The following is a 132,511-nucleotide window of genomic DNA, read 5'->3' on the forward strand; positions in this document are numbered from 1 at the left end:
CCGAATGTGTTGGTGTTGCACGTGGGGGGGGGGGGGGGGGGGCAACGATTTGGGAGTGCGGCCGTTGAGGAAATTAGTGAAGGACGTAAAGTTTGATTTACTCCGGTTGTGGCCGTTGTTCCCGGGTTTAATTTCAGTTTGGTCGGACATCGTTCCCTGAAAGTGTGGAGGGGAGCACGTTCTGTGGAAGGGATCAATAAGGCTAGGATAAAAGCTAACCGGGCCATAGGGCGGTTCATGGCAAGGAATGGGGCAGTGGTAGTAAGGCATACCGAATTGGAAAAAGGGGTCGGGGTTTTTTGGCGGTCTGATGGCGTTCACTTGAATGCAGTTGGGATAGACATGTGGTGCCTGGCAATACAGGAGGGCATGGAGAGCTCTATGGATGTGGAGGGACGCACAGGCTTAAGGGGTCAAGCAAGTGCGTTAGTGGCGGTGGGAGGTCCTGGAAGTTGGAGAGATTCAGGTGACGAGGATGGGAAGGCTCCACAGTTGGGGCTGGACTCCCATGGCTGGTGGTCGGTTGCGGCGGAATTTGGGCGAGCCGTCAGTGGTGCCTCCCAGCTGGCGCTTAATGGTTGGGGGCAAGTAGGCTCAAAGATACTGGCGGAAAATTCCTAGGTTTGGGGCTTTCAGGACCTCCCCCGTGTTACTCAGGGATATGTTGGGAATAAGTTGGATATATATCTTAAGGTTGTTTTGTGAAAAATAAAATGTTATTTATTTATGTATGTGTTTGTAATAAAACAGCTGCTGTGGCTGATATACTCCAACTTGGTGTCAGTGTCTTATTGGGGTTCGGACAAGGCCGGCTTATGGGGATCGGGCTGGGGGAGTCAGGGGCTAGTAAGCAATATATCAAGGAGGGCGAGCGGAGAATAACCAATCCCCGTCATGTGTACATAGATTAGTATAGTGTGACGACACACAATGCTATGTGGGAAAAGTGACCGCTCACTGGTATGAGCACAGTATTGTGTGCAGCCCGCACAGAGTGCATGTAGTGACCACGTGAGGGTGTCAGTAATGAGATCTATATCCTGCATATAACACCATGGTTCCGACTGTAGATCGCTGCACTAATGTTACCAGCAGAAATATCTATTGTGTCTACAAATGCAGGTGGTTAGGATAGGCCAGGTCGAATTATGGGGGAGGAGTTAGTAGCCATTTTAGCTAACAAGTTAAGCTCCCACCCACCCTCCCTAGTTTTGGGGGTCAGGTTGAGTTGAGGAGATATGTGGGGGGGGGGTTGGTCATGTCACGGCGGCTAGAGTCCTTGGAGTTGGTCACTGTAGAACTTGTGGACCATGGGGAGCAAGCTGTTGTGGTGGATTGAGGGGGGCCATTTGGTGGTGCCTCTGAGCTGGGGGTAAAAGCTGGAGGCAAAATAGCTCACCCCGGTTCGGCAGCTCGAAGTTTTGGGGCTTCAAGGACCTTCCCCCATTGGGTTAGGTTAATATTGTTATGGTTATGTATTTTATATTTAATAAACAGCTGATGTGGCCATTACATTTCCAGTCAGTTGTCCGAGTCTTATGTGCGTTTGGTGGGGTGGTAACAAGGGATGTAATGGTTTGGGTGGGGGATGCAAGAAGGAGTTAAGGAGGAAGGGGCCGACGACACATAACAAATACCCCAGTCGAGGAAAACTCAGATGTGAAAGTAGCCTAAATGTGCTGCCAATCACCCGATGAAAAAGCAAAACGGGTGATCCTGCCATTCGTTCAGGCACCACCAATCATTTCTGGCAGCAGATCTATTGATCTGCTGCCCACAGAAAATGATTCTGTATGGGGAAGGAGATCACTCATTCTGTGAAGGAGATCGCTGCATGTAAATACAATGGTCTCCTCCACTGAGTGCGCAGCTGACCAAGCCAGCCGTTACACAAAACAAACCTGAAGATAAACTTTAAATTGTCCCCTGGTGAGAAATCAGGGCCAAAACTCCAAACGGTGAGGCTATACCAAGGTCACCTCTAGGACTTCCTAGTCAAAAAGTGAAACAGAATTTTTACACCATCATAAAATTACAAGTAACTAAAGAAACAGAAAAAAACACCTAGAAACCAAATGAAGTGGTAATTAACTCCCACTGTTGTGCGCAGATGACCAGTAGCAGTAATATGTGATATCTTTGCAAAGAAGGCATTTTATCAATGATTAAGAAGGAACTTACCACAGTAAAATCTACTCCAAAGCCAGTAGCAGGAGGAAGGCATTGATCTTCATCATGGTCAAATAGAAAGTTTCCAGCACATCCATATATCATAATGGTCACTGCAATCCATCTCCACATTTTTGTGCTACAAAAAAAATAATTTAAAAAGCACTTGAGTCTCCTGTATAAAATCTTACATATACAGTATATACTCCAGTTTACAGGACTACACCTCCGTTATTACTTTGAAATGCAAAAGTTCTATCCAGGCATTACCAGTAGGATTTTAATGAAAGGCTTTGTTCAGGTAAGGGTAGCATTACACTGGACAGCAATGACATGGCCATGATGCAGAGAAAAACCATGGCTGCATGTGCCTGCTATTTTTGTAATCAATTGGTTTTGTCAGTAAAAAGCTGCATAAAAAAAAAAAAAAAAAAAAAGCCGCCATCTATGTAAAAACCCCAGTGGACGCATGCTGCTGTGTTTTTGGCTGCATCAGAGCTGTCATAATGTCTCACAGATTGACACTGCTATAATGATAAATTGAAACTTGCTCGGGCTGGAATCACACGTGTAGCTTTTAAGGTGCAGTTTTGAGCCAGAAAGAATGGCAAATATAGATGGACTAATTTTCCTAAAGCATTTGACATTCAAACAAAAATCATGTTTGAGATCCCAATTGTGGACTGGATGGCTCTCCTCTGTCAGCCACAGTAGGATGATGTGGCCTCCAAGTCCAACACCGTGTCTAGGAGCCAGAGGTCACAGCATTCCTTCTGCTTCTCTTCCTTATGGATCCAGAAAAGCCTTTCACTTGCATAGTATCTCCACTGTCCCCTCCAAGAGGGTGGCATTCTCCCCCCCGGGGCAATAAAACCCCACCACACGCTATGGAAGATACTCACCGTGGTTATAACTTGAGAACAGTCAGCGTTTGGACTAGGGCGACCACTTGCTTCACCCAAAAAAGGTGGACATTCTAGGCCACACCCCAACTCCACTAACTCATGCCCTCTACCAGCAAGTCTACCCAGGAAAAAATAAAAAGGTAATTACTCTTACCGGTAATTGGAATTTCCAATAGCCTCCCCAACGGCACTTAACAGGAGGGTGTCCCCGCCCCAGGACAGGAAACACAGAAGCTTGAAGCATAAAAGGCCTCCTCTCCTTACCCAAGTCAGTAAATAACAGTACACGGTAGAGATGCCAAAACAAAAAAAGATATTAATTCATATACAAACCACAAGACACTCCGAAAATATTGAATAAGGGAGGGAAATCCCAGTGCTGTTGGGGAGGCTATTGGAAAATCCAATCACTGGTAAGAGTAATTAACCCTTTTCCTGGCGCCTCCCCAACGGCACTTAACAGGAGGATCATCAGAGAAATAAAACTAGGGGGGGGGGGGGGGGGGGACCACTGCAGAAAGGATTCTGTGTCCAAAAGAGGTCCTGGTTATAGACCACATCCAATTTATAATGTTTGAAGAAAGTCAACGGATTTGCCCATGCTGCTGCTCTACAGATCTGTTCGATGGAGGCAGATTCGGCCCAAGAAGCTGACACTGCTTTTGTTGAATGGGCTTTAAGGCCTGCTGGAGGTTCTTGATTCTGCTGAGTATAACATAAGGATATAGTGTCCCTGATCTGGCAATTGAGGCTTTGCTGGCTGCTTTACCTTTATTAGGTCCCTGGTACTGGAAAAGGAGATGGTCTGAATTGCTGAATTTATCAGAACAATTTAGGTAAGCCAGAACGCATCGTCTTACATCTAAGTTATGAAACTTTTGCTCTTGATCAGATGAAGGCTTGGCACAAAATGGTAAGGTAATTTCTAGGTTACAGTGGAAACTGGATACCACCTTTGGGAGAAAGGACGGGCAGTACTTCAGTATGATGCGATAGTCAAGAATCTGCAGATAAGGAGAACGGCAGGAGAAAGCCTGGATTTCCCCAATTCTTCTGGCTGTAGTGATTGCCAGAAGGAAGGTAGTCTTCAGAGTCATGAGCTTCAGGGAGATTTCCTCAATGGGCTCGAAAGGAGGATTCATCAAGACCGAGAGGACTAAATTTAAGTCCCAAGGAGGGACAGAAGCACGGATAGTAGGAGAGTCTGTTTGCCCCCTTTAATGAAATGTGTCCAGGAAGACCCCTAGAGCTGTAATCTGGACTTTAAGAGTTGAAGGCTTGAGGCCTTTCTCCAGGCCCAACTGTAGAAAATCTAGTATCTTGGGGATATTATCTAAGGCTTCCTGGTGGATCTCATCTCCTGCAAATAGTAAAAAGGCTTTCCAAGCCCTGAGGTATATTTTAGAGGTCATTTTCTTTCTGCTTTTCAATAAGGTGGATATTACAGCGTCAGAGACCTCTGTTCTTCAGACTTAGCCGCTCAATTTCCAGGCAGTTAATCTCAGATGAGGGACCTCTGGATGAGGGACCGGGCCTTGGTGTAGGAGACCTGGACTCACAGGAAGGGTCCAGGATATTCCAGACAATAGACTCAGAAGCAGCGGGAACCATGCCCTTCTGGGCCAGTAAGGAGCACTCAAAATTGTTTGTGCATTTTCTTCTACTACCTTCATTAAGGTCCTTGGAATCTGGCTGATGGTCCTGAGGGGATATGGAACTGAACCGCGCCACTTTCCGATTGACCTGGTTTGCGAACAGGTCTATAACAGGCATGCCCCATTTTTCCGTGATCTGAAGAAATACCTTGGTGTTCAAGGACCATTCGCCCTCTTTGAGTCTGCCTGCTGAGGTAGTCTGCTATTAAATTGTTGCTCCCTTGAATATTTTTCTTGTTACCGATGCAAGAGCTTTGTTTCGGGTACCGCCCTGTTAGTTTAGATAGGCCACGGTGGTAGTATTGTCCGAGAGGACCTTTGTGTGACCAAGAGGCCTTCTTTCCTGAAGTGCTAGAAGGACCTTGTGAACCGCTGTTAGTTCTCTTAAAATTTGAAGAGGCGGCTGCCATAGAATGGTCCCAGATGCCCTGAACCACCATATGTTGGGTATGACCTCCCCAGCCTCGACTGCTGGAGTCTGTAGTAATCACAAGCTGATCTTCCTGATGCCAAAAGACCCCCATCTGAAGATTTTTCTTTATTTTCCACCAGGCCAGAGAGTACTTCACTTGGGGGGGTGGAAATAATGACTTGTCTAAGGTACCTTTCTCGCCGTTCCATGTATCCAGTAGGAAAGTCTGTAGAATTCTGGTGTGGCTTTGTGCCCACCTGACTGCAGGAATTGTTGCCGTTAGTGATCTCAATAAGGTCATGAAGTCCCTGATGGTCGTGGTTCTTAAATTGCAGAAACGACTGACTCTGATACAGGGCTGTCTGCTTTTCTTCGGGGAGAAAGGACATTAGTGAGCGGGAAGCGAGAAGGACTCCCAAGAAAACCTTTCGCCGAGAAGGAGTGAAATCTGATTTTTTAAAATTTATTACCCATCCCAGATCTGTGAAGGTAGCCTGGACCATCTTTAGATGGGAGATAAGACAGTCTCATGAATCTGCTGCAATCAAAAAAATCGTCCAGGTATGGGACAATTAAGATACCTTGTAGATGCAGGTAAGCTGTTACTTCTGCAATAACTTTCGTAAAAATTCTTGGGGCCGATGCTAGGCCAAAGGGCAGAGCCTGAAACTGACCTCTTAAAAAGACTGCAATTCTGAGAAATTTTTGATGATCTTTGGATATGGGAACATGGTAGTAGGCATCTTGCAGGTAGAGATTGCCCGAATAGTTCGCCGGTGAATAGTTCCCGGCTAACATAGCTTGTTCGCGTTCACCGCGGCGGGCGAACATATGCAATGTTCAGTCCACCCCCTATACATCATCATTGAGTAAACTTTGACCCTGTACCTCACAGTCAGCAGACACATTCCAGCCAATCAGCAGCAGACCCTCCCACCTCCTGGACAGCATTCATTTTAGATTCATTCGGAATCTGCATTCTCAGTGAGAGGAGGGAGAGTGCTGCTGATTCAATAGGGAAAGCGTTAGCTAGGGCAGTGTTCTGTGTCCACAGACTCATCCGCTGTAAGGACAGCGTCCTGACAGCACCACAAAAAGCCCCTTTCAGGGCTGGTACATCAGTCTGCTTTTTTTTTTTTTATTATATTATAATATATATATATATATATATATATATATAATGTTGCCTGCCAGTGTGTGAGAGGCTGCAGGCTCAGTCACAGACAGTACTGTGTGCACACCATTCATACAGGGTGTGACGGAAAATAACTCACAGATAAATAAAAATTCTATTTAATATTTTTCTGTGATCTAATCAGTTGCAAGCCCGTGTGTGTCAGGCCCACACAGACTGTACTGTGCCCACTACTTATATAGGGTGGCACAGTACCTTGCACGCATAGTAACACTTTTAATAAAAAAAATGACAGGCAGAGGCAGGCCACACCACAGGGGCTGTCGTGTTGGTGGTGCTGTGATTTTCACTGGCCCTGGAATAATGCCCAGTGTTCAGAGGCCACGTACCCTGAACCCAAAAAAATTTCAGAGAATAGTTGACTGGCTTACACAGGACACCCAATCTTCAACAGCTTCCGCTAAGAACCTTGACGCACCATCCTCCTCCAGCTCAGCTTTGGTCACCTGCTCTCAAGTTACCACTCTCCTGCCCACCGCCACTTCACTTGATCCCTCAGAGGAGTTATTTACACATCAGTTGAATGAAATTAGTGATACGCAACCATTATTGCCAGAGGATGGAGATAACAGGGATATGTCTCAGTCAGGCAGCATTACACACATGGACGTACAGTGTGATGTTGTACCCGCTGCTGCTTCCTTTGCTGAGGTGTCAGATACAAGTGAAGTGGTTGATGACTATGTGTCAGTGGATGCCACGTGGGTGCCTGCTCGAAGAGAATAAGAAGGGGAAAGTTCAGAAGGGGAGACAGAGAAGGAGGAGACGAGTTGGAAGCAGGGGGAGGTCGTTGCAAGGAGCTAGTGGCACAGTCAGACAGCATGTATCAGCACCCGGGGTCAGCCAGACAGCACGCCAATCAACACATGCTGTTGCCACCACCAGAATGCAGTCATTGCAAAGCTCAGCAGTGTGGCATTTTTTTGTGTGTCTGCCTCTGACAACAGCGATGCCATTTGCAACCTGTGCCAAAAGAAACTGTCGTGGGAAATCCAACACCCATGTAGGTACAACTGCTTTGCAAAGGCACATGATCGCACATCACAAACACCTATGCGATCAACACATGACGACGAGTAGAAGCAGCACACAAGCTCAAAGCCACCATCCTCCTCCTGGTCCAGCATCTTCAGCCACGTCAACCACTGCTGTCCTCCTTGCCCCCTCAACCACCCGCCACTCTGCCTCTCACCTTCAGCAGTTCCATCTCATCTGCCCACAGTAAGGTGTCTGTAAAAGGAAATGTTTGAGCGTAGGAAGCCAATTTCACAGAGTCACCCCCTTGCCCGGCGTCTGACAGCTGGCTTGACTGAACTCTTAGCCCGCCAGCTTTTACCATACCAGCTGGTGGAGTCTGAGGCCTTCAAAAAATTTGTCGCTATTGGGACACCAGTGGAAGGTACCCGGACGAAATTTCTCAAAAAAGGCAATCCCAAAACTCTACTCAGTGATTGAAAAGGAAGTCAGACCACCGATACCTGGTCTGCAAAGCACGGTCAGGGCAGGTATATCACCTACACTGCGCATTGGGTCAACCTGCTGACGGCTGCCAAGCATGGAATGCGTGGCTCTGCAGCGGAGTTAGTGACACCGCCACGACTTGCGGGCAGGCCTACTGCCACCTCCTCCTACTCAATACTCTTCCATAATCTCCTCGGCTGAGTCCTCTTCTGCTGCGGTGTCTGGCTGCACATCAACTGAATCCCCCCAGCTCCCCAGGGGCTATTCCACATTCCGGATACAACAGTGTCACACTGTCTTGGGGTTGACTTGCCTGAAAGCAGAGCCACACCGGACCAGCACTCCTGTCTGCCCTGAACGCACAGGTGGATCAGTGGCTGACCCCGCACCAACTGGAGATCGGCAAAGTGGTGTGACAATGGAAGCAATTTGTTGGCAGCATTGAATTTGGGCAAGTTGTCACATGTGCCGTGCATGGCACATGTGTTGAATCTCATCGTACAATGCTTTGTTTCTAAGTACCCAGGCTTACAGGACATCCTCAAGCAAGCCAGGAAGGTGTGTGGCCATTTCAGGCATTCCTACACGGCCATGGCACACTTTTCAGACATTCAGCGCCGAAACATGCCAGTAAGGTACTTGATTTGCGACAGCCCGACACATTGGAATTCAACACTCCTAATGTTCGACCGCCTGCTCCAACAAGAAAAAGCAGTCAACGAGTATTTGTATGACCGGGGTGCTAGTACAGCCTCTGCGGAGCTGGGAATTTTTTTGCCACGTTACTGGACGCTCATGCGTCCTTTTGAGGAGGTGACAAACCTAGTCAGTCACACCGAAGTCACCATCAGCGACCCCATCCCATTTGTTTTCTTCCTGGAGCGTGCCCTGCGAAGAGTGCTGGATCAGGCTGTAGATGAGCGTGAAGAGGAAGAGTTGTGGTCACCATCACCACCAGTAACAGCCTTGTCATTGCTTGCCGGACCTGCGGCAACGCTGCAAGAGGAGTATGAGGAAGGAGTCAGAGGAGGAATGTGGCTTTGAGGAGGAGGAAGACCAACCACAGCAGGCATCACAGGGTGCTAGTTGTTGTCACCTATCTGGGACCCGTGGTGTTGTACGTGGCTGGGGTGAAGAACAGACCGTCAATGACATCAGTGAGGACGAGGAACGGGAAATTAGTAGCTCGGCATCCAACCTTGTGCAAATGGGGTCTGTCATGTCTGTTGAGGGACCCTCGTATAAAAAGGATGAAGGAGAACGACCTGTACTTGGTGGCCATGCTACTAGACCCCCGGTATAAGCAGAAAGTGGCGGAAATGTTTCCAACTTAGCGAAAGTCAGAAAGGATGCAGCAGTTCAAAACAAAACTAAAAAATATGCTTTACACGGCTTATAAGGGGGATGTCACAGCACAACGGGAATCTAACAGGGGAAGAGGTGAAAGTAATCCTCCTACCACGACCACAAGGACGCTTTACAGATGTGTTGTTGATGGAGGACATGGAGCTTTTTCAGTCCTACACATCGCCACAGCCCTTCGGGATCCAGCTTTAGAGAACGACTCGGCCGTCAGGTAGCAGACATCGACTGAGGAGCGATGAACCCCTTGACTACTGGGTGTGCAGGCTTGACCTGTGGCCTGAGCTATCCCAGTTTGCGATAGAACTTCTGGCCTGCCCCGCTTCAAGTGTCCTGTCAGAAAGGACCTTCAGTGCAGCAGGAGGCATTGTCACTGACAAAAGAAGTCGCCTCGGTCAAAAAAGTGTTGATTACCTCACCTTCATTAAGATGAATGAGGCATGGATCCCGAAGGGACTGACAGTGGGGGATACGTTTGACGAACAAAAGGCCTGATAACATGCCTTGGCCTCAAAATGGTCCCCAAGCTGCTGTATTTAATGTTTGCATACCGGATGACTTTCGTGAATTCTCCGCCACCAACTAGGGTTCAAGCTGCAATGTTTTAGTTACCTTTCTGCCTTGAAAACATCACTTTTTCTGGCCGCTGCTACAACAATAACATTATTTTTCAGGCATGTGTACATGCCTAATTTTTCTGGCCTCTGGTGCTGAAAAAACAAGAAGGCACATACAAGTGTCAATTCCCTTTTGTGATAGTTACCTTGTTGTGGTGAAGGGGCTTGCGTATCACAATGACGCGATCACCACCTCTATGAGTGTGTTGGCAATGTTGCCACACCCCAGATAAGGCCGTTGCTTCATTAGGATCAGACCAAAAGCAATCGGCTGGATAATTTTTCATCGAAAAAACTAAAAAAATTTCTTCAGTTGTATGGATGGGTTTTTAATACATAAAAAAATAAAAAAAATCATAATAAAGTCTCTTAATAGTTTTAGAAATAATGCAGACAATTTAAAAAATCCCCATCAATTCCAATACAAAGCAAGTACAAAGCTCAGAACCAAATTATTCCAGGATATCGTAATGGTTCGTTAATTCAACAATGGTTAATCAATTCGACACACGTCCCCGGATAGGGGACGTAACAGGGATTAAACTGATGAGAAGAGAGAACTACAGAAAATACCACTCATATCGGGTGGGACAGTAAATTGCATGGCACAGACGCAGTGACTGTGGATTCAAACAAAGGGGAGGGAGCCAGCGTTTTTTTAACCATCTCCCAGTTCGAAAAATGTATTCAATTCACCTTTCCGGGACCCTTGGTGTTGTACGTGGCTGGGTGGAGGAAGAAACCTTCAATGACATCAACGGGACATGGCTAGCTTGGTATCCAACCTTGTACAAATGGGGAGTTTGCGGTTGGGCAAATGGACTGTTTGCAGTGCATTAAAAGGGATGTTTGGTCTGTCAATGTCTGAAGCGGGCGTAACCCTTACACTACCTGATCGATACAACATCATACCTGATCGTATACACACACTGGATGTTTTAAACCACGTTGTTCAAAAAAATAAAATAAAAATTGGATTGTTAGGCGATTTATACCCTTTATGGATTAAAATCCAACTCTGCGTCAACTATGTAATTTTCCATGAGAGTTCTGCCATGGATCCCCCTCTGGCATGCCACAGTCCAGGTGTTAGTCCCCTTGAAACAATTTTTCCATCACTACTGTGGCTAGAAAGAGTCCCTGTGGGTTTTAAAATTCGCCTGCCTATTGAAGTCTATGGCGGTTCGCGAACATTTGCAGAAATTAGTGTACGCTGTTCCCGAACGGAAAATTTTATGTTCGCGACATCTCTACCATGTAACAAAATTGAGGCAGAAGATTTTCTGTCGATCTGATGGTTTCCATCTTGAGCCTCTTGTAGGTCAAGGATTTGTTTAGATTTTTCAGGTTTATGATTAGCCTGAAGGAACCTCCTGGTTTTTGGACCAAAAAGACTGGGGAATAAAATCCCTGTTGATGTTGGTGCTCTGGAACAGGAAGAAATACTTCTTTTTGGATCAGGTTCATTATTTTGGATGCCAGACACTGTTCTCTTCTGGGTAATGGATTGTTTATAATGAAATGCTGCGGTGGGTAAAAATCGAATTCCAGTCTGAAACCTTCTTGAATGGAGGCAAGAATCCAAGGGCAGGTTCCGATTTTTCCCCCGCTTGGGGCGAAACTTCTCAGACTTGCCCCTACCTGACCTCTGGCATCATTGGGAGGATTTGGATGATTTATCTGGATTGAAAAGGAACCCTTTTCCTCTTCCTTTTGAAGCCTGCCATCTTCCTGAGTATTCTCTTTTTTGGTCCCCTCTGGGCTTGTTTTGGGAACGAAAGGACCATCTCTGGTGGAAATATTTTGGCTCTGAAGGGAAACTTTTTTTTCTTGTCGGACGCTTTTTCCAATATGTCGTCCAAGACAGATCCGAAAAGTTTATCCCCCTCACAAGGGATTGAGCACAGGTGATTTTTTGAACCTGTATCACCTGACCAGGATCAAAGCCATACAGCTCTGCGGGTGGCATTTGATATAGCTGCGGATCTTGCGGAAAGCTTTACCAAGTCAGCTGAGGCATCCGCTAGGAAATTTGAGGCTTGTTTTAGTACGGAGAAGGACGCCAGGATCTCTTCTCTGGGGGTGCCCGCAGCCAAATGATCTTCTAGTTGAGACAACCACACCGATAAGGATCTTGCGGTACAGGTGGCCGAGATACTAGGCCCTAACATTGCTGTATTCGTCTCCCAGGCTCTTTTTAGCAGACTCTTGCACTTTTTATCCATCGGGTCACGTAATAGACCCATGTCTTCGAATGGTAATGAGGATTTCTTTGAAATTCGAGCCACGGGCCCATCAATCTTGGGGGTTTTATCTCAAAAGGCTGGAATCAGATTCAGCAAACGGGTATGTTCTTTTAAATTAACCTGAAACAGGCGTACGCTTTTTTAGGGTCCTTCCACTCTCTGGATATGAGTGATTTAATATTGTTGTGCACTGGGAAAACCCGCCTTTTCCTCTCCCCCAGACCTTGGAACATCTGGTCCTGTAAGGAAACACTTTCCTTGGTATCTCCCAGGTTCATAGTAGCTCTTATGGTCTTCAAGAGACCCTGGGTGTCTTCTGGGAAAAATAACAGCCTGCCTGATTAGTCTTCTGAGGAGTCAGAATTATCACTGGAGGTAATCTCTCCCTCATCTAACTCTAGCCCATAACAGGATACGAGAGATCTATGGGAAGTAGAGGCCTGTGGGGGATGAAGGCGGCAGCCTGGATTCTACTGCTGCATTCACTTCTTCCTTAATAAATGTTACGCATAGATTCCAGAATGGAAGGGGATTCTTCTGACACAATTTTCTCAGTGCACTTTGAACATAATGATTTTTTGCCTCTAGAGACAAAGGATTTGCGGCAAATTGCACATTTTTTGAAGTTTGATTCCGACCCAAGTGCCTTGGCAATGGAGGTTTCTCTGCCCTAAGAGGAATCACAAGGGCTTAAAATGGAAATTAAGAGATTTCCTCCAGCACCAGGGACCCAGGGTGAAGAAAAAAATAAATAAATAAATAAATATGTATAATCCAAACATGGAGAGGAGGCTTACCGGGCTAAGGGCGACAGAGGCTGGATCCATTGGCTTGCGGGCAGCGTCTACTTCGATAGGAGCCGACATCACAGACCTGGAACACCACAGGGAGGAAAACACCAGGTTCCCGGTCGTTAATTCAAATGCCAGCATCGCGTGACGTCACGGCGCACGTGCCAACGTCATTACGCCTGCGCCGCTGCTCTGCCAATGGAACCGGACATAGGGAGACTCCGCCCCCCGCCGCCACTGCTGAATCCTTGCTCCGCTTCAGGGAGCAAGCGACTTGAGCCCGGGGCTGCCTCATCAGGGAAGGACTCACGCCGAGGATGGAGAAGGGAGGCAAATGCGTCCCCGAGGCCCCCTATCCCTTGAGCGGTCCTCCCAGACTGGGGAAGAGACCAGACCGCGCACCCATGCTAGAATCCTGGAACATATCCGGAGGAGCTTCTGCGCGACCCGGGGACAGGAAAAATCACTGACTTAGGTAAGGAGAGGAGGCCTTTTATGCTTCAAGCTTCGTGTTGTTTCCTGTCCTGGGGCAGGGACACCCTCCTGTTAAGTGCAGTTGGGGAGGCGCCAGGAAAAAAAAAAAAAAAAGTGAGCTGTGCAGGGGCCCAGAGTGCTTCTCTTACCTTCAGGGCCCATTCAGAAGGCCGTAGGGTCTTGCAGATCCGCAGAACACAGACAACAGCCGTGTGCGTTCTGCAATTTGCAGACCGCACATGGCCACAACCATAATAAAAAATGGCCACTTGTGGACAAAAATAGGACATGCTCTATCCTTTCCGTGGATGTGTGGTGTGCTGTCCACATCTTTTGCGGCTCCATTGAAATGAATAGGTCTGCAACCGTTCTGCAAAGTTGCGGCCGTCTGAATGGACCCTCAGTCATAGAGCGACATGTTGGCTGGCTCTAGGGACTGACTGGGTGCAAGAGAAAGCCTCAGTCAGCTTGTGGCTGCAGCTCACTGACTCACGCCGAGTGTGGAGCCACAGAAAAAGGAACACATCCCAACGTCCATCCAGGCCTTGCACCAGACTGAGGATAGGGAGACAGGAAAACGGTCTGTCCGGCCAAAAGACAGACATCTGGCCATCCTAGTTTGGACTGCCATGAGGAGGAGCTAAAGAGACACTGACGGACTTTATCAGAAGCTGCTGGAAGTAGTAATACTGTACATGTTCTACTCCTTAATACACTACTATGCCATTGTTAGATACCTGGGTAGTTAACTGAAAACCAGGTCACATGATACTTTGGAGGGTCACATGACTGACACCACATTTAGTCCTGTATAGCTCTTCTACAGGACTAAACTGGGCCGTACCTTTTCTTATTCAGAAAATCTACTATATGTATATAATAAAGGTCTGCGAGCAGAGTTTTAAAACATGTATATTAGAAAACTGTTCAACATCCTATTGTCTAAATGTAATCCTTAAAACTGGAATACCTCCAAGTCTGCTGTATGTTTTCCTTTGCTGGAAGAAACCAGCATAAACGCAGGCATGTTTTTGGAAATGCCACATGCGTTTTTTCTGCATTTTTTGCAGAACAGCCATGATATTTGGCAGCTCCCTAAGGCCTTGTTCACCTCTCCATTAGTAGATCCAGCAGGCTCTTCCGACACAGGGCAGCCTACTGGATCTTCTAAGTCATCCTCAGATCCCATTGACCGCAATGAGGTAGAACAGTGATCCATACGATTTCCAGGATAAATGCTGGGTTTCGGCAGGCCAAACCGTTGCATGCAATGTTTTTATCCAGACGAAACCCAGCATTTATCCTGGAAGTCGTATGGATCACTGTTCTACCTCATTGCGGTCAATGAGGATCTGAGGATGAAGTAGAAGATCCAGTAGGCTGCTCTGTGCCAGAACAGCCTGCCGGATCTCCAAACAGATGTGAACAAAGCCTAAACTAAAGATTTATTCTCTACAGCTGGTATGAGCACCAACAATCAATCACCAGATTTAATAGGAACCTGAAACCTACCAGCAGCATATTATACAGAAGAAGCCGAGTAGATTGTTGTACTGTATTTTCTCCCACCATACTATATAACTTGCATTTCATTCATTTAAATTGCTGCATTCTGGGCTTTGAAGTTCAGGAGATGGTCCTATCAGTGATGACAGCTAGATAGGTATACACAGAGGGAAGATCAGTGATAGGACCACCTCCTTGACTTCAAAACCGAGAACAGGCAGGACTTTAACCCTTTGGCATCGAGGCCTATTTTAATTTTTGCATTTTGGATTCCCCCCTGCCCCCATGTTCCAACAACCGTAACTTAATTTTCAACTCACTTTTTATATGCCACAATTTAATTTACTATATCTAATTTACCATGTTGGAAAGCAATAAAAAAAATAAAAAAATTGTATGTGTGGCAAAGTTCACTGTGCTAAAAATGACCTGATGTCCTTATTTGTTTTACTACATATAAAAAAATTAAATAAAAAATCTCTATTGCCACAGTCTGACAGCCACAACTTTCTTATTTTGGTCTAAAGAGCTGTATGAGGGCTTGTTTTTTGTGTAACAAACTATTTTTTATTGGTACCATTTTGTGGTATGGGAAGAGATGACCCAAAAAAAAAAGGCAAATCACCTGTTTATTAGTTATGGTGTTCACCGCACAAGAATTTTTATTTTAATAATTCAGACATTTTTTGGAAACAGCGATAACTTATGTTTATATTTTTTTATATGCAAAAGTGGGAAAAAGAGGATGATTTAATTTAGGGTACTTTCACACTTGCGTTATTCTTTTCCAGCATTGAGTTAAGTCCTAGGGGCTCAACTGGAAAAGAACTGATCAGTTTTATCCTAATGCATTCTGAATGGAGAGAAATCAGTTCAGGATGTCTTCAGTTCAGTCTTTTTGCCTTTTCAGGACGGGGATAATACCGCAGCATGCTGCGGTATTATCTCCATCCAAAATTCAGGAACACTTGTCGGAATGCTGGATCCGGCATTTTTCCTCATTGACATACATTAATGCCGGATCCGGCCCCGAGTGTTCCGGCAAAATGGATCAATTTTTGCAGTCTGCGCATGCTCAGACCACAAAAACTGTAAAAAAATATAAATGCCAGATCAGTTTTTTCAGATGGCACCGGAGAGCCAGATCCGGCATTTCAATGCTATTGTCAGACCTATCAGGATTCTGATCCATCTGACAAATGCCATCAGTTTGCATACGTTTTGACGGATCCAGCAGACAGTTCCGGAGACTGAACTGCCTGCCGGAATCCTCTGCCGCAAGTGGATTCCGGCAGGCAGTTCAGTCTCCGGAACTGTCTGCTGGATCCGTTAAAACGTATGCAAACTGATGGCATTTGTCAGATGGATCAGAATCCTGATGGTCTGACAATAGCATTAAAATGCCGGATCTGGCTCTCCGGTGTCATCCGAAAAAACTGATCTGGCATTTATTTTTTTACAGTTTGTGGTCTGAGCATGCGCAGCCCCCTTAGTGGCCTAGTACATGGGATCTCTATTACAGGGAACAGGATTTTTACACTCTCCATGGTTAGCTATGCCTCATGCATAGCTCAGCATGGAAATTGCCATGACAGGCCTGGATCGCTTCAGCAGTATTCAGGCTGCATGGCAACCGATAGGAGCCCCACGATTTCACTGCCAGGGGCTGCGATCAGAAGGCAGAGGGAGCCGCATCCCTATATTATACAGTCAGCACCCGCCATATATGGAGTGGGCCTGCTGCAGAGCCCCACTTCATATATCCCGAGGCATTATGACATAACGGGGGTTAAATGAATAAAATACAAGTTTTACTGAATTGTTTCCCTCAAAACTATATATATCTGCTCAGCTCCTCCTGTCTGCAGCTCAGACACCATGTTCAATGTGACAGGCAGTGGCATAGGGATCGCCATAGGGCCCTACGCCACTGGGGGCCCGCCCGGGCCTGTTGGTTTTTTTACATACACTAGCCGGCCCGTCGAGAAGGAGTCAGGAGAGAGCAGGTCCGTTGTGTCCACAGCGGTAGGTGTCCCCAAGTATTCACAGTACCCCAGTATGTCTATTAGTCAGTATGTTCCCAGGTCTACCAAAGAGCCATGCATCAAGGTCACTAAGCTCCCAGAGTCCAGCAGTGCAATAACTACACAACCTCCTATGATATAGTACAAATTTGAGGTTCTGACTCAGATGTCTCTGCTGAATAAACCGGTGGTGCAAACAGGGAGTCGGTCTAGAGTTGTTGCACTCTTACGGCTCGGTTTTGAGTGTACAAATGGTAGCCACATGCCCACCAGCACAGTATGTGGCTCCAGACTCCATTTTGAGACCCCGATCTGAACGTTGTGTAGTTACCTTCTCCACCTCTGTGCCTCCTCCCCACTTACGACATCTCCCACCCGTCCAGTACCTTCCCGAGCAAGCAATGCCTCACCCAGCACAGCCATTTTGTCTACAAGTAGGCAATTTCTCTCATCTTACTTGGCCTGTGCTGGTTACTGCAGGGCATTAGTCTGCACCAACTGTTTGAGAGATTCCTCCATTTCAGAAGCCTTCACCCAGGACATGAACAGGCCCCTTAGGCCACTTGCATATGTTACGGATTTTTCATGCCAAAAAATAAATAAAAATAACATGCTATGTACTGTAGTACCAGCAGAGTTAAAGTATTAATACACAGGAATAGACCTGCTGTGCGTATTCTAGGTTAACAGTGCAGATTTATGTGGTTTTGGCACAGATTTTCAGATTTCACCAGTTTTTATATATCCTTTGGAAAATAAAATGAAAGGTGGAATGGGATTGGTTGCTATGGGTTTTCCTTTGCACCAGTTTTGATAAATCTCCACCATGTGCTTTGCATTCAGGCCAAAAACACAAATCGACCAATGCTCATCTGAGCAACAACTAAACATACATTTCCCTGACAATACAAATGGCTTACTATCATCCACTCAAATAAAACCGCATTAACATGTTTTACCTCACACCAGTTTGGAAAGATGGGTACTGTGTTCACCACCAGCCTCTGTATTCCTTTCTAGTGCACACCTTGCACCTAAATAGCCTGGTAATTAGCTGGCCTGGGTTACAAAGAAAACTTGTACCGGCAGAAAGGGAATGATGGACCCCACCACCAGCCTGCCCACTATTCCATTACAATCCAGGCCTAAAAACAGGACACACAAGACCCCTTAGTAAACTCCTATATATATAGTCACTAAGGCCGCTTTCATACAGTCAATGTTTGATCAGTGATTGTGAGCCAAAAGCAGGAGTGGAGGCTAAACACAAATACGTTATAATTAGGGTTGAGCAAATCGTATCCGAAGTGGACTTCAATCCGAATTTCAGGGAAAATTCGATTTGCGGCAAAGCTGAAATTCCTTGTGTTTTGCGGTAAGTAAAGAATTTTGCATGAAAAAAAACATACTCACCTCATCCATTTGAGTGCGTAGAGGCCGCCGCGACCATCTTGATTAAAGATCCCACGCGAAATCTCGTGTGCGGTGACTTATGACAACGTGAAGATTTTGCACAGGATATTCAATGAAGTTGCCCACAGCAGCCTCTTCACACTCAAATGGATAAGGTGAGTATGTTGTTTTTTTTTAACGCCATTTGAGGGAAAATTGATTCGTTACCACGAACGCTACTTACAAAGAAATGCACGAAGAAGCCGAATTGAATTTTTGTAAACTTTGCTCAACACTAGTTATACTGTAAAGATGTACCTGTTCTGCGTTTTTCGCCCGCATCTGGCTTTTGGCTCCCAATCACTGATGGAAATCACTGATCAAACGCTCATTGATAATTTTCATGTCTATTTACGTGCAGGCTTCATTTTTGACCAGTTAGGCTACTTTCACGTCTGCGTTTTTACTTTCTGGCTTTGAGCTGCGGCAGAGGATCTCAAAACCGGAGGAAAACGCTTCAGTTTTGTCCCCGGTCATTGTCAATGGGGAGTGCTCCAGAATGCATTCCGTTCTTTTTTGTTGCGTTCTCATGCCGGACACAGAACCGCTGCAAAAACCATGTCAATGGTGTCGCATGTGTTTTTTTCCGGACACGAATAAACCAGATCCGGCGCCCATTGACTTACAACAGTATTTGATGCTGGATCCGGCATCTTCATTTTTGATATAATACAACCGAATCCATTCTGAACAGATGTAGCCGGTTGTATTATTTAAACTGATGTGTTTTCCTGCAGTTTTGAGATCCTCTGCCGGATCTCAAAACCGGAAAGTAAAATGCAGATGTGAAAGTAGCCTTAGGGCTCATGCACACGAACGTATTTTCTTTCCCTGTCCGTTCCATTTTTTTGGCGGACCGTATGCGGAACCATCCACTTTAATGGGTCTGCAAAAAAAAACGGAAGTTACTCTGTGTGCATTCCGTTTCTGTATGTCCGTATTTCCATTCTGCCAAAAAATAGAACATGTCCTATTATTTTACGCATTACTACGGACAAGGATAGTACAGTTTTATAAAGGGCCAGCTGTTCCGTTAAATACGGAATGCACATGGATGTCATCCGTATTTTTTGCGGATCCGTTTTTTTGGACTCATGCACACAAACGTATTTTCTTTCCGTGTCCGTTCCAATTTTTTTTGCAGACAGTATGCGGAACCATTCACTTAAATAGGTCCGCAAAATAAAAACGGAAGTTACTCTGTGTGCATTCTGTTTCCGCATGTCCGTATTTCCGTTCCCCAAAAAAAAAGAACATGTCCTACTATTGTCCGCATTACAGATAAGGATAGTACTGTTCTATGAATGGCCAGCTGTTCCGTTTCGCAAATCACGGAATGCACATGGACGTCATCCGTGTTTTTTGCGGATCCGTTTTTTGCGGACCGCAAAATACATACAGTCGTGTGCATGAGCCCTTATTCTTAGGCCTCTTGCACACGAATGTATTTTCATTCTGTTTCCGTTCGGTTTTTTTACGGAACGTATACGGAACCATTAATTTCAATGGGTCCGCAAACAAAACGGAAGGTACTCCGTGTGTATTCCGTTTCCGTATATCCATTCTGCTAAAGGATAGAACTTGTCCTATTCTTGTCCGCATTACAGACAAGGATAGTACTGTTCTATAAAGGGCCAGCTGTTCCCTTCCGCAAAAGACGGAATGCACACGGATGTCATCCGTATTTTTGGCGGATCAGTTTTTTTCGGACCGCAAAATACATACGATCGTGTGCAAGAGGCCTTAGGGTGCTGTTAGGAATATGGATTAATATGTACTGTCAGCCATGTCCCCACATCAACCATCAGCTGAAAGATAGCAGAGATAGTGAGCTCCACAGGGGGGCCCTGCTTCAAAGCCAGCAGATGGCTGAGGACCTCTTGCAGTCCACCAGTGTTTACAACTTTTCACACTTCCATTAAGCCAGCCAGGAACCCCAGCTAATGGAACAGGAAAGACCATTCCCCAGTTCAATGGAAATTATCTGACTTTCTGGGGCTGGCAGTTCATAAGGAATTATGAATTGCCCGGCCATCACAGGCACACACCGGATACATATTTGTGTCCCTGTGGCCACGATAAACAGGCCTGTGGTCATAGTCTGGCGGTGGGATGCCAAGGAAGGGAGATATACATATCTCCCCACAGAAACTAAATAACGGTACCATGCTTGGACTCTACAGGGTGGGCCATTTATATGGATACACCTTAATAAAATGGGAATGGTTGGTGATATTAACTTCCTGTTTGTGGCACATTAGTATATGTGAGGGGGGAAACTTTTCAAGATGGGTGGTGACCATGGCGGCCATTTTGAAGTTGGCCATTTTGAATCCAACTTTTGTTTTTTTTAATAGGAAGAGGGTCATGTGACACATCAAACTTATTGGGAATTTCACACGAAAAACAATGGTGTGCTTGGTTTTAACGTAACTTTATTCTTTCATGAGTTATTAACAAGTTTCTGACCACTTATAAAATGTGTTCAATGTGCTGACCCATTGTGTTGGATTGTCAATGCAACCCTCTTCTCCCACTCTTCACACACTGATAGCAACACTGCAGAAGAAATGCTAGCACAGGCTTCCAGTATCCGTAGTTCAGGTGCTGCACCATTGATGGTATGGTGTGGTATATGGGGTACAAAGATAGTGGGGCCATTCTTCATCAATGGAAACCTCAAGGCCACTGGATATGCAAAATTGCTACATGATGATGTGTTTCCCTCTTTATGCACTGAAGCTGGCACGTTCCCTGAGTTTTTCCAGCAAGATGGTGCACCACCAAATTATGGGTGTCAGGTCCGAGCATTCCTAGATGAACAGTTTCCTGGAAAGTGAATTGGTCGTCGTGGGCCAGTTGAATGGCCCCCAAGGTCTCCCGATCTGACCCCCTTAGACTTTTATCTTTGGGGTCATCTGAAGGCAATTGTCTATGCTGTGAAGATACGAGATGTGCAGCACCTGAAACTACGGATACTGGAAGCCTGTGCTAGCATTTCTCCTGTGGTGTTGCTATCAGTGTGTGAAGAGTGGGAGAAGAGGGTTGCATTGACAATCCAACACAATGGGCAGCACATTGAACACATTTTATAAGTGGTCAGAAACTTGTTAATAACTCATGAAAGAATAAAGTTACGTTAAAACCAAACACACCATTGTTTTTCGTGTGAAATTCCCAATAAGTTTGATGTGTCACATGACCCTCTTCCTATTGAAAAAACAAAAGTTGGATTCAAAATGGCCAACTTCAAAATGGTCGCCATGGTCACCCCCCATCTTGAAAAGTTTCCCCCCTCACATATACTGATGTGCCACAAACAGGAAGTTAATATCACCAACCATTCCCATTTTATTAAGGTGTATCCATATAAATGGCCCACCCTGTACTTGTAGCCGGAACCCAGGCAGGTCTGTTGGTCCCAGAACCATCTCCCTGTGACCTTCTGGTCTGGAGCTATGAACCCTAAAGGGCTTTGTGGGTCATTGAGCTGCCAGGATCAGCAGTGAGGGGGGACCCAGGATTGGCGCCTAGCAAATGTGGTGCCAATATTCAAAAAGGGTCCAGAAACAGAGCTTGGAAACTATAGGTCGGTAAGTTTAACATCTGTTGTGGGTAAACTGTTTGAAGGTTTTCTGAGAGATGCTATCTTAGAGCATCTCAATGGAAATAAGCAAATAACGCCATATCAGCATGGCTTCATGAGGGATCGGTCATGCAAAACTAGTTTAATCAGTTGCTATGAGGAGGTAAGTTCTAGACTTGACCGCGGTGAATCAATGGATGTCGTATATCTGGACTTCTCCAAAGCATTTGACACTGTACCACATAAAAGGTTAGTATATAAAATGAGAATGCTCGGACTGGGAGACAATGTCTGTATGTGGGTAAGTAACTGGCTCAATGATAGAAAACAGAGGGTGGTTATTAACGGTACACAATCAGATTGGGTCACTGTCACTAGTGGGGACCTCAGGGGTCAGTATTGGGCCCTATTCTCTTCACTATATTTATTAATGATCTTGTAGAAGGCTTGCACAGTAAAATATCAATTTTCGCAGATGACACTAAACTGTGTAAAGTAATTAACACTGAAGAGGACAGTATACTACTACAATGAAATAGAAGCAGTCGGCACTCCTCTCCGGAATCGTGGTCTTTAGTCACAGAAAAAATGACAAGAGTGGATGTCCTTAAGCTATATGTAGCCTGTATGAGATTTACATCTTAGGGTAATTACTTTGATATTTGTGCATGTTGCTTGTTTGTATCTCATGTTGCCAGCTGACTCTTTTTTATTTTCTCACAGCTTATTCTATTTAAAGCTACAAGATTTACTATATACCAGTATTGTAACTATGTTGTAACAATGTCTACAATTGTTGCGTTTGATTATTTGTGTAACAATGTCTGTAATTGTTACGTTGGATGATCTGTGTATTTCTGTTTCCATGGTGTTATGACGTCAACACGTTTTGACGCCGAGATGGCGCACTATTTAAATGTGTTTCGTATAGAGATTTACTATGCTTGAAAAAGGCTCGCTTTTGGGCCGAAACACGTGTCGCTTCTGTGCTGTGTCTCCTCCATGCCTGAATAAAGCGAAGCTGCTTTGAACAAGAAGTCGAGTGCCGGTCTTTCTTTTGAAGTATACTACTACAGAGGGATCTCGATAGATTGGAGGCTTGGGCAGATAAGTGGCAGATGAGGTTTAACACTGACAAATGTAAGGTTATGCACATGGGAAGGAATAATGCAAGTCACCCGTACATACTAAATGGTAAAACACTCGGTAACACTGACATGGAAAAGGATATAGGAATTTTAATAAACAGCAAACTAAGCTGCAAAAACCAGTGTCAGGCAGCTGCTGCCAAGGCCAATAAGATAATGGGTTGCATCAAAAGGGGCATAGATGCCCGTGATAAGAACATAGTCCTACCACTTTACAAATCGCTAGTCAGACCACACATGGAGTACTGTGTACAGTTCTGGGCTCCTGTGAACAAGGCAGACATAGCAGAGCTGGAGAGGGTTCAGAGGAGGGCAACTAAAGTAATAACTGGAATGGGGCAACTACAGTAACCTGAAAGATTATCAAAATTAGGGTTATTCACTTTAGAAAAAAGACGACTGAGTGGAGATCTAATTACTATGTATAAATATATCAGGGGTCAGTACAGAGATCTCTCCTATCATCTATTTATCCCCAGGACTGTGACTGTGACGAGGGGACATCGTCTGCGTCTGGAGGAAAGAAGGTTTGTACACAAACATAGAAGGGGATTCTTTACGGTAAGAGCAGTGAGACTATGGAACTCTCTGCCTGAGGAGGTGGTGATGGTGAGTACAAATTTTTTTTTAAGAGGGGCCTGGATGTATTTCTGGAGTGTAATAATATTACAGGCTATAGCTACTAGAGAAGGGTCGTTGATCCGGGGAGTTATTCTGATTACCTGATTGGCTTCTACCTCACTTTTTTTTTTTTGCCTTCCTCTGGATCAACTTGCAGGATAACAGGCCGAACTGGATGGACAAATGTCTTTTTTCGGCCTTATGTACTATGTTACCTGTATTTACCTTAAGGTGATTAAATATCTAATTTAATCTACTGCTGTCTTGTATCTCGATCACGAATCCCCACGTCCATGTTTCGGCCTAGCAATACGCTATCGTGGGTTGGTTTCTTACCCTATATAATCCCGTTAGCGGACAGGGCTTATATCAAACAATAAACTGGTGGCAGTCTTCCCGGGCTGAGAATGCGCTGTTTCACTGGGGCAGTGAAAAGACTCTCTCAGCTTGTTGCCTCTTAGTGCCTGTGTGGACAGGAGGAGTCTGTGAAAATTGTACCAAGACTTACCTTACCCGCTCCTCCAGGAGGGTGTAATGTCACGCCTTGGTAACCAGTGACCATAACGTATCTCGTGAGTTCGACGTAGTTGACGTCCGGATTCAATCGGGTCACGGTGTTCGTCACAGGTGCATTCACATGACCGTATAAATGGATTATGGGGGCACTATGGAGAAGGGGGGGAAGGATCACAATGGGGGCATTTTCTGGGGGCCCTATGTACTGGCAAATATTATGGGGGGGCACGATGGGGGCTTCTAATGGGGGTCCTATATACTGGATACTGGCACACATTATGGGGGGCACTATGGAGAAGTGTGGGGGAAAGGAGCACTATGGGGGCATCTACTGGAGGCCTTATGTACTGGCATGCATTATGGGGGGCACTATGGAGAAGTGGGGGAGAAGAGCACTATGGGGGCATTATATAGGGGCATTTAATACTGGCACACATTTTGGTGCCACTATGGGGAAGGGGGGAGAGAAGCATTATAGGGGCATCTACACTCACCTAAAGAATTACTAATACTAATACGGTGTTGGACCCCCTTTTGCCTTCAGAACTGCCTTAATTCTACGTGGCATTTATTCAACAAGGTGCTGATAGCATTCTTTAGAAATGTTGGCCCATATTGATAGGATAGCATCTTGCAGTTGATGGAGATTTGAGGGATGCACATCCAGGGCACGAAGCTCCCGTTCCACCACATCCCAAAGATGCTCTATTGGGTTGACATCTGGTGACTGTGGGGGCCATTTTAGTACAGTGAACTCATTGTCATGTTCAAGAAACCAATTTGAAATGATTCGAGCTTTGTGACATGGTGCATTATCCTGCTGGAAGTAGCCATCAGAGGATGGATACATGTTCTCATTCTGTTTACGCCAAATTCGGACTCTACCATTTGAATGTCTCAACAGAAATCGAGACTCATCAGACCAGGCAACATTTTTCCAGTCTTCAACAGTCCAATTTTGGTGAGCTCGTGCAAATTGTAGCCTGTTTTTCCTATTTGTAGTGGAGATGAGTGGTACCCAGTGGGGTCTTCTGCTGTTGTAGCCCATCCGCCTCAAGGTTGTGCGTGTTGTGGCTTCACAAATGCTTTGCTGCATACCTCGGTTGTAACGAGTGGTTATTTCAGTCAACGTTGCTTTTCTATCAGCTTGAATCAGTCTGCCCATTCTCCTCTGACCTCTAGCATCCACAAGGCATTTTTGCCCACAGGACTGCCGCATACTGGATGTTTTTCCCTTCACACCATTCTTTGTAAACCCTAGAAATGGTTGTGCGTGAAAATCCCAGTAACTGAGCAGATTGTGAAATACTCAGACCAGCCTCTCTGGCACCAACAACCATGCCACGCTCAAAATTGCTTAAATTTCTTTCCCATTCTGACATTCAGTTTGGAGTTCAGGAGATTGTCTTGACCAGGACCACACCCCTAAATGCATTGAAGCAACTGCCATGTGATTGGTTGACTAGATAATTGCATTAATGAGAAATAGAACAGGTGTTCCTAATAATTCTTTAGGTGAGTGTATGTCGGGCAGTCTATATGGGCATTTTATACTGGCACATTATAAAGGGCACTATGGGGATGGAGAGGAGCACTATGGGGGCATCTTCTAGGGGAAATATATAGGACGGGGAGGAGCACTATGGGGGAAACTTATGGGGGCACTATATAGGAGTATTTTATACTGGCACAAATTATAGGGGCACTATGGGCACCTTAGCTCAACTGGGGCACTAAGTGTTTTTGCAGTGGCACACAGTAAGGGTCATTGGATCACATGAGGGCACTCTGGGGACATTGGTTCTACTGGGGGCACTAAGAGGAGTTTTTTTTACTGCCACACAACAGGGCATTTTTTTGTACTGGCGCACATTATAAGGGAGCATAATTACAACTGAGGAACTATGGGAGCATTATTATTTCTGTGACACAATTACTGTTGGGGACACTGTAGGAGCACTATTACTACTAAGTGCACTCTGGCACAGAATTATTACTATTGCTGGGATTTTGTGGAGCACTATTACTGTGGGGGCACCCTGGCACAGTATCAGCTTAGCACCGTTATTTTTGGGGGACATTATGGTTACACTATTAGTGTCAGGGGCACTATTTGCAGGGTGCAGTTATTTTTTAGAGCATTGTGTTCCAATAATTATTGAAGGGGGCGCTATCTGTGTGTAACTAGTATTTTCAGGGGGTTTATCTGTTTCTACAGTATAGTTTTGGGGGCACAGTGTCTCAGTATTGGGGGTGCATGATAGAATGTCGAGAAGGTGGGAGGAAAAGTAGAAAACTAAGATGTCTGTCTGTCAAACTCTGCAGAGATGAGAGATGGCTGAAAGAAATCATCATGGCGGTCTGGTCTGAATGGAGAAGATGAAGAAAGAGTACAACTACATCAAAGGAGACGTCACTGGATGTAAGAGGTATGTGCGCTGTATTAGGCTGCCTTCACATATGCGTTAGTGATTCTGGCAGGCTGTTCCAGCTGAGAACAGCCTGCCGGAATTTACTGCATCCGGCACTGCTGGATGCAGACAGAATGCCCGCCGACCCATTAACTATAACTTTTATTTTGAACATAGTGAAGAGATCCTGTACCAAGTGTAGGTGATGTAGGCGGCGCGATATGTGGGTGGGGTTGTGTGTGGGTGTGGCTTGAGGGTGGGTATGGCCACAGGGGCCCCATAATCTCCTATTGCCCAGGGGCCCCATGAGTTGTCAGTCCGCCCCTGGGCATTCTCTATATTGCACGGGCCATGTGCGTTCCGGCAGGTTTCCGTGCTTTGTGGATTTGCAATTTGCGGACCGCAAAACACTTACGGTCGTGTGGATGCACCCATATACCGTATATTAATGGTGTTGTGTATAGCGCATCTTGAGGTTCACACAGCCTTTCAATACCATCGGCCCCGGTCTGCACATTTTTGTGACTGTTAGTTTATATTTTTCTTTGACTATTTTGGTGAGCAGGTCGGAGTCATAACCTTTGCTCATTCCATGTTTTTCGATCAGTGGTGGTTTCATTTTGAAGAACAATGTGGGGTTTCTGCAACATATTTCTAATCCCAGATTTTGGTGCGGATTTGATGCGGTTTTTCTGCAGATCTCACCCTTCATTGGAAAATTGTGAAATCTTTAGCTAAAACTGCAAACATAGCTTACATGCTGCACACCTGGAAATCCGCAATGCAGGTCAATTTCCACATGAGAGTTGTGTAATCATACACTTTGTTGGTACTACTCTGCCGGGAATCTGCATGGAAAGAACTGTTGTATTCCGCAATGTGTACAGGTGGCTTTAGGGTGTGCCCCAGAGACAGATTAAGGCCTCTTCCACATGGCCGTTGTGCTGGCAGCCACGACGGATCCAGACCCATTCAACTTGAATGGGTCCGTGATCCGTCCGCACCATGAACAATCATGGTCTAATGCTCCAGATTTGAATGGGTTCGCCGGAAGCACACGGCCGGTGCCCACATATTGCGAACCTGCTGTTTGCGGGCCGCAATACGGGCCACAGCCGGCAACACCCATGTGCATGAGGCCTAAAGCGGTGAAGGGCCCTGGGCAAAAAATCTGGTAGGGAAGGCCCCCATAATTTTAACTGCACGACCATGATTGTTCATGGCTGAACAGTTTGCGGCCAAAAATGCTGTGTTAAAAGGCATCTGTCAGCAGATTTGTACCTATGACACTGGCTGACCTGTTACATGTGTGCTTGGCAGCTGAAGGCATCTGTGTTGGTCCCATCTTCATATCTGTGTCCGCATTGCTGAGAAAAATTATGTTTTAATATATGCAAATGAGCCTCTAGGAGCAACGGGGGCATTACTGTTACACCTAGAGGCTCTGCTCTCTCTGCAACTGCTGCGTCCTCTGCACACCCAGGACACCTGTTGATTAGCTGTTTGGGAAGGCAGCTCAGCTCACCAAGCACAGTGCCGTACATTGTATAGTGGCTGTGCTTGGTACTGCAGCTCAACCTCATTTACTTCAATGGAGCTGAGTTGCACCTGGGTCATGTGACCAATGAACATGACGTCACATGGCCTAGACAAAGCTGCAGGAAGACCGCGGCACTACTGTGAGCGCCGGTGCCTTCTCAAACAGCTGATGAGTGGGGGTCCTGGGTGTCGGACCCCCACCAATCAGATGCGAATGACCTATCATAATGATAGGCCATCAGTATAAAAATCTTGGAAAACCCTTTTAACATGTGCTCCATCAGTAACTGAGCAGCGGAGCTTAGTAAATAGCGAATGTAGGTTGGAAGAAGACAATGGGGGGGGATTTATCAAAACCAGTGTAAAGGAAAACTGGCTTAGTTGCCAATAGCAACCAATCAGATTCCAACTTTCATTTTCCAGAGCTCCATAGCCGTCTAGCAGGAAATTTTGAGCATTTCATGATTACCTCTGCTGATATGTTTTATGGAGATGCTCATTTCATATAGAGATTCTTTTGGGTATTGTCAAAAGGAAGATGAGAGACACCAGACCCAACAATGCTGATGAGCTGAAGGTCACTATCAAAGAACCTGGACTTCCATAACACCTCAGCAGTGCCACAGGCTGATCACCTCCACGCCACGCTGCACTGATGCAGTAATTCATACAAATGGGCAGCACGGCGGCTCAGCGCTGGGGTCGTAGGTTCGAATCCGACTAAGAACAACATCTGCATGGAGTTTGTATGTTCTCCCCGAGTTTGTGAGGGTTTCCTCCGTGTTCTCCTGTTTCCTCCCACACTCCAAAGACATCCTGAGAGGGAACTTAGATTGTGAGAACCATTGGGGACAGTGTGATGATAATGTCTGTAAAGCGCTGCAGAATATGTCAGTACTATATAAGTGAGTATAATAAATAAAAATGGAATCCCAACCAAGTACTGTACGTACTTCTCAGTAGGCCAACATTTCTGTCTTAAAAATCATTTTTAATTGGTCTTATATTATATTCAAATTTTTTGGTTTTCATTAGCTGTAAGCCAAAATCATCAACATTAAAAGAAATAGATCACTCTGTGTGTAATGAATCTATATAATATGAATTTCACTTTTTGAATTGAATTACTGAAATAAATTAACTTTTTGAAGATATTCAATTTTTTTTAGATGCACCTGGAAATGCCTTAAGTATATGCAATGTAAAAACCTAAAAAAAAAAATTGGTGCACATGGTGGTTACATTGCTACTGATATAAAGTTGGAAATATCTTTCAACATGCACAGAATTATAAAGCTAATAATGATACATAATCTCCGTTTTTTAAATTCAAGCCATTTGGACTCCTGGTATTCAGATTGAAAATCCAAAATGCCCCCTATGAAAAAAGGCAGGGTATTTCACTTCCCCACCTTGAGGAGATCTTTTGACTCTTTCTATACCATATGCTTTAATGGATCTCAAACTTCCTGCATGACAAGACACGAAACGTCATGACGCCGCAGATATAATATGTTCCTTAGGACTTTCAATATCATAAGATGCTCCAAAAATTGGACTTTTAGGGGGTCATTTATCATGCTGAAATACGCCTATATTAGGTAACCGTTGTGCTGCTTTCTGCGAGTTTGCCCTGCTCACGCCAGGTCTAAAATTGTGGCGGGGTGTGATTGGGGAAGGGGATGGGCCAGCAGGCTTGTCTCATTCATCATTTTCTACGCCTGTTTTAGAGCTCCCGTGTGTGGAATCCACTGCGTGAAAGAGAGCCAAGCCCCGTTCCGGACAGCAGAGACATGGAGCGTTAACATGATTGATAATGCTCCGTGCCTCCCTGTGATCTCTTTACTACAAAATCACAGTGAGATAAAGTTGTCACCTTGATTTTGTAGTAAAAAGGTCACAGAAAGGCACGGACCATTATTAATCATGTTAATACTTTCACGCAGCAGATTACCCACACGGCATCCACTCGTGTGAAAGAGCCCTTAGGCGTAGAAAATGGTCTAAATGTATGACAGCTAGGAAGCTGTCTTACATTTAGAACTGGTGCTGGATGTGCCAAAGCTATGAAGAGGCCTGCGTCTCTACATAACTTCAGAGGATCCACCGCCAGCTCAGGACCGGCATCTAAAACGCCGGTCTTAATAAATGTGCTCCTTAATTTACTAGACATGCAGCCTACATAAAATAGATCACATTGACTAAATACTATCATATAAACAACATAAAACTATTACAAATAATAAAACTTTTTATATTGAAATTCATACTATGATCTAAGCTTGTTTTCAGTAAAATGGTACATGTTACATGGGTCACCCCCTACATTTGAAAATATTTGCAAAAGGGTTGAAGATGTTTCTCCTTTCTCTCCTTACAGAATATTCTAGTTCCAGGTATCTGTCATATGTAATGGAGATCATGTATATATTTTCAGGAGCTCAAGGATTTTTTGGTATAACTTTTGTGGAGCATCAAGACCCCATATGAAATCTAGATGCTCCCATTTTGGTATCTCTTCCTGATAGACCAAGTTCCTGATTTTAGGGATCAATAAATTTACATCCAGCGGGTCAGCAAGCCAATCATTTTCTCCGCTCCAGAGAGCCGTGGGGACTGTCATGTTTGTCACATCATACAAAGGAGGAGTGCTCTGAAAAAATAAAAAATAAAACACAGAGAACACATTTAAAGGCAAAAATAAAGTGAAGGCATACCCATGTGTACATTTTCCACGCCCGCCTCTAGCCCGTTGGACATTATAAAGAGCTGCCTGATCCTCTGGTCACAGCCAAATAGCCACACATCAACACTGCTATCTGGCGAAGGCAGGGTGGCCCATTTCTGATTAGCAGTGTCTACCTTTGCTATGGACATTGTAAATCATTATTTCACCTTACTTTCCATGGGTGACATGAACCTGCTCAGGATCCAAACGCACTGAGACCACAAGGCTGACAATTACCACCTTAGCAGTAAATATTACTTTGTACATGGTCCCCCGACTAGTTGATATAGGGACACTGCAGGGTAATGGGCTAAATTAAACCAAGTTTTTAAAGCTGCAATAAGAGGGGTTAATTCCACTATCTGACTGGAATTTAACCCTTAGGATATCGGAATTTATTTTCATTTTTGCGTTTTGATTTTTCTTCCCTATCTACCTTGAGCCATAACTTTTTTACTTTTCTGTTCACATAGCTGTATGAGGGCCTATTCTTTGCAGGACAAGTTGTACTTTCTAATGCCACCATTTAGTATGGCATAAAATGTAGTGGGAAGCGGGAAAAAAATTCCAAGTGGGGTGTAATTGGAAACAAAACACAATTCCTCCACCGTATTATGAGTTTTGTTCCATTTGCGGCAAAACTGACCTGTGCCCTTCATTCTCTGGGTCAGTACGATTACAACAATATCACATATGTATGTTTTTTTTATGTCTAAATAGTGTAAAAATAAATTAAAACTTTGAAAAAAAATGTTTTCATCACCATACTCTGACACCCATAACTTTTTTATAGTTATATCTACTGAGCTGTGTCGGGGCTTATTTTTGCAGGACAATCTGTAGTTTTCATTGACACCATTTTGTAGTGTGGGTGACTTTCTGATCACATTTTATTACATTTTTCGGGTAAGAGAAGCAATGAAAAAATGGCAAATGGGCCATTTTGACCCTTTTTTCCATTACGCCATTCGCTATATTGGAAAATATTTTTATAGTACAGGCGTTTTTGGATACGGTGATGCCCATGAGGTTTATATTTTTTGTTATTTATGTATTTATTTTATTCCATGGAATATAATTTAAACATATTTTTTTAATTTTTTTTGTTTTGTTTTTTTTATTTTTTGTATGATTTTGTTTCTCTTTTGTACAGAATTGCTAATTTCTTATGTTGGCCTGCCACCTGCTGGCCATAATAAGAATTGCAGCTTCAATACCCTGGATCTCTTCAAAAAGACCTAGCATATTGAATTTAATTACCAGCATCCTCATTGGCCGCAGAAGATGGCGGTATGAAGCACTTCAGGGTATATCACCCTTTTGATGCCGTGATCTCACTTGATCATGGCATCTAAAGGCTTTAATGACTGCGATCGGCATTATTGTGGTCATTAGCCGTCGGTCTCTGCTGTTTGAAACAGCGGAGACCTGATGGCTATGACGCCCGCTGGACGTGCGAGTGGGCGCCATGTTTGCACTTCGCTCCAGTGCCATACATGTATGGCACTGGTAGCGAACGGGTTAAAGGGTTCTTTGACTTGTTTTAAAAGCACCCCAAACCCATAATGTGTGAAAAACAACAACATATTTTTACTACTTAATACCCCAACATTTCTAGGGCCGCCGCTCTGGTCTGTATTTATAGGCTGTAGCAGAGACATAGTCATATACCACGTGTGACCACTGCAGCTTATCACAGGCCCCAGCAGTTCATGGCATGAAACCGTATACAGTGGGATGCGAAAGTTTGGGCAACCTTGTTAATTGTCATGATTTTCCTGTATAAATCGTTGGTTGTTACGATAAAAAATGTCAGTTAAATATATCATATAGGAGACACACACAGTGATATTTGAGAAGTGAAATGAAGTTTATTGGATTTTCAGAAAGTGTGCTATAATTGTTTAAACAAAATTAGGCAGGTGCATAAATTTGGGCACTGTTGTCATTTTATTGATTCCAAAACCTTTAGAACTAATTATTGGAACTCAAATTGGCTTGGTAAGCTCAGTGACCCCTGACCTACATACACAGGTGAATCCAATTATGAGAAAGAGTATTTACGGGGGTCAATTGTAAGTTTCCCTCCTCTTTTAATTTTCTCTGAAGAGTAGCAACATGAGGGTCTCAAAAGAACTCTCAAATGACCTGAAGACAAAGATTGTTCACCATCATGGTTTAGGGGAAGGATACAGAAAGCTGTCTCAGAGATTTCAGCTGTCTGTTTCCACAGTTAGGAACATATTGAGGAAATGGAAGACCACAGGCTCAGTTCAAGTTAAGGCTCGAAGTGGCAGACCAAGAAAAATCTCGGATAGACAGAAGCGACGAATGGTGAGAACAGTCAGACTCAACCCACAGACCAGCACCAAAGACCTACAAAATGTCACGGATGGTGTACAGGAAACAAGACAAAACCATATAAACAATGTCTCTCTGGATCTACAACTAAGGAACAAAGGGAGACCCCTGCAATAGACCTGCCGCTCTCCCTCACTGCTCAGCCTATGCAAACACCCCAAAGGTGGATGGGCGCATATCCACGTTCCTCGGCTATCTATTACCTGAAGACCCTACAATAGTGAGGGGACACGACCACCGGCTCCCTACACTGACACGGAGGGAGTCAGGGTCACCTGGATCCAGAAAAGAGATAATCATAAATACATAAACAGCACTTAACTTGCAGTCGACTGAGGACTGGGGACTGGGAACTGGGAACAGCATGCACACACACTCCAGGAAGTTGTATCAGCCGCACACTACTGCATTATGGGGAGGAATTTAAAGGGCAGCAATCAGTCCGACTGCATGACAGCTGAGATAGACTAACGAGATGAGAAACTAAACCAAAACAAAGAAATTCAAGGAGGAGGATCTGAAAAGCTCCTATGAGCGCTTCTCAGCTGTCTGGCTGTGACAGTACCCCTCCCTCTAGGAGTGGACCCCGGACACTCAGGGCCCACCTTCTCAGGATGGGACCTATGGAAAGCCCTGATGAGACGAGAGGCCTTAATGTTCGTCACTGGGACCCACATCCTCTCCTCAGGACCATAACCCTCCCAATGAACGAGGTACTGGAGGGAACCACGGACAAGACGAGAATCCACAATCCTAGAGACCTGAAATTCAAGATTTCCATCAACCATAATCGGAGGAGGAGGCAAAGGCGAGGGTACAATAGGTTGAACATAAGGTTTCATAAAGGACTTATGAAAAACATTATGGATCTTCCAAGTCTGAGGAAGATCAAGACGGTAGGCAACAGGATTGATGACAGACAGGATCTCCTGACGACGGTTATTTAAAGCAAACTCAGCAAGGGACAAAAAAAAAACACCAATCCTCCTGATTCTCTGCCACAAAACAGCGCAGATATGTCTCCAGATTCTGATTGACGCGCTCTGTCTGGCCATTCGACTGCGGATGGAAAGCAGAAGAGAATGACAACCGAACCCCCAAGCGAGAACAGAAAGCCTTCCAGAATCTGGAAACAAACTGCGTGCCCCTATCAGAGACTATGTCTGAAGGAATCCCATGCAATTTGACAATGTGGTCAATAAATGCCTGCGCCAGCGTCTTAGCATTGGGCAAACCAGGAAAAGGGATAAAATGCACCATTTTGCTAAAACGGTCCACCACCACCAGAATCACAGACTTCCCCGAGGAACGAGGCAAGTCCGTTATGAAGTCCATGGACAGATGTGTCCAAGGACGGGAAGGAATGGGCAAAGGAAGGAGAGGACCTGATGGCCGTGAATGAGGGACCTTGGCACGAGCGCAAGTCTCGCAAGCTGCCACAAAACCCTCAACCGACTTACGAAGCGCAGGCCACCAGAATCTCCGAGCAATGAGATCCAGTGTGGCTCTTGCCCCCGGGTGCCCAGCAAGGACCGTATCGTGGTGTTCTTTAAAAATCTTGTGTCTCAAAGCGAGAGGCACAAACAACCTCCCAGGAGGACAAAGATCAGGAGCTTCTGACTGGGCTGCCTGCACCTCTGCCTCCAATTCAGGAAAAAGAGCAGAGACCACCACACCTTCAGCCAAAATGGGACCCGGGTCTTCAAAATTCCCACCTCCCGGAAAACAACGTGACAGGGCATCTGCCTTCACATTCTTAACCCCAGGGCGGAAAGTAACAACAAAATTAAACCTTGAAAAGAACAAAGACCATCTGGCCTGTCTCGGGTTCAGACGCTTGGCTGACTCCAAGTAGGCCAGATTTTTATGGTCAGTAAACACGGTAATAGGGTGTCTGGCTCCCTCTAGCCAATGGCGCCATTCCTCAAAAGCCAACTTGATGGCCAACAATTTCCTATCTCCCACATCATAATTTCTCTCTGCGGAGGAGAGTTTCTTTGAGAAAAAGCACACGGTTGCCATTTGGCAGGAGAAGAACCCTGAGACAAGACCGCACCCACCCCTACCTCAGAAGCATCAACCTCAACTATGAAGGGTAACGAAATATCAGGTTGTACTAGGATGGGAGCGGAAGCAAAACTCTCCTTGATATTAGAAAAGGCCTTACGCGCCTCTACCGACCAGGAAGAAAAATCTACCCCCTTTCTGGTCATATCAGTGAGTGGTTTAACAACAGAGGAATAATTCAAAATAAATTTCCTGTAATAATTAGCAAAGCCCAAAAAACGCATCAGCGCCTTCTGATTCTCAGGAAGCTCCCACTCAAGCACAGAGCGGACCTTCTCGGGGTCCATGCGAAAACCAGAAGCGGAGACAAGAAACCCCAGAAATTGGATCTCTGGAACCGCAAACACACATTTTTCCAGTTTCGCGTATAATTTATTCTCCCGCAGGATGAGCAAGACCTGATGTAAGTGTTCCTTATGAGTCTTGAAATCAGGAGAAAAAATCAAAATGTCATCCAAATACACTAATACAAATTTTCCCATTAAATGATAAAAAATGCTGTTGACGAAATGCTGAAAAACGGCTGGGGCATTCATCAAACCAAAAGGCATAACCAAATTCTCAAAATGGCCCTCAGGGGTATTGAAAGCCGTCTTCCATTCGTCTCCTTCTCTGACCCTAACCAGGTTGTATGCCCCTCTTAGGTCTAATTTGGAAAAGACTTTAGCCCCAACAACCTGGTTAAACAGCTCCGGGATCAGAGGAAGCGGATAAGGATCACGAATAGTGATACTGTTCAGCTCCCTGAAATCCAGACAAGGTCTTAAAGAACCATATTTTTTCTTAACAAAGAAAAAACCAGCGGCAACAGGTGACTTCGAGGGTCGTATGTGTCCTTTTCTCAGACTCTCAGAGATATAAGCACGCATAGCGACCCTCTCAGGTTGGGAGAGATTGTATAAACGAGATTTAGGCAGCTTGGCGCCTGGGATGAGATTAATAGGGCAATCATACTCCCTGTGCGGAGGCAAACCCTGAACTCCACTCTCAGAGAAGACATGCAAAAATTCAGAGAGGAAAGGTGGTACAGTCTTAGTAGAAACCTCAGAAACAGATGTTATGAGGCAATTCTCTCTGCAAAAGTTACTCCAACCATTTATTTGCCTCGCTTGCCAATCAATGGTGGGGTTATGTTTAGTGAGCCAGGGTAGCCCCAACACTAGAGGAGTAGGCAAACCGCTAAGGACGAAACATGACACATCCTCAACATGAGCATCACTCACAATTAAACGGATATTGTGAACTATGCCCTTTAATGATTTCTGAGAAAGTGGAGCTGAATCAATAGCAAAAACAGGAATATCTTTTCCCAAAGTGCATACCTGGAAACCATGAGTTATTGCAAATTGATTATCAATGAGGTTGACAGCTGCTCCACTATCCACAAAAATCTCACAAAAAATGCTCTTGCTCTCTAGCGCCACCCTAGCAGGCAGGACAAAACGGGAACTACAAGCAAACGGGAAACCTTCAATTTCCGCCTCAACCCTGCCAATAGTAACAGACGGAACATTTTTAAAAGATTTTTTCCTTTTTGTCTCTTTATTGCTCCCAGAAAACTGCCTGAATCTCCTAGAGGGACAAACATTTGCCAGATGATTTATACCTCCACAACAAAAACAAACCCTCCCCTGCGGGCTGAATCTTCTATTGTCAGAGGCAATCAACCCCAGCTGCATGGGCTCCTGCTCAGAAGGGGCTGACAGCGACTGAGACCCCTGTGCACAGAATGAGACCGCTGCACTGTCCCGGGACTGAGTATGACAGGAAGGAGAGATCTCTCCTCTCTCTCTAAGACGCCTGTCAATACGAACAGCCTGAGACATAGCAGAATCCAAGGAGGTAGGTCTCTCATGAAAGGCAAATGCATCTCTCAATCCCTCTGAAAGACCATAGCAAAATTGACTTCGGAGTGCAGCATCATTCCAACCCGTATCTGCTGCCCATCTCCGAAATTCTGAGCAGTATATCTCTGCGGATTGTTTACCCTGGCATAACCGACGTAGTCTAGACTCAGCCAGAGCAATACGATCCGGATCATCATATATCTGACCCAGGGCTAAAAAGAATTCATCCACTGAACGGAGGGGCCGTGCCCCCTCCGGCAGCGAAAAGGCCCAGGACTGAGCGTTACCCCTGAGCAGTGATATAATGATCCCCACCCTCCGTTCTTCATCACCAGAAGAATGGGGAAGAAGGCGAAAATGGAGTTTGCAAGCCTCTCTAAAACGCACAAAATTCTCACTACCACCGGAGAACGTATCGGGGGGCGAGATCTTAGGCTCAGCACAAACTCCATGAACGCAAGCTGAACCGGTCACTTGAAACTGAGAAAAAGTCTTACGGAGATCAGCTACCTCCAAAGCAAGACCCTGAAAGCGTTCAGCCAAAAGTGAACCGGATCCATGCTTGAGACGGTTTTGGCGGCTGATAATGTCACGGATGGTGTACAGGAAACAAGACAAAACCATATAAACAATGTCTCTCTGGATCCACAACTAAGGAACAAAGGGAGACCCCTGCAATAGACCTGCCGCTCCCCCTCACTGCTCAGCCTATGCGAACACCCCAAAGGTGGATGGGCGCATATCCACGTTCCTCGGCTATCTATTACCTGAAGACCCTACAATAGTGAGGGGACACGACCACCGGCTCCCTACACTGACACGGAGGGAGTCAGGGTCACCTGGATCCAGAAAAGAGATAATCATAAATACATAAACAGCACTTAACTTGCAGACGACTGAGGACTGGGGACTGGGAACTGGGAACTGGGAACAGCATGCACACACACTCCAGGAAGTTGTATCAGCCGCACACTACTGCATTATGGGGAGGAATTTAAAGGGCAGCAATCAGTCCGACTGCATGACAGCTGAGATAGACTAACGAGATGAGAAACTAAACCAAAACAAAGAAATTCAAGGAGGAGGATCTGAAAAGCTCCTATGAGCGCTTCTCAGCTGTCTGGCTGTGACACAACATCATCTTGCTGCAGATGGAGTCACTGTGCATCGTTCAACCATTCGGCACACTTTACACAAGGAGATGCTGTATGCGAGAGTGATGCAGAGGAAGCCTTTTCTCCGCCCACAGCACAAAAAGTGCCGCTTGAGGTGGGCTAAAGCACATTTGGACAAGCCAGCTTAATTTTGGAATAAGGTGCTGTGGACTGATGAAACTAAAATTGAGTTATTTGGCCATAACAAGGGGCGTTATGTATGGAGGAAAAAGAACACAGCATTCCAAGAAAAACACCTGCTACCTACAGTAAAATATGGTGGTGGTTCCATCATGCTGTGGGGCTGTGTGGCCAGTGCAGGGACTGGGAATCTTGTCAAAGTTGAGGGACGCATGGATTCCACTCAGTATCAGCAGATTCTGGAGACCAATGTCCAGGAATCAGTGACAAATCTGAAGCTGCGCCGGGCTGGATCTTTCAACAAGACAACGACCCTAAACACTGCTCAAAATCCACTAAGGCATTTATGCAGAGGAACAAGTACAACGTTCTGGAATGGCCATCTCAGTCCCCAGACCTGAATATAATTGAAAATCTGTGGTGTGACTTAAAGAGAGCTGTCCATGCTCGGAAGCCATCAAACCTGAATGAACTAAAGATGTTTTGTAAAGAGGAATGGTCCAAAATACCTTCAACCAGAATCCAGACTCTCATTGGAACTTACAGGAAGCGTTTAGAGGCTGTAATTTCTGCAAAAGGAGGATCTACTAAATATGGATTTCATTTCTTTTTTGTGGTGCCCAAATTTATGCACCTGCCTAATTTTGTTTAAACAATTATAGCACACTTTCTGTAAATCCAATAAACTTCATTTCACTTCTCAAATATCACTGTGTGTGTCTCCTATATGATATATTTAACTGACATTTTTTATAGTAACAACCAACGATTTATACAGGAAAATCATGACGATTAACAAGGTTGCCCAAACTTTCGCATACCACTGTATATGGCTTCATAGACTGGAAACAGCAGGGGATTAAATGAAGAGTATATGGTCTTTTATTATTTTAACACATTTAGGGGCTTTGGTGACCTTTTAAAATAAGTCAGACAACCCCTTTAAAGGGAATGATAATAACAGAAAGACAATCCTGTTCATCTGTCTTATTAGGCAATATGGATGTTACATAAGGACCCTTACTGCTTAAAGGGGTTCTCCGGGCTTTTAATATTTGTGACCTATCCTCAGGATAGGTCATCAATATCAGATCGGTGGGGATCCGTCTCCTATCTCTCTTCCTGCTGCTGCTGCTGCTATGTCTATGGCAAAGAAGCAGTGAGCAGGAAGAGAGATGGTAGACAGCACATGCACACTGCGAATGCATACAGCTGATCGGCAGGGGTGCTGGGTGTCAGACCCCCGCCGATCTGATATTGATAACCAATCCTGAGGATAGGTCATCAATATTAAAAGCCAGGAGAACCCCTTTAAAATGCACCTCTACAACCCAAATCAGAGTGTCGCTAAGTAGTAGGGGGTTCGGTCCTAGTGAACTTGGCCGTGCATAAGGAGGACACCTATTTGGTTCAATGTACACTGTGACACAGTAAAGGGAGTTGTATGGGGAGGCAGGTATTTTCTCCCAGCGTGTGCTGCTTGACTGATTAGCTGTCAGGTGGGGTCAAACACCGGACTGGACTCATGTGCCGGTCCAGGTTTTGACAACACCTAGCTGCCTTTAAAAGACAGCTGGGTTCAGCAGAAATGATCTCTGTATTGAGATCTGAGGCTTGTGCTGGGCTTGGAGGTCTGAGACCAGTGTGAGGAGAAACAGGCCGCCTAAAGTCTGTTCATGGACTCTTTGAGGCAGAACTGCCAGCAGGGTGTGAACTAACACCAAAACCAAAAGGTGACTTTTTGTCTTGAATGTGACTTTTTGTTTATGAACTTGCCAAGAGTGTGAATGAACACTGAACTGTTTGATTTAAGAACTGGTTGGTGCCTCACATGAACACAACTTCCACAGCTATGAAAGGTGGTCACTAAGGGTATCAGAAGTCGGATCTGTGTCACAAAGTATCTAATGTGACTTTTTTATTTTTAAGAATAAATTCCCAAAAGTGAGTATTACCTGGTTATAATGCTTCTGATTTCCCTCACAGCCCCAATCAAAAGCCTGTAGTCTCCCAGTGTGGATAGCCTAAGCAATAGGGCACAAGTCATTATTCCAGTACAAATATCTTAGTTACACATATTTTAAACCATTTCACAAAAGAATGAGTTATTTTCAGTTATCTGTTCTTGTGTACCTCAGGATATAAGATGAAATCAAATGGCTTTCCATGTGTTTGTAGCAACTTCTGCCTGACTGGTGCCTCCAGAGCATATCTACAGTGGGGCACAATGTGTGAATAACTACAGTGGGGGCACAATGTGTGCATAACTACAGTGGGGGCACAATGTGGGCATATCTACAGTGGGGGCACATTGTGGGCATAGCTGATATGGGGCACAATGTGGGCATATCTACAGTGGGGGCACAATGTGGGCATATCTACAGTGGGGGCACAATGTGGGCATATCTACAGTGGGGGCACAATGTGGGCATATCTACAGTGGGGGCACAATGTGTGCATTTCTACAGTGGGGGCACAATGTGTGCATAACTACAGTGGGGGCACAATGTGGGCATATCTACAGTGGGGGCACAATGTGGGCATATCTACAGTGGGGGCACAATGTGGGCATATCTACAGTGGGGGCACAATGTGGGCATATCTACAGTGGGGGCACAATGTGTGCATAACTACAGTGGGGGCACAATGTGTGCATAACTACAGTGGGGGCACAATGTGGGCCTATCTACAGTGGGGACACAATATGGGCATATCTACAGTGGGGGCACATTGTGGGCATAGCTGATATGGGGCACAATGTGGGCATATCTACAGTGGGGGCACAATATGTGCATAACTACAGTGGGGGCACAATGTGGGCATATCTACAGTGGGGGCACATTATGGGCATAGCTGATATGGGGCACAATTTGTGCATAACTACAGTGGGGGCACAATGTGTGCATAACTACAGTGGGGGCACAATGTGGGCATAACTACAGTGGGGGCACAATGTGGGCATATCTACAGTGGGGCACAATGTGGGCATAGCTGATATGGGGCACAATGCGGGCATATCTACAGTGAAAGGGGCACAATGTGGGCATGACTACAATGTAAATATAATTCTGTGTGGGGGACTGGGCAGGATTGGGTGTGTATACATATGCACTTGGCATAGTAAGAGCTGTGGCTTAGTATTAACAAATTAGCAGCGACGCACTGCACTATGCTATTCTCCCTCTTTGTGATTTTCAAAAGTTGGCCAGTATAGCAATAACGTATTGTAATGCGGAAATGAAATGGAAATTTTTTTTATTTTTAAAAGCATTTTGTCACATTCTCCTAATACATAAAAAAAAATCTGTGTGTAGAACTGTACCTGTAACCAGTGTTTCATATTTTGTACAGAGGTTCCAGCAGGACAAAAGGAAGTGTACACATGGACACGAGTCTACAGGAGAGAAGTAAAGAAAAGTGAACCCTCAATGTGGCATGAGTCAAAGAGATCTATGCTTTGGCATAGGATATCGCAGGAAGTTAAAGGGGTATTCCTACAATAAAGATCAGATCTTAATAAAAAGCAGATTAAAAATTAATAACATATGTAACTGACTAATCAATTAGCCAAATGACAAAGTTCAGAAAATATCTTTGCCCAAAGTACCCCCAGACCCATCAATGAATTGCTCAGGTTGCCACTGGTTAGGAGCCTTGTATTTTGTGGGGGTGAGAATACACAGATGAGTTCATTTGGCAGGCATTGGGGCTTTGCACAGTTAGAATCCTGAAGCCACAGTTTTCACAAAGCTAGATACATGACATTAACAGGAGTGCACAGAGTTTATGGGTCGTGTCGTTTTTCACACTGCAAAGGGGGTTTTCATTAAACATGATCTGCAGGACAGAGGGAGTTGGAGCTCTAGGGGCCAGAAAAGATGAGCAGGAGGTGGAAAAAGGGAACCATACAGTAAGCAGGCTGTTAAAGCTGGCCAACGAGACAACTGTGTTCATATTCAACCGCCAGAATAATCTGATTCCTTGGTTTTGAGCACAGGCTGCTCTTACCATACACATGCAGTTTTGACTGACAATGGCTGAAATTTTTCAAGTGGCTGATCAGATTTTTTCAGACAGAAGTCTGCAATTGGCCATCGCAATAGTTATTCAAATGACGGTTGGCCAAAATGGTCAAAATTGTCTGTTTTTACCAACTTTAGTCTCATGGCCTGCCTAAGGCTATGCTCACATCATGTTTCTGAAGTCCATTTAGCAAGTATGCTAAGAAAGCTCCTGGCATATAAACTACCGGAAATGTGTTTATAGGGATATATTAGCCAGACAGAGGCCAAGAGAGTAGCCTTTTGGCTGCTGTCTGTCTGGTCATTATATATCAGTATATCATACAGAAGTCTGCACTATTCCATGCAACATTTTCCAGAAAAAATTAATAAATAAAATAATATATATATATATTTATTTAGGGACACAGGGAAGTTGCGTTACTGACACTGGACAGAGCAAATTAATGTTTAAGAGGGTGTTTTTCTCACCATATGAAATTGGCCATTAACTTATAACATGCTGGGTACCCAATTATATACCGAGGGATGCATCAGGAGCGAAATAGAAGTCATCGAGTTGAGTTGCTAGGAGCACCTGACACAGGTCTGAGAATAATTTCCCACTCCAGCGCTGCCATTCTTTGTTGTTTTTCCTGGAGTGGTGATGTGCTGTACGCCAACATAACCGATCAGAAGATCAAAAATGGGAGATTTGTCAGGTGAGTATCCAGAGGAAAAAAAACAGTCTGGTTTGAGAGCTGCACTTATACAAGCAGACAAACAACATGAGTTTGTGAGCGTTCACTTGTTTGATTTCCAGTGTGTGTTTGTATTAAGTGTGTGACTTTAGATAACGTGACTTAAGATTCAGGGACTTTAGGAGGGGACTACAGTAAATCTGATTCTTATCACTGCACTATATTGTATTTTTTTCTCTTTTCTTGCGTAATCCCCATTTAGTATGTGTTCCATTATTGACAGCGCAGTCCAGTGCACATCTTGTCTAATGTACGCAGTCCTAGAACAGCCGTTTGAGAGTGCATATCTTTGTTCAAAGTGTGAGCAATTTGCCCGTTTGGAATCGCACATCGAGTATCTAACCAGGCGAGTTTCAACACTGAGAAGCGTTGGCAATTTGGAAAAGCGTTTGCTGCTCACTGAGCAAGCACTCTATGGGGTAGATGTGGAGGGGGGTGGTAGTATGGAGGATCAGGAAAGTGAGGTAGCTAGCTGAATAACAGTTAGAAAGCAGGGTAGAGGGAAGAGTGCCAGGGAGGCTACCCTTGATCTGACACACCCCAACAAGTTTGCAAGGTTGGCAGATGAGGAGGATGTCAGTTCAGGGAGACCACTGCTGCAGCCGGACCCTTCCTCTGCCAGTCAGGGGAATGTCAGCTCCAGTAAGCAGGGGACCAGGAGAGCAGAGCAGTCCAGACAGGTGCTGGTAGTGGGTGACTCAATTATTAGGGGTACAGATAGGGCGATCTGTCACAAAGACCGGGATCATCGAAAAGGTGTATTGTCTTCCTGGCGCTCGAGTTCGACACTTTGCAGATCCGGTTGATAGATTACTGGGAGGGGCTGGAGAAGATCCAGCGGTCATGGTCCATATTGGTACCAATGACAAAGTTAGAGGTAGGTGGAGCGTCATTAAAAATTATTTTAGGGATTTAGGTCACAAGCTTAGGGCAAGGACCTCAAAGGTAGTGTTTTCCGAAATACTGCCTGTACCATGAGCCACACAAGAAAGGCAGCGGGAGATTAGGGAGGTTAACAAGTGGCCCGAGAACTGGTGTAGGAAGATGGGGTTTGGGTTCCAGGAGAACTGGGCCGACTTCTCTGTCGGCTACAGGTTCAATCGTAGGGATGGGCTGCACCTCAATGGGGAAGGGGCAGCTGTTTTGGGGGAGAAGATGGCTAGAAGGTTGGAGGAGTGTTTAAACTAGGGACTGGGGGGGAGGGTAATTACATTATAGGAGGGGAAGATCGTGCAGATAGAGACCGGGGGCAAGGTAATGGGACTGGGGGAGGAATGGATGGAGGGACTAGAACTTAAATGTATGTATACTAATGCCAGAAGCCTGACTAATAAAACTAATAATACTGGTGAACTGGAATTAGTAATGTCTAAAGAGGACTATGACAAAGTGGGAATAACTGAGACATGGCTGGATGATAGCTATGACTGGGCGGTTAACGTACAGGGTTATGGTCTGTTTAGAAAGGATAGTCAAAACCGGAGAGGGGGAGGGGTCTGCCTTTATGTAAAGTCCTGTCTAAAGCCCACACTCCGGGAAGCTATAAGTGAGGGACATGAACATGTGGAGTCACTGTGGGTAGAAATACATGGAGGAAAAAACAATAATAAAATACTAATAGGAGTTTATTATAAGTCTAATATACCAGAGTCCACAGAAAATCTACTTCTAAATGAAACAGACGAGGCGGCAGATCATAATGAGGTCGTTATTATGGGAGACTTCAACTACCCAGATATAGACTGGGAAACTGAAACCTGTACATCTCATAAAGGAAAAAGGTTCTTGGCAATAACCAAAGACAATTACCTTTCCCAACTGGTTCAGGACTCGACTAGAGGGACAGCCATACTGGACTTAGTATTAACCAATAGACCTGACAGAACATCATATGTGCAGGTTGGGGGACACCTGGGAAATAGTGACCATAAAGTAATAACCTTCCAATTGTCATTCAAATGAGTGGTTCTTCAGGGAAGAACAAAAATACCAAACTTCAAAAAAGCTAAATTTAGCCAACTAAGAGAGTCCAAAAGCCTAAGTAACTAGGTCAAAGTCCTCAAAAAGGGGGTATTTGCAGACAGCAATGAGGAGAAAGCAAAGCTACGTATAAAATATATATTTTTTGCCACTGTAGTCACTGAAGAAAATAAACTGCAGAATGTTAATGTAAATTCCCCATTAAAAATGCCCTGTGATCCAGGAAGAAGGACAGCGGCGTCTTAAAAGATTAAAATAAACAAATCGCCAGGACCAGATGGCATACACCACTGTATTCTAAGATAATTAAGTAGTGTCACAGCCAGACCCTTATTTCTGATATTTAAGGACTCTATAATGACAGAGAGTGTTCCACAGGATTGGCGCATAGCAAATGTGGTGCCAATATTCAAAAAGGGTCCAAAAACAGAGCCAGAGAAACTATAGGCCGCTAAGTTTAACATTTGTCGTGGGTAAACTGTTTGAAGGTTTCCTAAGAGATGCTATCTTGGAGTACCTCAATGACAATAAGCAAATAACACCATATCAGCATGGCTTCATGAGGGACTGGTCATGTCAAACTAATTTAATCAGTTTCTATGAGGAGGTAAGTATATCTGGACTTCTCCAAAGCATTTGATACTGTACCACATAAAAGGTTAGTATATAAAATGAGACTTCTTGGACTAGGGGACAATGTCTGTATGTGGGTAAGTAACTGGCTCAGTGATAGAAAACAGAGGGTGGTTATTAACAGTACACACTCAGATTGGGTCACTGTCACCAGTGGGGTACCTCAGGGGTCAGTATTGGACCCTATTCTCTTCAATATATTTATTAATGATTTTGTAGAAGGCTTGCACAGTAAAATATAAATGTTTGCAGATGACACTAAACTGTGTAAAGTAATTTACACGGAAGAGGACAGTATACTACTACAGAGGGATCTGGAAAGATTGGAAGCTTGGGCACAGAAGTGGCAGATGAGGTTTAACACTGACAAATGTAAGGTTATGCACATGGGAAGGAATAATGCAAGTCACCAGTACATACTAAATGGTAAAACACTCAGTAACACTGACATGGAAAAGGATCTAGGAATTTTAATAAACAGTAAACTAAGCTGCAAAAACCTGTGTCAGGCAGCTGCTGCCAAGGCCAATAAGATAATGGGTTGCATCAAAAGGGGCATAGATGCCCGTGATGAGAACATAGTTCTGCCACTTTACAAATCACTAGTCAGACTACACATGGAGTATTGTGTACAGCTCTGGACTCCTGTAAACAAGGCAGACATAGCAGAGCTGGAGACGGTCCAGAGGAGGGCAACTGAAGTAATAACTAGAATGGGTGGACTACAGTACCCTGAAAGATTATCAAAATTGGGGCTATTAACTTTAGAAAAAAAGACGACTGAGGGATCTAATAACTATGTATAAATATATCAGGGGTCAGTACAGAGATCTCTCCCATCATCTATTTATCCCACAGGACTGTGACTGTGACGAGGGGACATCCTCTGTGTCTGGAGGAAAGAAGGTTTGTACACAAACATAGAAAAGGATTCTTTACGGTAAGAGCAGTGAGACTATGGAACTCTCTGCCTGAGTTCTCTAAAAGAGTTCAAGAGGGGCTTGGATGAATTTCTGGAGTGTAATAATATTACAGGCTATAGCTACTAGAGATGGGTTGTTGAACCAGGGAGTTATTCTGATTTCCTGTTTGGAGTCGGAAAGGAATTTTTTCTCCTAAAGTGAGAAAAATTGGCTTCTACCTCATAGTTTTTTTTTTGCCTTCCTCTGGATCAACTTGCAGCATAACAGGCTGAACTGGATGGACAGATGTCTTTTTTCAGCCTTATAATCTATGTTACTATGAGTATTGTTGTTTTTGTTATTTAATAATTTCTTCCCCTTAGTCAATTGTTTCTAATTTTAGAAAACTCCTGCCTGCTTGAATTGGTGCAGATGCTGCTGTGATCACAGAACTGTATTAGCATGTTCTGTTTTCGTAAAATATTTAAAGGGGTATTCTGGTAAAGCTGTGACCCAACCAGAACCCACACCTATACATATAAACAGAGTTTCAATTTACCTTGCAATTGATTTGTCTACCTCCTGTGTGAGCCTGCAACACACTGAGAATATCAACGCACCTGATCTTCCCTCACAAAACTTCAAAGACTACAATTCCCACAATCCCTAGCTTTCCTGCTGTGAGCGTTGATGTTTATTGATTGGCTGCCTGATGTACAGTCCGGTCACGCCCCCTCTTCTCAGTAATCTCCAGCACCCTAACACGCCCTTTGTTTCACAAGACATTTAGCTAGAGAATTGATAGCAACACACTGAGCATGCTCGACCTAACAAAGGCTCAGAACTACAGGTCGATGCCGTGGTAATTCATGAGGAAACACAGTGGGTAGCAGAGGAAGAAAACTACTTTTATAACTACTGAACGGTAAATATGCGAAATTTACATTATAATTGGTAATTATTTATGATGAATTAGTCCAAAACATAAGTTATATTTATGGTTACCGGAATACCCATTTAAGTTATTGTGGCTCTCTATCTTCCCCTCTCTCTTTCATTCAGAGATTCGGTATGCAGGGGTTGTCCAGGATAAGAAAATCATGGCCACTTTCTTCCAAAAAACAGTGCAGCATCTGTGCACAGTATATGTGTGGTATTGATAATATGCTGCTGTGTTACAATGAGGGAGCAGTGTTGTATCCTCTAAATCAAAATCTGATTAATGCAGGTTAGACCAAGGAGTCCACTGAATAATGGGATCTTCACCCTATGCCCCCACCAAGTAGGGATGGACTTTCCCACATTGAATTCCCAGGAATAGTCTTGGATTAACCGTCCATGTAGCAGTAGCAAACATACTGTAGTCCAGTTACAGGCAGAGGTTGGCAACACGAGGTAAGCAGAAATACCAGGAGCAGGAGGGGAATAAAAGAGTCCAAAGCAAGCTTGGGTCCAAGCTGTAGAACCATGAATGTCAGCAATCCAAGAGCAACAAAAGTAACAAAGTCTTCAGCAAGCCAATTGCAAATCCAAAATTCAGCATCAATGAGGAATCAGGAAACATCTGGGCTCAAGAGAGACAGACTAGCACTAAACCTATAATCAAAGTCTACAGAGCTTTAAAACCTGCCTCACATGACATCATTTTCGGCGACATCGGCTTTGCTCTGGTGTGGGCAGGAGATATCTAGGAGCAATACAAATGGCGGGATGTGTAATACAGCCATGTTATTCTAATACTGGACAACTGTTAGACCTCATGCACACAGCAGACCCATCTGTACGGTGGTAAATGTCCTCTGTAGCTTTATATAAGTCAGAGAAATTTTCCCCTAGAAGCAAAGTCTCCATAATACAACATACAATGGAGCATGCCAATTTGTACAGAATCCCCAAAAAGCTTACCATGTTTAAGTTCTGTTCATTAAACCCGCACAAGAGGAAGAAGACATTGCCACATAGTTCATCCAATAGTAAATGATTGCAAAATTTTCTGGAAAGGAACCTAGTAAGCTTTGATTGTGGAATGAAGATCTTATCACCGAACAATGGCTAAAAGGAAAAGAAGAACAAACAAATATTATTTCGCTTAAACCTAACATGAGCAAAAATTCTGAATTGGTATATTTATGCAGAAATATTGTCAAAGCTCGAATTAATAGATGAATTCCAAGTGGTAATACTTTACTTGTAAATGGAACATAAATAAGACAAATGGTCTCAGGATTGTCTTTACAGCATTCAGATACATGAGGCTCCAAATACCACGGCACTATACTCTTTCAAAATTGTAAAACAAATGGAGAATATTTTTTTTTTAAATAACAAAAAAATTGAAATTAAACAAAAATTATTGTATTTTCAAGAATGCTGTACATGTACAGTAACTTCCCAGTTCTCAAAATATTTTCTCACATTTTACATAGCAAAAAGTATGTGACCCCCTTCTAGGGTACCTGCACAAGAGTGCAGATTTCAAAACAGAAAACCTGTGTGGTTTTTTGTACGAATTTCTGTGTTTCCACACCAGATTTGCACCAAAAACCGCATGAGTTACTTGCAGTATTAGGCTAGGTCTACACGACAACAATAAGTCGCACGACACATAGCGCACAACTACACTGCAACATTTGTCGCGCAAAATTTTGCCGCACCAATGTCGTGCGACAATTTTTATAATGATAGTCTATGGTATCGCACTGCGACATGCGGCGACTGCGACAGTCGCAGAAAAATCCATCTCAAATGTCGCAGTGCGACTCCATAGACTATTATTATAAAAATTGTCGCGTGAGATTGGTGCGACAAAACGTCGCGTGACAAATGTCGTCGTGTAGACCTAGCCTTAGGTACGGCTTTGATGCGGTTTTACCGCAAATATCAAATATTTGAAAAGGGTGAAATCGCACCAATAATCTCACACAGCAAATGACATGCTGCAGATTTCTAAATTTGCACATCAGGTCAATTTTTGCATGGAAGAAAAAAAACTTGCGTAATCCGCATCTTGTGCAAGGTACACTTAATTACTTTAAGTTGCATCCATTGTACACAGGTGTATATAATCAAGCACACAGCCATATAACCTCTATCTACAAACTGTAGTATGTGCCATACCGTGGAGCCCGGTGACTTGACATGTAGCACTGTCATAGAAATTAGATAACTGTTCATTAAGTCTTATCTCATGATTTCCGATCAACAACCTGTCTCCCATGGTATATACTCCGACACCGTATTGGCGAATTTAGTTTTTCAGGACAAAAAACCCACAGATTTTGATGCAGTTTATGAGCCATATGGGGTAGCACTGAGGAAACAATGTGGCTTAAAACTGGGACAGCAAATGACAGTTATTAAATTAAGTAAACACATGATTTTGTCAACACACAGCTGTTTGACCCACAAAACCACATGACCTTTAGGCCTCATGCACACGACCGTTTTTTCGGGTCCGCATCTGAGCTGCATTTTTTGCGGCTCGAGTGTGGACCCATTCACTTCAATGGGGCCACAAAAGATGCGGACAATGGGCCGCCCGTTTTGTTCTGCAAATTGAGGAAGGCATACGGACGCCTTCCATTTTTTGCGGATCCGCGGACCGCAAAAAACAGAACGGTCGTGTGCATGAGGCCTTACAAACATGGTTTTGCAGTTGAAACAGCTGTTTCCTGGTATAATTATGTGGCCACTTAAAGAGGACCTGTCCCCTCTCCTGCCACATCTGTTTTAGTGATTACTTGCATTCCTCATGTAATATCAATTCTGAAGCATATTCTTATGACTCTATGTTGTGCCGTTCCTTTATTATTCCCTCCAGACATTATGAATGAATTGCCAGCAGTCTGCAATAAACTCCCATCTGGGTGTTACCAGTTTGGGGGGGAAGGGGGTCCGTGCATAATATAACACTGGTAGCACTGATTGGATAGTGTCAGACTGTGCAGGGGCACACCAGCAATTGGTAACATCCAGCTGGACCTTTTTTGCAAACTGCTAGCAATTCATTCATAATCTTCTAGAAGGAGTAACGGGCGGTGGGGGAATTCCGTTATGGATTCAGTTAGCACGGGATACAACAGAATTCTATGATGGAATGCAAAATGGAAGCTTTTAAGAGGCATTCCATTATAATAGAAGTCTATGGTCAGCATAACGGATCCGTCTGGTTTCCGTTATTAAGGACTGAAAACAAAGTCCTGTCCTGCATCGGCGGGGGTCCGACACCCGGGACCCCCGCCGATCAGCTGTTTGAGAAGGCAGTGGCGCTCCAGCAGCGCCGCGGCCTTCTCACTGTTTACCATTGGCCCAGTGACGTCACGACTTGTATCCACTGGCCTGGGCACGGCTAAGCTCTGTTCACTTGAATGGAGCTTAGCCCCGCCCAGGCTAGTTGATACTAGTCGTGACGTCAGTGGGCCTGCGGTAAACAGTGAGAAGGCCGCGGCACTACTGCCAGCGCCGCCGCCTTCTCAAACAGCTGATCGGCGGGGGTCCCGGGTGTCGGACCCCCACCGGTCAGATGCTGATGATCTATCCAGAGGATAGATCATCAGTTAAAACAAAGTGCAGAACCCCTTTAATAGTCTGAATGATGTTCTGTTCAGCTACGTATATATCATTTTTGCACTAGGATGACAGCAAATGTTGGTCTCACATGTTAAGGCCTCATGCACACGGACGTTTTTTTTCACGGTCCGCAAAAACGGGGTCCGTAGGTCCGTGATCTGTGACCCTTTTTTCATCCGCGGGTCTTCCTTGATTTTTGGAGGATCCACGGACATGAAAAAAAAGTCGTTTTGGTGTCCGCCTGGCCGTGCGGAGCCAAACGGATCCGTCCTGAATTACAATGCATGTCAATGGGGACGGATCCGTTTGACGTTGACACAATATGGTGCCATTTCAAACGGATCCGTCCCCATTGACTTTCAATGTAAAGTCTGGAGTCCCTTTTATACCTATCGGATCGGAGTTTTCTCCAATCCGATGGTATATTTTAACTTGAAGCGTCCCCATCACCATGGGAACGCCTCTATGTTAGAATATACTGTCGGATATGAGTTAGATCGTGAAACCTCATTTCCGACAGTATATTCTAACACAGAGGCGTTCCCATGGTGATGGGGACGCTTCTAGTTAGAATATACTACAAACTGTGTACATGACTGCCCCCTGCTGCCTAGCAGCATCCGATCTCTTACAGGGGGCCGTGATCAGCACAATTAACCCCTCAGGTGCCGCACCTGAAGGGGTTAATTGTACTATCATATCCCCCTGTAAGAGATCAGGGCTGCCAGGCAGCAGGGGGCAGACCCTCCCCCCCTCCCCAGTTTGAATATCATTGGTGGCACAGTGTGCCCCCCCCTTCCTCCCTCTATTGTAATAAATCATTGGTGGCACAGTGTGCGCCCCCCCCTTCCTCCCTCAATTGTAATAAATCGTTGGTGGCACAGTGTGTGCCCCCCCCCTTCCTCCCTCTATTGTAATAAATCGTTGGTGGCACAGTGTGCGCCCCCCATCGGCCCCCCCTCCCTCTATAGCATTAACAACATTGGTGGACAGTGTGCGGCCTCCCATCTCCCCCCCCCCCCCCGATCATTGGTGGCAGCGGGTTACTAGCAATAGTACAATAGTAAAAGATTCATACTTACCTGCGAGCTGCGATGTCTGTGTCCGGCCGGGAGCTCCTCCTACTGGTAAGTGACAGATCATTTAGCAATGCACCGCACAGACCTGTCACTTACCAGTAGGTGGAGCTCCCGGCCGGTCACGAACATCGCAGCAGCCAGCAGCAGGTAAGTATGAATCTTCTACTATTGTACTATTGCTAAGTAACCATGGCAACCAGGACTGTAGTAGCGTCCTGGTTGCCATGGTTACCGATCGGAGCCCCAGCGATTAAACTGGGACTACGATCGGAACTCCGCTGCCACCAATGATGGGGGGGGGGGGGATAGGAGGCCGCACACTGGCCACCAATGTTGTTAATGCTATAGAGGGAGGGGGGGCCGATGGGGGGCGCACACTGTGCCACCAACGAATTATTACAATAGAGGGAGGGAGGGGGGGGGCGCACACTGTGCCACCAACTAATTATTACAATAGAGGGAGGGAGGGGGGGGCGCACACTGTGCCACCAACGAATTATTACAATAGAGGGGGGGGGGGCCGCACTGGCCACCAATAATATTCAAACTGGGGAGGGGGGGAGGGTCTGCCCCCTGCTGCCTGGCAGCCCTGATCTCTTACAGGGGAATATGATAGTACAATTAACCCCTTCAGGTGCCGCACCTGAAGGGGTTAATTGTGCTGATCACGGCCCCCTGTAAGAGATCGGGTGCTGCCAGGCAGCAGGGGGCAGTCTTGTACAAAGTTTGTAGTGTATTCTAACTAGAAGCGTCCCCATCACCATGGGAACGCTTCTGTGTTAGAATATACTGTCGGATCTGAGTTTTCACGAAGTGAAAACTTAGATCTGAAAAAGCTTTTATGCAGACGGATCTTTGGATCCGTCTGTATGAAAGTAACCTACGGCCACGGATCACGGACACGGATGCCAATCTTGTGTGCATCCGTGTTTTTTCACGGACCCATTGACTTGAATGGGTCCGTGAACCGTTGGCCGTGAAAAAAATAGGACAGGTCCTATTTTTTTCACGGCCAGGAAACACGGATCACGGATGCGGCTGCAAAACGGTGCATTTTCCGATTTTTCCACGGACCTATTGAAAGTCAATGGGTCCGCGAAAAAAAACGGAAAACGGCACAACGGCCACGGGTGCACACAACGGTCGTGTGCATGAGGCCTAATCCAGTAATAAAAAAAATCTAAAAAAAAAACACCACCATACTGTACCTTAACTAAAAAAGTTGGTAAGCATCTGGCAGCTGCAGCAGGACCAATGGGATATTTAACAGTAGCCACAGGAGCAAGAGCGAAAAATAATTTAATTTTATTTGCCAGTTCTGGAATGGTAGAAAATGCAATGAATCCTGTAATGACAGAATAAAAGGATCTGCACTGAAAGACTGTCATGATGACAAAAACATTAGTTCCCTAAAAGAGCATAAGATTATAAAATCATGGATACCTTCTTCCAGGAACAGCCTCTCTTACCTATGTGTCATGTCTTGCATTGCAGCTTAGCCCTATTCATGTAAGGCCTCTTGCACACGACCATATGCGTATGGCTTTTTCAGTATTTTGTGGTCTGCAAAAAAACGGATCCGCAAAAAATACGAATGACAGCTGGCCCCTGATAGAACAGTCCTATCCTTGTCCGTTATGCGGACAATAATAGGACATGTTCTATCTTTGAACGGAACGGAAAAACTGAAGGAATACGGAGTACCTTCCTTTTTTTTGCGTATCCATTGAAATGAATGGTTCCGTATACAGAACGCAAAAAACGAAACGGAAAAAGAGGCCTAAGGCTGGGTTCACACTTGAGGATAGATCATCAATAAGAACAAATTGGACAACCCATTTAATACTTGTATCTATCAATAAAGATTTTTTTAGTTTCTTTTATAGTATGGGCTGTAACAACTCCTTCTGCTACAAGTCTGCATATCACATCAGTACAGGCTATAAGCACAGAAGAGCAGAGAAGGAGCTCGCATAGCATGTCGCTCCTTCTACCTCTGCCCACTCTGTTAAAGGGGTTGTGCCACGGCATCTGAATACTTTTGTAACTGCATGTAATTAAAAATGTTGTATAGCCACTTATTAAAAAAAAAGAGATCTTTATAATGCCATCGGCTGTTCGTTCTTTTAATTATTTCTCTCTCTACATCGCAGAGGTGGTCACACATGCTCAGTTCCATAATTCAACTGCCACTAGCCACTTATACTGTTGGAAGCTGTGACAGTTACAGGGAGAGAGCTGCAACAGAAAGGACATGCCCCCTACAGAAGGGGTACGCACCCTGAGCTGCCAGCTTGAAATAAATTTAGCATAGCAATTAGAACAATGAATGGGAGATCTCTGGATCCATGTGAGGTAGAAGGCTAGCTTTGTTGGATGTTGGCCTGTACTATATTATGTCTGATTTTCATTTATTACAGCAATCATGGAATAACCCCTTTATAGTAGCGGAGGCCCTAAGTATTCGCCCACACTGTAACAGAAATAGTGAGCAAAATCAGAGGCAGATTATAAAGTGTGGCAGATCTGGGGCTCTTATATGAAAGTAAGATTATCCTACATTGTAATTGTTATTTTACAGGATAATCAGTCTTCGGTCTTTCAAAATAAGTATCAAAAATTCTTACCTATAGTAGTGCCCTGTGAATGACCAATGTAATATAATTGCTTCAGGCCCGTTTTTTGCAAAATAAAATCTATCACTGCAGGAAGATCTTTCTTTGCCATCTCATCATAACTGGAAAGCAGAAAAATGATGAGGGTAAATTTGAATGTTAATTATTAATAAAATATAATAAAACACACAGGACAAGAGAAAAATAAACTAGGGTATTATTACATGTATTGGGATATTTTTATTAAAATAGTTCTCCAGGAAAACAAATTGAAACTCTCTTTCAGATTTGTACCTATCACACTGGCTGACTTGTTACATGTGCGCTTGGCAGCTGAACGCATCTGTGTTGGTCTCATGTTCATATGTGCCAGCATTTTTGAGAAAAATTATGTTTTAGTACATGCAAATGAGCCTCTAAGAGCAACGGGGGTGTTGCCGTTACATCTAAAGGCTCTGCTCTCTCTGCAATTGCCGCGTTATCTGCCCTTTGGTACTTCAAACAATTCTTTCTATAAATCATATTTCAATTTGGAACTGAGAATCAGCTACTTTAAGACTACAATATACAAACAAAAATTTGTAGCCATGGGGGCGTGGCATAGCGCTGGAAGGAGCAAGATGTGTGTGGTGCGAGCTTCTGCCTACCGAGTAATCAGCCTGGAGCGGTGTCTTAACGCAGTCCCCGGCCTCCATCTCCTTCTCCCCGACAAAGTGATCCACAGGGCACCCAACTTACTGGGTTTGAGCTCGGATACCTCTACCATACTGGGGGATCTTCTCTGCTCGGTGCGCTGCCGACATCTTCATCCTTTCCTAATTAATTTGGTCCACTGGAAGGCCCCTGTGACTGCTGCGCTGAGCGCCGAGGGTGAACCTACTCCATACTGGCTGTACTGCACAGGACATTTTGGCGGTTGCCATTTTTCAACTGGAGACAATAGCCAGCCTGGTTATGGCGGTTACCCCACGTTGGTGCCACATTATTCCGATTGTGACATATGCACTTGGCAAGAGCCCTGCTGTGATTTTTCTCTGGACTACCTCACTTGGCAGTCTAAGGCATTCACCCACTTATCAACAGAGTGGACTCTGATCTGTTTTTCTTTACTGCACATCAATATACACAAAGCTGCATTGTGGGTCTTCGGCCCAATTTTTCAGGAGTGTACATTTTTATCACCCGCTTATATGTAACTACTCTGACTTTTGGGAGGATTGGTGCCCTTGATAATCACCTTCCCTGCATAGTTACCTGGTATACACTCTACCTCCCCCTAGAATACCGAAAATATCCTCATTATGGTAAGTTGGGAAACCTAAAGGAACTGGTTCAGCGGCTAACAAGAAAACGCAGTCAGAAATGGGGAAATTCCTCCGTAAGAAACTCCCCAGCCCTAAAGCTCCTCCTCAACATTCTGTTTCTGGACTTGCAGAGAACCCTGAGGTATCTGAACATGACAGTTCAAGTCCAGAGGATGTGCGGGAAGAGGACTCAACTTCATCTCAACTTCCTTTCTGCAGGAACTATTTGACATAAAGACAGACATCTGTGAGATTGGAGGCCGGGTGGAGCAACTTGAGGAGACTCAAGCTTCTCTTGTTTCTTTTGGAGAATCTACTGCCTCGGCCATACACCATTGTCAGTCTCACTTCAATAGTCTTGCATCTTATATCAAAGGCCAAGACAACAGGGGCAGGTGCAATAATCTGAGACTGAAACGGGTCCCGGAATCAGTCCCCCCCCCATCCTCTATTATGGAAGTCACATATGACATCCTGAAGTCCCTCTTGCCATTTTTTTCCCCTTAGGCTCTGTAAGCAATTCCTGACATATTTTTGGAGGTTCTCCCATCACAGAATCTCTTATTCTACCTTGATCAGGCACAAACGGGATGCAGGGATTGGTTTTCCAGACTTAATGTCATTGTATAAGGCTGTTCAGATGTCCTGTGTCCTCGATTGGCATAAATGCTCCCACATCTAACTATATGTACCCATAGAAGAGGAAGTGGCACAATTTTCCCTCACTCTCCTAGTACAAATGCAAGTTCCTTCTCCACAGGGTGTCACCACCAGACATCTGAGAAGCTCTGACAGACGTCCTTCAGAACCTCCTCCTTGAGGTTCCTTTTGTTTTGCTTTCATTTTCTCATCTCGTTAGCCTCTCTCAGCTGTCATGTAGTTGCACTGATTGCATCCCTTTAAATCCCTTCCCATACTGCATCACTTTGCGGTTTATACAACTTCCTGGAGTGTATGCATGCTGGATGCTACTACTGAGTCTTCTACAGATAAGTTTTGTTCATTCATTTGTATTTTCCTGTTTGCTGGATCTCAGGTGACCCTGACTCCCTCCATCTCAAGTATAGGGAGCCGGTGGTCGTGTCCCCTCACTATTATAGGGTGTTCAGGTGTTATACAGTCGAGGTACGAGGATATGCGATCTTCTACCATTGAGAATTTTGCATAGGCTGAGCAGTTAGGGAGAGAGTCAGGTCTGTTGCAGGGCTCCCCCTTTTGTTCCGTAGTTTTGGATCCAGTCAGTCGGATCTTCCTTTTGTGTCTTCTTGTTTGCTGTACACCTTCCTTGACACAGGGCCTCAATGTCTTAACTAAAGGCCCTCTGTACTCCTGGAAGGCTACCACTCAGAAACCCTCTGTATGGCCACTCCCATCCCCGCTTGTGAGCACTGGGGACCTTTTAGGGCTAAGTGACCCATAGTCTTCGATATGGCTTCCACTCCAATGTTATGAACTTCTTACTTTATTTCACTTGAAAGGGTTAACTTGCATTGACGTATACTGTTTAATACTGTGTAACTACATTTTACATGTATGTTGTGATATATATTTTGTTTATTTGCACTGTGTTTGAATGGAACTGTGGAAAGTGTTAATGAACACTGAGAGACCTTTGGGACTTTGAACGAGAAGCTGGTAATTTTCCACAGCTAACATAGGGTTTAAAGAAGAACATGTTTTGGAGGGAAAAAGCCAGACTTATTTACCTCCAAAACCAGAGAGTCTGATCTTTTGAAATGTCTGTTATATCTATGTTGTTATGTCCGGAAACTTGTTTTTGTCTGGAAAAACTGCTGTGTCATTATTATTGAGTATCATTGAAGCTCTAATGTAAGTCAATGAAAGATGGTAGTTGTGACATTGTAACTGTTTGTGCTGAGTTTCTTCACTCCACCCCTCCCACTAGAAGGTTCTAGTTCAACCAGAAATTGTATTTAAGGAGAGCAGTCAGAGCCCCTAGTGTTCTGCAGTTAGGGAATAGTGCATGGAGGGGGAGACTCTGCCAGACTGCTGAGTGAACAGAAGAAGATGTTGAGACTAGTATGCTCTGCCACAGACCCTGGGCCTACAGCCTTTGTCCAGAGTACCAGACAGAGAGAGAGAGGGATGACTAGCTCTGGCCTTTTCTCAGCATTAAAGCCTTCTTCTGCCAGGAAGTCGACTGGAGAAGCCAGTCCTATGCCTTGCCTGTTTTGTTTTACACCTGAATTCCTCCAGTATAAAAGCATACTTGTTTACTGCAGACCCTGACTGACTGTCTGGACTTATTACTTACTTAAAGAATAACTTTCATATTTTTTTATTTTTTTGCTAAAGTGTAGGGCAAGTGATAGATAACAATTTTGCAGTAGACTTTATTTAGCCAAAATGTTTATTTTTGGTAGAAAACTGGGGCTGAAATGGCCCTTAGCAGCACTCTTCAAATGAGCATTACTAAGTGTAACGCACCTAGTTGATCAGTTAGGATCTCAACTGCGGAAGCAATGGACATCCACTATTATCCCACCGCCCTTGTTTTTGGCTGTGGGATTCGCGGTTACTCAGTATGTACCCCAGGCGTCTCTCTCAGTCTTGGGCGGAGAGTTTGGGGTAACAAAATCATTTACCGCTATCCATCTAATTAGTTACTGCTGGAAAGGAAGGTCCCCCAGTATTACAGGAGTCACAAGTTAGTATAAGCTTGTGCACAGTTCAGAGTTAGTATATAGTATGCCCTCAGTTTAGTCTATAGTATGCCATAGGTTCAGGGTTAGTATATAGCATGTCCTCAGTTTTAGTATATAATATGCAGTAGGTTCAGAGTTAGTATAACATGTCCTCAGTTTAGTATATAATATGCAGTAGGTTCAGAGTTTGTGTAGCATGTCCTGAGTTCAGAGTTGGTTTGGAAATATCGCCTCACACCAGCAGGAACCACCCCACTCTGAGTTCCAGGACCTTAATCAGAGCAGGTAACAGGCATATACTTGCGGTTAGTTGGTCCTGGCTAGGAAGCCAGCAGTGGGGAAGCCAGTGGCAAGAAGGTAGGCAGTCCTTCACAATGTTGTTAGGGATCCAGGTCTGGATATGTGGACAGAGTCCTCAGATGCAATGGAGCTAGCAGGGTGCGCACTCCATTAGTGGAACACCCTGCTTAGCACCTGTCTTCTATTTAAGGCCCGGAGGTAAGTGGGCGGAGTCACAGGGAGCCACTGCGATCCAGGCTGTACTGTTACACTAAGGGCCATCCGTCGACTATTAGAAAAGGGGAGACGGGCTGTGCAGACGCTGTGCTTCTGCCTCCAGTACTTCCCTGGGAGACAGAAGGCTGGGCACAGGAGTCTTAGAAGTTAAAATTACATTTATAATCCCCCTTTCTATGCAATCTAATGCTCCATTACATTCACTGACCTGCGATCCCTGTGATAATAATTCATGAATTATTATCACTGGGATTGCAGGTCATGAATGTAACGGAGCATTAGATTGCATAGAAAGGGGGAATATAAATGTAATTTTAACTCCAAAGACTCCTGTGCCCAGCCTTCTGTCTCCCAGGGAAGCACGGGAGGCAGAAGCACAGCGTCTGCACAGCCCGTCTCCCCTTTTCTAATAGGAGACAAATGGCCCTTAGCAATGCTCCTTTGAAGAGTGCTGCTAAGGGCCATTTCAGCCCCAGTTTTCTACCAAAAATAAACATTTTGGCTAAATAAAGTCTATTGCAAAATTGTTACCTATCACTTGCCCTACACTTTAGCAAAAAAATAAAAAAATATGACAGTTATCCTTTAAACAGCAACACGTGGTGACAGCTCAACGATGTCCGGGGAACCCAGCATAGCATTAAGTACCCCAAACCTGGACATTGCAATCTGGCGTCACGAACAGGATCCGATCCATCACCAGCAGAGCAAGTCATCGTGGATCCAGCCCCAGTGGATCATAACAGCCAGTGGCGACTACTCAGTCTGCATCTGAGGTGTACCAGCCCCAGGAAAGCATCTGCAACTGTAATTGTTCCCCTTGTGGGATCTGTTGCAAGCAAGTGACTGTGCTAGTGAGACTGCATCCTGCATTACTAGCTGGAGACCGGGTTAATGCCTCATTGTGCAACTATACGTTGCTGCCCTCAGGGAGGTTAAGTCATGGCCTAGTTCTGAGAAGCGTACTGTTGACCAAATTTTAGACAGACTTGCCAGCTAGTTTGACAGGCGCACTTTGTCAGAGTTACAAATGCATTTCTTTCGCCGTAAACAAAAGATGGGTGAAAACCTGCGAGATTTTGCTCTAAGTCTACAGGAAGCCCTGCGTGCCATCCAGTACATAGGTCCACATGCGTTACTTGACCCAGACCACACTCTGAAAGACCAGTTTGTAGAGGGTGCCAGACTAGATGCTGTGAAAACCCAGCTAAAAGTTATTTCATTACAGCACCCTGATATGCTATTCCTTAATGGAGAGCAGTCAGAGCCCCTACTGTTCTGCAGTTAGGGACCAGTGCTTGGAGTGTCCAGAAGAAGACACTGACACAAGGATACTCTGCAACAGACCCTGGGCCTCCAGCCTTTGGCCAGGGTACCAGCCTTCTGAAGAGAGAGACCGCTAGCTAAGGCCTTTCCTCAGCATCAAACCCTTCTTCTGCCAGGGAGGAGACTGGAGAAGCCAGTCCTATGCCTCACTTGTATTGTTTTTCACCTGAATTCCTCCAGTGAAGAAGCACGCTGGTTTACTGCAGACCCTGACTCCTGGATCTGCAGTAGGAAGCTGTCTTACATTTAGAACTGGCGCTGGATGCACCAAAGTTATGGAGAGGCCTGCACCTCTTCATAACTTCAGCGGATCCACCGCCAGCTATAGGGCTTTATTCAGACCGGCGTCTAAAATAATATTCCTATAATAAAGGTGCTGGACATATTTATTGTACTAGCAAGTGACTATAATAATGCTAGCCCATACACTATACTGGTCTGAACTGTGAATGCTGCCATACCGATATGTGCTAAATACCAATAAACTGCATGCTCCTCTTGAAATGGCTAATTCCGATGTACATACATAAATACAATAGAAAGACTATGCATGGATAAAGGAGCTCACAGTCTAATACAAGAGCTGTGTCACCGGTCACCCCAACGCACACTTCACGTCAGCTTCTCTGCATCCTCTCCACTTTGATTGACAGGGCCAGGCGCGATCACATTTACACTGCCTGGCCCTTTCAATCAGAGTGTGAAGGGCGCAACAGTTGCAGAGAGAGCAGAGCCTCTAGGTATGATGCCCCCGTTGCTTCTAGAGGCTCATTTGCATGTATTAACACATCATTTTTCTCAGCAATGCAGACACATATGAACATGGGACCAACACAGATGTATTCAGATGCCAAGCGACCATGTAACAGGTCAGCCAGTTTCATAGGTACAAATCTGCTGAAAGAGGGCCTTGAAGGTCAGCTATGAATTTAAGATTGCTGGAGATCTGAGATCCTGATCTGAAATAATGGGTCTTTGAATGGGGCTATATTGTAGTACCAGGCACGGCCACAAGTATGGACGCACTGCTGGATCTGGCTAAAGGTTAAAGGGGCTGCAGCGCTTTCTACAGCCCTGCATCCAGCTCATTGGTGGGGGGCTTGGGGTTCAGACTTCACTGATCACACAATGATTGCCTATCCTGAGAATATACCACATATGTGTTTTTTTGAGATACAATGTACAGACTGATTTACCAGAGATTAATCAAAATAAATCTTTCAGAACCGCCATACTGTACCTAAAAACCCAGAATTCGCTGTCTGTAGGGGACAGAGTCTTGTGCCTCCGAGACCAGGTATTACCCCGACTGTTTCCCATCCACACGTCATAACCTGCATCTGCCAGGATGAAGCCCAGACTATTGTATTCAAAGTTTGTGACCCAGTTGCTGGCATCCGAAAGCAGGCCATGCTGTAGGAATACCACTGGTTTAGTTCCTAAAGTATTAAAAAGAATAGAAGGTGCATAAGTTAAATAACACATAATTACTATTTATTCTCTATATCACTCAGGACAAGTATACATGCAGAGCTATAGCTCGGCATTTCTTCACCCCGAGGAAAACATTCACTCTTGCAACCCCCCATTTATATACGCAGATACACTCATGAACACACCTGTAGAAGTTAACAAAATGTACCCCCCCTTATAAAATGTAACATACATACTGCTATGGCACGCACATACACGGTACCACTATACACACACACATTTGTAATACAGCTATACTGCAAACTAATCTAGCACTGCTACATGATGAACACATACATACAGTGGATATAAAAAGTCTACACACCCCTGTTAAAATGTCAGGTTTCTGTGATGTAAAAAATTAGACAAAGATGAATCATTTCAGAACTTTTTCCACCTTTAATGTGACCTATAAACTGTACCACTCAATTGAAAAACAAACTGAAATCTTTTAGGTGGAAGAAAAAATATAAAAATAAAATAATGTGGTTGCATAAGTGTGCACACCCTTAAACTAATACTTTGTTGAAGCACCTTTTGATTTTATTACAGCACTTTTTGGGTATGAGTCTATCAGCATGGCACATTTTGACTTGGCAAGATTTGCCCACTCTTCTTTGCAAAAACACTCCAAATCTGTCAGATTGCGAGGGCATCTCCTGTGCACAGCCCTCTTCAGATCACCGCTCAGATTCAGGTCTGGGCTCTGGCTGGGCCATTCAAAAACTTTAATCTTCTTCTGGTGAAGCCATTCCTTTGTTGATTTGGATGTATGCTTTGGGTCGTTGTCATGCTGAAATATGAAGTTCCTCTTCATGTTCAGCTTTCTAGCAGAAGCCTGAAGGTTTTGTGCCAATATTGACTGGTATTTGGACCTGTTCATAATTCCCTCTAGCTTAACTAAGGCCCCAGTTCCAACTGAAGAAAAACAGCCTAAAAGCATGATGCTGCCACCACCATGCTTCACTGTGGGTATGGTGTTCTTTTGGTGATGTGCAGTGTTATTTTTGCGCCAAACATATCTTTTGGAATTATGGCCAAAAAGTTCAACCTTGGTTTTTTATCAGACCATAACACCTTTTCCCACATGCTTTTGGGAGACTTCAGATGTGTTTTTGCAAAATGCAGCCTGGCTTGGATGATTTCTTCGTAAGAAAAGGCTTTCGTCTTGTCACTCTACCCCATAGCCCAGACATATGAAGAATACAGGAGATTGTTGTCACATGTACCACACAGCCAGTACTTGCCAGATATTCCTGCAGCTTAATGTTGCTGTAGGCCTCTTGCTGATTTTACAAGTGCTGACTTTTATAAGTGCATTGGAGATATTCAGGAGACTAACTTAGACTAACTTATAGATCTTCCACTGTAGCAGAACTTCAGCGGTGTTTCTGGTGGATACTCAGATACTGTGTTTCAAAACAGCAGAACTTCAGTGGTGTTTCTGGTGGATACTCAGACACTGTGTTTCAAAACAGGTAAGGAATTTGTTAGGTTATCACTATTGTCGGATTGCAAATGAGCATAGGTGATTAAGATGGTAAATTTGTTGTTGGGGGAGTAGCTTTTGTGGGAGTGTGTGTATATATAGCCACATAGTATTAGCTTGCTGATTTTCCAAGTGCTGCTTTTTATACGTGCATTGGAGATATTCAGGAGATAATCTGGAGGTGGATACAATCTAAACAAGTAAGATTGTTTGTTTATAATCTTCCCCCTCTTTAAAATAGCGTTTTTAGACAACAAAAAGAGAAGGCGCTCATAGGGTAAATATGTAAAGTGCTGTTTTCCCTCACCTAGGGGAGGTAGTATGCTCACCTGTCAGAGTTGCACCTAATTGGGTGCAACTACAATGAGGGATGAACAATAGTGGGGATTGGTTGGTGCCGTCGGTCTTGTCCAATCACCCTTCGGTTGGGGCCAAACCGCTAATCGGGTGAGTATGAGAGCTGTAGATTTGCAGGACCAAGGAAGTCCAAAAAGAACGGACAAAATACAGGGCGCAGAACCACAACCAATCGTCAGAAAGATTTCAATTTAATCCAAGACAACGCGTTTTCGGGTACATGACCCCTTTATCAAGTCTACAAAAAAATAATATCAAAATCACAAAGAAACGTCTATAAAAATAAAAATAGAGAATATATCCAAAGTTGAACCTAATTGCATAGGAGTATATATACACTCACATAAAGAATTATTAGGAACACCATACTAATACGGTGTTGGACCCCCTTTTGCCTTCAGAACTGCCTTAATTCTACGTGGCATTGATTCCACAAGGTGCTGATAACATTCTTTAGAAATGTTGGCCCATATTGATAGGATAGCATCTTGCAGTTGATGGAGATTTGAGGGATGCACATCCAGGGCACGAAGCTCCCGTTCCACCACATCCCAAAGATGCTCTATTGGGTTGAGATCTGGTGACTATGGGGGCCATTTTAGTACAGTGAACTCATTGTCATGTTCAAGAAACCAATTTGAAATGATTTGAGCTTTGTGACATGGTGCATTATCCTGCTGGAAGTAGCCATCAGAGGATGGATACATGTTCTCATTCTGTTTACGCCAAATTCGGACTCTACCATTTGAATGTCTCAACAGAAATCGAGACTCATCAGACCAGGCAACATTTTTCCAGTCTTCAACAGTCCAATTTTGGTGAGCTTGTGCAAATTGTAGCCTCTTTTTCCTATTTGTAGTGGAGATGAGTGGTACCCGGTGGGGTCTTCTGCTGTTGTAGCCATCTGCCTCAAGGTTGTGCGTGTTGTGGCTTCACAAATGCTTTGCTGCATACCTCGGTTGTAACGAGTGGTTATTTCAGTCAATGTTGCTCTTCTGTCAGCTTGAATCAGTCGGCCCATTCTCCTCTGACCTCTAGCATCCACAAGGCATTTTTGCCCACAGGACTGCCGCATACTGGATGTTTTTCCCTTTTCACACCATTGTTTGTAAACCCTAGAAATGGTTGTGCGTGAAAATCCCAGTAACTGAGCAGATTGTGAAATACTCAGACCGGCCCGTCTGGCACCAACAACCATGCCACACTCAAAATTGCTTAAATCACCTTTCTTTCCCATTCTGACATTCAGTTTGGAGTTCAGGAGATTGTCTTGACCAGGACCACACCCCTAAATGCATTGAAGCAACTGCCATGTGATTGGTTGACTAGATAATTGCATTAATGAGAAATAGAACAGGTGTTCCTAATAATTCTTTAGGTGAGTGTATATATATATATATATATATATAAAATAATAAATACATAAATATACACATACATATAATATAGAAAGACTTAATATTCATAATAAATAAATAATGAAAGAACAATTGGTAAAATGCAATGGTTGCTAAAAACTCATATGTATCTATAACATTAATTCATGCCTGTCTCTAGCCTTATATTAGGATCGTTATAGTTGAATGTAATGACAATATAAGGATAGGTAACTGGTTTGACCATGTATTTGAGTAAATAATTGATGGAAATAAAAATAAGAATAGGAATAAAATTAAAATAATAGTGAAGATAAAAATTACTTATGGCAATCCATTGATAGAGTAAATACATGATTAAATGAACACACCAAAATGTACACATAGTGAATATATGTATATAAATATAAATAAATAGATCAGTAGGAGGCCCATCAGTATGGGATATAGAGAGATGTGTCGCTTCCCACCTCTAAAGATCCTATAGGTATGCATAGGTGCCAGACTAATGTGAGGACCAACTTATATATGTGGCCATAATATTTAATTGGTTCATACAAACATGTGGATGGTGATGGGTAGTATACTGGCGCTGCAGAGGAAGTTATGTTGCAAGGCATAGGCAATCCCTGGAGGACTATAATGGGAGTGGGTGTGCTAAGCTGAAGAGCTGTGCCGAAGGGAGAAAACAGTACCTGATGGATCACAGAGGAGGCCGCTCGCTCCCTAGCACGTGGGGCGTCAGGTACGCTGTGAGTTCACAGCGCGCGCACATTGCCGGAGTTTAAATTAACCGGTGTCTCAGCGCTGATGGGACAACGCGGCAAAGTGGGCGGAGCTGCGGTTGTGATGCTGGCCGGAGGGCGGGGAGGGGCTGGTGCAGAGGAGGGGATGGTCAGAAACGGGAGGACAAGGAAATCTAATAGACCGCTGGGTATTAGTACAGATTACTAATGGTAGTGAGGCAAGATGGTGATAGTTTAGTCAAGGATAATGACAATTGCTGAAAATATTCAGGAATTATTACTGGGGTGAAGCAGATACTGTATAGGTATATGTGAAGAGATAAGATGACTGTTTAATATGAGTACGAGTGTATAAATATATACATATTAATTGAGGGTGAGATTAAATATTTATATACATATTAGTTGGGGGTGGGATTAAATATTTGTGGGGTGGATGCCAGGCAGGGTGATGGGGGGAAAAAGGGGGGGGAATAAAAAGGTGGGGTGGGGGTGAGGCGGGGGGGACAGGAAGAGCAACTGGCACTGGTAGTAATTAGCTCCAATGGTATAAGGAGGATAATAATTAGCCTGAATAATAAAATGAGGATATTCATATAAATATAAATATATAGATATAAAAATATAAATATAATTGTAAAAGGGGAAGGGGACCATTAGATCTTTTTTTGTTTTTTTAAATAAGAAACACTTGTTCTCTAGACTCTCATTTAAACCGTATGGTTCCAGCGTTTGCAGTTTAAAGATCCAAAAGATCTCCCTTTTTTGTAGTGTTCTGAATCTATCGGGACAAGTTTCATTGATGGATTCAATCGGTGTGATGTCAAGTTTGGAAGGATCTTTGTCATGACGTAATAAGAAATGTCTTGAAACACTATGTTTCTGGAAGCCGTGTACAATGTTCCACCGGTGCTTGTTTAAGCGTTCCATAAGCGACTGTATGGTGCGGCCGACATATTGTAGGCCACATTCACATTCGGCCAGGTACACTATGAATGAAGAGGAGCAGTTCATAAAGCTCTTTATTTGGATTTCTTCCCCTGTTACGTTGCTCTTAAATTTTTTGATTCGGTTGGCAATACTAGTGCAACATTTGCACTGGGCATGATTACATTTATAGCTGCCTGTTAGGTCTGGAAAAAGGCTGGAATAGTTGTCGCTGTAAGCCCTTTCTTTTTCAATTTGCTCGGAGCTAGTATGTTCTTCAATGTCCTAGCCCTTCTGAAAATGATCTGAGGTTTGGACGGAATGGCTTCTTTGAGGAAAGGGTCATTTTTTTATATATTCCAATGTTTTGTAAGAATGTTCCTCAGGGCATCATGATTCGGGTTGAACGTAGTGATAAAAGAAGATTTAAATTTTGATGTCGCCTCCAATTCTTTGGTTTTATCTTTCATTGTCAGGCAATCTTCCTGACTCTGCTTGTTTGCCCGCATGTAAGCGCCTTCAATGATCCCTCTAGGGAATTTTTTACTGATGAATCTTTTTACTGATGAATCGTCTTATAAAAGACGATTTTTTCTTTCCAGGGGTGTCCACTGTAGATAAATTCCTCCTCGAAGCGGCCCATATATAAATTAGCAAAACTCGGTGCGAAACGCGTCCCCATTGCGGTGCCAATCCGCTGTTTGTATATCTTGCCCTCGAAAGAAAATACATTTTGTTTTAGAATAAAATGAATTGCGTCCAAAATAAAAGTTTTACGTGTCTTGGAGAGAAGGCTATCTGTCTCAAAGTAAAAGCCTGTCGTTTCGATTCCTGCTTCATGAGGGATGTTGGAATATAAGGCTACCACATCCAGAGTAAACCAGCTGTACGAGGGTTCCCAGGTGATGTCTTTAAGTAATGTAATTAACTGGGAGGAATCCCGTAAAAAGGAAGGAAGATTCACTACATATTTTTGTAAAAAAATATCTACATAATGGGACAGATTACTTGTAAGTGATTTGATCCCAGAGATAATGGGTCTCCCTGGTGGGTTCTTGACATCTTTATGAATTTTCGGTAAGTAATAAAACAATGCTGTATTAGGGTGATCTATTGTTATATATTCTTTCTCTTTTTTTGTTAAAATGTGGTCTTCTTCAGCTTGTTTCATCAGACTATCGAGATTCCTTTTGTCGTCAGTTGATGGGTTATGGAGGAGGAATTCATAATATAATGGATCTCCCAGGATCCTATTAGCTTCTTTTATGTAGTCTTCTTTATTTTGCAATACGATTCCTCCTCCCTTGTCCGCATTTCGAATGACCAAAGAGTCATTGCTGTCAAGTTCCTTCACTGCCTGCTTTTCCTCTTTAGTTCGATTTTTCTTTGTTTTAGTATTAGCATTAATTTTTCTCATGTCATCAGAAACTAATGAGAAAAAAGTGTTAATATGATTCCCCCTACGGTGAATGGGGTTGAAGGTTGATTTAGGTTTTAAACCTGTATGGGTGGTAAGTGAAGAATCTGGATTTATCGGACTATTTTCTATTTTATCGTTCTTACATTGTTTAGCTTCAATGGCAAAATGTCTCTGCAGGGTGACATTCCTGATGAAGGTGTTCAGGTCCACAAACAATTCGAATTCGTTAAATTTCTCTGCTGTGCAGAATGATTGTCGTTACATTCAACTATAACGATCCTAATATAAGGCTAGAGACAGGCATGAATTAATGTTATAGATACTGTAAGGGGTTACACTCTCAGGCTGGGCGGCGATGACAGATTCTCTTGCAGACCACAGGGTTAAAGTCCAAATGCTGCTTTATTTATCACACTCCGGCAATACAGACAACCCCAGTTATAATTCACTGGGTAAGGTGAAGGTCCAGCACCACAAAACATAAATCAAACTGAAATAAACACCTGCCCGTCTGGGCCCTCGCTAATACAGTGAAGATCCTAGCTCACCTATTGAACACAGGTCACACAGAGAACTCGGCTTCTCTAGCCAGCAGGGCAGCCAGCTTCCCAGGCTTTCTCCAGGCATTCCTTTCCTCAGACTGACAGCATGGACTGTGCTTTATTTCCCCTTGATGATCCCAGCTGGCTTTAGCTGGGATCCCTCAGGCTAGGGGAAAACCTGTCCTGGATTTTATTTACCTCACCCAGTTGAGGAAGCTGGGTGGAATATACACCCCTTCCAGGACTTTACCATACACTTTTCTGTTCACCTTACCACATATCCCCCCCCCCCCCCCCCTCTTCTCCAGACCGGAGGTCTGGATATTTTTAGCCAACAAGCAGTGTATCCTGGACAAAACATCTGCGTTCCCCTGTGATTTCCCCGGCCTATGTTCAACCTTGAAATTAAAATTTTGCAGGGAGAGAAACCACTTGGTCACTCTTGCGTTTTTCTCCCTGTTTTGTTTCATCCAAGTTAAAGGAGCGAGATCTGTTACCAACAGAAATTTCCTACCCAGCAGGTAATATTTAAGTGACTCCAGAGCCCATTTAATGGCTAGACACTCTCGTTCCACTATGGCATAATTTTTCTCTGCTGGGGTCAACTTCCTACTTAGGTACATCACTGGGTGCTCCTCCCCATTTATCACTTGTGACAGGACCGCTCCCAAGCCTGTCTCAGATGCATCAGTCTGGACCAGAAACTCTTTTCTGAAATCCGGGGAAATGAGCACCGGCTGTTGACAGAGAGCGGACTTTAGGCTTTGAAAGGCCTTTTTTGCCTCTGGGGTCCACTTCACCATTACTGACCTAGGGCCTTTCGATAAGTCAGTGAATGGTGCTGCCATCGAGGCAAAATTCGGTACGAACCGGCGGTAGTACCCTGTCATGCCAAGGAAGGCCCTGACTTGTTTCTTCGTTAAGGGCCTAGGCCAGTCTTGTATCGCCTCTACTTTATTGATCTGGGGTTTAACCAGCCCTTTACTAATAATGTAGCCCAGATATTTTGCTTCCTCTAGACCCACTGCACACTTCTCAGGGTTTATGGTTAGACCAGCATCACTAATGGAGTCTATAACGGCCTGTACCTTCCAGAGGTGACTTCTCCAATCAGATGAAAAAATGACCACATCATCAAGGTAAGCGGCAGTATAGTCACGATGTGGCTTCAAGATCAGGTCCATCAATCTCTGAAATGTAGCAGGGGCTCCATGTAACCCGAACGGCATCACTGTGTACTGGAACAGCCCCTCTGGAGTGGAGAATGCCGTCTTTTCTTTTGCCTCATCTGATAATGGTATCTGCCAATACCTTTTTGTAAGGTCAAGGGTCGTGATGCGCCTTGCTTTCCCAAGCCTCTCAATTAGTTTGTCTACTCTGGGCATGGGGTACACATCGAATTTTGATACCTCATTTAGCTTCCGGAAATCATTACAAAATCTCCAAGTCCCATTAGGCTTCGGGATTAAGACAATAGGGCTTGACCACTCACTGGTAGATTCCTCAATGACCCCTAACTCAAGCATGCGCCTGACCTCAGAGGATACCGCTTTTCTGCGTGCTTCTGGTATCCTGTAGGGCTTTAGATTCACCTTACTGTGGGGTTCAGTTCTCACGGAATCAGGTGGGTACGGCCTGGTAGGTCAGAAAACCTTCCTCTATTTTTCTGTAGAAACTCCTTTACTTCTTGTTTCTGGGGTACTGACAATGCCTCACTAATTTTTACCGGGGGAATTGGTGGTGACACCTCCTTACTCATGGTCTGTGCGGCCACCAATGACTCCCGATCTTTCCATGGCTTAATCAGATTTACGTGGTAAATCTGGTAGGGGTTTCTCCTTCCTGGTTGTGCACATTATAATTCACCTCGCCCACTTTTTCCACAACCTCGTAGGGACCCTGCCACTTTGCCAGAAACTTACTTTCTACAGTGGGAACTAGAATCAGGACCCTGTCCCCGGGATTAAAGTCCCTTACCTTGGCAGACCTGTTATAAATTCTTCTTTGAGCCTCCTGGGCTCTTTGCAGATGTTCTTTAACAATGGGCATTACTGTCGCTATCCTGTCTTGCATGTCAGCCACATGTTCAATGACGCTCTTATAGGGAGTAGCCTCAGCCTCCCAGGTTTCTTTAGCTACATTGAGTAAACCCCTCGGGTGATGGCCATATAGCAACTCAAATGGTGAGAACCCTGTAGAAGCCTGAGGCACCTCCCTAACAGAGAACATAAGGTATGGCAGGAGGCAGTCCCAGTCCCGACCATCCTTTTCTACTACTTTTTTTAACATCTGTTTCAGCGTCTTGTTAAACCTCTCGACCAACCCACCTGTCTGTGGGTGGTACACCGAGGTACGTATCTGGGTGATTTTGAACAACTTGCACAACTCTTTCATGACCTTCGACATAAAGGGGGTACCCTGGTCTGTGAGAATTTCTTTAGGGATCCCCGTACGGGAGAACATGAAAAATAATTCCCGGGCAATATTTTTGGACGCCATGTTTAGAAGGGTACCGCTTTCCGGGTATCGTGTGGCATAGTCCAACACAACCAAGATATACTGGTGCCCCCTAGCTGACTTAACAATGGGACCCACCAAGTCCATGGCAATTCTTTCAAAAGGTACCTCAATGATGGGAAGAGGCACCAAGGGACTCCGGAAATGTGAGGTCGGGGCACTTATCTGGCAGGTTGGGCAGGACCCGCAGTATATTTCCACTTCCTTGTATACTCCAGGCCAGAAAAATCTTTGTAGTACCCTCTCCTGTGTTTTGCTAACACCCAAATGACCCCCAAGTACGTGGTTATGTGCAAGATCTAGTACCATACGTCTATAGGGTTTTGGCACCAGAAGCTGCTCCACAATTTCATTGTTGCATTTATTAACTCGATGCAGCAGGTTTCCATTCATGGCAAATGCGGAAATTTTTGGTCAGCTTCTGGTACCTGTGGTACACCATCTATCACGGTAACATTTTCGTGAGCACTCATGAGAGTGGGGTCTCTCAACTGCTCGGTACCAAAGTTACCCCGAGACACCCCTAAGTCCAACACATTTTCCCCAGTTGGGGAAGCTTCATCTTCACCAGCTAACACCTGCAATGGAAAAGTGTCATTATCAGGTACGTCACATAACCCCATATTTTCATCAGACATTTCAGTTACCATGACATCTTCATTTTGCACCTTATCGGCACCATTGTTTTCAATGGTCTTTTCCTTTAAACCATTGGATTCAATGGGCCCCTCATAGTAATGATTATTTAGAGGAGACGGCACAGATTCTGCAGGAATGTTTCTCTTCTCCCACAACTTCCAAAACAAGGGGAAGTCGGGCCCAAAATCATATCATGCATAAGTCTTTTTACGACCCCGACTTCATAGGATACAGTCCCAGCCGGAGTCTCCAGCTTAACGCAAGCCACCGGGTATGATTTTGCATCCCCATGGATGCACAGCACACTTACTCTTTTGTCCGGCACATAATTACCAGCCACGAAGCTGGCATGCACTAAGGTGACCAGACTACCAGAGTCCAACAGAGCCCTGACAGAGCAGTCATTTATCACCAGGGGCATTTATCACATCTGGGGCTCAGTCTCTAGTCCTGGGGAGGCCGCACACACTGGCACCGCATACAGCGACTGTCTCCGGCTCCCGACACACTCCATGGGCTCTGAGGTCAGAGGGCAATAGGCAGAAATGTGTCCCCACTCACGGCACCTCCAGCACTGGGTCGCCCCAGGTCTTCTAGGTGAGAAAACCTCTCCGGGTCCGGACTGCCCGGGAGACTCAGCCTTATGCCCACGCCCAACCTCTAGAGCCTTATTTCCCCTTGCACCCTTCCACACACCCCCAACAGCCGGAACTCTCTTACCCACAGATGACACAGGTCGAGCACTCCGGGGAGGTGTTGGTGCGGTAGGGACGTCACGGAGGTAGTCCTCAGTTGACAGGAACCTTTCCACCAGGTTTACGAGATGATCCGCAGTTTTGGGGTCTCCATGTCCGACCCACCGTTGCAGCTCCGCTGAGAGGGCTCTACAGTAGTGATCCACCATTACTTTCTCCACAATCTGGTCTGGTGTAGAAGTCTCAGGTTCCAGCCACTTCCGTACAAGATGGAGGAGGTCAAACATATGAGATCGGGCAGGCTTGTCCATGGTGTAGCTCCACGTGTGGACCCTCCGGGCACGAACCGCTGGTGTAACGCCCAAACAAGCCAGGATCTCCATTTTTTATTTGACATAGTCCCGGACATCCTGCACCCTGAGGTCATAGTAGGCCTTTTGTGGTTCGCCGGACAAAAAGGCCGCAAGGACCTCTGCCCACTCTGCTATTGGCAGCCTCTCTCTTTCCGCCACCCTCTCAAATACGGTCAGGTAGGCCTCGATATCATCATCAAGTGTAAGTTTTTGCAAGGCCCGCTGCACAACCCTCCTCACATTCAAAGTCTCTGGGGGGCTTACCTCCACTTGTGGGGCTGGAGTTACAGCAGTCTCTCTTATTGCAGCAATATGCTCCATCAACAAACGATTAGTTTCTTGCTGCTGTGCCATAGCCTGTTGTTGGACACGTAAGGCTTCTTCGTGTCTCTTTTTATTGGCCTGTAACAACATCTTCATCATTTCCTCCATGGTATTTGGTGAACTTTGCAAAGCTGCAGCAGCTTTCACCCAGGACATTAAATCATTTACTGTCACGCCGTTGCCCTTAGCAACCGACTGTTGCCTTTTTCAGCAGGGACGCTTGCCCGCATCTGACACCAATTGTAAGGGGTTGCACTCTCAGGCTGGGCGGCGATGACAGATTCTCTTGCAGACCACAGGGTTAAAGTCCAAATGCTGCTTTATTTATCACACTCCGGCAATACAGACAACCCCAGTTATAATTCACTGGGTAAGGTGAAGGTCCAGCACCACAAAACATAAATCAAACTGAAATAAACACCTGCCCGTCTGGGCCCTGGCTAATACAGTGAAGATCCTAGCTCACCTATTGAACACAGGTCACACAGAGAACTCGGCTTCTCTAGCCAGCAGGGCAGCCAGCTTCCCAGACTTTCTCCAGGCATTCCTCTCCTCAGACTGACAGCATGGACTGTGCTTTATTTCCCCTTGATGATCCCAGCTGGCTTCAGCTGGGATTCCTCAGGCTAGGGGAAAACCTGTCCTGGATTTTATTTACGGCACCTAACAGATTTGCCAAGTATCTCGCACTTATAGTGTAGCACTTGTTATTATTATGCAATTTTGTACTCTATAATGCAGTTAATTGTCGCATTGCATGTTTCTGTCTTTCAATGTTGTTCCCTGCCTTAGCAATGTGCTTCTGCGGTTTGGTATGTGCTGACTGACCCCCTTTTTTGGTTTATATTATATGTATGTGTATATTTATGTATTTATTATTTTATATATATATATATATATATATAACTCATACACTCCTATGCAATTAGGTTCAACTTTGGATATATTCTCTATTTCTATTATTATTTTTATAGATCTTTCTTTGTGATTTTGATATTATTTTTTTGTAGACTTGATAACGGGGTCATGTACCCCGAAACGTGTTGTCTTGGATTAAATTGAAATCTTTATGACCATTGGTTGTGGTTCTGCGCCCTGTACTTTGTCCGTTCCTTTTGGACTTCCTTCGTCCAGCAAATCTACAGCCCTCTTTAAAATGGCAGACCTGGTTCTGTGCAGGAATTGTTGTGCTTTTATTTCAGGTTCCACTCTTCAGAGGTTTGGATGCTGTCTGATCTGTAGACAGCTCTCCATAATGCAGCAGGAAATTGTATTTTTGAAATCTGAGATTTGTAAATTAACCATTCAATAAACTCAGGCTGAGAACGTTGCAATGCCATTGCCACAGAGGCCCCCTAGAAATGGAAGATGGGTTACAGCAGGTTCTGTTAGACTGAGAGTTGTTGATAGAAGACATGTCCCACAGTCTGTGGCTCTCCATAATTCATTTGCAGCACTTTCAGAGTGCAAGAGCAACATGGAAGATGGCTCAAGCACAGTGGATGAGAAACAATCATCTCCCATGCCTAAAGTATGCAAGACTGCAGCCAAAGACAAAAAGGAGACGGTGAGGACTGATAGTAAGCAGCTGTTGGTGGGCGATTCCATCATAAGAGGTGTGAAGTTTGAGGTGTGAGATGTCTCCCTGGTGCTACCGCTAGCAGGGATAGACGACGGATCCTTAATATTGTTAGGCAAGCAAAGCAGGAAAGGGAGGTGGATGTCATTGTCTATCTTGGGACAAATGATCTGGCTTGCAATGAGGTTTCAAAGGTGAAGGAGGCTTTTCACACACTTGGAAATTATATACGAGAGGTTGCATCAACTGTTTCATTCTCTGCAGTTTTGCCTGTGCATAACCTTCAGCATGACAGGAAGATGCGCATTAAGGAATTCAATGTATGGCTTGGTGAATGGTGTCTGAACCAAGGGTTTGGCTTTGTGTCTCATGTTAGCTCTCATTGGAATGGAAAAGAACCGTACAAGAAAGATGGTTTGCATCTTTCTCTCAAGGGAACGAATGTCCTCAGTGAACAGCTCAAAGTATTTGCTAAGGGGCATTTAAACTAGGAAAAGGGGGCAAAAGAGTGACAATCCAGCAGTCCGACTGCCCCCAGAACAATGCCAGAAGATGCCAGTAGCACATAGGTTAAGAAATGACAAGCTCAGAGTCTTGTCTACCAATGCTCGCAGTTTAGGGAATAAGATCAATGAACTTGAGGCTATAATGGCATCTGAGAATATAGATTTAGTGGCTGTTACTGAGACGTGGTTCAATAGAAGTAATGACTGGGATATAACAATACCAGGGTTCTCTCTATATAGGAAAGACAGAGAAGGCAAGAAGGGGGAGGGGTGGCCCTGTATGTGAAAGATAGCATAAAATCTAATTTAGTACGAGTTACCGAGACCAATTTAGAGACAGTTTGGGTTACCTTGCATCTTGATAATCATAAGGTAACTCGTGTATGTGTGATATATAGACCACCTAGCCAAGTCAAAGAATTAGATGATCTACTAGTTGAGGAAATAGCTAAAATGACATTGAAGGGGGAACTTATCATTATGGGAGACTTTAATCTTCCTGATGTAAACTGGAAAACCAAAATAGCTATTTCTGCCAGGAGTACAGATATTCTAAATTCCCTACTGGGATTATCTCTACAGCAAGTAGTTGAGGGGCCAACCCGGAAGGAGGTCATTTTAGATTTAGTATTCACAAATGGGAATTTGGTATCTGATATTACTGTAGGGGAAAGCTTGGTATCTAGTGATCACCAGTCAGTGTGGTTTACTATAAGTACAGTGACTGATTCACACCACAGAAAAACATAAGTTTTCGATTTTAGAAAAACAGACTTTTCTAAAATCAGATTAGTGGTATAAGAGTCCCTATCAGATTGGAACAGTTTCAATGGAGTCCAGGAGAAATGGGACTACTTAAAAGTGGCACTGTTGAAGGCAACAGAAAATTGCATTAGGCTTGTCAGTAAAAGCAAAAAAAAAAAAAAAACACTGTGGCCAAAATCATTAAAAACAGATATAATTTAGTAATTATATTAAAAAAAAAACGAGGATGACAGGCAAATTTATAAGATTAGGCAGAGAGAGGCCAAACAAGTTATAAGAGCTTCTAAAGCGCAGGCAGAAGAGAAATTAGCTCAGTCAGGGAAAAAAGGCGATAAGACATTCTTCAGATACATAAATGAAAAAAGGAAACTAAAACAAGGAATTACCAAATTAAAAACAAAAGAAGGAAGGTATATGGAAGAAGATAAAGAACTAGCTGACTGCCTCAATGAATACTTCTGTTCAGTTTTTACAAAGGAAAATGAAGGAAAAGGACCTCAGTTAGGAAGGAAGACTAATTAATCTGTTGATGCATGTGTCTTTACAGAGGAAGAGGTTCTAAGTCAGCTGTCTAAAATTAATACAAATAAGTCACAGGGGCCTGATGGGATACACCCAAAGCTATTACAATAACTTAGCAGTGAACTAGCAAAACCATTAACAGATTTATTTAACCAATCACTGGTAACAGGAGTCGTCCCAGAATATTTGGAAATTAGCAAATGTTGTGCCCATTCACAAGAAAGGTAGTAGGGAGGAATCGAGCAACTATAGGCCAGTAAGCCTGACATCAATAGTGGGGAAATTAATGGAAACCATACTCAAGGAGAGGATTGTGGAACATTTAAAATCCCATTGATTGAAAGATGAAAAACAGCATGGGTTTACTTCAGGGAGATCATGTCAAACTAATCTTATAGATTTTTTTGATTTGGTGACTAAAATAATAGATGGCGCGGAGGTGCAGTAGACATCGCTTATCTAGACTTTAGTAAGGCTTTTGATACTATCCCACATAGAAGGCTTATCAATAAATTAGAGTCTTTGGGCTTGGACTCCCATATTGTTGAATGGATTAGGCAGTGGCTGAGGGACAGACAACAGAGGGTTGTAGTCAAAGGAGTATATTCAGACCATGGTCTTGTTACCAGTGGGTTACCTCAGGGATCTGTTCTGGGACCCATATTGTTTAATATCTTTATCAGCGAAATTGCAGAAGGCCTCAATGGTAAGGAGTGTCTTTTGCTGATGACACAAAGATTTGTAACAGGGTTAATGTTCCTGGAGGGATACACCAAATGGAAAAGGATTTAGGAAAACTAGAGGAATGGTCAAAAATCTGGCAACTAAAATTTAATGTTGATAAGTGCAAGATAATGCACCTGGGGCGTAAAAACCCAAGAGCAGAATATAAAATCAGTGATACAGTCCTAACCTCAGTATCTGAGGAAAGGGATCTAGGGGTCATTATTTCAGAAGACTTAAAGGTAGGCAGACAATGTCATAGAGCAGCAGGAAATGCTAACAGAATGCTTGGGTGTATAGGCATTACCAGTAGAAAGAGGGAGGTGCTCATGCCGCTGTACAGAGCACTAGTGAGACCTCATTTGGAGTATTGTGCGCAGTACTGGAGACCATATCTCCAGAAGGATATTGATACTTTGGAGAGAGTTCAGAGAAGAGCTACTAAACTAGTACATGGATTGCAGGATAAAACTTACCAGGAAAGATTAAAAGACCTTAATATGTATAGCTTGGAAGCAAGACGAGACAGAGGGGATATAAGAGTAACTTTTAAATACATAAAGGGAATCGACAAGGTAAAAGAGGAGAGAATATTTAAAAGAAGAAAAACTGCTACAAGAGGACATAGTTTTAAATTGGAGGGGCAAAGGTTTGAAAGTAATATCAGGAAGTATTACTTTACTGAGAGAGTAGTGGATGCATGGAATAGCCTTCCTGCAGAAGTGGTAGCTGCAAATACAGTGAAGGAGTTTAAGCATGCATGGGATAGGCATAAGGCCATCCTTCATATAAGATAGGGCCAAGGGCTATTCATAGTATTCAGTATATTGGGCAGACTATTGGGCCAAATGGTTCTTATCTGCCGACACATTCTATGTTTCCATGTTTCTATGCTGATAGTGTGCTGTCTGGCATATTAATGACTGTATATTGTAGTGGATCCCAATTGACCTACTATTAGCTCTTCACAGCCGCACATCTCTTGACTTGTCCATCATAATCCATACTGGGCTGTTGTCGCTACTACTACCCCTACACAACCATCCTAGCCCGCATATTATAACAAACCTGAAACTCTTCCCTACATAGGGATAATTTTTTGATGGCTGCTGTAACAAGCCATTGCTTCTTGACGAATCTTGACGAATAAGACCTTAAAATAACACCAAACTTTTTGCTATTCCCCAAAAAGGGATAATTTGGGAAGTTTTTTTAATTTTATTTTAAGAAGCATAACAAATTCAACAGTGAAGTCAGTTTTTAATCACGCTGTTTCTTACCAACAGCAACCATATGTTTACCCATAGTTATATTTGTCACTGCTACTTTGACATTACTAATGCTGTCTTGGCATTAAACAACACTTGTCCATAGGATCAACCCTATTAAATCAGACAATGAATGACAGGGTTGATCCTGCTAATCAAAATAACACCTGCCTTGTGGAAGTCGGTTGCAGCATTCCTGAAAAAAAAAAGACTTTTATTCTTTATGTAAATGAAGAATTCTGTGTACTGGTCGTGGTCAGCATTTGAAAGTGCAGTAACTAGAACTGACTGGGTCCCGTGGCAAATATTTGAATGAGCACCACCCTTCGTTCCCCTTAATGCAGATCTCAGACCAAAAAATAAATAAATTATCACCTCTCTTCTCCTCCTACGGATGTCTCCGCTCTTTGTGCAGCACTGTGTCTAGGCACCCACTACACTTTGACATGACATCACACAGCATCAGGTCTCCTACTCACAGTACGTCCCACCCTGAAGCGGTGTGCTGTTCAGGAGCCCGGAGAAGAAGACCAGGGAACGGAGAGTGATACCAGTGCTAGGACTATTAGCACTATACTTACAGCTCCCTGGGATCCAAAAATACATTAATTTGTCCTCCTTCTGGGACCCGTATCAGCCGGTTACCCTGCTTCCATGGTAGCTACGCTCCTTACCAAGGGGCATCAGCACATTGTAATGCAACCCAACGCTTTTATACGTCGGGCTACAGATAAGAGCTTACCTCCACGACATATAGAGTCCTGCGGCCATAAACAAGTGGTAAAAGGAGTTATCCGTTAATTAATATTGATGACCTATCCTCAGGATTTGTCAACAATATCAGATCGCCCCAGCTGATCAGCTGCTAGAGGACGTTGGCACTCCATGAGCACCATGGCCTCTTCCTAGGTCATGTGACATGAACATACATCGGTCACATAGAAGTAAATGGGACTTAGCTGCAATACCAAGCACAGCCGCTGTACTATACATGGGGCTGCCCTTGAAGAGATGCCAGGAGCCGGCTGCTCACACCACAGCTCTGGTGAGTGCCTCAGATCCCTGTAACAGCTGAACGGTGGGGACCCCACTGATCTGATAATGATGACCTATACTGAGGACAACCCGTTTAAAGAGCTTGAAATTGGTTGGATGCAGTCCTAGGAGACATCAGAGTGTCATCCACAAGTTTACAAGGTAATTTGGCCATTTTCAACTTGGGGTGAATTCATTTGGACCAAATAAAATCTGGCTGCCTAATCAACAGAATCATAACCAGAATGAAATTCTTTCATTTCTACCTTATTTTTCAGACTATAAGACACACATAGTGAGGGGGAAATGGCAGTGCATCTTATAGTGCAAATGTTAATAAGCTCTTCCATTATGGAAGCAGTCATCAGAATGCAAGAGGCGCAAATGAGTGTAACACTGCGCTGGCTGTACTCACTATTCCCTGGTCTTCTTCTGGGTGCTGCACTGCATGTGTCCTGACTACGTACAGCACATAGGCACACACCATGGCCTGATGCTGTGCGACGTCAGGTCACAGTGCAGCGGTAGCCCGGGAGTAAACCAGGGAACGGTGAGTGTCAGGGCGGTGTGGAGCAGGAGAGGGAAGTCCTTTTTTTTTTGTTTCAGTTATTTAGGGGTCTGATCAGAAGACTGAGGAGGAATGGGGGTCTGATACGAGGTCTGATCTGCGGTCTGATGGAGTTTAGGGGTTTGATCTGAGTATGATCTGTGGTCACAGAAGGAAGGTGGATCTGATACAGAAGTCTGAAGGAGCTTGGGGGTCTGGTGGGGATCTGATTTGAGGTCAGAGGAATGGGGGTTTGATCTGAGGTCTAAGAAGGAATGAGGATCTGATACAGAGGTCTGATGGAGCTTGGGGTCTGACGGGGGTCTGATCTGAGGTGTGATGGAGCTTTGGAGGTCTGATGGTGGTCTGATCTTAGGTCTGATGAAAAATATTGTTTTAAATTTTCCTTCTCTATATCCTAGGTGTGTCTTATGGTCTGGTGTGTCTTAAAGTCTGAAAAATACTGTAATAATAATATCACAAAATATGTTATTATTTGTAATTAACAAATAGATCCTAGTGGCAAGTGACTAGGACCAGATGGGGATGTCTTTTGTAGGACCTTTTGAGTAATTATTATACCAAAGCCTGGACCCACCACGTATCTTCTGGTACTGTAGAGAGCCGGTTTAATCGTTGTCGTTCCTCTGCTTTATTTTTTACTTGCTTCAGAACTAAACTTCCTACTATAATTGTGTCATGTTCTCATGGCCAATGCTGCCTCGGTGTGGCAGCAGCGTCCTGTTGCCAGGGCAAACAAACCTGTGATACAGCCCTCTCAGCCTGAGGCTGAGCATTAGGGCTTCAGCTCATTCAGGTGACAGCTTCACCAGACATGTAGGGAAGTCCACTGGAGATCATTCCCAGCTCTCTATATAAGGCTGGCTCCTGTAGGTGCAGGTGCCAGTACATTTCTTGTCCTCTTGAACCCCCCTATTGGTCCCTTGTGTTATTGAAGACTCCTCTGGCTTTGGATTTCTGGATTTGACTTTGTGATTACGGTTTTGGCTTCTGGGGCTTTGGTATCGTATTTGATCTCCTGGTTCTGACTCTTTGGCCTGTTTTGGTTTCTCGTTTGCCTGTGGCGTACTTCGCATATTGTAGTATAGGGACTGTCATCCAGTTGTGGGTCACTGCTTAGGGTTATTTTGTGCAAGTAGGTAGAGATAGTGGGTCCGGGCAGTTTAGGACTGCACTATCACTGTTTGTGTGTGAAGGTAGTCGTTTGCCTGACAAATTGGACTGTATGCCCTGTAACATATTTCTTACTGTTTTAATATCAATTTAATTTCAAGTGCTCGGTATGCACAGAAGTGTCATTGACATCAAGAGCCTTCAAGAGAGTAACTCATAGCTCAGTAAGAAAATTGTTAAGAGGAAATATTAACCCCTTAAAGGACTTGCTCTGTTTCAGAGAAAAAACTAACGCTTATTAAAAATAAACTAAAATGATGGTTAAAATGTAAAAATCAGTACAGCGATCAAACAAAATATACTGTACCTCCAGACTGATGCCTAGAACCATGTGGTATTCTGTTGACAGTTAGGATGTACCCATCTTCAGTGACGACCTCATATTCCTCACTAGGATATCCTCGGTAGCTGATTAGTTGTGTCTAAAACATGGAAAATATCTCATATCACTAGTAACTTTATTATCTAATTGCTTACCAAAAAAAATAAAGAATATAAAAGGATTTTTGGAGATTAGAACATGGGAAAAAAGATTTGGATGCAAAATAAAAAGCAATTGTGAAAAGAAATGGGAAGAAAGTACTGCTGTATCTTTGGAAAGTCATGAAAGCAAATTCAAACATAAGGTATATGTACCCGTATATTGTTCTTTAATACATAATGTATATTCTATTATAGTGTGCATGCTTTCCATAGCAATACTGTACACATCCACCCTGTTACTGATAAGAGGTTTCCTATTAGACACTTCTTAACTTGCGACTCAACTTTCGTTGTTTATATTCTGTGTGCCCATGTAATATGTTATACGTGGAGGAGATGTCTTTAGATTTTAAGATAAGATGTAATCAACACCGGTACACCATTCAGAAAAAACGCATGGATTTGCCGGTGTCCAAACATTTCACCTATTGTGGGCATTTAAGGATTTGCTCTGGTAGGCAGGGTAAGCGGACGCAATACTGAGGCAAGACCACGGTTGAAAAGCAAAAGTTCCGTGTTTATTCACACAAAAAGAAAATATAAACAAAGTCTCCTTGGTTTAAATCCTGGTGTTCCATTCACACCATGCTGCAGGTACCGCAATAGAAGGTCAAGTCCTGGTGTTCACTTCACACCATGCTGCGGGTACCGCATAAGGAGTCCCAGACCTGGATGTCGTTCCCTTGTCCTTCCAGACAGGTCGCACGCATGTATCCAGCTACAAGCCTCACACATAGACACAGCCTCTGATCCCAATACAGAGATTCCACAGCTCCACTATCACCTGGAGGTTCATTCCACACCCAGCTGAGCTGCTGGCTGGGTTTTTAAACCCCAGCCCAAAATCTGGCCTGGACGTGGGAAACAGCCACCCACCCTGCTCTTTGGTTGCTCCCAATAAGAACCGTCCCGGATCGGCTTTTCAGCCACACTAAAACTAAAACTGTCAGCGAGCACTAGCTGCCGCTGACACACAAAATAACCGGTTCCTATCTCACCAAGGCCAGGAACCTCGGTGACACGTACCTTTCGTCAATGACGGACCCTTGCACCTTCCTACAGCATAAAGAGTGTGACCTCAGGTGTATGATCATTGATCATTTCCCAGCCTCCCGTACAGGATGTAATAGAGTCGTGACCCTTAAAAAACGTGAGATCTATTGGATTTCCAAACTTTACAAATTGAAACCAGGAGGGTTAAATGTGGATTATAAACCTTGGATTTTGGTTTAACCTAGTCCACATCACTTTAGCACAGTGCTTCTCAAATAGTGGGGCGCGCCCCCCAGGGGGGGCACCAGGCTCCGTAAAGGGGGGCTCGTTCAGGGCCGGCCTTTGGGGTGTGCGAATTTCTTCTGTATAATGCCGGCAGGCAGGCCGGGCAGCCGGCGCGTCCCTCAGTGATGTCACGTGCCTGTGCAGCCTGCTTTATGAATGAAGCAGGCGGCGCAGACAAGTGACGTCACTGAGGGACGCGCCGGCCGCCCGGCCCGCCTGGCTGCATTATACAGAAGAAATTCGGATATACGGTACAATTAGGAGTGAGGGGGGCATGTTTAATAACTTTAAACGGCAGCGGCGGGCACACTGAATCTGTGGATGGCACAGTTAAGGGGTGGGGGTCTGTGGATGGCACCGTTATGGGCTGGGGGGGCACTGTGGATGGCACTGTTATGGGGTGGGGGGTCTGTCGATGGCACATATATAACAGTGCCAGCCACAGATCCCCCTGTAACAGTGCCAGCCACAGATCCCCCCCCATAAGTGTCCGTCATCCACAGATCCCCCCATAAGTGTCCGTCATCCACAGATCCCCCCATAAGTGTCCGTCATCCACAGATCCCCCCATAAGTGTCCATCATCCACAGATCCCCCCCATAAGTGTCCGTCATCCACAGATCCCCCCATAAGTGTCCGTCATCCACAGATCCCCCCATAAGTGTCCGTCAACCACAGATCCCCCCATAAGTGTCCGTCATCCACAGATCCCCCCATAAGTGTCCGTCATCCACAGATCCCCCCATAAGTGTCCGTCATCCACAGATCCCCCCATAAGTGTCCGTCATCCACAGATCCCCCCATAAGTGTGTGTCCGATCCACATTTCTTTCTTTTTTTATTCTCTTATACGTTGATAAGGATACAGTGTTATGCAGAGGTGTACTTATAACAATTTTATAGACAAATGATACTATTTACAGTCGCGCGGGGGGCGCGAAATGTTTTCTTCTTCCTAGGGGGGGCATGACAGAAAATAATTGAGAAGCACTGCTTTAGCATGAGGATATTGTCTATCTTTTATCTTGTTTTTTTGGTGCTATTTTGAGACAAATTTTTATTTCTCTTGTTTTACTTGCAGTGTATTGGTGAATTCGAGGGGATCGACCTAGCCAGCGTGAATGTGTTTATTCTTCTTACAAGCTCTTTTGTGTTTTACAAGCTTTACAAGCTCCCCAAGGATGTAGATTTCAAGCTTCATATATTTCAAGCGACATATATTGTGTTGTATGTTTTCTCCCATTGATTATACCCTAAATATAAAATATGGTATTTTTTTACCCAGTGGAGATTGAGCCATGAGCCCATCATTGTTTATTATTTATTTTATTATTTCAAATGGTGAGTTATACAAGTGTATTGGTATCTCTGTGGGAACGAGGACGAATGCACTTGTAATAATACTGATCGGACTGGTATATTTCACACGGGACGTGTATCAGTCTGGATGGGTTTAATGCACTGATTTTTATTCATTATTTTTCAGTTTGTATTACTTTATTAATGGGGATGACCAGGTTACTTTGCATGTGTATCCCTTTGATCATGAAGTTTCTTTGTGATGACAATCATATTGTACTTCATAGATCTTCATTATAATGTTGGGCTCTGCCTTTCTCTCCTTTATGTATACTTTATAGAAATTCTTTTTACTTGATAGATTTGATGGTGGGATACATCCGATGCACTATTTATGCATACTAAACTTAGTTATTTGCAGCATTGGGGGTAATAGAGATTTGACACTCTGCCCATGCCCTTTGACCTATATAGTCACGTGGTTTTCTCTCACGTGACTTGTATCTCTTCCTGGAGCGTGGAGTATGTGACGTGGACTGGCGGTTTTGGGGTGGGGGACAGGCGTGCTGCGATCAGGTGACCATGATGTGACCCTTCCTTGACTCTGGCGTGTGCGTCATGTTCCAGGTACATACCGAATATGCTGTGATCAACTGATAGTGAGTCGCAGCAGTTCTGGGGTGTGTAATGGACATGCGCATTTTCCACATTGAGACGCTGTGAATCCAGATTGTTCCTCCATGCTGGTTGGTTGATCCTATCTTATTCATTTATGTAATTATGTTTTTAACTCTGCACCTAACACTTTCACGATGGATACTAATGATGTAATTATGAACAATTATGGAATTATCGTATACATGGAATATACTGTATTTACACATGTGAATGATATTTATACTTTATTGTGTATGCACTTTTATAATATTGGATCATGTATATGTAATATGATATGGTGAAATCATGTTTTTTTAATATATTTTGGGATTTTATGGATTGTTTTGCACTAATTGGATGAATTGATTAATTGATTATTGCACTCCTTTATATACTTGTACTGGCACCATTGTTTGCTATCACTGCTTGAAAAAGGTTCCATGGAGTGAACCGAAAAGTCGCGCCTTATTGGTGAATAAAACACATGTCACTTTATTGGAAGTGCCGCGGTATTCTTTATTTTTACATACTGTACATATGTTACATGTATGTAAATCACATAAGGCCTGTATAATTATACTTCTCCACCTTTGGGGACTCCCTGGTAGACCTAAGTAATACTAAGAAATACTACACCCATTTAGCCATAAACTATTTGGTGGATGGAGGGGACTCCTCTGGAATACTGGTGGTGTACAGTAGCGCCGTATGTTTCTACTTTTATTGTTAAAACTAGCTGAAGGACTCAGCTTCGCTCGGGTATATTTAATCTATTTCATTTAATGTTTGTGTGTGTCGTTAAATGATATCAACACTATCCACTATAACAGTGACATCTACAGCACCCCGCCCCCTTCAGGCTCCCTGTCCTCCGTCTGGCGCAGGGCCTGGACGGACACAAGGATATCCTTTTGAACAGTTCACTCTAATACAGCAGCACTGTGCTGTCTGAGTGTGAGCTGCAGGAAGAAAGTCACCCTCCATCCCAAACCTTTAGCTGACAGAAGTAGATTTTTACCTTCATTTCTTCAATCCCTGTCGGCTGAGTGGGAGGGGTGTGGCCTAACAGGATCAGGGGCGTGGATTAGTGGGGGCGGGGTTTAAGTTCATCTTTTGAGGGTGGACACATTGTGGCAGGGGGCGTGTCTGGGCTCCTTCCTGCAAAAGTGACGCCCCTCTGGGCACCTTCCTGGTCCATTTGCATACCAAATAAACAAGATTTTCTGAGGATAAAAACATCTATTGTTGGAACAAAGGCTCATCCTGAAATAAGGTGCTAAGTGCTATTAGGCCATGGTTTTACTTCAATAGCGATTATCCTGGTGACAGATTTCCTTTAAAGCTCTCCTACAGCAGTGAAGATAAATGGCTGGGTTGTTATGGAAACCTGGAGTAAAACTGTGTATGTGGAGGCTAACGGCTTGCAAGCTTCTATTGGCTAATAAGGGTCATGTGACCAAGCTTCTATTGGCTTTTTTTGGGAATATCTCAGGAACGGTACATCCTAGAGAGCTGAGTCTAAAACCTGGTCTAAAACCTTCCCAGACACCTAATGTACCTATGTGGCAAATTTCGTGATTGTAAATGCGACGGTGCGGATTTCTTTAGCGGACATACATACATACACACACACACATACACTCAGCTTTATATATTAGATGTATTAAAAAGATTTTTTTTTTTTGCATAGACAGAAGTATTTAGACCCTTTACTATGACACTTGAAATTTAGCTCTGAGGACCTCCAATTTCTCTTGATCATCTTTGAGATGTTTCTACACCATAATTGGACTATATAAGGTCTCACAGCTGGAACTGCATATCAGAGCAAAAACCAAGAAATGAAGAGGAAACTTGCAGAACTGACAAAGGAAGGAATGTGTGGAGGCATAGATCTGGGACATGTCATAAAAAATATGCAAGAGCACAGTGACAAGCATAATTTTCAAATGGAATAACTCTGGAACAACCAGGACTTAGTAAGAGAGGTGGTCACTCTGGCTAAGCTCCAAAATCTTGTGTGCAGGTGGGAGAAACTTCTAGAAGGTCAACCATCACTGCAGCACTCCATTAATTTGGGGAATATAACACAATGTGAAAAAAATGAAAGGGCCGGAAGACTTTCCGAAAGCATTGTACATGCTGTGCTATTTGTCTCACTCTCTGTCTGAGCATTAGATACACTAGCTTGTTAGATCCTGCAAAGGTGCTATAATCTGCTTGCTTGTGTACTGACTTCTTCTTGGTCTCCAGATTTAAACCCTCTGCCACCTGACCTATGCCTGATCATTATACTCATCCTGAGCTGACTGTCCCGACCTTCAGACTTGTTTCACAGATTTTTACGAACTGAGCTTGCCCTGATCTCCACCTGTTACTGTCCAGGAGTTTCGCTTATTCCCCACACCAATGTCTATCACCTTCCTGGGTCAGCTGTCAACCACACCGAGACTATTTCAGAAGGGAACAGCCTGGTGGCTCCCCAGAGGTGAAGTCCAGATCCCTGTATAGGAGTTAAAAGGTGAATACCAGGAGACTGCCAGGATAATATCCTGAGGTCTAACCTAAAATCAAACCAGTTGGTTGATAGTGTTTCCATACCCACTGATTGTAACAGATCGCGGTTCTATCCCCATGCCCTCTCTTCCATTCATTCCTCTGCTGTTCCCCTTGCTCCCTGTGGTCCTTTGAGATCAAAGCAGCGTGGAAAGAGAAACAGAGACTTGTGTTCAGCGACTGCTTCTGTCCTGTAGCCTACCCATTGTGAAACAAGGCCTCCACCTTTTGAGCCTGTGCAGGGTACTTTCTCTTCCTGCTCCAGCACTTTGGTTATCCAGTAGGGTTTCTACTTTCAGTGCCCCCCCCCCCCTTCTGAAGCTTAGCTTGTGGATTGCTTTCCCGCATTCAGTATGTTCCATCAGTAAGGTTAGTATTCTCTCTTGGTGTGAATAAGGAACCTATGGATAGGAAGGTGGAGTCTAAGAAAATCTTGGGAAACTGCATCCATGATTCTTAAAATTAATGTTGCTGCCACATCCATTCCCTCTTCGATAAATAGATAGATAGATAGATAGATAGATAGATAAACCAGTTAGTCACCCCTTAAATAGAATATATCTTGTGACCAGATCCTTTAGTCTCGTCCAATTCTCAGAATAGTAATGGGATTTTTGGCTAACACTTCTACAGAATCAGTCGGAATTAAGGCAAGGATATAATGTTAACTAAAATAAATGATGTTCTATTACAATTAAAGAAGAATGGGGCACATTTATTAAGACTAGCGTTTTAGATGCCAATCTTAATAAAGCCCCATAGCTGGTGCTGGCCTCTTCATAACCTTGACGCATCCAGTACCAGTTCTAAATATAAGACAGCTTCCGAGCTGTCTAACATTTAGACCATTTTCTACGGGCCCGTCCCCGCCAACGCTACTCCCACAATTTTACACACCTGGCGTGTGCATGGAGAAGTCGCAAATAGCGGCACAACTAACTGTTGCCCCACCATCTGCGCCTGAAATATGCCTAATACAGGAGTATTTCAGTATAATAAACGACCCCCAATATGTTTTTGGCCCAGAATCAGATAAAATCTTGGAGAAAGCAGCTGACAAAAAGGGCTTTCCAGTAAAGAAGCCTTTAAAATAAACCATCTCATTTTTGTAGGAATAAAGGCCATACAGACAGAGGAAGAGGTACATGAAGCCATGGAAAGACATTAGAATCAACACCCCCTTCAAGATTTCTTAAAACTCAACAATCGTAAAATACCTAAAACAATAAGTTCCAAAAGGTGAAAGACTATACCAGATTCTTCCTAGTCAAAAATTCAAACGGTTAATTTTGTACCATCATAAATCACAAGTCCCTAAAGAAATTGATTACAAAGAAACGCATAAAAAACAAATTAACAGTAGGAATTAACTTCCATCGTTATCAGCAACGATGACCAGTAGCTTTATATTAATACATAAGTTAATTAGTAGTATGAAAACTTACCACATTCATATATGCTTCAGGGTCAGGAGGAAATGTAACGCATTGATTTTCACTATAGTCAAACATCATTTGGCTGGAACATCCGTATATCATAATGGTCACTGCAAGCCATCTCCACATTTTTGGGCTATAAAAAAAACATGTATTTTACAGGTATTTTAATGACACATGAGTTTACTGTATAGTGGGAAAATATACTAAAAAGACCCTGATTTCTCAAACTGTTTTTGTCTTTGGAGTAAATTTACCAACAGTCTGCGACAGGACAAAGTTATTTTTGCTCTTGGTCGGTTAACTTTAGAAACCCAGCTGTTTGTGGGAGTTCCTGTGGAGCCCCTTTATTTGGCCTTATTTATCATGGGGATGTCTCGAAAAATTGTCTCAACTGCTGTCCACTCCTGATCTGCTGTAACTGTGGCAGGTGAAAATAAGTCAGAATGTGATAGTTTGCCTGTGCTAAATTCAACAAGCGCTGTGTGCCGCGTTCGTAAACTTGGCTCACAGACCTTTACACAAATAGACAAATTTGAATGACAAACTTCCTTACCTGGCCGCAATCTACTGACCACTTATTTGACTTGTTTGCACAAATATTTTGCGACATTTTGCATTTTTACTCCACTTTCCCCACAGATTTCTAAAAATTTTATAAAGTCACAAAGGTTGTCACAAATCTTACTCCAGTAAAAGGATGACATAGATTCCACAACAACTCAGAATAGAGTATAGGAAAGCTAATACTACAGTAATGCAGAACACAAAATATGATACATAAAACACCTTTGGACGGAACATCTGAATACAATGAGAAGTTTACATACCAGCGTTCGGGGATCTTTCTCACACCCAAGTCCCAGCAGTACAGTGCTCCCAGGAACTACGCTTGGTATCAGCAAACACAAAATGTCACAATGCATTCAAGTACGCATATTTTTCTGTTTTTTCAGTGAGTACACCAGAGGCGTGACAGGAGGCATAGGTTTTGGGGGTACTATCTCTCCTTCTGACTTGGCTTCTCCCCCAGTTAAGACAGTCCTCTCTGCTCTGCTCTGATGAGGGGCAATCACCCCAAAACAGCTGTCTGCAGATGAGATGCTAGCTTATTTAATATACGAGTCATGTCTGAAGCAGTGGCGTGCCTGGGGGGGGGGGGGGGGGGTGAGGTCCGCCCCGGGTGTCGGCTCTCAGGGGGGTGCCAGAAGCAATGAGCGCTTCCATCAATACAGATAGAAGCGCTCATTGCTGGAGCGCTGATGCCCACATACTGTGGTGGGACAAAGGAACGCATAGTTCCCTGCCGCCGATCCCCGCCATAGGCCTCAGGCCTGAGGCCTATGCAGTAGCAAAATCCTGGCGCAGGCGTGCATGATGTGCCATCGCGCGCCTGGACATAGGTGAGTGTTTAGTTTTTTGTTTTTTTTTTACTTTATGTGCCAACTTTGGGGTACATGGGACACACACACAGGAGGACATGCACATCAGGGGACATGTACATCAGGGACACACACAGAAGGACAGTATATCGGGGGGCAAATTACTATGTGGGGGAAAAATATTATGGTGGGATACTGTGTGGGGGCAAATTATTATGGAAGGGATTACTATGTGGGGGCAAATTACTATATGGGGTAATGTGGGGGAAACTACTGTGTTGGGGCATTGTGGGGGAAATTACTGTAGGGGCAGTGGGGGGGAAACTACTGTGTGGGGGCAGTGTAAGGCAAATTACTATGTGATGGAAATTACTGTGTGGGGGGGCAGTGTGGGGGAAACTAATGTATGGGGCAGTGTGGGGGAAATTACTATATGGGGCAATGTGGGGAAAACTACTGTGTGGCGGCAGTGTGGAGGAAAACTACAGTGTGGGGCAAATTATTATGTGGGGGAAATTACTGTGTGGGTGGGCAGTGTGGGGGAAATTACTGTATGGGGCAGTGTGGGGGAAACTACTGTATGGGTGCAGTGTGGGGGAAACTACTGTGTGGGGCAAATTACTATATGGGGCAGTGTGGGGGAAATTACTGTGTGTGGGGAAAACTACTGTGTGGGGCAGTGTGGGGCAAATTACTATGTGGGGGAAACTACTGTATGAGGGCAGTGTTGGGGAAATTACTGTATGGGGCAGTGTGGGGGAATCTACTGTATGATGGCAGTAGGGGAAACTACTGTATGAGGGAAGTGTGGCGGAAATTACTGTATGGGGGCAGTGTGGGGGAAACTAATGTATGGGGCAGTGTGGGGAAAATTACTATATGGGGCAGTGTGGGGAAAATTACTATATGGGGCAGTGTGGGGGAATTTATTGTGTGGCGGCAGTGTGGGGGAAACTAATGTATGGGGGCAGTGTGGGGCAAATTACTATATGGGGCAGTGTGGGAGAAATTACTGTGTGGGGCAGTGTAGGGGAAATTACCATATGGGGGCAGTGTGGGGAAAGTTACTGTGTGGGGCAAATTACTATATGGGGTAATGTGGGGGAAACTACTGTATGGGGGCAGTGTGGGGGAAATTACTGTGTGTGGGGAAAATTACTGTGTGGGGCAATGTGGTGACATTACTGTGTGGGGCAAATTACTATGTGGGGGAAACTACTGTATGGGGCAGTGTGGGGGAAATTACTGTATGGGGCAGTGTGGGGGAAACTAATTTATGGGTCAGTGTGGGGGAAACTACTGTATGATGGCAGTAGGGAAAACTACTGTATGGGTGAAGTGTGGAGGAAATTACTGTATGGGGGTAGTGTGGGGGAAACTAATGTATGGGGCAGTGTGGGGCAAATTACTATATGGGGCAGTGTGGGGGAAATTACTGTGTGGGGCAATGTGGGGGAAACTACTGTATGGGGGCAGTGTGGTGGAAATTACTGTCTGGGGGAAATTACTGTGGGGGGCAGTGTGGGGGAAACTACTGTATGGGGCAGTGTGGGGGAAACTACGGTGTGGGGGCAGTGTGGGGTAAATTTTCTATGTGGGGCAAATTACTATGTGGGGGAAATTATCCAGTGTGGGTAAAATTACTATATGGGGGCAGTGTGGGGAAAATTACTGTGTGTGTGTGGGGGGAGGGGGATTATTATATGGGGGCAGTGTGGGAGAAATTACTGTGGGGGACAGTGTGGGGTAAATTACTGTGTGGGGGAAATTACTATATGGGGCAGTGTGGGGGGGGGAAATTACTATCAGGGGATTACTATGGGGGGCAGTGTGTGGGAAATTACTATATAGGGATTATTACCTGGAGCACAATATAGGGTGTTATTACTGGGGCACTCTAGGGGACATTATAACTGCTGTGGACACTATAGGGACATTTAGGGTAATTTATTAAACTGGTGTAAAGTAGAACTGGCTTAGTTGCCCATAGCAGCCAATCAGATTCCACCATAAATTTTTGACAGCTCTTTTGAAAATCCAGGTCTACTTTACACCAGTTGGGTCATTATTTTTTCAGCAGCATAGTACCTGGGGCATTGGGGGGCACAACGGGCACAGTATTGGGGGTGGCAGCAGGATGACATTGTCGGACACTAGGATGGGGAGGTTAATGAAAAAACTGAGAAATCTAACGTGTCTGTGTTACAAACTCAGTAGAGACGAGATGCGGCTGAAAGAATTTGTCATGTCGGTCTAACGGAGGAGAAGAGGAAAGAGAAGGTCTACATGACAGGAGATGTCCCTGGATTTAAGAGGTATGTGGTCAAGTATTGGGGGAGGGGGGTGCCAGAGAAAGGACCCGCCCCAGGTGCCAAACACCCTAGGCACACCACTGGTCTCAAGGCCTATTTAAAGGGTGGAACATTGACTTATAGGATAGCTATATTACATCTGGTGGCATTAGAGGCAGAGCTTGTTAAAAGCTCATTTGCATCCCTTTCTTCTCAGGAGGCATAGAGAATTGCCAATGCCCAGCAGGGGACATGAACATTAGGGGGACACACAGGAGGACAGTACATCGGGGGAAAATTGTATTATGGGGTCAAATTACTATGTGGGGGGAAAATATTATGGTGGGATACAGTGTGATATTATGGTGGGATACTGTGTGGGGGCAAATTATTATGGGAGGGATTACTATGTGGGGGCAAATTATTATGGGAGGGGTTACTATGTGGGGGAAAATTACTATATGGAGTAATGTGGGGGAAACTACTGTGTTGGGGCAAACGACTGTGGGGGGGCAGTGTGGGGGAAACTACTGTATGGGGGCAGTGTGGGGGAAATTACTATATGGGGTAATGTGGGTAAACTACTGTGTGGGGGAAATTACTGTGGGGGGCAGTGTGGGGAAACTACTGTGTGGGGGTAGTGTGGGGCAAATTACTATATGGGGGAGTGTGGGGGAAACTACTGTGTGGGGCTGTGTGGGGCAAATTACTATGTAGGGGAAATTACTGTATGGGGCAGTGTGGGGGAAACTACTGTATGGGGGCAATGTGGGGGAAATTACTGTATGGGGGCAGTGTGGGGGAAACTACTGTGTGGGGGCTGTGTGGGGCAAATTATTATGTAGGGGAAATTACTGTAAGTGGGTAGTGTGGAGGAAACTACTGTGTGGGGGAAGTGTGGGGGGAACTACTGTATGGTGGCAGTGTGGGGGAAACTACTGTATAGGGGCAGTGTGGGGGAAACTACTGTATGGGGGCAGTGTGGGGGAAATTACTGTCTGGGGGCAGTGTGGGGGAAACTACTGTATAGGGGCAGTGTGGGGGAAACTACTGTATGGGGGCAGTGTGGGGGAAATTACTGTCTGGGGGCAGTGTGGGGGAAATTACTGTATGGGGCAGTGTGGGGGAAAGTACTGTATGGGTGCAGTGTGGGGGAAATTACTTTGTGGGGCAATGTGTGGGAAATTACTGTGGTGGGGCAGTGTGGGGGAATACTGTGTGGGGCAAATTACTATATAGGGCAGTGTGGGGGAAATTACTGTGTGGGTGCAGTGTGGGGGAAATTACTGTGGGGAGGGGCAGTGTGGGGGAAACTACTGTATGGGGGCAGTGTGGGGGAAACTACTGTATGGGGGGAAGTGTGGAGGAAATTACTGTATGGGGGAAACTACTGTATGGGGGCAATGTGGGGCAAATTACTATATGGGGCAGTGTGGGGAAAACTACTGTGTGGGAGCAGTGTGGGGAAAATTACTATGTGGGGGAAATTACTGTATGGGGGTAGTGTGGAGGAAACTACTGTGTGGGGGCAGTGTGGGGGAAATTACTGTATGGAGGCAGTGTGGGGAATACTACTGTATGGTGGCAGTGTGGGGGAAACTACTGTATGGGGCAGTGTGGGGGAAATTACTGTGTGGGGGCAATGTGGGGGAAATTACTGTGGGGGGGAAGTGTGGGGGAAATTACTGTGTGGGGCAAATTACTATATGGGGAAATTACTGTGTGGGGGAAACTACTGTATGGGGGCAGTGTGGGGGAAACTACTGTGTGGGGGCAGTGTGGGGCAAATTACTATGTGGGGGAAATTACTGTGTGGGGGGCAGAGTGGGGGAAATTACTGTGGGGGGGAAATTACTATATGGGGCAGTGGGGGGGAAATTACTGTGTGGGGGGCAGTGGCGTATCCAAGCTATGGCAGCCATGGCTAGTGCCATAGGCGCCAAGCGGGGGGGGGGGCGACCAGGGCCGATCCTACATAATTGTACCTATATAAAAAAAAAAAAAAAAATAATACACTTATACTTACCTCCAGCAATGCTCGCTATACGGCTCAGGCGACGCGATGACGTCATCGCGCCATCACCGGCCTCTGATAGCACTAAGCCGGCAGCCTATCAGAGGAACAGGAGGGGACACACCTCTCCCTCCTCTGCCGCAGCACAGACAGGCATCTGTATTGCCGTCCTGAGGACGGCAATACAGATGACTATGGAGATGAGCGCTTCCGCAATGGAGGCGCTCATCTCCTGCTCTGCCCTGCCGCCGGCCGCGGCCGCCCCCACTTGTCACCAGGGCCGATCCTACACGGGGTGCAGTGGGTGCCCCGCACCCCAGCGCTGCGGCCCTGGTGACAAGTGGGGGCGGCCGCGGCCGGCGGCAGGGCAGAGCAGGAGATGAGCGCCTCCATTGCGGAAGCGCTCATCTCCATAGTCATCTGTATTGCCGTCCTCAGGACGGCAATACAGATGCCTGTCTGTGCTGCGGCAGAGGAGGGAGAGGTGTGTCCCCTCCTGTTCCTCTGATAGGCTGCCGGCTTAGTGCTGGCAGCCTATCAGAGGCCGGTGATGGCGCGATGACGTCATCGCGTCGCCTGAGCCGTATAGCGAGGGACACACAGACGGAAGAGGTGGCCTGCATCGCATCGCATTGCTGGAGGTAAGTATAAGTGTATTATTTTTTTTTATTTTTTTATATAGGTACAATACTGGGCTGGCACATGATAAGGGGGGCTACTGGGCTGGCACATAAGGGGGGCTACTGGGCTGGCACATAAGGGGGGACTACTGGGCTGGGCTGGCACATGATAAGGGGGGCTACTGGGCTGGCACATGATAAGGGGGGACTACTGGGCTGGCACATGATAAGGGGGGACTACTGGGCTGGCACATGATAAGGGGGGACTACTGGGCTGGCACATGATAAGGGGGGCTACTGGCACATGATATGGGGGGCTACTGGCACATGATATGGGGGCACTCTGGCTACTGGCACATGATATGGGGGCACTCTGGCTACTGACACATGATATGGGGGGGCTCTGGCTACTGACACATGATATGGGGGGGCTCTGGCTACTGGCACATGATGATGGGGGGGGGCTCTGGCTACTGGCACATGATATGGGGGGGGCTCTGGCTACTGGCACATGATATGGGGGGGTACTGGCACATGATAAGGGGGGCTACTGGCACATGATAAGGGGGCTACTGGCACATGATAAGGGGGGCTACTGGCACATGATAAGGAGGGCTACTGGCACATAGGGGGGCTACTGGCACATGATATGGGGGGGCTCTGGCTACTGGCATATGATATGGGGGGCTCTGGCTACTGGCACATGATGGTGGGGGGGGCTCTTATTTCTGGCACATGATTGGGGGCACTCTGGCTACTGGCACATGATATGGGGGGCTCTGGCTACTGACACATGATATGGGGGGGCTCTGGCTACTGACATGATATGGGGGGGCTCTGGCTACTGGCACATGATGGTGGGGGGGCTCTTATTACTGGCACATGATTGGGGGCATCTATGGGGGCACATCTTACTGCAGATTATTGGGGGGCACTATAGGGGCATCTACTGAGGCTAAAAAAGAAGATATTTTATATGGGGGCTCTGTATAGGGGCATTTTATACTGGGACACATTATGGTGGGTACTATGGGGAAGGGGGGGGCACTATGGGGGTCATCTACGGGGGCACTGAGAAGGGGTATTTTATATTGGCACATTATGGGAACATTAGCTCAACTGGGGGCATTACAAATGTTTTGCATATTATAAGGAGAATTATTACTACTGGGGGGGCATTATGGTGGGCTTTATTACTCCCCCATGGTATGACCCCCTAGTAGCAGCACCAGCCTCTCCCTGCTCTGCTATCCCTCTGCCCTTTCTCCAAATCCTTATTATGAAATCTTTCTCATTAGGTTAAAGCACAACATCAGCTCCGCCGAGCCCCCGGCCAAAGTGTTGAAGTGGCGTCCGAGATCCCCAAGGGCCAAGTCAAGTAACTGTAAGTTTTTATGGGGGTTCTACAAAAGAGCTATCGTGTTTTTTTTTTTGTTAAGGTTATCTGAAAGATGGGTTTAAAATATTTTGACAGGGGCGCAGTTTCAGTGCTTGCCATAGGCGCCATTTTCACTAGATACGCCTCTGGTGGGGGGGCAAATGACTATATGGGGGCAGTGTGGGGGAAATAACTGTGAGGGGGCAGTGTGGGGGAAATTAATGTGTGGGGCAAATTACTATATGGAGCAGTGTGGGGGGGCAAATTACTATCGGGGGATTACTATGGGGGGCAGTGTGGGGGAAATTACTATATGGGGGCAGCGTGGGGGGCGTTGCTATTGGGGAGGAACTGTAGGGACACTATACAGGGATTATTACCTGGAGCACAATATAGGGTGTTATTATTACTGGGGGCACTCTAGGGGACATTATAGCTGCTGTGGACACTATAGGGACATTTGGGGTAATTTATCAAACTGGTGTAAAGTAGAACTGGCTTAGTTTCCCATAGCAGCCAATAAGATTCCACCTTTAATTTTTGACAGCTCTTTTGGAAATCCAGGTCTACTTTACACCAGTTTGATAAATGACCCAAATTATGTCTACTGGGGTCACTATTTTTTCAGCAGTATAGTACCTGGGGCATTGGGGGGCACAACGGGCACAGTATTGGGATTAGCAGCAGGATGACATTGTCGGACAATAGGATGCGGAGGTTGATGAAAAAACTGAGAAATCTAACGTGTCTGTGTTACAAACTCTATAGAGACGAGATGCGGCTGAAAGAATTTGTCATGGCGGTATAACGGAGGAGAAGATGAAAGAGAAGGTCTACATGACAGGAGATGTCCCTGGATGTAACAGGTATGTGGTCAAGTATTGGGGGGGTGGCAGGGAGCCAGAGAAAGGACCCGCCCCGGGTGCCAAACACCCTAGGCACGCCACTGGTCTCAAGGCCTATTTAAAGAGTGGAATGTTGACTTATAGTATAGCTGCCTTACATCTGGTGGCATTAGAGGCAGAGCTTGTTAAGAGCTCATTTGCATCCCTTTCTTCCCAAGAGGCATAGAGAATTGCCAAAGCCCTAGTATGATGTATATGTGGACCATCTGATTTATTTTTGAATGTCAAATACTTTGGAAAGATTAAACATAAACCATAAGTATGCTAATTCCACATGCATAACCTTTTTCTTAGCTTTCAAAAGCAGTAAGATAACTTGCACCTTGTTGCTGTGCACCTGCTCCTATTAAATATTATTATACCGTATATACACAAGTCATTACACACAGTTGTGTTTGAATAACCTCAGGGGTGGCACATGATAGCTCTGCTCATTTATATTGTCATTGTATGATGTTGTTGTTTAGTGTCCATTCACACGTCTGCAAAATGGGTCTGCATCTGTTTAAAATTGACCCATTCATTTTCAATGGGGCCGCAAAAGATGCGGACAGCACACAGCTTCTGTTCCGCGGCCCAGCAAAAAAATAGAACATGTCCTATTCTTGTCCGCAGACACAGACAAGAAAAGGAATTTCTAATATAGTGCCGGCCATGTGCGGTCCCCAAAACTGTTGCGGATGTGTGAATGGACCCATAGAGTTCTTGGGATCCCTATGTTGACTCAAGTAGATCATGACAGCACCTTTACACTATCATGACCAGCTTTGGCTTCACCTGCGAAATAGTAAAGGATAAACTGATATCTCCAAATAGTCCTGTTCAGATAATGTAAAATAGATCTCCATAACTTTGGCCAAATGATTATTTTTTTTAGCTTTTGCATTGAGTAAATTCTACCCCTCCCCAACACCTATCATTAAGTGGCTCTACATTTTTAAACACAATTCAAACCTAACCTTGTTGCTTAAAGGGATATACCCTTCTCATACATTGGTGGCATTACATATTGCTAGGATATGCCATCAATGTCAGATAGGTGTGGGTCCTACCTGTGAGACTCTTCCCTATCTCAGGAACGCGGTGTCACACCAGTGACAGGTTTGAGATGGTCTGAAAGATTATCTGCACATTAGTTATCTGACAGCCTCTTTTGGTTTCACTTTGTCTGTGTGTTGCTGGTATGTCCACACCCCCTGTTCAGGTGTGGATCATGTGACCTTCACCTCCCCCTATTTAGTCTGACTTTACCCATCACTCCTTGCTTTGGATAGCTTTATTTGGTTTTTGGAAGAGCTGGAGTGTGGTTCGTGGTGAAGTCCTGTTCGTCCATCATCCATCAGCCTCAGAAGTTAAGTGTTCCGCTTGTTGTGTTTTGTATTCCCCCCTACCTTTGTTGTTTACTAGGCCTCAGCGAGACGCTGGTTCCTTCACCAGGGAAGGAGCGGGTTGTCTCTGCCCTGTCATTACTATTAGGGCATCTGAGGGCCACCAGGGCTTTCTAGGTTCCTGTGTATGGGCATCTCTACCATCGAGAGGTGCCCATACGGATAGGAGTTAGGGCCAGGAGCAGGGTTTTATAGGTGGTGACCCTTTTCCTTCCATAGCGGTGAGGCCTAGTGTCTTTTCCCTTCCTTCTTGTTGTCTTTTGGTGTTCTCCCTACAACATCCGTGACACGCGGCCCCTGAAGTAAAGGAGAGCACACTGTGCAATTGTGCATGCTCTCCATTCACTTCTATGGGAGTTCCAAAAACAGGCAAGCAAGCGTGGCCACCTCTCTTGTGCTCAGCTATTTTCAGAACTCCCAATAGTGGTGAATGGAGGTGGCCATGCTTGCACAGTGGCTCTTCATTTTGGGGGGCCTGTTCTGGAGTTAGGAGCGGGTCCCTAACATTGTTATGCCTTTTCATAAGTATAGAATATCTATATCAAAATATCATAATTATAGTGATTAGACCTATAAGAGGCCATATTGCTATATGTATGTATTTTAAAGTAGGCCGAAAGAGGTTCATGGGAACGACACAGTTCATGTACCAGTCTGAGAAAAGTCATTCTTGTCTCCTTATGGATTTATGGCTGAGATAAGAATATTTTCTAGATGCAGCTGGTACTAATTAGTCCTACAGTTTAATATCTATTAATGCAGCAGAAAATCTGTGATGTATAAATATACACGTGTAATCAACCTTAGTTTTTGTATAAGAAAATCAATAGGGCATATGTATCGTTTTATATTGTTACGTATTATTAAGGACGTTTATGTATTTGTTATCATATATATTTCTCAATAGGAACGCATATATTACTATTATATAGTGAGAAGAATTTAAAGTGTAGACTGTGTTAATGAGTCCTTGTTCAGGGATGGATGTGTTATTTTAAATAACAAATCAATCATCCGTTGGAGTAACCGAGGAGACACACACATCTGTCCATTATACTATTATCTATAATATACATTTAGGAGTATGGGAAACATTCAAATGGTGCCTAAAAGTCTGTGCTTAATTGGTAGAAGTGTCAGAATTAATCCCTCTAGCTTTGATTTAGGTTCCAGAGGTCATGTGTATAGAATGTGAGATAAAGTCATACTTGGATATTTAACCCTTAATAGAATTATACTAATAGCTTAGGTAATAGTGTCAGCTAGGGGGTAAATGAGTAACATTAAACCAACAGCAGAAGTGCATTTTGGGTAATACAGTGACATCACAGTCCTTATCATATGTACACGACTAGCCAACAATGATTGGAAAACTCCAAGCTAGTAAGGTGTGTCTGATAAGTTTGTGATCATAAACCACACACACATGAGGGAGAGGAAGAGAATGGTAACAGAGAGGAAAAGAACGGAAACAAAAACAGCAACAGGAAAAAGACAAGGGGGAACCAGGAAAACACAGAGAAACAAAGAAAACCCAGGAGAAAGATCCTAATGACCAGATCGTACCTTAGAGCTGACTTCCCTTAGTCTCTGAACATCATCTGCATTCTCGGTAATGTGTAACTTTATTTTGTGTAGTATTGATATAAATTAATCAACCTGATATTTAGCAAACTCCCCGCTGTTGGCGAATGTATAGTTGTTAAAAATGCTACGTCAATATTGTCACTATTCAGTAAAGATGCATATTATTGAATAAAAGACCTAAATATTGATTTCAGAGGTAACTCTCTGATTGGAATAATTTATTTCCCTAGTCAATACCAGGCTTGATAATTTATAAGTTGTGTGACCAAACTACCCGATTATCCGAGATTTGTCATGGTTTATGCAGAGCAAGGGTTCGTATCTATCCTTTAGCATTATTAAGTTTTTATATCTAAAAATTGTGGTTGAGACGGATTGTATTATTTTCTTCTGTCTGAGAGGTACTGTGTATACATGGGTACTGCATATCACTGTGTATCATTGCAGATTACTGAGATTCACATTGATTAATGACTTGACTGTATTTTAAATTATTGTATAATAAATCATTTATATCTTTGCATTGATGCTTGTACTTTGTTTTATTGATTGCACAATATAATTAAATAACAGATCAAACTCTTTTTGAGGTGTTCTATATGTCCACCTAGAGGATCAATAATCGTTTGAAATATTTTCTTTGATCCTATATTTTTATATAAAGCCTTTTGCTTTATATCCCCAACAACATGGGACATGCACCTATCTGACATTGGTGGCATATCCTAGAGATATGCCACTAATGTCTGAGATGGGAATACTCCTCTAAATATTCTAACCCAGCTTCCAGCTGCTTAGTGTGCAAATTGATCCTTCATAGCAGTTAATATCATTTCTGGGCAGTGTCATGGTCTTACCTTCTTGCTGTTCTCCTTCGTTTGACATGTGCTGGCGGCCATCTTGGTTTCTGGGTTTCTTGTAGCCTTCCACCCTGCGGCTCCTCCTTCCCACTGGGAGGAGCTGGATGCCTAGCTCATATATATAGGAGGTCTGTGGCTTCAGTTCCTTGCTTGGTCCTCCTGTGTTCACATGCTTCTAAGACTGCTGCTGCTTCTGGTTCCTGATCCTGGTTTCGTCTGACTACCCTGCTGGTTCCTGATCCTGGCTTCGTCTGACTACCCTGCTGGTTCCTGATCCTGGCTTCGTCTGACTACCCTTCTGGTTCCTGATCTCTGGCCTCTCAAAGACTCTGCTTCGGTTTCACCATTCGTTTGGACTTTTGCTTTACAGCTTTATTTTCAATAAAGCCTTCTTATTTTCACTTATCTCTTGTTGTACGTCTGGTTCATGGTTCCGTGACATTAGGACCAAGCCATGAGTTCTGACGGTACAGGGCCATCCTCGCTACCCATGCTGGTTGCCAGACTTGATCAGCAGGATCACCTGTTGGGTCGGTTCGCTGTGGCGTTGCAAACCCTGCTTGAACGCACGGCTCATTTCGCTCCTGTTGCCGATGGGTCGGTTGTCGCTCCTACTGCCGCTCCGGTTGTTGCGCCAGAGTCTACCCCGACACCTGTTGTTGCGCCTGCGGTGTTTCGGGGTATGACCGGTTCTGCCCCTCTTCCACAGCGCTTTGGGGGAGAGCCAACTCAGTGCCGAGGTTTCCTTAACCAGGTGGGCATTTATTTCGAGTTGCTGCCACATGCCTTTCCTACTGAGAGATCAAAGGTGGGCTTCTTGATCTCGCTGCTCTCGGACAAGGCCTTGGCCTGGGCCAGCCCTTTATGGGAGAACAACAATCCGGTGGTTGCCGAGTTTTCCGGTTTTGTTGCTTCTCTTCGGAAGGTATTCGATGTGCCGGCTCGTGCTGCCTCTGCTGCGAAGCTCCTTATGTCCATCAGACAGGGTTCACGATCCGTAGCTGAATACGCCATTGAGTTTCGTACCCTGGCAGCAGAGGTGGGCTGGAATAATGAGGCTCTGGTCGCTGCTTTCTCTCATGGCCTCTCGGATGCCTTGAAGGATGAGGTTGCAGCTAAGGACCTACCAGTGGAGCTCGAGTCTCTTATTTCTTTCCTGATTTTGATTGACACCAGACTCAGGGAGAGACTTTCCTTTAAGGAGAGCCTGCGGAGGTCTTCTAACAGATTGGCGCCTACGTTTGCTGTCCCACCCGTGCCTCCCTCTCCTCCCACGCCTCCTGGGGATGACTTGTCTGGGGGTGAACCCATGCAGCTGGGGTTTGCTCGCCTGTCCGAGGGGGAGAGGGTACTCCGGAGACGCGAGGGTCGATGCATGTACTGTGGTCTCGGTGGGCATTTTCGGTTGGCATGTCCGAACCGTCCGGGAAACGCTCGCACCTGAGATCCTGTCGGGGGCAGATCTTGGGTGGAGTCTCCTCGTCCCCGGTTTCCCGTGTTGACAAACCACTGATCACTGTTGTCCTCTCCTGGGTCGGGGGCTCGGTGACGACCCAGGCGTTGGTGGACTCGGGTGCTGGTGGTTTGTTCATTGATAGTGTGTTCGCTGCCGCCAATTCCATTCCTCTGCAGGCTCGAGGTTCCCCACTGGCTCTTGAGGCGATAGACGGCAGACCCCTTCTGTCGTCACACGTGACTCATGAGACCCTTCCAGTGGGGATAGCCATTGGTGCCGTTCACAGAGAGTCGGTCTGTCTCCAGGTTATTTCGTCTCCACACTACTCGGTGGTCTTGGGGTACCCCTGGCTTCAGAAGCATAATCCGACTTTCGATTGGAGATCGGCCGAGATCCTCTCGTGGTCACCGCAGTGTGGGACTAGTTGCATCCATGGGTCTGTCAAGTTGCTGTGTACTTCCTCGGACTCTCTGTTGCCTCCTGAATACGAGGAGTACCGGGAAGTATTCGATAAGGTGCGCGCGGTTGCCCTACCTCCGCACCGCCCATACGATTGCGCCATAGAGTTACAACCTGGTGCCGTTCCTCCTCGTGGCAAGGTCTATCCACTGTCGGTAGCGGAGAATGAGGCCATGGAGGAGTACGTGAGGGAGGCGCTTTCACGCGGACACATTCGCAAATCCTCGTCCCCGGCAGGGGCTGGATTTTTCTTTGTGAAAAAGAAGGGCGGTGAGTTGAGGCCTTGCATCGATTACAGGGGTCTCAATCGCATCACGATCAAGAACGCTTACCCGATACCCTTGATTTCCGAGCTGTTCGATCGCCTTAAAGGGGCCACGGTCTTTACCAAACTCGACCTGAGGGCGGCATATAACCTGGTAAGGATCAAGGCGGGCAATGAGTGGAAGACCGCGTTTAACACCAGGACCGGTCATTATGAATCCTTGGTTATGCCCTTTGGGTTGTGCAATGCGCCCGCAGTCTTTCAGGAATTCATCAACGATGTTTTCCGTGACCTGTTGCAGCAGTGTGTGGTGGTCTATTTGGATGACATCTTGGTATATTCTGAATCCATGGAGGCCCACATTCTGGATGTCAGACGAGTGTTGCAACGGTTACGAGAGAACAAGCTGTTCGGTAAGCTTGAGAAATGCGAATTTCACCGATCCCAGGTAACCTTCTTAGGTTACATCATTTCCGCTGAGGGGTTCTCCATGGATCCTGAGAAGGTTTCGGCTGTCTTACAGTGGCCCCAGCCCAGTGGTCTTCGTTCCCTGCAGCGCTTTTTGGGCTTCGCCAATTATTATCGGAAGTTCATCAGGGACTTTTCCATGCTGGCCAAGCCTCTCACGGATCTGACCAGGAAGGGCAGTAATTCCCAGGTCTGGCCGCTCGAGGCCATCCGAGCTTTTGAGGCCCTAAAGTCCGCTTTTGTGTCGGCTCCGATTCTGTCGCATCCCAACCCTGGGTTGCCCTTTGTCCTCGAGGTGGACGCGTCTGAGACGGGAGTAGGCGCCCTTCTGTCTCAGCGTAGAACACCAGAGGGTCCTCTGCTTCCTTGTGGGTTTTACTCCCGGAAACTGTCTTCCGCGGAGTGCAACTATCAGATTGGTGACAGGGAGTTATTGGCCATCGTGCAGGCCCTTAAAGAATGGAGGCACTTGCTCGAGGGTTCGGTGGTTCCGGTTCTCATCCTGACGGACCATAAGAATCTGACCTACCTTTCTGAGGCTAAGAGATTGACACCACGTCAGGCCAGATGGGCTCTGTTCTTGTCACGTTTTAATTACGTGGTCTCCTACCTACCCGGTTCCAAGAACATCAGGGCGGATGCCCTATCACGGCAGTACTCCGAGCTGTCCAGGGAGGAGTCGATTCCGACTTCGGTCATACCTCCGAATCAGATCCTGGCCGCCATTCGCACCAGCCTGACCTCTCCCCTGGGTGAGCAGATTTTGGCGGCTCAATCTGGTGCTCCCTCTGGGAGACCCAACGGCAGATGTTTTGTGCCTGAGGAGTTGCGCACTCGGTTGTTGCGAACCTACCTTAACTCCAAGACCGCGGGGCATCCTGGAAAGAATCAGCTGTCCTGGGCTGTTTCACGTCTGTTCTGGTGGCCTTCCCTACGTTCCGACATCGCCGCATATGTAGCGGCATGCTCCGTTTGTGCCCAGAGTAAGTCCCCTCGGCACCTTCCGTTGGGCCTTCTGCAACCCATAGCCACCGGGGAGCGCCCATGGTCACACCTGGGGATGGATTTCATTGTGGACCTCCCTGCATCCCGAGGCCATACGGTCATTCTCATGATTGTGGATCGGTTTTCCAAAATGTGCCACTGTGTTCCTCTCAAGAAGTTACCCTCTGCACAAGAGTTGGCCACGATTTTTGCCAGGGAGGTCTTCCGGTTGCACGGTTTGCCCAAGGAGATTGTGTCGGATCGGGGGAGTCAGTTTGTGTCCAGGTTCTGGCACGCCTTTTGCTCCCAGTTGGGGATTCATCTCTCCTTCTCCTCGGCCTACCACCCTCAGTCCAATGGGGCCGCAGAACGATCCAATCAGGCCTTGGAGCAATTCCTTCGTTGCTATGTCTCCGATCACCAAGACAATTGGGTTGACCTTCTGCCTTGGGCTGAGTTTGCCAGGAACACGGCGGTGAACTCTTCCTCTGGGACGTCTCCCTTCATGGCCAATTATGGGTTCCAACCTGCTGTGTTACCGGAGGTATTCTCTCCCCAGGATATTCCGGCGGTGGAGGATCACCTTTCCGTCCTACGTGCTTCTTGGGTACAGATCCAGAAGTCCCTTGAGGTCTCTGCGCAGCGCCAGAGACTCCAGGCTGATCGCAGACGAGCGCCTGCTCCTTCCTACCAGGTCGGAGACCGTGTATGGTTGTCCACCCGCAACCTCAACCTTCGAGTGCCCACTCCCAAGCTGGCGCCTCGCTTTGTTGGTCCCTTCCGAGTGCTTCGCAGGGTAAACCCGGTAGCCTATGCCCTTGCGCTTCCTCCTGGCATGCGGATCTCTAACGTGTTTCATGTCTCCCTGTTGAAGCCACTGGTGTGTAATCGTTTCACTTCCTCGGTTCCTCAGCCTCGTCCGGTCCGAGTGGGCAATCATGAGGAGTATGAGGTGAGCAATATCCTGGACTCACGTCTGGTCCGCGGTCGGGTGCAGTTTTTGGTCCATTGGCGTGGTTATGGTCCAGAGGAGCGTTCCTGGGTTCCCTCCGCAGATGTCCAAGCTCCTGCCTTGCTCCGAGCCTTCCACGCACGCTTCCCTCAGAAACCGTTTTTTGCTCCGCGGAGGAGGGGCCCTTGAGGGGGAGGTACTGTCATGGTCTTACCTTCTTGCTGTTCTCCTTCGTTTGACATGTGCTGGCGGCCATCTTGGTTTCTGGGTTTCTTGTAGCCTTCCACCCTGCGGCTCCTCCTTCCCACTGGGAGGAGCTGGATGCCTAGCTCATATATATAGGAGGTCTGTGGCTTCAGTTCCTTGCTTGGTCCTCCTGTGTTCACATGCTTCTAAGACTGCTGCTGCTTCTGGTTCCTGATCCTGGTTTCGTCTGACTACCCTGCTGGTTCCTGATCCTGGCTTCGTCTGACTACCCTGCTGGTTCCTGATCCTGGCTTCGTCTGACTACCCTTCTGGTTCCTGATCTCTGGCCTCTCAAAGACTCTGCTTCGGTTTCACCATTCGTTTGGACTTTTGCTTTACAGCTTTATTTTCAATAAAGCCTTCTTATTTTCACTTATCTCTTGTTGTACGTCTGGTTCATGGTTCCGTGACAGGCAGTTACCTAAAACACTGAGGGAAGATCTACAGCAAATTACACAGGATGGTGGAGATCTGCTGTTTTCTCCAAATATAATCAGGGACTGTTGGTATGCGAAGAGCAAGGCAAAGTTTTTCAACATCTTAGAGTATTGAATCCATTCAAATATATATAGGTGCTATTCATTCAATATGTATAGGTGCTATGGTCCTCTGAGCGGGAAGTGCTGCACCTCTCACGCCAGTGTTGGCCAAGTTTTCACATACAGTCTGCTGATGATGAAACTCTACACACCCTCAATCGTGATAATTCCTTGAAAAACACTTGGCGCATTTAGGGGCGATCTCACCCGAAATTCCCCATTAGTATCTCTTTTCAGATGTATTGAGTATAAATAGTGCTTATTGTGAATTGGTATGGGAGCATAGCACCTCTGCTCTACAGTCATAAAAAAAGATTGGAGTTGCATTGTTTGGAGAGCTGCTGACTGTACACCATGTTGTGATAAACAGTTTCCCTAGCTTGTATCTGGCATTTTTATCAGTTTTCTCCTTTGCATTCTGCACCTATACTTCTCACTTTTCTCTCAGCTGGTGGGTAGTGACTAGATGCTCCCCATAAAATACATATTGAAACAGCAGATTCTGCTTCTTAACTGTCTCTCACTCACTTAGAATCACTATATAGGACACTTGGGTGAAATATATTCCTGATTAGCTGCTGAATCTGTTGAATCTCTTCTGTGTTGCGTCTGTTTCTATCTGCACTTCCTCCTTCCTCCCCTCTCCATAAACTTCTTTTATGGCCTCATAAAATATGACTATAAAGCACATGGAGAACCAAGAACATGGTCTAGAGGAAAAAAATATTTGTATTTTACATTGAAGTCACACAGTTAAAAAAAAAAATTGTTTTACATATATTAGGGGCAGTTTGCCCCAGAACTTTTAGTTTTTATGGACAACTTATACCAAAATCATGGACAGCCAACATTTTTTACGGACACATTCGAAAACCATAATGAATGATAAAGATTATTAGTAATACATGTCTATAGCTCAATACACTGATAAGAAAAATAACTGAAATAAAGTGGTCTAAATGGGAGGAAATGCTCAAAAACCCCAGACGCTGTGGCGTATTTATAACCGGTGGAGCAATTCCTCCGCATGTGATCCATTGCTAACGCCAATCCCCACCAAAAATGCATACAATGGTGGATGTCGGCAGCGGACCACATGCACCACAATGGCATCCTACACAAGTTGGGATAATGTGTGGATGCAAATATAAAACTACATAAATAACTGCGAAAGGTGCACCACAATGATATGCAACTGACAACACTGGATAATCCCTCAAGCTGATGTTAAGAAGTGAGACTTTAGCCAATGTATTTGCATCAGGAACACATCGGAGCCCTTTTGCACCACCATCAAGGTATCTCAGCGTGGCATGGGTTCCTACCACTAAACTACCTACGGAGGGTGAACATGGTCTGAGAGGTATCTCAATATAATGATAAACATCATTACCAGTATTTACTGTGAGCTGTATAATATGATGATAATTACCACCAAAATAATCAAGTTAAGTACCACCAGTAGAGATGAGCGAAGTCAGTATGACACACACATGACAAGCATCGCTCTTAGAATCACTGCACACTTCACTTATTTGGGTAGTTATGGGGCCAAAACTGACCAAATAACTCAAGTGTGAACTCAGCCTTACAGGTTGATGTTAGCGCCAGGTATAAAGAACTGTGCAGCAGCATGAGGAGACCACAAAGTGGTAAGGTGACATAGTGTGGAGGTGTCAGCAGCATGAGGAGGCCACAGACTAGCAAGGTGACATAGTGTGGAGGTGGCAGCAGCAGTGGCAAGAGGAGGCCACAAAGTGGCACAATGACAGAGTGTGGAGATGTCAACAGCAGCATGAAGAAACCACAGAGTGGCAAAGTGACATAGTGTGGAGGTGGCAGCAGCAGCATGAGGAAGCCACAGACTGTCAAGGTGATATAGTGCAGAGGTGGCAGCAGCAGCATGTGGAGGCCACAGAGTGGCACAATGACAGAGTGTGGAGGTGGCAGCAGCAGCATGAGGAGACCTGAGTGGTGAGGTTGCAGCAGCATCAGGAGACCACAGAGTGACTCGGTGACAGAGTGGGGAGGTGGGTGGCAATAACAGTACCCGCTGACGATGGTGGGTGTAAGAAGGAGCAAATGGGATGAGATGTGTGGCATCAGGCGGGTGGCAGCATCAGAATAGTATCTCAGGCAGGTAGCCAGAAGAAATCGGTCTCTTTTGTCAAGGTTTGGGTGAGGCAGAATGGATGATCTAATCTGATGTATCAGGCATTGGTGGGTGGAAATCCTGGCTGATCCACGCCTGATTCATCTTGACAAAGGTCAGTCTATCCACATTTTGGGTGGACAGGCGAGTTCTCCTTGGGGTAACTATGGCTCCCGCTGCACAAAACACCCGATCTGATGCCACACTACTCAGCCAGTTGCAGCCACAAATCCAGTTTGGCTGCCCAGTAGTCCAGCGGATCTTCAATGTCAGGGTGAAGGGTGCTGTCCAAGTATGGCACCACCTGGTTCAGGTTCTGCTCCAGGTCTAGCTGCTGGTGAGTAGTTTCTTCAATAGGCGGGGGAAGAAAGCTGCTCATCAGGGACTCTAGACTCAAGTTGCTGCTGATGGAGCTGGTACTGCTTCTACCCCCACCCCGCCACGGCAGCCATGGCAGTGGAACGTGAGAGCAGAGAACCCCCCCCCGTCAGACCTGCAAGAGGATGGACGATGGCGCCGATAGGCAGCGGCCAACTGACTAAATAGGATGTCTCGATAGTAGTTTAGTTTGTCCTCCCTCTCAGCGGGTGTAAAAAAGGCCCCCCGTTTTAGATTGGTAGCAAGGGTCTAACATGGTGGAGAGCCGATAGTCATCCCTCTGCCGAATGCAACTGAGCATGCATCGTGCAAGTGACTCAGAGGGACTCCCTGCCTCCATCTCCACTGCATACTGCCACGGTGTGCCTGGGTCCTCTGCCTCCTCTTACTCATCTCCCTCTTACTCATCTGGCTGTTCCTCCTCTCCAGTCACCTGTGTAGAAAAACCACCCATTTTGCAACACATTGCTTGTGCTCCAATGTCCTCCTCCTCTAGTTCAGTCTCCACAGGGCTCATGTGGCAGTGAGATGTAGGCGCCACGTCTAAAGTCCCCTGACCAGACAGATTTACCAGAATCTTTTCCAGGAAATGAATCAGTAGAATGACGTTGTTCATCCCGTAGTCCTGGCATAATGGCCTTCTCAAAGGGCACGAGCAAACGGCAGGTGTCACGCATGAGCTGCCACTGGCTAACATCGAAGTTACACAGGGGAGTACTTCTGTCCAACTGTATTATCAAGAAATTGTTTATGGCCTTTGTCTGTTCGTATAGTCAGTCCAACATATGGAGGGTGGAATTCCAACGGGTGGAAACATCGCATATCAGCCTATGTTGTGGGATGTCATTCTGCCGCCGAAGTGTATGCAAGACTTCAGGAAACGCTTGACAACCAGATTGAACACGTGCGCCATGCAGAGCGTATGGCTCATCCCTCTTTGACGCAGCACCGACACCATGTTCTTCTCAGTGTCGGTCACCATGGTTCCGATTTTGAGTTGTTGTGAAGAAAGCAAGGATTCAATTTCTTGATGAAGGACGCGGAGCAGTTCCTCCCCTGTGTGACTCCGTTCGCCCAGGCAAACTAGGTGCAGAACAGCGAGACACCACCGTACCCTGCACATGTGGTATGCTGGTAGGGCACTGTGTATTATCCCTGCAGTGGAGGCTGAGGAAACGGTGAAGGATGAGGAGGCAGAGGCGGACAGTGTCGCAGGACCAACGGTTTGAGAACGTGGAGGCAGAAGCGGCGTCAACTGGCCAAGTTGCTGGTTTGGCCGTAAATTACATAAATTGTCCTTAACCGTAGTTACAGCTCCACACGTCGGCGCTGCCGTACACTTTGGCAGACACCAACAGGCTCAAGCACTGGCTCACCTTCTGTTCTATATATTTGTGCAGGGCTGGTTCTGCCTTTTTGGCAAAGAAATGACGGCTTGGAACTCTCCACCTCAGCTTGGCACAAGCCATCAGTTCTCCGAAAGGTGCAGAGTCCACCTCTTGGAAAGGGAGGGACTGCAGCACCAGCAACTTGGCCAGGAGCACATTCAGCTTCTGCGTCATTGAAGTGCACTCATACTGTTGTCTCTTGGCAATCGCTTTGGTGACCGATTGCTGATGGAATGACTGACGACGAGGAGCAGGAGCATTAGGACCAGACGATGATGGGAAGGACAGACAGCTCCCTTCGGCTCAGGTGGTGGAGCCTTGAAATCGGGTGCGTGTCACAGCGTAATGTAGTGGTTGCTGCGGCAGACTGGACCACCACATTGATGCCACGGTTCTCCCAGGCCACACTGCCGAGTAGGTGATTTTACCCCCAACACTCCGCACTAACTGACTGCTACTGTCGCCTGCCTCTGTGAATCCCTGCAACACTACTTTCCGGGCAGGTAGGCTCCTGCAAAGCGGGTGGTCTACCCCGGGCACATTTGGCTCCCGACCTCCCACTTTCGCCACCCTGCTGACTCCCGGCCACGCTCACGACTTGCTGGCTCTGCTGCTGGCTCACGCGCAAGCTGCAACCCTTTTCTCCCAATGATGATGAAGCCCTTTCGTCACCCGGCTCCCAATTGTGATCCGCTACATCATCATCGAGTACTGTCTGCACGTCACTGATGTCCTCCTCAATGGTCTCTGAACCAGGAGCCTGACCGCTCGCAACACCAGCTGCCAGGCTGCTCTCCTCATCACTACTTGCCACACTTCCAGGTTTCCTGATGCAGTTTTGGAAACTAAAATAGATAAGGTATTAAGGACATATATAACTTCTATTTTTGAATTCTCTCCTGGTTTTGTCTTCTAAAACTGCATCGGGAAACCTGATTGTGTGGCTGTACCCTTATACAGCAGGTCTTTCTATTTATCAGGATATAATAGTAAGCTAACTAAATGAGCAAGGAGCTGTATCAGACTATAGTGCAATAACCACATATTCACTGATACATCATAATACAATGAACATTTAGAATACTTTTGGTGAGATTAAACCACAACATAAACATACATAGTCAGTGTATCTTGGTACATATAGAGTGTATGTTGTCATGAATGCACCGTGTCCATAGCTAAAGACATGTATTTTCACACGGGTCACATTTGTTCCAGACATTATGCTTAAGAAACAACCCTAGAAACATGGACGGAGCAGATTTTAAGCTGCTAAAGTTTAAGCAAATAACCTGGCGCTTGTGAGCATAGTGGTAACACTACACACACAGAACATATGCTAATACAACAGCAATGAGCAATGTGCTTCCAAAGATTCACAGATCCCCATAAGTGGATATATAAATTCAAGGCAAAGTGCAACATATATATTAATAGCATAGCAATACCATCTTGGTAGGGGGTAGCTATAATGTCAAATGACCGTTATTTAGAAAACCCTGAAGCATTCCCAGTTTTAGTGACTCACCTGTAACCAGGTAGCTGATTGAGGATAGCTTAATTCTGCTAGGATGGCGCTACTTAAACGTTTCTGGGGAAAAGGGAAGTTCACCACATCTGAGGGAGCCTCCGATGCAGACAGTGTGAGTCCGAATTAAACCTACATGCACCAAGGCCACCTCATCTGTTTGTGTTAAGGGCATTTGCTGTAATTTGCTGTATAAAACGACTTAACAATAAGCATGCTAGTCTTGATAAACAGCATAATTATAATGAAAAAACAGAATGTCATACATTACAGTACAAAGGTGAAATTGCTCCTGGAGTTATTTATGCTTAACTGTACCAATCACATTTTGGAATTATACATCAATTATGCCATAAACAATTCGTCAACGTGCCAAGAGGAAGAACAAGAACACACCATTACAATCACGAGTTAAAGTCCATCAAGGAGTTAGAAGGCAGCGCCATCCAAGATAATGCACTGTATATACACTGCTCAAAAAAATAAAGGGAACACTTAAACAACACAATGTAACTCCAAGTCAATCACACTTCTGTGAAATCAAACTGTCCACTTAGGAAGCAACACTGAGTGACAATCAATTTCACATGCTGTTGTGCAAATGGGATATACAACAGGTTGAAATTATAGGCAATTAGCAAGACACCCCCAATAAAGGCTCAGTTCCTATGCTTCCTGGCTGATGTTTTGGTCACTTTTGAATGCTGGCGGTGCTTTCACTCTAGTGGTAGCATGAGACGGAGTCTACAACCCACACAAGTGGCTCAGGTAGTGCAGCTTATCCAGGATGGCACATCAATGCGAGCTGTGGCAAGAAGGTTTGCTGTATCTGTCAGCGTAGTGTCCAGAGCATGGAGGCGCTACCAGGAGACAGGCCAGTACATCAGGAGACGTGGAGGAGGCCGTAGGAGGGCAACAACCCAGCAGCAGGACCGCTACCTCCGCCTTTGTGCAAGGAGGAACAGGAGGAGCACTGCCAGAGCCCTGCAAAATGACCTCCAGCAGGCCACAAATGTGCATGTGTCTGCTCAAACGGTCAGAAACAGACTCCATGAGGGTGATATGAGGGCCCGACGTCCACAGGTGGGGGTTGTGCTTACAGCCCAACACCGTGCAGGACATTTGGCATTTGCCAGAGAACATCAAGATTGGCAAATTCACCACTGGCGCCCTGTGCTCTTCACAGATAAAAGCAGGTTCACACTGAGCACATGTGACAGACGTGACAGAGTCTTGAGACGCCGTGGAGAACGTTCTGCTGCCTGCAACATCCTCCAGCATGACCGGTTTGGCATTGGGTCAGTAATGGTGTGGGGTGGCATTTCTTTCGAGGGCCGCACAGCCCTCCATGTGCTCACCAGAGGTAGCATGACTGCCATTAGGTACCGAGATGAGATCCTCAGACCCCTTGTGAGACCATATGCTGGTGCGGTTGGCCCTGGGTTCCTCCTAATGCAAGACAATGCTAGACCTCATGTGGCTGGAGTGTGTCAGCAGTTCCTGCAAGACGAAGGCATTGATGCTATGGACTGGCCCGCCCGTTCCCCAGACCTGAATCCAATTGAGCACATCTGGGACATCATGTCTCGCTCTATCCACCAACGTCACGTTGCACCACAGACTGTCCAGGAGTTGGCAGATGCTTTAGTCCAGGTCTGGGAGGAGATCCCTCAGGAGACCGTCCGCCACCTCATCAGGAGCCTGCATAGGTGTTGTAGGGAGGTCATACAGGCACGTGAAGGCCACACTCACTACTGAGCCTCATTTTGACTTGTTTTAAGGACATTACATCAAAGTTGGATCAGCCTGTAGTGTGTTTTTCCACTTAAATTTTGAGTGTGACTCCAAATCCAGACCTCCATGGGTTAAAAAATTTGATTCCCATTTTTTATTTTTTGTGTGATTTTGTTGTCAGCACATTCAACTATGTAAAGAACAAAGTATTTCAGAAGAATATTTAATTAATTCAGATCTAGGATGTGTTATTTTTGTGTTCCCTTTATTTTTTTGAGCAGTGTAGAATAGTATTAAAGGATTTTTGTTCAACTGCCTCCTCCAGATAATTCCTAAGATGGCAAGACCAAAAGCAAAAAAAAATTCCATCATCATTATAGAACTCAGGATATGCAAAATATAAGTACACTGATAACATTAATACCATCTGCCTGTGATTGTGTAGGTCCCCCTAACAGCTAAAAACAGCTTTGATTCTCAAGGCATGGACACAAGACTTCTGCTGACAACATCTTGGCGCCAAATACCACAGGACATCCTTAGATCTTTTAAAGGAATTGTATAATCAGAAAATGACTATTATTAAGATGTATCTAACCTTTTGAACACGTTTACTAAAAACTATTCTAAATGGCATATCATTTATTTTTGTAATATACGCTGTACTTCATTTTTTATCACTTACAAAATAGACACCAGAATGCCATCCGATGTGCTATGCCAGGCTTTATCTGAGTCGAGTTGGCACAGGAAGAAGTAGTGATGTGTAGAGTTGAGCGAACCTGCCTTTTGGCAGGTTCGAGTTCGGGGTTTAAGTGAATTACGTAATGGATTCCGTTCTCACGGAATCCATAACGTAATTCAGTACCGGCATGGCAAATGGAATGCCTTTAGAGGCAGTCCGTTTTGCATGCCGTCATAGTACAAGTGTATGGCCAGCAAAACGAAACCCTAGGAGCTGGCCATACACTTGTATTATGTGGCATGCCGGCACTGAATTATGTGATGGATTCCATGAGAACTCAATCCATTACGTAATTCACTTAAACCCCGAACCTGAACTTGAAACTGCCAAAAGGCAGGTTTGCTCAACTCCAGTGATGCGTGCTTCTGCCAGTACAGCGCTCACTGAGGTCCCACAGCGAAATCTGTACACCAATACAGCGCTGACATGTCACAGATACACAGATTCCAAAGCGCTATACACACCCGACCTTCATCTGTAAATTAATTATATTAACCCTCTGGCACTACCCTTAATTTATAATTAACATAACATACTGTACATAATCTGTTGCATTAGAGTAATAGAGTATGAGACGATACTAAGGTGAAGGATCCCTTATATTGTTTGTGAAAGGCATGATAAAACGATGTGTGGGGTAAATGAAATTCCTTCCTAAATTGATCAAAGGACTTAAAAAGTCCATTAATCTGTACCTGCTGTAAGAAGAATATACCTTTCTCTTCCCATGGTGGAAAGCCTTCAAAAAGGAACATCTCAGGAAGCATAGGATTACACCATAATGGGGTCGTAATATGAAGATTTGGGACTGGTAACAATTATTTGAACTTGACCATGAGTTTAATTGTAAGAGTAATTGGAGCAGAGGAACTAAATTACCCCCCCCCCCTCTAAAAAAAAAAGAAAGGGATCCGCTGACCAGTCAAGGTAGTTAGCTGTTTCCCTGAAGGGTTCAGTTCCTGCCCCCAACTTTTAAAATGCAGCCAGGGATTCAGGACAGAAAGTTTCCCAGAGTCTTTCTCCCTCTGGAGCTTTTCCAATCTAATTTTAGCCTATTTCCTCCAAATAAGGGATCTAAATAAACCCTGTATTTTGAAGAAACTTCGTTGGTAAATCCAAACTGGGGAGTTATGACGAATATACTGTATAATAAATAGTTGAGGCATTGGTACTATTTTGAGAAGGTTACTATGCCAAATTTCTGTCATGGGTAGCTTACACCAAGACTGAATCTTCGCTGTAAATTTCGAAAGTAAAGGGTCAAAATTACTTCATATGTAGTCCAGCAGGTTAGAGAAGATTATGATACTAAAAATATTTTTTTCTATATAGGTATCACAATATTCAAAATAGGGGATGATCAAACTTTCTAGGGCCACACCATCCATGAGGTCAGATGAGCATCTCACCTGAAGCAGTGTTCTGCACGGGAGCCAATTTAACACGATTTGCCATAAATCATAGCACAAAACCACAATGTACAATGAGACTTAGGCACATGTGTGCAGTAGCTGTACAATGACCTGAACAGAAAAAAAATCTGAAGACTATTTGGGTCATTTATAAAACTGGCTTAGTTGCCCATAGCAACCAATCAGATTCCACCTTTCATTTTCCAAAGGAGCTGTCAAAAATGAAAGGTGGAATCTGATTGGTAACTTTACACCACTTTGATAAATGACCCCATATATCTGGTCAGGTCTTCGCACAAGGAGGTGAAGTTGCAAGGCTCCACAGAGAAGAACTTGTATAAGGTGTATAGTAGCACTTCTTAAGTCATGCATCTGGAGTGCAGTTCTGTTTTCATTCTAAGTATATAAATGCCAATTCTAATATCTTGCATAACGGGTATAACATACTAACGTAGTTTGTAAGGCTGAAAAAAGACATCTGTTGATCCAGTTCGGCCTGTTATCCTGCAAGTTGATCCAGAGGAAGGCAAAAAAAAAAAAACCTGTGAGGTAGTGTAACGCTCCAACAGGAGTGGACCCGCTGTGCCACTTACCGGTTTGGCTTTGGGCCAAACTTAGGAGCGGAATCTAAGTGTTCCCGTGGTCTTCACCCTTTATCCCGCTCCAAGATGCAGAAGCTGGTCTTAGCTGCAGGGGAGACAGCAGGTCGCTACCGCAAGAGTGGTCCCGGTTAAGTGGCAGCTGGCCGAGCAGGCCAGAACGCCCTGGTGCAAGCACTGGGGATACAGGCAGGTGGAGCGAGCTGTCACTGGATGGAAGAAGCGCAGCAGCAGAGTCAGATGAAGCAGAGCTGAGTTAGTGATTAAACAGAGCTGGAGCTGTTAGAATAGCTCAGGTGCAGCAGGTGTAACAAGCTGAACAGCAGACAGAGGCGTGGTCTACAATCCGAATCATACACTTTAGAGCAGCGAGGTACAGGAGGATCAGGCAGAGACGAGGTCAGGATACAGGCTAAGGTCGGAAGCAGGATAACAACACAGGAACTACGAGCTGGAACCTTCGCTGTAGAAAACTACAATATTGCTCAGGCATCACAGGAAGGGGGAAGCACCCTTATAAAGGTGGTGCCTGGCCGGGATTGGAGAGAAGGCGGAATCAGGGCGTGCACGAACCCTTAAATAAACAGGACGCGTGCGGCTTCTACAAGGTGCAACTGAAGCTGTCGCCGCCTGCGACAGTGTAGGAAAGCGGGTCCGGAGCCTGCAGCGGAGAGGAGGAGCCCTGTGTGCAGTTCTACTGAGGTACATAGCAGAATGCGCTGCATGCTGGCGGCTGCCAACTGCCATTGTTACAGGTAGAATCCAATTTTCCCCATTTTAGGGGGAAAAAATTCCTTCCCGACTCCAATCAGGCAATCATAATAAGGCTACATGCACAAGACCGTTGTGTGTTTTGCGGTCCTCAATTTGCGGAATGGCACGGACAGCCATTAATATGACTGCCTATTATTGTCCGCAAAACTGAGAAGAATAGGAAAGGTTATATTTTTTTGAAGACCACTGAATGGAGCAACTCCGTGTGCTGTCCACATCTTTTGCGGCACCATTGAAGTGAATGGGTCCGCATCAAAGCCGCAAATACTGCAGCTCGGATGCGGACCAAAACAACGGTCGTGTGCATGAGGCCTAACTCCCTGGATCAACGACCCATCTCTAGTAGCTGTAGCCTGTAATATAATTTTTTTTAACTCGTTTTATTGAAGTTTAACAAGTAAGGCATGTTACATCAGGACAAAGCAGGGGTAAATCCCACGCAGGGGATACATTGACATCATAATATAACTCAAGAATCTTGCAAGAGGAATCTTTTCTCGATCAGACATAAGGAAACAGCAGGAGTATTGAGGCATTAATCTAGAGCCCAAAATCCACATATTATCATACAGCAGGCATATGGACGATATCGGCCACCGAATACATACATGCTGTAATGACCGGCGTCACGCACAGGGAGGGAAAAGGGAAAGCCCTGCCCAAGAGAGAGGGAAAGGTGGTGACCCCTGACTCACCTTGCGGCTGGCACCAGACTGCCCTGACGTCCCTAGACGGGTTCCTCACCCGTGCGGCGATCACGTGCCTAAACCCTGGCTTTCCCTAAAATGAGCCCTAGATAGTGAACGGGCTGGTGGGATCGCTAGTCCGCACCACTGACACTAAGAGGGAAACACCAGGGAGAGGACAGACAATACAGACAAACACATACACCCAGGTGGGCGACCACAGCAGACCACAAGGGTCCAACAGGGATCCGGAGGGTAGCGTTCTGGACCAACTACCAGAGAACGCAGCAACACAGCTCCAGAGGGTCAGAATAGATGTCCAGGCAGGAAGCTCTATATCTGGCAACCAGAGAAGTGTGAGAGGGGAATATAAGGAGGTTGGGAGTGCTGGACAAGGAACAGCTGAGGAGAAGGAGCTACGGATCCCTGAGTGAGCCAAAAGGGTTTGCAAAGCAAACCCAGAAAGCTACCATAAGGAAACAGCCCTATCTTACATAGAGCGCGCAGCCAACCGCTGCGACTTCCTGACCCCAGGTATAACGGAGTCAGGCGTGGTTCTTGACACCCTCGTGACAGTACCCCCCTCTCTACGAGGGGCCTCCGGACACTCAGGACCAGGTCTCTCAGGATGAGAGGCATGAAAAACCCGAACTAGCCTGTCGGCGTTTACCTCAGACGCAGGAACCCACATTCATTCCTCGGGACCGTAACCTCTCCAATGCACCAGATATTGAAGAGAGTGGCGGACCCGACGAGAATTAACAATTTTGGATATCTGAAATTCTAGATTACCATCCACGACAACAGGAGGGGGTGGCAGCGGTGACGGTTCTAGAGGTGGAACATATTTTTTGAGTAACGACTTATGAAAAACATTATGAATTTTAAAAGTCTGAGGTAACTCCAGGCGAAAAGCCACGGGGTTGATGATGGCTACAATTTTGTAAGGGCCAATAAACCTAGGACCCAGTTTCCAAGAGGGAACCTTCAATTTAATATTCCTAGTAGACAACCACACATAGTCATTCACTCCTAGGTCCGGACCTGGCGACAGTCTCTTATCAGCCATGCACTTGTATTTACCTCCCATATTTTTCAAGTTAGCTTGCACCTTCTGCCATACCGATGAAAGAGATGACGAAAACCGTTCCTCTTCGGGAACCCCAGAAGACCCCCCCTCTTTGAAAGTACAGAATTGGGGATGAAAACCATATGCACCAAGAAATGGTGACTTGCCAGTGGATTCCTGACGACGATTATTTATGGCAAACTCAGCTAACGGTAAATATGATGACCACAACTCTTGGTTTTCAGACATAAAACATCTTAGATATGTCTCAAGGTTTTGGTTGGTACGCTCAGTCTGTCCATTCGACTGAGGATGGAAAGCTGAGGAAAAGGACAAGTGTACCCCCAAACGGGAACAAAAAGCTTTCCAAAATTTAGAAATAAACTGGGTACCCCGATCCGAAACAACATCGGAGGGGACCCCGTGAAGCTTCACGATTTCACTGACGAATACCTGAGCAAGAGTCTTAGCATTAGGTAGTGCGGGTAACGCAATGAAGTGTACCATTTTGCTAAACCTGTCCACTACTACCAAAATAACTGTTTTACCCGCAGACAAAGGTAAGTCAGTGATAAAATCCATTGACAGATGTGTCCACGGTCTATTGGAAATGACGAGTGGTGATAGAGACCCTGCAGGACGTGTATGTGAAACTTTTGCGCGCGCACAGGTAGAACAAGAAGACACAAAATCTAATACATCCTGACGCAACCTTGGCCACCAAAAACGACGAGACAATAGCTCCAAGGTTGCTTTACTACCCGGGTGCCCAGCAAGTGCCGAACTATGATGTTCCTTTAATAATTCGAAACGTAGGTTCAACGGTACAAACAATTTCTCTGAGGGGCAAGAGACCGGGGCGTCCCCCTGGGCCTCTAACACCTTCCCCTCCAAAACAGAGTGTACCGCAGAAACAACCACTCCTCTTTGAAGAATGGGCACCGGATCACTCACATTACTCCCTCCAGGGAAACAACGAGATAGTGCATCAGCCTTGGTGTTCTTTGCCCCAGGACGATAGGTAATCACAAAGTTAAACCTGGTAAAAAATAGTGACCACCTAGCCTGTCTAGGGGTGAGACGCTTAGCTGATTCGAGGTACAGAAGATTTTTGTGGTCCGTAATCACAGTGATGGGGTGGACTGCCCCCTCTAAGAAGTGACGCCACTCCTCAAACGCAAGTTTAATAGCTAATAGTTCCCTATTGCCAATATCGTAGTTCTTTTCTGCTGCAGATAGTTTTTTAGAAAAGAAAGCACAAGGACGCCATTTGCCAGGAGACGGACCCTGAGACAGCACCGCCCCCACTCCCACCTCTGACGCATCGACTTCAACAATAAAAGGCTGAGAGACATCAGGTTGGACTAGTACAGGTGCTGAGGTAAACCTCTCTTTTAGAGAGGAAAAAGCAACTTTAGCGGCGTCAGACCATTTAGAAAAATCAGTCCCCTTCCTAGTCAAGTCAGTAAGCGGTTTTACAATAAGTGAATAATTTTTAATGAATTTCCTATAGAAATTCGCGAAGCCCAAGAACCGTTGTAGTGCTTTGAGGTTCTCAGGAAGATCCCAATCTAAAATTGCCTGGACCTTCCTAGGATCCATACGGAAACCTGAAGCAGATAAAAAATAACCTAGGAATTGTATCTCCTGAACGGCGAAGACACATTTTTCAATTTTAGCATATAATTTATTCGTCCGTAGGACCTGCAGTACTTGTCTGACATGCACCACATGTGTTCTCAGATCAGACGAATAAATTAAAATATCATCTAGGTATATTACCACAAACCTGCCGATTAGATGACTAAAAATGTCATTAACGAAATGTTGAAAGACGGCAGGAGCATTGGTCAGACCGAAAGGCATAACTAGATTTTCATAATGCCCCTCAGGGGTGTTAAAAGCTGTCTTCCACTCATCCCCCTCCTTAATACGAATCAGATTGTAGGCCCCCCTAAGATCAAGTTTGGAGAACCACCTAGCACCCGCAATCTGGTTAAACAGGTCAGGAATGAGAGGAAGAGGGTATGGGTCTCGGATGGTTATCCGATTTAATTCGCGAAAATCTAGGCAAGGACGCAGGCCCCCATCTTTCTTTTTAACGAAGAAAAACCCTGCAGCCACGGGTGAAGAAGAGGGTCTGATGTGTCCCTTAGCCAAGCTCTCGGAGATATAATCTTTCATTGCTTGTCTCTCTGGACCTGAAAGATTATATAACCTGGTCTTGGGTAATTTTGTGCCGGGAATAAGGTTAACCGGGCAATCATAAGGACGATGAGGTGGTAACTTCTGACAACCCTTTTCAGAAAAAACGTCCTCAAAATCCGAAATAAATGTAGGTAGGGTAGTTATGGAGGCGACTAAGCAATTGCTATTTAAGCAATTTTCTCTGCACTGCTCACTCCACTCCAATATCTCCCTGGCCTGCCAATCCACCACTGGATTGTGAGCTACCAACCAGGGAAGACCCAGCACTACCGGAGTGGGAAGACCCTCCAGAACATAACCTGAAAGCATCTCGTTATGGTGGTCCCCTACCCGAAGGTGTAAATTATGAACAATGTGCGTGAGGTTTCTCTGAGACAGAGGAGCAGAATCAATAGCGAATATGGGAATAGGTCTCTGTAGCGTACAGAGAGACAAACCCATAGTGCGGGCAAAATGGGCATCTATCAAATTTACCCCTGCTCCACTGTCTAGAAAGAAAGAAATAGTCTCCGTCTTATCACCAAAAACAATAACCGCTGGCAAGAACTGACTCCTGAGAGCCAGGTCGTTCCATTGGGTGTCCGTAGCCCACCTACTGAAATCAGTGCAATACTCCACTACCGAGTCTCCGTAATCTTGATTCAGCCAGTGCGACTCGGTCAGGGTCGTCATATATGAGACCCAAGGCCCCGAAAAACTCATCCACTGACCGAAGAGCCTGGGAATCAGTAGGTAAAGAGAACGCCCAGGACTGCGGGTCCCCCTGCATCAGGGAAATAACAACCCCCACCCGCTGTTCTTTATTACCAGAGGAGTAAAGGCGCAGTTTAAAGTATAATTTACAGGCCTCACGGAATGTCAAAAACTTGTCCCTTCCCCCAGAAAATCTGTCAGGGAGAGGGACCTTGGGTTCCGCAACAACCTGGTTACCAGTAGCAACCGCTGGGCTTGCGGTCTGTTGTAATTGCTGCTGTTGCTGGAGGACCGACGCCTTCAATCCTGCCACCTCCAAAGACAGGCCATGAAATTGTTTGGACAGAGCAGCAATTTGATCCATACTGGATTCTAAGTAGGTACCTACACAAAATAAAGGCCAGATATAATGTAATGACCGGCGTCACGCACAGGGAGGGAAAAGGGAAAGCCCTGCCCAAGGGAGAGGGAAAGGTGGTGACCCCTGACTCACCTTCCGGATGGCACCTGACTGCCCTGACGTCCCTAGACGGGTTCCTCACCCGTGCGGCGATCACGTGCCTAAACCCTGGCTTTCCCTAAAATGAGCCCTAGATAGTGAACGGGCCGGTGGGATCGCTAGTCCGCACCACTGACACTAAGAGGGAAGCACCAGGGAGAGGACAGACAATACAGACAAATACATACACCCAGGTGGGCGACCACAGCAGACCACAAAGGTCCAACAGGGATCCGGAGGGTAGCGTTCTGGACCAACTACCAGAGAACGCAGCAACACAGCTCCAGAGGGTCAGAATAGATGTCCAGGCAGGAAGCTCTATATCTGGCAACCAGAGAAGTGTGAGAGGGGAATATAAGGAGGTTGGGAGTGCTGGACAAGGAACAACTGAGGAGAAGGAGCTACGGATCCCTGAGTGAGCCAAAAGGGTTTGCAAAGAAAACCCAGAAAGCTACCATAAGGAAACAGCCCTATCTTACATAGAGCGCGCAGCCAACCGCTGCGACTTCCTGACCCCGGGTATAACAGAGTCAGGCGTGGTTCTTGACACCCTCGTGACACATGCTGTCACGACCGCTACCCAGGCAGCAGTCGTGTCGCACCAGACGGAGGGGAAGGGGGACCCTTATCTACGGATGGGAAATAGAATGGCCACCCCTGACTAACCCTAAGCTGGCACCTGTCTGCCCTGATACCCTAGACGGGGTGTGAACCCGTGCGGCGAGCAGGATGCCTAAGCCCTCAGTCACCCTAAAGCCTAGAGTGGGGAAAGGCCGATGGGAGCACTAGTCACCATCACTCATGTCTAGGAGAACAGCAGGGGAAGACAGCAACAAACAAACTATATCAGAGATAGACTTATCCAGTCACGAGCAGAGAAGGCGATCCCAATCACGAGAGTCCACGCCGGACAAGAGCTCCACAGCAACACCATCAAACGATCTCCTTCAAAGGTCAGAATAGAACTCGAAGTAAAGACTATATCTGGCAATGACTGCAAGTGAAAGTGAAACTAATATAGTAGCTGGGAGTGGCAGACAGGACTCACCTGAGAAGGATGCCTACAAACTCCCAGTCAGGACAAAAAGGTTCACAAGGCAAAACCCAGATGACATACCCTGAACCACGGAGCAAACTCACAAGCTATCGCGAGTAGCAAGTCGCTGCGACCTTCTCCTCCCAGACCTGTCTGGATCAGTCACAGTCGTGACAGTACCCCCCTTTCTACGAGGGGCCCCTGGACCCTCAAGACCAGGCCTCTCCGGATGGGAGCTATGAAAAGCCCGAATGAGTCTGTCCGCTTTTATCTCTGATGCTGGAACCCACATTCTCTCTTCGGAACCATAACCTTTCCAGTGCACCAGGTACTGAAGAGAGCGGCGAACATATTGTGAATCAACAATCTTTTCTACCTGAAACTCAAGACTGCCATCAACAACCACCGGTGGAGGCGGTAGTGGCAATGGTTCAGGAGGTTCTACATATCTCTTAAGCAGAGATCTGTGGAAGACATTATGGATCCTTAGAGTCTGAGGTAGCTCCAGACGAAAAGCCACCGGGTTAATGATCTTAATTACCCTATAAGGACCAATAAATCTCGGACCTAATTTCCACGAGGGAACTTTCAATTTGACATTTCTGGTAGACAACCACACCAAGTCATTCACCCCAAGGTCCGGACCTTCAGAGCGCTTCCTATCAGCCGCACGTTTGTATCTACCACCAATTCTCTTCAAACTTTCTTGCACACTCTGCCACACTGAAGAAAGTGAAGACGCAAATCGTTCCTCCTCGGGAATCCCAGACGGCCCCCCCTCACTAAACGTACAAAACTGAGGATGGAAACCATACGCACCAAAAAATGGTGACTTATCGGTGTATTCTTGACGACGATTATTAATGGCAAACTCGGCTAACGGTAAATAAGATGACCATTCCTCCTGATTTTCGGAAACAAAGCATCTCAAATATGTCTCTAGGTTTTGATTGGTCCGTTCAGTCTGACCGTTGGACTGTGGATGGAAAGATGAAGAAAACGACAGATGAACCCCTAAAAGAGAACAAAAAGCTTTCCAAAATTTTGAAACTAATTGGGTACCACGATCCGAAACAATATCGGAAGGGACCCCGTGAAGCTTCACGATGTGGTCAATAAAAACCTGAGCCAGTTTGTTAGCATTAGGCAATGCGGCAAGAGCAATAAAGTGCACCATTTTACTGAATCTGTCAACAACTACAAGGATAACAGTCTTCCCCGCTGATACTGGTAGATCCGTAATAAAATCCATTGACAGGTGCGTCCAAGGCCTGTTGGGGATGGCCAGAGGTAAAAGACGCCCTGCCGGACGAGTATGATCTACCTTAGAACGAGTACAGGTAGCACATGCAGACACAAAATTCAACACCTCCTGGCGCCATTTAGGCCACCAGAACCGACGAGACACTAACTCAGAGGTTGCCCTACTACCTGGTTGTCCTGCCAGTGTGGAGTTATGGTGTTCTTTTAGTATCTCCAGTCGTAAATTTTCTGGCACAAACAGTTTACCCGAGGGGCAGGAGGCCGGGGCGTCCCCCTGAGCTTCCAACACCCTCCCCTCCAAACCTGAGTGTAATGCAGAGACCACCACCCCCTTTTGCAAAATGGGCTCTGGTACCTCAACATCACCCCCTCCAGGAAAACTTCGAGACAATGCATCCGCCTTAGTATTTTTTGCCCCCGGGCGATAGGTTATTACAAAATTAAACCTAGTAAAAAATAACGACCACCGAGCCTGTCTAGGGGTGAGACGTTTAGCAGACTCCAGATATAATAAGTTTTTGTGATCAGTAATCACCGTGACGGGATGAACCGCCCCCTCCAAAAAATGACGCCACTCCTCAAAAGCCAACTTAATAGCCAAAAGTTCCCTGTTGCCAATATCATAGTTCCTTTCTGCAGTAGACAATTTCTTCGAAAAGAAAGCACATGGACGCCATTCACCAGGGGACGGGCCCTGAGATAGTACCGCTCCCACCCCCACCTCTGATGCGTCAACCTCTACAATAAAAGGAAGCGAGACATCTGGCTGTACGAGAATAGGGGCCGAGGTGAATCTCTCTTTCAGAGATGCAAAGGCAGTTTTGGCTGCATGTGACCATTTGGAAAAATCGGATCCCTTTCGGGTCATGTCCGTCAGTGGTTTGACCACCAAGGAATAGTTTTTTATAAACTTTCTATAAAAATTGGCAAACCCCAGGAAGCGTTGCAATGCCTTCAGGTTCTCAGGCAGATCCCAGTCTATAATCGCCCGGACTTTCTCTGGATCCATGCGGAAACCTGAATCTGACAACACATACCCCAGAAATGGCAGTTCTTTTACGGCGAACACACATTTTTCTAACTTAGCAAACAATTTGTTGGCCCTTAATATCTGCAGCACTTGTCTCACATGGATCTTATGTGTATCCAGATCCGGGGAATAGACCAGGATGTCATCAAGATATATCACAACAAATCTCCCGATAAGGTGACTAAAAATATCGTTGACAAAATGTTGGAATACCGCAGACGCATTAGTAAGACCAAATGGCATGACCAGATTTTCATAATGCCCTTCCGGAGTATTAAAAGCCGTCTTCCACTCATCCCCCTCTTTGATGCGAACCAGGTTATAGGCTCCTCTGAGATCCATTTTGGAGAACCATTTAGCACCAGCAACCTGATTAAAGAGGTCGGGAATGAGAGGAAGAGGATAGGGATCTCGGATAGTTATCCAGTTTAATTCCCGGAAATCCAGGCAAGGACGTAGGCCCCCATCTTTCTTCTTAACGAAAAAGAACCCTGCAGCCACAGGTGAAGAAGAGGGTCTGATGTGTCCCTTAGCCAAACTCTCCGAAATATAATCTTTCATAGCCTTCCTCTCCGGGCCGGAAAGATTGTAAAACCGGGTTTTAGGTAGTTTGGCCCCAGGTAGTAGATTAATCGGGCAATCATATGGACGATGAGGTGGTAACCCCTGACAACCCTTCTCAGAGAACACATCCATAAAATCTGACAGAAAGGCAGGTAAAGATGTTACAGAGAGTGTAGAGCACCTACTACTCAAGCAGTTGTCCTTACAATGTTCACTCCACTCCACAATCTCCCCGGCCTGCCAATCCACCACTGGATTGTGAGTCACCAGCCAGGGAAACCCCAATACCATAGGAGCCGGAAGACCGTCCAGGACATAACACGAGATATGCTCTTTATGGAGGTCCCCTACCTGCAGATGGATATTATTAATGATCTGAGTTAACTCTTTCTGAGTAAAAAGGGGAGGAGTCGATGGCAAAAACAGGAATAGTTCTGCGTATCGGTTCTGGAGTAAAACCCAGAGCCTGAGCAAACCGTGAATCCACCAAGTTGACCCCCGCCCCACTGTCCAAAAAGACGGAACAGATCTCAGTCTTATTGCCCGCCTCAACGGTAGCGGACAACAAAAACTGAGTCTTGCGTATGGAGGAAACGAATACGCCCAGACTGTTATCCTCCGCACAATCTGGGGACTCTAATTTTCCCGGCGGCTCCTTTGTTTGTGGTCTCTTGGGTTCTGAGGGACAAACCTTTACAAAATGACCCCACCCCGCACAACAAAAACAAACCTCTGACCTACAGCGGAACTTAGGAGGATTCACCCGTCTAGTGGCGCCCCCTATTTGCATTGGTTCGACTGGATCATAACAAACCGATCCCTGCCCTATAGAGGCCTCCGTAAAATTTAATAGTCTCTCCCTGAGTCGTCTGTCGATTCTTATGGACAGAGACATAGCAGCCTCCAGAGACCCAGGGACCTCGTATACCGCCAGCGCGTCTTTTAATTTTTCAGACAACCCCTGGCAGAACTGACTCCTAAGGGCCGAGTCGTTCCATAACGTATCAGTAGCCCACCTACGGAATTCAGAACAATATAGTTCAGCAGACCGGTTCTCCTGCCGAAGTCCACGTAGCTTAGACTCAGCCAGTGAGACCCTGTCCGGGTCATCATATACGAGACCCAGGGCATCAAAAAACTCCTCCACTGATCGTAAGGCCAGAGAGTCTGATGGTAGGGAGAAAGCCCAAGCCTGCGGATCTCCTGGCAGGAGAGAAATTACAATACCCACCCGTTGTTCCTCACCGCCAGAGGATCTAGGGCGTAACCTGAAGAACAATTTGCAAGCTTCTCTGAAGGTTACAAATTGGTCTCTCCCTCCTGAGAACCTATCAGGTAAAGCCACTTTTGGCTCAGGAGTACCTTGGTTTTCCGTAGCAACGGTGGAAGCCAAGGATGGCTGCTTTTAATCCTGCCACTTCAAGGGATAATCCCTGTAATTGTTTCGCCAAAACGGTAACCGGATCCATAGTGGAACAGAAAAATACAAAGCAAAACAGCAAGCAAAAAAAAAATAAAAATTCACTTTTTTTTTTTTTTTTTTTTTAAAAGGCCAGATATACTGTCACGACCGCTATCCCAGCAGCAGTCGTGTCGCACCAGACGGAGGGGAAGGGGGACCCTTATCTACGGATGGGAAATAGAATGGCCACCCCTGACTAACCCTAAGCTGGCACCTGTCTGCCCTGATACCCTAGACGGGGTGTGAACCCGTGCGGCGAGCAGGATGCCTAAACCCTCAGTCACCCTAAAGCCTAGAGTGGGGAAAGGCCGATGGGAGCACTAGTCACCATCACTCATGTCTAGGAGAACAGCAGGGGAAGACAGCAACAAACAAACTATATCAGAGATAGACTTATCCAGTCACGAGCAGAGAAGGCGATCCCAATCACGACAGTCCACGCCAGACAAGAGCTCCACAGCAACACCATCAAACGATCTCCTTCAAAGGTCAGAATAGAACTGGAAGTAAGGACTATATCTGGCAATGACTGCAAGTGAAAGTGAAACTAATATAGTAGCTGGGAGTGGCAGACAGGACTCACCTGAGAAGGATGCCTACAAACTCCCAGTCAGGACAAAAAGGTTCACAAGGCAAAACCCAGATGACATACCCTGAACCACGGAGCAAACTCACAAACTATCGGGAATAGCAAGTCGCTGCGACCTTCTCCTCCCAGACCTGTCTGGATCAGTCACAGTCGTGACACATGCATTGTGCAATGTCAAAGGAGATGAGCACCACTCTCCCTATACCTTGTGAAACTTTTGTGGACATTTTCTGTGAATAAATACAATTTTTTCCATACTCACAGCGTGATCGACCAATGATTTCCATTGACCTAGTGTGGGTGCTCTATCAGCCACCCACCTCAGAGCAATGGCTTTTCTAGCAAAGAATAAAGTCTCACTCAAGAATACCCTGTGGTGATGCCCCCAAACCTCTTCATCTAATATCCCCAGAACACAAATTTTGGGGCATAACGGCACTGCAGTGGGAACCATAGTTGTCAGCACCTCTATTACTGCACTCCAGAAGCCTTTTAAGTACGTGCAATCCCACATGAGGTGCCAGAAGTCAGCACCATCCTGCGAGCACCTATGGCATCTATTGTGTGATATCCTGCCCATTTTGTGTAGTCTAGTGGGTGTTAGGTAACTTCTGTGCAGAATAAACAGCTGAATCAGCCTGTTATTAATTGATGGAGAGACCCTTACTGGAGCCATCAGGGCTTCATTCCAGTCATCAGCCGTTAGAGAAGGTATTGAGTTCCTCCACCTTCCCTCAACAGCAAGAGGGTTCATCAGCATTCGGTTGTTGAGCAGATGCGTATAAAGCACAGAGATAATACCTCTCGGACCCTGTGATCTTAGAACACCTATTAGGGGGTATTTTGAAATTTTCCGACCACCTGCCCCGAATTGAACTGTTAACGAGTGCCTCAGTTGCAGATACCTAAAGAAAAAGTTGCGAGATAGTTCAAATTTCTCCTGCATCTGCTAAAAGGAGCATAGAGTGCCCCCAACATATAGGTCTCTCAGGGTAAGAACCCCATGGGCCTTCCACAGATTCACTCCCTCCAATTCTTTCAGATGGGCAAACATAGGGTTATCCCATATCGGCATATCATCCGGGAGATCCTTAAATGATTGCATCTTGGCAGCACTCCATACCTGGTGAGCCAATTTGTGTATAGGGAGCAAGCGCATAGGAACAGAACGTAATCCTTCCAGCACTGGCCACGGGGAGGACATGCCTAAATATTCCCTGAGATAATATTCCGCATTTGGCAATTCTGACGTTAGAATCCAGGGGGTTAAGAATTTCAGCAGACCAGCTAAATAGTATAGGAAGAAATCAGGCAGGGCGGCACCACCCTCTAGCTTGGATCTCTGCAGAACATTAAGGGAAAGTTTCCGTCTAGACTCCCCCCAAATGAAATTAGCTACCAGTGAATGGATGCGACCAAAGAATCCCTGTGATACCGGTGTGCATGCATGAGCTAGGAGGTATAGCCCTTTGGGTAAGAGGATCATTTTGACCAGATTTAATCTCCCTATGGTTGATAACGGTAGGGTCTTCCATATTCTGAATTTATCGACGAACAGGGGTTCCAGGGGTGCTATATTTAATGAATACGCCAATTGTGGGTCCTGGTGATCACAATTCCCAGATGCTTGAAGAGGTCTACAACCGGCAAGTTACAGTATTACGATGGCCACGAATGTGTCCATAGGGGCATAATTGCTGATTTCATCCAATTTATGTACAAACCCGAGTATTCCCCGAACCTTTCTATTATGTCAATCGCTCTGGCGAGCGTAGTGTCAGGTTCATCCATAAAAAGAAGGAGATCATCCGCGTATAATCCAACTTTTATCTGTTCTGTCTCCCATGCACACCCCTTTAAAGACCTGGTCCTGCCTGATTCTTGGGGCAAGATGTTCTATCGCTATGGCGAACAAGAGTGGCAACAGGGGGCATCCTTGCCTAGTGCCTCTATGAAGTTTGAAGGACTCTGAGAGTGACCCGTTCACCAGTATATTAACTTTGGGAATTTGGTATAGTATCTCCACCCACTTGACGAACTTAGGGCCAAATCCAAAACTTCTATTAAGTACACCCACTCCACTGAATCAAAAGCTTTGGCTGTGTCCAGCGAAGCCAGAGCCCAGTGCTTATCCCTTGCCACACCTATCTGCGCGATGGCCTGCACTCTCCTAATGTTATCAGATGTCGACCTACCCGGTATAAATCCTGACTGATCTTTATGCACTATAGTGGTGATTACCTTGTTTAATCTAGTAGCCAGTAGTCTTGTGAGTATTTTATAATCTAGGTTCAGGAGCGAGATCGGTCTATAAGACCCACACTCCAAAGGGTCTTTATCTGGCTTTAGGATCACCACTATAGTAGCATCATACATAGATTCTGGTAGCCGATGTCTTTGCTGAGGAGCTAAATATAGTTTAAGATGTTCGGGCCCCAATACATCAGCATATTTAGTGTACACTTCTACCGGAATTCCGTCCGGGCCAGGCGCTTTGCCCTTCTGGCAGCTCCTTTATTGCCATTTGAATTTCGTCTAGTGAAATATCGGCCTCTAGTAAGTTCCTGTCCTCATCGCTAAGCTGGGGGTGTGCTACCTGCGCTAAATAAAACCCTAACTCCTGAGTGGTGTATTGAGCCGCGGACTTGTAGAGATCTTGGTAGAACCCCTTAAAGCATTCCAGTATATCGCCGACTGATTCTACCACCGCGCCCTCAGAGCAGAGTTCTTTATTCTGATGACCGGAGGGGACATACTATTACTACGCACAATGTGAGCAAGTAATTTACCCGCCTGATTACCAGACTCAAAGGATTGCTGCTTTAGAAAGAATAATTTACGCTCACTTTTTTCCCTGAGATGCATCATATAAAGCCTTCCCTTAAGCATCCAGTCCTGCCTATTCACCTCAGAGGGATTAGACCTGAACGAGTTCTCTGCCTCCTTGCAATTAGCATGTAGTTCCAGCTCTTTGCGTGCCGAATCTCTTTTGATATAGGATATAGAAGATTTGAGGCATCCCCTCAAGTAGGCTTTCAATGTCTCCCAGAGTAACAAATCGTCCGTCATCTCATCCTGCACTTCCAGAAATATCTGAAGCTGATCAGGAATTCTATCATTCGTGGTCATAAGAGACAACCAGAATTGATGAACACGCATTTTGAGACTCTGTTTGATACCATCATAAAGTCTAAGTTGAGCAAAAACCGGTGCATGGTCCGAGGGCCCCTGTGATCCATACCTAATATCTTTGAGATCTGTGTATACTGCAGCACTGCCAAGAAGATAATCGATTCTGGACAGTGCGCCCCTGGCTGGAGTGAAGCAGGAGTACTCCCTCTGAAGGGATGCCGCAGCCTCCACATATCTAGCCATCCAAGTTCTTTAATCATTCTAGATAGGTTAGTGTCTTGCTGAGTGTATCCACCCTCTCTCCCCACTGAGTGAAATCTATCCATGTCTT

At 45.3% G+C, this 132,511-nt stretch overlaps 1 protein-coding gene and 1 long non-coding RNA gene across 2 annotated transcripts; both read right to left on the reverse strand.

Moving 5' to 3' along the window:
* Positions 1-21,916: 21,916 nt before the first annotated feature.
* Positions 21,917-28,977, reverse strand: LOC121005184. The gene is made up of 3 exons (XR_005779881.1): positions 28,822-28,977; positions 24,473-24,479; positions 21,917-21,928 (listed from the first exon to the last, which is right to left on the reverse strand). It is a non-coding gene; the product is annotated as an uncharacterized LOC121005184 (long non-coding RNA).
* Positions 28,978-30,129: 1,152 nt separating this feature from the next.
* Positions 30,130-90,457, reverse strand: LOC121005183 (lysosomal acid lipase/cholesteryl ester hydrolase-like). Its single transcript, XM_040437764.1, has 10 exons — positions 90,276-90,457; positions 89,455-89,581; positions 82,045-82,159; positions 61,981-62,179; positions 54,941-55,050; positions 53,522-53,658; positions 48,571-48,717; positions 41,711-41,782; positions 40,344-40,412; positions 30,130-30,743 (listed from the first exon to the last, which is right to left on the reverse strand). Exons 2-10 carry the CDS (start codon positions 89,572-89,574, stop codon positions 30,510-30,512), a joined length of 1,203 nt encoding a protein of 400 aa, XP_040293698.1. The 5' UTR covers positions 89,575-89,581; positions 90,276-90,457; the 3' UTR covers positions 30,130-30,509.
* Between the last annotated feature and the right edge of the window lie 42,054 nt (positions 90,458-132,511).

Source organism: Bufo bufo, chromosome 6 (genome assembly GCF_905171765.1).
Source record: "Bufo bufo chromosome 6, aBufBuf1.1, whole genome shotgun sequence".
Classification (NCBI taxonomy): Eukaryota; Metazoa; Chordata; class Amphibia; order Anura; family Bufonidae; genus Bufo; species Bufo bufo.

Bases quoted from the DNA above. Each gene is read 5' to 3' on its own strand.
- LOC121005183 (XM_040437764.1), bottom strand. From the start codon at position 89,574: ATGTGGAGATGGCTTGCAGTGACCATTATGATATACGGATGTTCCAGC. The intron at 40,413-41,710 runs GTACAGTTCTAC...CCTATTGCTTAG, and splicing joins ATATGAAACACTGGTTACAG to GCTATCCACACTGGGAGACT. The intron at 30,744-40,343 runs GTAATACTCACT...TTATTTTTTCAG, and splicing joins ATCAGAAGCATTATAACCAG to AGCACTCCTCCTTTGTATGA.